At 36.6% G+C, this 144,179-nt stretch overlaps 6 protein-coding genes and 2 long non-coding RNA genes across 12 annotated transcripts; 3 read left to right on the top strand and 5 right to left on the bottom strand.

The window, feature by feature from the left end:
* The first annotated feature begins 2,026 nt into the window (after nt 1-2,026).
* On the top strand, nt 2,027-8,305 carry LOC120347470 (galactose-3-O-sulfotransferase 2-like). The gene is made up of 4 exons (XM_039417467.2): nt 2,027-2,308; nt 3,108-3,426; nt 3,972-4,126; nt 5,792-8,305. The coding sequence occupies exons 1-4, from the start codon at nt 2,094-2,096 to the stop codon at nt 6,618-6,620; spliced, it is 1,518 nt and encodes a 505-aa protein (XP_039273401.2). The 5' UTR covers nt 2,027-2,093; the 3' UTR covers nt 6,621-8,305.
* A 7,949-nt stretch (nt 8,306-16,254) lies between these two features.
* On the bottom strand, nt 16,255-22,169 carry LOC120347402 (protein FAM241B-like). Its single transcript, XM_039417329.2, has 2 exons — nt 21,935-22,169; nt 16,255-18,461 (listed from the first exon to the last, which is right to left on the bottom strand). Exons 1-2 carry the CDS (start codon nt 22,016-22,018, stop codon nt 18,078-18,080), a joined length of 468 nt encoding a protein of 155 aa, XP_039273263.2. The 5' UTR covers nt 22,019-22,169; the 3' UTR covers nt 16,255-18,077.
* Nucleotides 22,170-22,844: 675 nt separating this feature from the next.
* LOC144429705 (uncharacterized) lies at nt 22,845-25,050 on the top strand. Its single transcript, XR_013479010.1, has 3 exons — nt 22,845-23,012; nt 23,548-23,619; nt 23,708-25,050. It is a non-coding gene; the product is annotated as an uncharacterized LOC144429705 (long non-coding RNA).
* Nucleotides 25,051-25,696: 646 nt separating this feature from the next.
* Nucleotides 25,697-26,553, bottom strand: LOC144429703 (uncharacterized). The gene is made up of 2 exons (XR_013479009.1): nt 26,203-26,553; nt 25,697-25,947 (listed from the first exon to the last, which is right to left on the bottom strand). It is a non-coding gene; the product is annotated as an uncharacterized LOC144429703 (long non-coding RNA).
* Nucleotides 26,554-29,131: 2,578 nt separating this feature from the next.
* On the bottom strand, nt 29,132-35,556 carry LOC120348093 (uncharacterized). The gene is made up of 6 exons (XM_039418209.2): nt 35,451-35,556; nt 34,872-34,932; nt 33,121-33,189; nt 31,981-32,162; nt 30,855-30,956; nt 29,132-30,095 (listed from the first exon to the last, which is right to left on the bottom strand). Exons 1-6 carry the CDS (start codon nt 35,550-35,552, stop codon nt 29,955-29,957), a joined length of 657 nt encoding a protein of 218 aa, XP_039274143.2. The 5' UTR covers nt 35,553-35,556; the 3' UTR covers nt 29,132-29,954.
* Nucleotides 35,557-49,767: 14,211 nt separating this feature from the next.
* On the bottom strand, nt 49,768-85,899 carry LOC120347482 (APOBEC1 complementation factor-like). 4 transcript variants are annotated; one of them, XM_039417481.2, is made up of 12 exons: nt 85,776-85,899; nt 72,853-73,046; nt 70,976-71,118; nt 64,919-65,086; nt 63,719-63,898; nt 62,416-62,572; nt 60,866-61,056; nt 59,978-60,373; nt 57,122-57,176; nt 56,255-56,374; nt 54,420-54,524; nt 49,768-53,916 (listed from the first exon to the last, which is right to left on the bottom strand). In XM_039417481.2, the coding sequence occupies exons 2-12, from the start codon at nt 72,982-72,984 to the stop codon at nt 53,500-53,502; spliced, it is 2,064 nt and encodes a 687-aa protein (XP_039273415.2). In that variant the 5' UTR covers nt 72,985-73,046; nt 85,776-85,899; the 3' UTR covers nt 49,768-53,499. The 4 variants fall into 4 exon arrangements, with proteins under 4 accessions (XP_039273415.2, XP_039273416.2, XP_077974022.1 ...); XM_039417482.2 differs by lacking the exon at nt 85,776-85,899 and adding an exon at nt 78,133-78,270; XM_039417484.2 differs by having other exon boundaries at nt 53,632-53,916; nt 59,920-60,373.
* Nucleotides 85,900-91,749: 5,850 nt separating this feature from the next.
* Nucleotides 91,750-101,698, top strand: LOC120346968 (uncharacterized). Of its 2 annotated transcripts, none has more exons than XM_078117894.1 (8): nt 91,750-91,897; nt 94,074-94,132; nt 94,287-94,326; nt 94,749-94,862; nt 96,216-96,341; nt 96,985-97,110; nt 98,487-98,701; nt 99,114-101,698. In XM_078117894.1, exons 1-8 carry the CDS (start codon nt 91,828-91,830, stop codon nt 99,312-99,314), a joined length of 951 nt encoding a protein of 316 aa, XP_077974020.1. In that variant the 5' UTR covers nt 91,750-91,827; the 3' UTR covers nt 99,315-101,698. The 2 variants fall into 2 exon arrangements, with proteins under 2 accessions (XP_077974020.1, XP_077974021.1); XM_078117895.1 differs by lacking the exon at nt 91,750-91,897 and adding an exon at nt 93,755-93,955.
* Nucleotides 101,699-120,951: 19,253 nt separating this feature from the next.
* On the bottom strand, nt 120,952-133,375 carry LOC144429933 (uncharacterized). The gene is made up of 13 exons (XM_078118180.1): nt 133,265-133,375; nt 130,714-130,772; nt 130,357-130,396; nt 129,808-129,933; nt 129,459-129,584; nt 127,333-127,506; nt 126,595-126,696; nt 125,546-125,684; nt 124,722-124,806; nt 124,138-124,219; nt 123,721-123,894; nt 122,344-122,552; nt 120,952-121,850 (listed from the first exon to the last, which is right to left on the bottom strand). The coding sequence occupies exons 1-13, from the start codon at nt 133,332-133,334 to the stop codon at nt 121,650-121,652; spliced, it is 1,587 nt and encodes a 528-aa protein (XP_077974306.1). The 5' UTR covers nt 133,335-133,375; the 3' UTR covers nt 120,952-121,649.
* Between the last annotated feature and the right edge of the window lie 10,804 nt (nt 133,376-144,179).

The following is a 144,179-nucleotide window of genomic DNA, read 5'->3' as shown; positions in this document are numbered from 1 at the left end:
CCAGGTGAGGGTTCAGGTTGTGCGACATCTTGGTGCGCATACTTCAGGAGTACCGACCATCGTGCCCAAAGTGTAATAATACCAAATTGAAAACAAAATGTATTTTAAGAAAAGAAACACGTGATTTGAGCCGATTTATTTTACAACAATTTTATTAGGATAGCAACTACTTTAGTCTAATTAGACTAATATAAAACCATACAGTATATTCCCTATTCTGGTGGAAACGTAGTCTTACAAGACAAATTCCTCGAAAAGTATCTTTAACGTTTTATTTGGTTAGAATAATGAGCACCTTGTAATTAGATGGTCGCATTCGCCAAAATTGTATAATTAATTGCCCTACACTTATTTAAAGAATTTGATGATTTAATGTTGGAACAATGCCAGCCCAACGACACAGAGCAAAACGTAACATATTTACAGATGATTTCGTTTTTTAATTCTACTTATATTAGGTTAAGTTATTTTCTATATATTGCTCTATATTCAATCGAAGAATTCGATAATTCAATGTTGGAACAATGCCAGCTTTGTGACACAGTTTACTAGAGCAAGGTTAGGGACTATGCTGTAATTTTGTGATTTGATTTTCAATTCTGTTTATAGTAGGTTAAGTTAATAAAAACCAGGTTAGGTTATTGTCCATATTCTAACTCAGGAGTTCTTGAACTTTTGGTCTTATGGAGCCCATGAAATGGTTGACTATTCTTGCGGAGCCTCACAATAAATTTATGAAAAATAAAAGCAACCATACAAATTAATGCTTACCTATTAATGTTCCTGCTGAGTAAACTAAAATTATTTTATTATTGTTTTATTTAATGACTCGGATGTATTTTTTGCTGTATATTTACAAATATTCAAGATTTTAATACGTAAACGAATAGCTAGCGGTGCCCCTATGGTTCTCTCGTGAAGTCCCGGGGCTCCTTATGGAGCATTTTGAGACCCTATGGGCTAACTCATCTTAACCTAGACAAAATAAAAGATCTTAGAGTAATTACTAGCGTGTTCACTTCCTCCCTTTGGTTAGGTTTGAATGTCAAACATTAACATATAACGGAACCTAACAGAATCGAAGAATACAGTTTGGATAGCAGGGGTGGGATATTACCAAGATAATGCCAGATATTAGATTTGATTTAATTTTTTTGCAAAATATTAGATTTTATACAATAAGGCGCTTCAAATCGTACAAAAATCGGTTTAATATCGCTTTAACATAGAATATTACATACCATAGCGATTAATTTGTTGTATTTTAACCACACAGACAATATTCAGAAGCCGACTGAACTAGCAAAATAAACCCCCGCGGGCTTCGGATGAGGTATGCTTGGAAAATAGCTCATACTCGAATTTGAATCATAGGAAGATACCGCCATGACAAAACGTCTATGACATGTAATGTCATCATTCCGAACTAGGCATTGCGCAAGCTGTATCTGATACGTAATATGGTATATATAATATATAGAATTTTTAAATGGTCCATACTTGTCGAGAAACCAATGCTGGTATTCTCAATACTATGCAAAGTTCAGCGCCGTGACCTGATTACGTTAGGAGTAGGGGTGGATATATGCCGTCCCAATTGCCGTTTGAATGAGCTCTCTCATAAAAGGCATATAGGGCTGCCATGTGGCAGCTGGTTTTTGTTTAAACGGCATCGACACAAACGTATTTCTAATTCAAATTATTTCGTTTTTATTTGATTACTGGTTGTAAAAGAGACTAATTCATTACATTTGTCAACATGCTTTTGTGTGTGTTTGTAATAAAATAAAAACCAACAGATGTTGGACGCACCAAATAAACACATGTGATGAGAGGATTTTTTTATCCAGAAATATTGAATTGTTATTGATGCAATATCAGGGCGTATTCTTATGGTAAACCTTCGGTGTTCCCGAGGTATTTTTTTCTACGGCGAACTTTCCTGACACGGATTCAGACAGCATTTGGCCCTAAAATAATATCCCTAAACTCGATGATAAAAGTATTTCAATGGCAACAAAGATAGATATATTGAATAATATAAAAATAGAAAATATGATTTATTTATATTTCGTTTTACTTGTCGTAACCTTATGATGTGTTTCCACAGATCAGTAACTGTACTCATAAATACAATGAAAGAAACATTAAGACGAATATTCATAGTCCTTATTTTTTTATCGATTGTATCTTTATTCTCCATTTTCACTCTAAAACAAAGTCAACTGGCCTACATGCCAGATGGAGATCGTCTACATGCGAGGCAAGAAAGAATGCTCAAAGTAACAAAGCCACTAGAGAACTGCATGTAAGTGGAATAATTTTTTCTGTTCGTTGTCCGCAAAGGTTCCATTTTAATACGAATTGCTGCGGCGCATCATGTTGTTTGCTGAAAATGTTGTAAATAAGATGGAAGTGCCATAAACAAGGCGGTCGCATTTCCTGGTTAAATTAATATCACAGAAGTACATTGTAATGAATATAACTTATTTATAAACTATTTTTTTCAAATCCTAATGTGACGATCACGATAGACTTCAAAGGTTCGAACGTAATTAAATCTTTATTTTATTCACCCCTCCCCCCCGTTCTCTCAGAAAAAAATTAATCAATAAACTTCGAGGAATTTCGCTGCCTGCTTGTCTGAATTTTGCAGACTAGGTCTGCATATTAGGTATAAGACATAGGCAATTGCGAGTAAAGCTCCAAACGAGAATATCGGTCAGAGACCGAAGACTTATCGATCGAAAGGTAGGGGATCCCAAAACAGCGCTCCTACTCCATAGTGACACCTTGTGTCCCATCACCGATTAATTGATAACTCGCTAATTATACTACATAATTCATCCAAAATCAATAGGCTTCTGGTACGACATATGATGAATGCACATGCAAAATCTGGAGCAGATTCAATCTTGCTTCCGTGAGATATCGCGCGCATCTAACACACAAACAAACAGACAGACAAATATCTATCAACATACTTATCGATTAAAATCGATAAGTAATAATGGAATGATCGGAACTCGATCCCGTGATCTAGCCAAGCAACTAGTGCAACCTCGACTCTACCGCACTCAGCAATATTAACAAACTTTTTTTTCTAGATCCCCCGAATCAACTATCACATCTACCTCAACATCTTCAACTACAACAAGCACAGCAATACATTCTTCAATACAATGCACTAACGGGCCAAAAAAAAACTTGATGTTTTTAAAAACGCACAAAACTGGAAGTTCAACAGTACAGAACGTTCTTGTGCGACACGCAAATAAAAACAATTTATTTATTGGATTACCTGCTTATGATATATTATTCAACTACCACTCTGGCCTCGGGTTCAGAAGAGACTTTGTTAAGAAAACACCGGCCGACAAAACTGTCAACATGCTTGTACATCATATGGTTTTTAATAAGAAAGAGGTAAAATAGATCAGCGTGTGTATTATACTTTCTAAAAGAAAATTTGTTCAAAGTAAGTCACACTAACCAGTGGTCCCTCCTCCCTCCTGAAATTTGAAGTTCCTCTAATTTTGGGCGCTTCTGAAGTATGTGCACCAGGATGGCGCACAACCAGAACCCTATCCTTGTACACATACTATGTTCAGGTTGTGCGCCATCTTGGTGCACATAAATCGGGAGCTCCTATTTTGAGGTGTAACACTTCACACCATACTTTAAATTCCCAACTTAAATAGAGTGACTTTATTTGAATACCCAGGAAGTGGCGTATAAACCAGTGCAGATGGTCAGTTATATTCATAACACATTATTATGACTTACCTTGGGCTCTCCCTTTTAAATAAAAAAATTCTCACTCAGGGGGTCTACACTTCAAACAAGGACCCGTATAAACAGCCACCCATATCTAACGATATTAGGACGATTAGTAGCATTGGAAAAGTTGTCGATCCAATTTATTACACCCTGATGTATAATATAATATATCTAACTTTGTTTTTTTCTAGGTAGCCGCTGTATTGCCCTCAGATACAATCTATTTTACCATACTACGAGATCCTGCCACGCAATTCGAGTCAGTCTTCAAATATTTGAATCGAGACGTCCGTGCATTTCGTAGAGTCAAGGGAGGGATGAAAGAATTTCTCACGAACCCAGAAAAGTAAGTTTTTTTTTCATACGACTCTCACGCGCGACTTTTGCTTTAAACAAGGCAGTCTAACGATATGTAAAAAGCTACTGGTATTTGGAAGAACCAGAATCTTACCGGTTCGGCAGTATCTACCCAGCATTTCTCAAACTGTATTCCACGGAACGCTACTGTTCCGTGAGTTTCTTCAGAGCGTTCCGAGCACCAGGGATTGCGACTGAATTGGTGGCCGTGGCTATTTCGTTCGTACTCCAGCGACTCTGGGTCGTGAATTTGTCTCCCAACAGGCGACAAACAAGTGTGCAGAAAGGCCTTGCTATCAAAACAGGAGGTCAGGCCTCGTGCCAGTCTGAAAAAACATGGAAGTTTCCGTTAACCGTTCAATATTGTTAACCGTCGGCCTAATATTTTAATTGTCAAGTTTACAGCAAACATTATAATTCCACCATGTTTATTACAATCTGGGTGAGGTGGGGTCATGGGCGTTGGACCCGATATGTGTTTTTTCGATGGCATTCTACCACGCTGAATTTAATCTGAATAAACGAGGACATTAACCTGTCCTAAAGTAATATTCCAGTGGTTTTTGTCGTAATTTATGTTTAGTTTATTACTTTACAAACAAATCCATTAGTATCACAGACACTAGACTTAGCAGTACCTTAAAGCACCAACAAAACATGACTCAGATAAATGCATGCCATTAATGACTTAGCAGATAAATTACTGTTGCCAGTAAACAGATAAAGTTAAAAATACCAAAAGATAAATTATCACACTTAATAACCTTTTCTGATACATTTCCCTTTGCGTGTATAAATAATAAATGTATTATACAATAATACTGAATAATTACAAGCGATTATTTACAAGCAAATACAATGTAACCAATGAAATTGATCTTTGGGTAAAAATTTTCGTGGTCGGGAAACGCTGACCCATTCTATTGCAAAGGGCCGATTGCGCAATAACCTCATTATTATGAAGTGCTCTTCGCATTTGCACAAGGCTTCAGACATGGAGCCACTGATACGCAGAGACTTAATATGTTTTGGAAAGTACCAGGATCTAACTTGGCAATCGTGCCCCATTTATTGTGCTTTGGTTGTGAGGGTGGGCATGGAGTTCAAAATAGAAAAAGGTTAACTCTAAACATCAACAAAGTTAGGCCAGTGCTTCACCGTAAATACTGCCGTTTTATTTCAATTCAAAGGAACACATTCTATGATATATAGCAGTGGTTCCCAACCTTTTGTGACTCGTTTCCTCCTTCCGGAGACTTTTAGCCCTCATGGCTCCCAGTTTATCATTCCAATAGTTTTTTGTAGTGTCATGTTAATCGGAGTTTTCCAAATTTCAAACAATTCATGCTCAACAAAGTGAAAACACTCGATATAATATTCATCAAGTATTGAAACTGGGAAGAACTGGGAGTTCTCGTGTAAAGTGAAAAGTAAAATCAGTTTTGCGCCTAGCATTGTGGCCTCCTTTCCACTGCTCCTTGGCTCTCTTGCGTGGGCGGCCATGGACTCCCAGTTGGAAACCGCTGAGTATAGGGGAAAAAAATTCATTAATTGAGCTTGTTCGCTGATCCCTTCAGCAGCATACTCGGCACCGGTATCGATTATATTCGAGCATTGCTTTTCTTGTTTAGTTCAATATAATTTTAATTTACAGATACTACAAAGGGGAAGGAGACGGGCATATATGGTGGTTCGGGAAAAATAACGTTATGTACGACCTCGGATTCAATAATACGAACGAGACTGACCAATACATCCAGGAGTCAATTGAGGAAATCGATAAAACTTTTCAGCTGGTTCTAATTTCCGAATACTTTGATATTTCTTTGCTCTTACTAAAAGATTTACTGTGCTTGGATATGAGAGACATTGTATACTTGTCCATGAACGCCAGAAATCAGTCATCCGTGGAACACGTGACATCTGACGTCACTGATTTAATCTATAATTGGAATAAGGCTGACACAGCTTTGTATAAACACTATAATAAGACTTTCTGGCAACGGGTTGAAAAATACGGGAAAGAGAGAATGGAAAAAGATTTATTAGAATTCGAAATTTTGAAGAATGAAACTGCAAATTTTTGCGTTGAAGATAAGTTACTCAATAATAAAGATGTGAAAGATAAATCATTAAAAATGTTTAATCCTCAAAACATTGATATTGGACAATATAAATTAAAGGAGGAGGCTAAAAATAATATGACCTGTCGAGGAATGATACTGCCTGAAAAAGCATGGTATAACATTTTTTCAAATCGGCAGTATCGTCATATTCCACAGAAAAAAACTGCAGCAAAATATAAAATGGTTAAACAGCAGCCAGGAAATACAAAAACGGTGATTCCAAATCCCGCTGCTGCCAATGAAAACTTAAAAGTACAAACACGTCAAGCGCCCAAAGTCGTTGTCAAGTTTCAAGCTGGAAAACCCAACAAAACTCCGGTGGTAAATAAAGTCAAGCTTGCCCCTCACTCTAAATGAATCGGAAGAGACAAAAATAACAAATTTCGGCCTCATGAAGAATGCGCGCCAAGATGGCGCACAACCTGAACTCAGGTTGTGTACCAGGAAAGGATTCAGGTTATGCGACATATTGGTGCGCATACTTCAGAAGCACCCAAATTTCAAACTACAGAGCATACGAGTCTTTCAAAGATAACCAAGATTAGCAAATTTTTGTGTATCGGTTCACTATGTTGCTACCGCGGAAGGCAGAAAATGGGATAACACCCACAATATATTCGGGCTCCGGTATCCGTTTGACTCTTAGGCGTGGGCCATGCTGACAGAAGTCCAAGTGTTAATTTAAGTTCTGTTTTTATTTATTTGATACCTGAAACTCCGACTGATTAACATCGCCATCTCGCGGATATATATTTACAACACACAATTGTAAAACGCCACATTTCAAACCCTTTTGGCAGTCATTTACTCAATGCGATCAGACAGTAGCACACAAATGATCTAAGTCAGTGCTTCCCAAACTTTTTCAGATCGCGACCAACTTTTTTTGTCATTTGTTTTTTTGCGACCCACAATGAAATATTAATATATGAGAAAAAACACAATGTATGCACATGCAATTAACTGTTGTTGCAAAACTTGAGCTTGCATATTGGATATTATCAGATCAAGTCTACCCGATTTTAACAAATTACTAATCTGCTTAGTAGCTTACCAACACTTTCCAACATGTCGATACATTCGTACATGACGAATGATTCTAATTGTAAAATTTCATAAGTGTTATTGTTACGTAATAATGCCACAATTTCCGAATTTAATCGAAGACTGTATGTAACATTTGGAAATACTTCACGACCTACCTTGAATAGCTTCGCGACTCACCACTGGTTGGGAAGCATTGGTCCCAAGCTATTTATCGACTTGCCGCGGTGCTACAGAAGTATGTGTACCAATATGGAGGTCACTAATTTTTTCGCCAATTTTACATCAAATTGTGTATGGGGACTGAAACATATGAACAGGGGTATATTCACTTGGCTAATACAGACAGTCCCCAAACTCTTAATCGAACTAAAAAAAGGCAATACGAAATAAAACTATAGCGTACCCCTAACCTGGTTCACATACGTCGGGAGTACCCTTGCCGTAATTATATCGCCGCAGAAAAACCAAACTAGATTATGTCACATTTTTCAGACATGGAATTTATTTTATCTTCTGTCTCATTGCGGACTAGGGCCCATTGGTTTGGGTTTCAAAGCTGAACCTGTTTTGGTTTTAACTCAAGATAGTACCTTATTAAAAATTTAGGTTTGCCTGCCAAGTTATTACGAAAATGCGATTTTGCCGTAACGTAATGTGACATAAGCTAATTTGGATTTACCGCGGTGTTACTTATTCATTTTCCTACACCTCTTTCCTCAATGCGGATATTTATCTTTTTCATCGTTTATTTTTTTACTGTTCTCGCAGCGTATCTTACAATGTTCAAAAAATTTGGGGAAAAGGTTCAATGTTTTCGCAAATAAAATGTATTTATGAAATGTTCATGTTAGTTGATATTTATAATGTCATTATTACTGCTTTATTTATGTCGTTTGATGCCACTGTTGAGCTCTTTTTCTCTTGATGTATCGTATGTTGCTTAGTGCTATGATTTACAATGTCTATGTTATCATAATATACTCGAGCATCCTGAACAGTTGTGTGTTTACCCACAAACAAACAGTCCATAGGATGTTTGTTGAATTAGTTAAACAGGTTACAAAGTAAAAATACGCGCCACTAGCGGGTTCAATGAGTGTACATCAAGATGCATTTCTCCGAGCTCTCCTATATGGCGTTGACTGTTTCGTTAAGTCCGGGCTCTCCGTTTTATCTGTTTTATTTGAAAAAAAGGGAATACCATCTAAAAGCTTCCCATGCAAGCAAGTAAGTATAAAAAAGGTAATTATCGGTGAGTCGATCCTAGTATTTTAAACAAAAATAAAATTAAGTAAAATTAGGTTATTGTCCCTTCTATCTCTGTATATCTTGTTAGCCTAACTTAGGATTAACAGAATCAAAGATGATGGGGCGATAACACAATAGTTTTTATTCTCAATTATTTTACATTTTTGCGCACAGAAACAAAATCATTGAACCTACCAATATAATGTGTATCCGCCTACGTAACCAGTATACCCGGATGGATCAAATACGTAGCAATTTAACGATATTCTGACGATAACTTTTGACGAGATTTTTTTTGAATGGCGTGTTGTATATATAGATTGCAATTTCAAATGATATATTCTCTTGTGTTAGGTTAGAATAAGGTATTATCATGTCTTGCCATGTTCTTGATACGAGGTGGACCTATAGATCGGTTTGTCATATGTTGTTGTTCTTGTTGCTTTTTTCTTCTTGTTGTTACCGTATGAAAAATTGGCCTTTTCCGATAACTACTAGGTTAATTGCTTTGAAATTTTTAGTGGTTAAAATTTTATTGTTTGCTAGATGGCTATTACTTGTATTCATTTGAAAAATTTCTGTGGGCTCTGTGGTATGACCGCTTGAAAATTAATACAAACTATTTGTAGCGGTTCTTCGACATCTCTCATGTTGCTCTCTTGCTTGGCGAACCCGGAAATTCGCTACTCGGAAGTTTCTGACGGTACCGATACTGCAAAAGAGTAGACAGACTACCTCTTCTCTTGGATCTTCGTGTCAATATATTTAAGCACCTCTCTCGTGCTTTTAACACAGAATAAACTCGTATTAAGAATAGTCTATCAACATATCTTTAGAATAACTACATTAACGGCTAAGTTTGCACGCTCAATCAGGAAGAAAGGAAGCGATAGATTGATTCACGGTTTTATTTTGCTCGGGCAGTGCAAAGTGAGTGCTAATTATTTTTTTATATTGTGCTTCTGAGAAAATGAATTTTTTATTTTTTTCACAAGTTGGGCAATTTGTGTATTTTCATTTTATGGTTTTTGAGGAAATTTGGTACTCCCGTAGTGTGTGTACCAGGTTAGGGTTGGACCATAATTTTATTCCGATTTTTCCTATTTTAATTCTATTTTGATTTCGGACATTGAGCGTGTTAGTCAAATGAAGATACCCCCTGCCCATATAGGTTTCAGTCCATTTACACAACTTGACATAAAGTAGGCGAACAAAATTATTTACCTCCATATTGGTACACACACTTCTGGAGCGCCGGAACTTGTATTTTAAATATTTGAATTCAGTTTAAGGTGAGCAATTATAAATATAAAGTCAGAAGTTCAAATCCGTAGGGCAGTTGGTAAAATAAGCTTTAATATTGTTGCAACATATGCTAACCGACACAGTTGGTAGAAATTTTGAGATTTCGATTTGAATTTCCGATAGTACTTTCATGAAGTTACTGAATGTTAGAGTCATTATGGGAGAATTCATTTTACAAATTCCAATCATTATGGTTGGAATTGAAAAGTGGTAATACAGTGATAATCGGACGGACATAACTCGTTTAAGATTGGTTGTTATGCATTCAAAAATACCCAAAATATTACCAAAACGTGTAACTAAACAACAATCATTATTTGAATATGTACATGATAAAGATTAAACATAATGATTCCAAGCATTATGGTTGTGGAGAATAGAATTCATTAATACGTTCTTAGCATAGGGAATATAGAATCGGGCTAAATATAGGTAATCTGCAAAGATTATACTTTATATGACGGTTGTTTACGCTTTTAGCTCCGAAAAAGGAATGTGTGAGTGGCCACTGATATCTGACGATAAGAAAGTGGGTAATATTCTTGATTGGAAAATACGGAATATTTTGTTTCGGCATTGCTGACCCAATTCATCACAAAACTGTCTTAGTCATAGTCATAGTCAAGTTTATTTTTTCCCATTCAGTAAAAAATAACATACGAAATTAACAAAATACAAAACTGAAAACACATTTTTACTGGGGAAGGGAAGTCGCGGGGAACCAGGAATGGTTATCGAGCAGCGACACCCGAGGTTCAATACTAACTTTATTTTTTTTAAAGAAATTACGTTTTTAGAACACTTTTAATATGAATGACCAGGCTTTGGCAGCTGAACCGCATATAACATCCAAGTGACATGAAAGTTATGTGAGACTATCACAAATAGTACATGGCAACATCTCTAATCGAGCCCACCAAATAACTTATGGGGATTCCCCGATTGACAGGCACTGAAGTGTGTAAATTGATTGAGGTATACTAGTTGCTATGGTAACGTGAAATTCAAATCGGTCGAGTGGAGCAGTTCAGGCCAGGCATTGATAAACACATGATGAGGTGATAAAGAAGACAGGTAATATAATTCCAATAACAATATAATATAAATACTATCTTATCGACTTTCTTCGCCCCAGGGATAAATATGGCAATCGCTAGCGAGCGGACATTTGGGAATTGGATATTAAAGCCCAGTGGGGGAGTATGGGCTTCGCATAAATACCGCAACACGTTATTTATTTATATGTATTGCGCAAAAGAGTTATAACAGCAACGAGATTCTATTTAGAATTAGACTTCTAAATCGCCTATACGGGCTCCCTGACCAAGTCGTTATGTTCATTATTTGTTTTTTATTGCCGTCATGTTGGTCTGATTATCAGTCGTAACCCACTGCGTATAAAGATTTTATATGGCGTGCTATATGGTTACAAAATAGCGTTGCAATTTAGGGTTGAATTGAAGCAAATGGGATCTAATTTGGCACAAATACAAGAGATTAAGTGAAAGTTTAGAGAAGTACATGTAATGGAATTTACATGTTATTGGTTAGTTAGAATAATCCAGTGTTTCCCAACTTTTTTTGGTCGCGGACTATTTTCTCACCGGTGAAAACCTTTGTGGACTCAAGGTGCGTTTATTGCAACCGTACTCTGTGTGGAGAAGTAATAAAACCAAACACAACAGAAATTTAACGAATATCAAAATCGGAAATTCGCCGCAATTACGCGTTCGTTAAAAGAGGTGACTTTTTAGTGTATTATGGCCTTTTTTGTCACACAATATTCAATCAATGACAACGACGAGAATTTAAATTGTCTTCCTATTATAATTTAATTGTGTTCATGGTACCTCGAGGTTGCGTCGTCTTACGACAATATGGAAGCAATACTTCTTTGAAATGCCCGATTATATTTAGTTTTGATACATGTTTTTTGCGATCTTGCGAATTTGTTATTGCCGTAGGAAAAATCCAACTATCTGCTATAAATTTCCAGAAAGTACAACTTGGTTTAGTACCTATTAAAATAAATTTGAAGTATATTGGTAAATCAAAAATACATATTTATCGCCTTGCTTTATTTTTTATTAATTTAATTGTGATCATTTTTTAATCTGCGGTTGTGTTGACGAAATAAAAGCAATACTACTCAGAAAATATCATGGCAATCCGTGGACACAAAAATGCGTGGTAAAGTGCCAGATTATATTATGTTTTGATTCGTATTTTTGTGATTTCAACAAATCTGAGCTGTGCGTACAATACTTACGGCGCTACAGTAGTGTACGTACCAATGTGGAGGCAGTTAAGCAAAGAATCCAAAGGGAAAATGCCCTGGTACGTATACCGCGGTAGCACCCAAAATTTTGCGATTTGGAATGTCTAAAGGAGATATTTTAATCGGTCACGGATCATCATGAAAAACAAAACTTATGGTGTTCTCCGTTTTATTTTTAGTATTTTGTATTGCCGCTTTTCAATTTAGAAAATTTGGGTTGCCACCTACCAGAATTTTTTTATTCCACGTTGTTCAAACTCGCGAGAAACACCACTTAGGTATCTATCGACGCGTGTGCCGACTCATGCTTTCGTCGGAAATCCCCAAGCGAGTTGTGAAATCCAATCGTTTGATTTAGCGACGCGCAAGTGACCTATCGCTTCATCTGTTACCAAATTTTCGAATAGTAAATTGCTATTTCAATAGTTGAATATATGCTCAGTCCTACTCAGTAACCAGTAACTATATTGACTCGATTAATGTTATGTGAATTAACTTGCTTTTATGTTTTATGTAAATTCTAACGTAAATCGTAACTTGGCTGATAGTTAAGTTTCGCAAATACGTTAGCGGCCCGCGGTGAATTTCTGGTTCGTTGCGGACTCATTCAAACGCTCCGCCGACTCATTTGAGACCGCGGACTTGGGTTGAGAAACACTGGAAAAAACCTATGAAATGGGGTTCATGGCATGTTCTGGGTTAGGATTGATGTAAAACTTTAGGCCAACGGTGGGCAACTAAAAATAATATGACCTATCGAGGAATGATACTACCCGAAAAAGCATGGTATAACATTTTTTCAAATCGGCAGTACGGTCATATTCCACAGAAAAAGCTGCCGCAAAATATAAAGTGGTTAAACACATAGTGCAGCCGTCAGGAAATACAAAAACGGTGATTCAAAAACTAACAATTCAATGTCAATGAAAATGCAAAAGCACAAATACGTCCAGCGCCCAAAGTCGTTGTCAAGTGTCATGCTTGAAAACCCAGAAAAACTCCGGTGGTAAATAAAGTCAAGCTCCCCACTCATTCTAAATGAATCGAAAGAGACTAAAATAAAAATAAAATTAGAATTACAGTACATACGAGTCTTATAAAGATAAGGTAAGGTTGTATTGGTTCCAGCCCACCATGTTGCTACCGCCGAGAGAAAAAAATTGGGCGCTCCAGAAGTGTGTGTACCAATATGGAGGTAACTAATTTTGTTTGCCTACTTTACATCCAGTTGTGTAAAGGGACTGAAATTTATGGGTAGGGGTATTTTCAATTGGCTAACACAGACAGTCTCCGAACTCGTAATAGAACTAAAATGAGGAAGAATCGGAATAAAATTATGGCCTAACCCTAACTTGGTACACATACTACGGGAGTACAAGCTTTTTTGTATGTGTTCAAGCTCACGAAGTTGCCACCGCCTAGAGCAGAAATAGGATGACCCCCACAACCTATTAGCTACGGATTCCGCTTGACTCTTGGCGTAAACCATGCTGACAGAAGTTTAAGTGTTAATTTAAGTTCTGTTTTTTTATCATTCTGTAGAACCGAATACTGCATTTTTTTCAGTTATGTATTGATATAAGTTGTTGAGTTCTGTGAAATGCGCCTATGTATATTTGATGGACGAAATTCAAAATTTCGACTCGGACGATATTTTGTAATATACGACTTTATATACCACACTGTATCTTGATGGGCGCAAATGCAAAATCCACTCAACATGAATTTGAAATGCTATGTATACTTTTGCCGCATTTTCTTACGAATCTTCATCTTTAACAATATTTACAATCATTTTAAACGCAATGATTATGGTGTGGGTTACTAATTCTGTTAACTAACGATACTGGAAATAGCCTCAATTTTTATTTTAACTTCCAAAATATATTTTTTTATCATTTATAGACCAATACGGACGTATGTAGGCTATACTATTTTTAGAAATTATTTCTATGTGAAACCTGCCAGAACCAGGTAAGCAGTAGTAGTTCATAGCTATTAAACCTTGTTATATGACAGTAGTTCCCAACTTCTTATGACTCGCCTTTCGCCCTTTCACCATTCCGGTGATTCCAAGGGTGTTATTATGGTCAGAAGACTCCAAATCCCGTTATATATTGAAGCAATCTATGCTCAACAAAGTGAAAATACCTTGCGAAATAACCTTAACAAGCAATGAAACTATAAAGAACGGTCAGTTTTATTTTGAAGAAAAATTTAAAATCAATTCTGCGCCTAGCATTGTGGACCCCCTCCAATACCACGGTTGGGTACCATTGCTATATGAGATGTAGTATCACTGAGTCAGCAAAATTAGGGCTGTGGAATAAGAGAACAATAATTCCCGACTTCAAACTCCGAATTATTGAAAAAACGGCTCTGGATACGACACTTGAATCTGGTTCGTCCAAAAAATTGGTCTCGAAGTATGCGAACCAAGATGGCGGACACCGGAACGTAGTATCTTGGGGAGCCTCTCTGGTGGTTGGTCGAGTCATCTCGTTAGAGCAGGGGTGGGCAATCACTTTTCTGAGTGGGCCAGTTAGAGATAATAGACTTGGTTAATGGGCCGAAGGCTCAAAACTCCGTATGAAAAACTATGAATGAAAAACAGTTTACTTACAAGACCTAGTCCAACAGCTAGTAACGTTTATATTACAATAAGCACGATGTAACAATCGGGGTCATTATGAACTTATTTTTGACATTTTCAACGGAAATTTATATCCATAACAAGTATAGTCGTAATTTCAACAGACACCAAATTAAACACTTCGATGGGGCGGATCAGGCCTGCGTGCCGCAATTTGATCACCCCCTGCGTTAGAGTGACTTTGGTAAGGCGATTCTAGCTTTAAATCGGGTACAGTCTTCTCGGACCTCCTGAAGTATGCGCACCAAGATGGCGCACAGCCTGAACATAATATGTGTACCAGGTTAGGGTGCAGGTTATGCGACATCTCGATGCGCATACTTCAGGAGCACAGTCTTCCCAAACTTGAAACTGTTTAGACCAGTGCTCTTCAACAGGGGTTCCGCAATACATGCAAGGTTCCTTAGGGGTTCCGCGTTTTTTTTTAGAGGGAATCATTTCTTGCTTCAGCATGTTGATGCATCGTTGCCAAAGTTGTTTGAAGAGTGTAGACACGAGTATGAGAATTCAAGAAGATTGCAAAGGAAATGCAAGAACAATCCAGTCAATGAATATCAAGCTTGTTACTATCTTTCTGTTTCGTTGTTGAAGTAGAAATATTCCGTGTTACGTGCTTTATTTTAATTTTGTTAATTGGGGTTCCATAAAAATCAAAAAATTATATCAGGGGTTGCACAATAACAAAAAGGTTGAAGAGCACTGGTTTAGACAGGTCTCCCTATGGAAGCAAGTAAACAGCTTGTCAATATGCGATTTCTAAGAACCAGAAACATCTTACACTAATAATATATTGCGACAACATACACAGATCCCTTTAAATGGATTAAAAATCTTCCATGGGCATAACACCCAACAAACTACCACCTTATAAACATATCTTGACATAGTAATCTTATTCACCACGCCTTTTGCTCCAACAAGGCATCCTGAGAGCAGATACTGCTATCTAAAGGCTACCAAATTTATGGTACTCCAGTAGTATGTAAAACAAGATGGCGGACACCGGAACGTAGTATGTGTATCAGGTAAGGGTTGGGTCATAATTTCGGGTACAAACACGGTAGTCAATTGCCTAGTCCCCGAACTCGTAATTGGACTACAACAATGAGAATTGGAATAAAATTATGGCCTAACCCTAACCTGGTACACATACCATGTTCAGGTGTCCGCCATAGTTGCACATACTATGGGAGCGCCAAATTGATTAAACTTTGGGTGAAGTTGGGGGCATGGAAAAGCCTTAACCACCAGCGAAGAATTGAATTGGCAGCACATATAGGGCTATATAAAAACTATGCTTCGATACATCAGTATATCAAACAGAGAAGCAATGGTTACGGTTGAGAACGTCTTGAAACACTGTCATTGAAACAGTTCCAATTAACATAAATAGGCCAACCTCTTGGTTAGGATATCAATGGCAATATGAAGATCTAATTCGGACCGAACTGAACGAAGGGCTGTGGTCTGTCATATTATTAGACCGTCATCAGAGGAAATATGAAAATCTATCCATTTCACACATGTGATATATTGCGAGAACGCACATAATATATTGCTTGGATGGATTAAAACATGATATATAAAGCACAAATCCGGGCTTCGATTAGTTTCCCAGATGCCAGAGAACTATTCTCTCTAAAAATTCACATTAAATATAAACTATAGTCTCATAAAGTGGAAAGATATCTAATAGAAGAGACGCAAGCAACGGCCGACAAAAACACCCATGTATGGAATGAGGACTAAATCAAATAGTATACTAATATGGACAAAAATAATTCAGATTATGAATGATTAACTATGTTCTGAATTAAGGCTCTTTGATAAAAAAGAGACAAGTAGCCATTGACCGTCTCTCATGTCTTATACCAAATACGATACTGCAGGAGAGGGCTACTCGACTATTTTTACCGAAGATCCGCATACAAAACTTCAAAATTATTTGGGTCCGAAAGTTATATTTCGGCATCCTTAAACACGCACTTCTTCGACCGGCTAATGAATATTAGCTAATCAAAATTGCTTATTATGGTGTTAGTTATAGTTCTTTTCACATATATTCAAAACTATAAGTCATATTATGAAAGGAAACTTCAAAAGTGGGGCTAATGATCTAAAATAAAGAATTAGGTGCGGTCCGAATCAAATAATCGAAAGGTCCGGATTCGGACCGTGGTCCGCCAGTTGAGTAGCCCTGCTGTAGGATACCACAGGCATTCAACATATCAATAGAAGAATTATTTTATGACCATATAGTTTGGAACCCATGCACTAGAAAATGAGTCAAATATTCCTTGCTTTAGCTTAGCTGTCAAATTTTAAATGATTAAATTAAAATTCTATAAAAGGTAATTCCGAATGTATTTACATCCTTAACCTGGCTATTTGAATCCAACTATATATGTGATAATGTGCGTTCAAAATTTGAGCCACCACTGAGATGATGAAATAAATTCAATGTTGAACTTGGGATAGGGGACAATTTTTTTTATATTTATTCCAGTGATTATAGAAGCTGATAAAGCAGTTTGGTCATTCAGGAATTCACCCTTTCTCACCTGTTAAAAAAGTTATTCAGTTGAAGTCAGGACTTGAAACATAGATCATGATAGTAGGTAGCTAACATCAATGCCCCTATTACCGCCACCCCAGCAAACTCTGCCTACCCACTTTTAACGCACTGTATCTGATAAACAAGACGAAGCACATAGTTCCAATTAACAAGATCATGTTTGTGACATCTAGTGGATTATTTTTGGTTTGATTTCATACCGAAGGTGGTTGCCAGATTGAAATGATGAGGTCCCCCAAAATGGGGTGGTAGAAGAGTGTGCTTCACGCTCAGCCAAGTTTGGAGGGAAGCAGTCATCTGCCAAAGGGTTAGGACCTGGCTGGGACGTTTGTTTTTTGTTGCAGTTGTAGGCTTGTAGCAGAAGCATTTGGAGCGGTGAAGGTAGGAAAAATGCCAATAAAATGTAAGGCAAAAAATATGAGGTGCCTAGAATAACTTTGAGTGGTCGGGTGCACAATGAAGTTTAACTTGAATGACAGAGTTGGCCTTCGACTAAAATAAGTAATGGATACGAAAGCTCGCTGTGGTACATAGAATATCTGACCATATACGGATAATATATGGATATATACCCGTTTTAAAATATATTAACAATTCATGCTTGAAAATACTTTTTTTCAAAATATAAATTATTTGGGTTGGATCTCCACATTGCTTCTATACAATGTCTTTATACATAATTATAATATCGATTTGATTAAAATAGCTTCAATGTAGGCCACCTAGCCTTCTACCACTAACTCCGGGGTTAGGTCTTCTGAAGGCTGGTCTCCCATCTCCTCTATTATTAGGCATTGTATTATTTCTGTTACTTATCCTTATTATAAGATACAAAAGTCCAAGAAACATAAGCCCAGGGAGCCCAAATATCAACATCACAAGCAGGAACATTACAGTCATAAGCGGCTCGATAGTGTTGTTTCCGATATTCCAACGAGGGATTCCAATGTCTATTAGTTTTTGGTTCCAGGTGTCAAATAAAGTTGGGCCTTCTTGGTAGTGAGCTTGCCCTCCATGGTACGGCATTGCGTCGCCAGCACCTCCAGCGGATTGTTGTTCATCATAACCACTGTCCTGGGAGTTGATTGTACCCTGGCGAAAAAAATGAGAATTTAGAATTAACAAACGATGCGCTCCAGAAATCTATGTACCAATATGGAGGTAACTAATTTTGTTTGCTTACTTTATATCAAGTTGTGTAAAAGAACTGAAACTATTGACAGGGGGATATTCACTTGGCTAACACAGACAGTCCCCGAACTCGTAATAGAACTAAAACAAGGAAAAACGGAATGAAATTATGGCCTAACCCTAACCTGGTACACACAATACAGGAGTACCAAAATTTCTTTAGATGTGGTTTATTTATGTGCATTTTAGTCTGAACAAGGTAACGCACAAGCTTCTCTGATAGGTACGGTGTTATTTTATTTTAAAAGGGCCGGTTCAACATAGCCTATCCAATTTTTTTACACCCTGGGTCAGGCGGTGACCGATGGGTATCAGATTTGAATCCGAAATTTTCACCTTACGATGCCATCATGAATACGCTTTCCACAATGGTTTTATTTTGGAAGAGCCGTAATATTTGCGGTTCAACACTGCCATTTTATTACAAATTGTCTGAGATGGTGGCCTGGGTATGGGATTTGAACCCAAGATTTACCTCACGATGCCATCATGAACAAGTCTAACGCTTTTAACCACTGTTTCATTTCGGAACGGCAACAATATTTTCAATTCAACACTGTTCATCCAGTTTATTACACCCTGGGCGAGGGAGGTTGGAATGGGATTTGAACCCGAAATTTAAACCTTACGATGTCATCATAATTAAGTCTAATGTTTTCACCACTAGTCCACTGCTCTACAGCAAAAACTATGACAGGGAGTAAAATACACTTGAATGTCTCTCATTTTGACAAGCATTCAGATCTAAGTATTGACTGAAACAAACAATCAAAATATATAACATTCACTTGATGCCTCATTAAACATCGAACCACTAACATTGAGCCAAAAAAATATATGAATATACTGAGTAATACAAAATCTGAATCATCTTAACCTAGTAAGATAAGATTAGTCAAACATGAATACAGCAAGGTAAGTCTTCTCTAGCCACAGTGATCTTCCTCTTCCCAATTCTGTCCTAATCAATACCCAAGATCAAACTGGATTACAATCATTTGTTCTAGTTATATCTACAGATGTGTAGTGCCGACATGTTTTTTGTCCTTACTCAAAAAGCCTCAGAATTGGTTAGGCAACGTAAAACTTCAATTTTAGGGATAAAAAGATACCCATACCATTAGATAGTGTAAAACAGGGGTGTGCAACATGGGGGGCCAAATGCGGTCCACAATAAAAAATTGTCAGCTCGCGGAAAAGTGTCAATTTTGAATGGTGTGCTCACACGAAACAAGTTTTTAATTATCGTAAATTTAATCTGGTAAGACAGTTAGTGTGGTTATTCCAATCCCTTTGTATTGCAAAGGTTATACCTGCGTGTCACTGTCACATTAGCAAATTACACAAACATGTTTCTTACTGATTTTGTTCAAAGTTGGTGAGACAATTAATTTGAATAGCAGTTTAATTCAGAAAGTTGTGCGTTTTCACCCATCATTTCTGCAAGGACCCCTCATGACGCCATGAAATCAATAACAAAAAGAAACTATTATTTATGCCTGCAAGGCTGCAACTACTAGAAAACCTAGGTATGTTAAATAAAAGTGCGGCCCGCGGTTTTACTCAGTTATTTTTATCTGGCCCTCTTGTATTAATGGTTGCACATCCCCTGATGTGAATTCCAGCAACCCATTGACATTTAAAATGCCTGGTTCAGTACTGTACACTGGTACATGTTTTGCCTCACAGTTCAAATGTGATTTATTTTGATAAGTCAGTCATACATATAAGGGGAATTAATAGGAATTTTACTTTGAATATATTAGGATTTTCTCAGGCCTTTTAATTAGAAATGAAGGGGTCCGTGGCCCCAAAATATTTGAGAAACCAGGAAACCCTGCCCTAGATCACTCAACAGCTTTAAATATGAATATCTGGAGTTCACACTGGGTACAGTATATAATTAATTGTTACATCAAAGTTACCAAAACCTTAAATGAGGTTTAAAAACACAAATGGGGTCTCATGTAGTTTCGTAACATAGGTACTTCTAGTGGGCGTAGCATAACAATTTTTTGCCATGTCCATCCTAACCCCCATCTGACTACGCCGTCCAAAATTTACGTCACGATGACATCAATATCTCGCCATAGAGCTTGCCAAATATACGTACGATCGCCCGAAATGGCTTCGGCGCCGACGATAAAGAACTGGCTAACGCAGGGTTTCCCAAACTGGGGTCCGCAGACCCCCAGGGGTTCGTCACAACTGCAGAGGGGGTCCGAAACGATATGAAAAGACTGTTTGATATTTAATGATTGATTTCAATTAAAGAGAAATTGCATATTATTGGTTAAGATTGCGGACGAATATCCATTGCTGTCAGAAAAGTCAATTAAAATCTTTTTGCAACGACCTACATTCGTGATGCAGCATTTTCACTCTTATAAATATGAAGACAAAATACAGGTCAAGACTTGCCATCCGGTCTAAAAGTTTGCTTGTCACAAATTGCTCCGAGAATGAAAAAATTGTGCAGTGAAAAGCAAAGTAATTCATCACATTAACGTCGTTTGTATTGTGTTGTGGATGAAACATTATCTTTACTCGTTGGTAAGGTACTAAAATGGATATGGCTAAGCGTGGGGGTCCGACAAAATCTGGATTCTCAAATAGGGGTCCACAGCCCAAAAAGTTTGAGAAACTCTGGGCTAATGTCATCGATCTCTCTCATATTGGGATCGTCACGGCGGGAAAACGAGAGAAATAGCTGTTCGATTTCGGGTGCTCGTCTTGGATGACAGTTCGTATAGTTTGAATGACCCTATTATGTCACTTAGGATAGGATAGGATTTACATATTTATCCCGGGGGAGAGGAAAGCCGATAAGACGGCTTATCCATATGGCGAACCACGGCCTCTCATCCGGTTACCATTCCAAGTCGTGTATGGGATTAGTTATACTGTATTGTTTTGTTTTCGGAAGCATGGACTTGGTGGTGGAGGAAGCCGTAACCGACCAGCGGTTACGTGAACCACCCAACGACAGCGAGGAGTCCAGCAATCCTCTCGCACATAACCACCCCTGCATGGGATTCGAACCTGCGAACCCACGCTGAGTAATTAGAGGTGCGGTGGCGAGCGTATTCCTAACGCTTAGCCCGTTGAGCCACATCGCCGCGCCCGCACTTTATGTTGTGGTGACGTAATTTTTGGATGGTGTAGTCTAGTTGAGGTTAGGATTGACACGTAAAAAAATTGTTATGCTATGCCCACTAGAAGTAAGTTAGGTACAAAACTACACAAGACCCCATAAATGTATGGGGGATCTAACACTCCAGCATTCAGACCTTGTACCGGTACCGTAGTCTAACAGGACAGAAACAACAAAACGACACGACAAAACAGAACATTTGAACAAAATGTGAACTTACATATCTGGTGCCGGTGTTTGTCCTCTGTTGCAGACGTGGATCATCGTCTTGAACGACATCGCCGTTTGCTAATATTCGAACCATTTCGTAAAAGATCGAACTTTTCGTTAGTCAAAACGACCGATATTGAGAACAAAAAATTCCAAAACCAGGGAGAAAATCTCAACTCATAAATATTATTTTTTTAGTTTCCGCACGCAAAATATTGTTCCCAAAACATAAAAATTATTCATATTTCTGTAAATATTTCAATGAATGTAAGACTTTTGAAAATGGATACAACGGAATCTTTTGGATTAACATAAGTAACTTAGTCCCGTGGAAAAGTTATAAATGCTATTTCAACATATCCAATCATAAAAAAACAAACAGCTTATAATTCTAATCCTATGCGGACAAAATAAAAATATAAATGGGAACACTAAAATTTTTACGTTACTAGCGCCAACTTACGGAATTAAATACATTCGATAGAGTGACATACTGTGGCAGGGGTTCTCAAACTTTTGGTGCTGCGGAGCCCGTGAAGATGTTGACTATTATTCACGGAGCCCCACAATAAATTTTAAAAAATAGAACAAACAAAAAAAGACATAGTTACATACCGATTAATGTTCCTGAGTAAGGTAAAATTACTTTAATTTAAATGATTACGTGCGCGATTGAATTTTGATAAAATCTCCGATTGTTTTCGTCAGCGTGGCGTGTTTTTAGACCGTCAACATCTTTACGTCGGTGTTTATTCTGCCTAAATCAAAAATTTTCCTCGGTAGATGCATGTATTGTTTCACGAGGACGACGATATTACTTTTCTGTCCTCGTGCGGAATTTCGAATTCAGTGTAAAAAACAAGTTGGTATATTCAATGACATTAAACAACATGATGCGCAACTCCGGCATTTTTGTCCGAAGATCGTATTCGATAGCACGCTCCAATGCACATACTTGACGAGACGAAAACGAGCGGATGTGTGCTGCTTTCAAGGCGTAGCACGAATGGTGTTCGTGCCTGCTTTGACAGTTGTTGTCGATTTTAATGATATTTTTGAAAGTTGGGGTAAAAAGAAATCGGTAAAAGGTAAGGTGAATACTATTGTTGTATATCACACCCGGGCATCGCACTGTTAAGTACATGTGGGAAAGCCAGCCTTTGTCAAATACTACGAAGTTATTAATTCAGTACGGTACGTAGTTGCCCATTTGCCGAAATTACATATTTACTTACCCGTTATGGTTTCAAATAGTTCATGCACCTCCAGTTAGATTTTTTTAATCAGTGAGGATATATACTCATTGTTGATTGCTGCTCATTGTAACATACTATTACGCATTCACTTTTATTTGCGTATTGAATCAAAGTGTTAACCAGTTCACCTAACATTTCACTCATACCGGTCTATATTGTATAGTCTGATTTCTCAAGTATTTGGAGCCACGAATGCTTGTAATTTTCTGACTAAACCCTTTTATTAGTTGGTTTATATACCAAATTCAGTAAAATATTTTTTGAATAAAACATGAGATATTGGATTTATTAGCTTTTCCATTCTGAATCATATAGACTGCTTTATTTATTCTTAACGAAAATTAATAAATCTCCTCTCTTTCTTCAGATGTGAAAGTTATGGACAAACCTGTCTAAGCATTGTGAGACTCTTGCAGCACAAGAGGCAATAGCAGAAATAGTAAGTATATCAATCAAGAAATTAAGCCGACATAAAGCAAAACTTTCAACTATTCGTCTAATCTCAATTTCCTATTATTTATTCACAGGACAACTATAGCAGACGGGGAGATATCAGAAGTCTGGCGACATATCAGTGACAGTGTGATTCCAAGAAATATAATGCAATTGAAAATAGACATTTGACCCTCCGGTAGAGTTGTGTATGGCCCCCACATCCTGCAGGGCTTGAGGAAAATAACTAAAAATTCCAAAGCGTAAGATTGCTTAAGCGGTCTTATTTGTAAAAAGGCACAAAACACGCCAGACATACTTAAAACAGCTTTGGAAATGAGGATTACGGGTACCTCACTGCACCTGTGTTATATTTGGTTCATCAACTTTTGGTAGTACTATAGAAGGAATTCCGGAAGGGGTATAATCATCATTCATGATAAAATACTATCATATACTTTTTGAACAACTTCAATCTAGACCAGGGATCTCAAACTCGCGGCCCCAGAGAACTTCCAGTGCGGCCCTCGATTAACAATAATTGTAATAGTATTTTGGAAGTTTTTTTTTTATCTAAATGTAATAGATTTTTCAAACCTTCTAAAGTGAAATTGATTATTCACACAGAAAACAATTTACTGAAAGTAGTTTTGGAATATTTATTTTTTTTGTCCACATTTTGACCCAATTAAGAATACACATCAAGCTAGCAAAAGAATACTTGAATAAAACACTTGAGTAATTAAATTAAACGCAAAGTACATGAAGAAGGTGGCATTTTCGAAGAAAATGGGAGTTGTAACATTTCTGCTCTTCACAAAATTCTGAAGCACATTGTTTAATTTGTCATATTTCCATCAATACAATCAAAAAACACAATAAGCTCAGCAGTCAATATGACAAATTCGAAGACCAACTTCGGACAGAAAATTTCCATGTGTTTGTATATTAATATAATTATACAACGACTTAGTTACTAAAAATCAATATCAATAATAATTCAAGCAATCCTATGCCACGCAATGTAGTGCGAAATGTGTTGTCGAAAAAATCTGTCATTTGTTTTTTTACTGATCTATACATGAAATGATAAAAGTAACTTTTTTGCATTAGTGGAATTAATTAAACATTCGTAAAGATCCAGATAAACCCATGATCATGTGGCCTCGTTAGTTAGAGTTGGTACTATAAAATCATTTCAGACTGGCCTTAGTATGCTGGTGACACAAAAAAGATGCCAAACGCCAGGACAAATGTAATTATTAAAACATTGAGTTTATACTGTAGTATTTTTGTTAATTTTAGGTTCATATATTTAGATTAAGTTATTTTTAGTGTATGTATTATTCTTTCCTTATTCAAAGCTTGTTCAAAAATGATTTTGATGGTTGTACATAGAATTTTACGATTTTTTATAATAAATACTGTAACTTGCAAATGTTGCAATAATAGTGGAATGCAAATATTAATATGTAGTTGCATTTGAAATTGAAGAAATTAATAAAACTTAATCCAACTGTTTAGTTGCATCACAATATATGTCACAAACTAAAACTATCTTAAAAATATCTTTTAAGTATACATAATCAAAAACTGTTTGCGGCTCTTTTTACAATTTTCAAAATGCAATGCGGCTCTCGAAAACATGAGTTTGACACCACTGATCTATTCTAGACGATTCAAGCATTGCTTTGGGCGATTATATCACTTCAATTAAATTGAAATAATCTCGCTATATTAAATACAAAATCGTTGCTATCATAAAGGTAAACCAATTCAGCCACTCGAAATATATTGGCCTTCACGAAGCAATGGAGGCAAAATTGAGAGTTCATGAGCTATGAACATTTGTCTTTTTCTTTGTCTTGAACTTTCCATACTCCACAGCCCCTATTAATTTTTTTTAATTTTAATTACCATGTGATGGTCATACATATCTTTAACTTGTATTTTCTGTCATGATGTATTATCTCAATGTGCCAAACTATTAATTAGTGTGCATATTTTGCTTCCAGATGACATAAATGTATTGTCATGTTTATTACCTCAGCTTGGAGTATTGACAAGAAAAAGGTGCCAGTAAATTAGGTAAAAAAATTTTCAACTCATTGTTATAATCAGAATTCACAATCAATAGGAATTATAAACAGCCAACAATCAGTGAGAATTATATGCGAAATCCCTCAGAATAAATTTGTCTAAAATCGGAGGAAGGCAAAAAATATAGGTAGTTTCCATCCACACAAGCATTTCAAGGAGACTTGCTCGAGCCAAACTAAATGAGCATCGTCAGGTGATCGGTAAGGCTGCAAGTTGAATTCAGCCCTGCAACCTCCTGCATAGAAGATAATATTAATTAGTGGGCTATGAGCTAAATTCCTAAATTTAAACAAACCTCTATGATGCATTATGTACCAGCAATGTTACCTACGATTAACTGAATATGTAATATGTCTAATAAATTCACCTACAAAAGCAAGTTCGATAGGTGCAAACTTTGTGTTATGGAATTGTATCGCAGCACAGTTTCGTATGACACCCTCTTTAAATGAAATTTCAATGATTAAGCGCAAACATTAAAATTACTAACTTTGAACTTTGTCATTATCTGCAAAATGTTCCACACAAATCTTTCCGCTATCGCGTTTGTAATCTTCTCTGATAAAAAAAAACGTCTATGATGTCCAGAATTGCTCTTTACAGCTTGCCTGTTATTCCAGCTTTCCAAGTAAGCAAAACTTCTTAGATATAGAGATTATTTTGTTTCGTTACAGGCGCAAAAAGGCAGGTACTACACGTAAAAAAGACGCCGAGTAGCAAAAGCGAGCGGAAAACGGACGCGAAAGGCGACGAGAAATATGTGCATTGGAGCGTATCATGAAATACAATGTTTTGCCTGTAGTCTTATGGAGTGACGTCAGAGTTGCCTATCATGTTGTTTAATGTCATTGGTATATTATAATCATAAGCGGAGAGATGCTAAAAATAACTAATAAAGAGCTGAAGCCGCAACCTAAATTTATTGAAAGACGGCATTATAAAATAACAAAACCTAAAACGGAAGATAACACCGTGAGTTTTGTTTTAGCAGACTCGCGACAGATTAAAAACGCTTTTTTAGACTTTGTAAATCACAAAATTTGATGTTATGTCAGGTTTTCTTCGGGAATTGGATTTTGGGATTTTTCAAACGGAGTCGGTGTTGCGAGAGCGGCTCAAATTTGTCGAATTCGTTAAATTGCTGTAATCAGTCACACTGACAAACAATCAGTCATGATTATAATTTAATCGGGACGGGCACAAATGTCTTAATCTAACTACCGGCACCGGTAGTAGGTATTCTCTTTTGTGGGCAGTACGCATTGCTTATAATGATGACAGCGTTGTTCAGGATATACGGTAGTCCACGAGAGCTTCATTTACTAGACTTTGTTTCTTTGTTTCTCATTTCATTTCCGTGGATTGCCTTGGTAATTTTGAGTAGTAGCCTAATGATTTCATATTGTCGTAAGTCGACGCAGGTTACATTGAACACAATTAAGCTAATAAAAAGGCATTGAGTGCTGAAAAAACAATTCAAATTTTGACGAATCTCAAGATCGCAGAAATACGATTACAATTGATTTGAAGTTGGCAGTCCAGCACGAATTTAATATTCTTTGAAAATAGTAATCTTTCATATTAGTAATTTCGACTCAAAGGCGAGTAACGATGAACAGTTCAATTATTATGACACGACATTTTAAATACTTGCCATGGATAGAATATTTTACGCAACAGAATACTCGTTATCCAGTGAAAAATTATATTTAACGATTTAACGAGTGGCCTAATCGCGAAGAATGTTGCGCGGGAATTTTCGATTTCAATTTTGAACCCCCTCTCCCTTCTGCACTGACTGACTGCGCTTCTGCTTATATATAATGCCATATTCGAATTACCGCCTCGTTTCCATATTTCGACGCTACTATTGTCAAATTTTATTATTTTCTTTGGACAGTCATAAGATTAGCCAAATTAGTATTTTGATAAGTAATCGAATAGCTCGCGGAGCCTCTAGTTTTCTCTCACGGAGCCCTGGGGCTCCGTACGGAGCACTTTGAGAACCTATGTACTATGGCGTCGTACAAGTCGACACGTGTACCTGCAAACTATGTAGGAATACCACGTTTATTGCACATAAATTAGTAACTGCTTGCAAAGATCCACAAAGCAAAAATCTAAAACCGCCAAAATTTTACATTGCGTCACAAAATATTATATTTTCATATGACGTTTTCACATGTTTTTTTAACCGGCCTATGTAGGAGCGGCCTAGGAGAGGGCCAAAGTCAATCAATCAATTCAATCAATTTTATTTCGGTCGCTCTGGTATGAAACAAAACAACAACAAACGAACAAACACAAAAATGATAAAACGCAGAGGACCTGGAGGACGGGCATAACTTAAAGACAAAGTTAAAAACGTGAAAATACGCTCCCGTCCCCCAAAAACAGTCAAATAACACAATAAAAAATAAAAATACACAATACAGAATCGGGCAATTACTTCAAATAAATTGGTTCAATTATGCAAACACTGATCAGAGAAAGAACAGGGCAGCAGCAGCCGCCATGGGCAGCACGTTTTATGGGCGAATTTGTTGCTTAGTTCCATTCTATGTTTAATTAATAATAATACAAACATTCCACTCTTACTTAACCTTCAATTTTTTATTCTCATGTATAACAGCATAATAATTTGTTTTTCTTGAAGTTAGGTATAAGGGGCATCATTATTAAAACTCGTTTTGGGCAGCAGAAAAGTTTGGCACGCCTCTGGGCCGATGAAACACTCATCCTTCAAACATTAGTTAATAAAATTACCGGGCTGAAAACATCACAATTCACATAAACATATCGTTTGTTGCTTGCGTGTCCAAAGCATATAGCAGTAATTTATTTAATTCGTCTTTTAGATGTGTCCGTGAATAATAAAAAAAAAGCAAAATCCTCGAAATACCTTTATTATGTTTTTGTTGTTCTTGTTGGTATTTTTTTTCTTACCGTTACGATAAAAATCACTTTCCTCGTTAACTCCTCGACTAATTGCTCCGACATTTTCAGTGGTTAAATATTGTATTTTTCTATAAGGTATTCCTAATTTTATTTATTTCTTTAGACTTTGTGGGATCTGTCTTTATGCGCGATGTCGTCATCATAAATTGCGCACTGTGTGGCGGTTCCGCGACAGCGTTAGTCGTGAACTCTGCTGTACCGGTAGTGAATGCAAACCCGTACTGCTTCGTTTTGGCTTTCGTGTCTATATGTTTAAGCATCGCTCTCTTGTTTAACAATCCCATCAATGCCTAGTTGGTAAAAAATAACCCGAAATGCAGATTGAACATCACAGCTTCATATTCACCTCACCCTGGGTGTAATAGACTGAAAAACCCATTGTCCTAAACTTTAGGACCTAAAGATTGGTTTCCCCTTCTAAACGTAAGTAAACCCAATCTAAGAAGCCATGCTAAATTGCCAACCCTGATCGACAAATAACACAGAATGTTTTGTTTGAGAGAATAATACTACGTCACTTGGAGAACAAAAAAATGAAGAAGTAAATACAAAAATCAGGAATTCTGTTGATATTTCAAAGTAAATGCTACTCAGTTAACATACATCATGAATAAGAGTCATCAGTCAGCTTTAATAACTTGATGCGTAAAATGAAATATTTGAAGCTACGGTGCAGATGCTAAAGTTGAAATGAAACAGGTTAATAATGAAAACATATTGTACGATGTGTGATTAAATATCTATTCAACGGAATGTAAAATGAATTATTTTTAAGCGTAAGATTGAAATAGCGCATGATTGCCACCAGGTATATTCATGTCGAAGATAAATGAAGCACAACCGGTGTATAGCAGAATGATGTAATTTGCCGACGTTTCGAATTTGCATTCAGAAAAACTTCATCAGGGCATGATATGAAAAGCGCACTATCGTATATATGTGGAGCGGAAAAAAGAAAAAAAATTCAGATTTTTCACGCCATGATAAATTTTTCAGATCTTTTACGCCATGATAATTTTTCTTTTCTCTATTTTCTATATATATGATAGTGTACTTTCCATATCGTGCCCTGGTGAAGTTTTTTCTGAATAGAATTTCGAAACGTCGGCAAATTACATCATTTTGCTATACACCGGTTGTGCTTTATTTATCTTCGTAAAATTAGTCGTAAATTAGCCGCAAACCCGACCTGTAAAGCCACATTGTCTCTGATCGAGTAAGGAAGGCTATGTCGGTGTAGATGGAAATATAAATATCAGTTTTAATTTGCTTGTGGTTCCCGTATCATCGTGGGGGCATCGGAGCTGTTGGTTGTGGAGTCGTTGAAGGATTCTGAACAGTGGAGGTTGTTGTCGTACCGATTGGTAGGAGCGGTGTGTTTTCTGATGTTGTAGCGGTTGCCTCTGCGTAGGGCGGCGGTAAATCCTAAAAAATTGATAGTACATTCATTGGTTTCAAAAAATAGCAATGAAATATTTTTGGGCCTCGTGTAGTATTGTACCACAATAACTTCAGGTGGGCGTGGCATAACATGGGCGTTTTGGATGAACATTCGTATATTTTAACGGGGATGATTACGTCACTATGGCATCGTAGTGACGTAATTTTTAAATGGCGTAGTCAAGTTGTGATTAGGAATGCCATTTTCATGAATTGTTACGCCAATCCTACTTGAAGTACTTGTGCCTAATAAACTACATCAAGTAGAATCAAAATGGTGTCTCTTCGTGACTTTCAATCCTAACCGCACCCAGTAAAGCAGTCATTAATGTAACTACTCTAATGTTTACTGTATGAAAAATATTGTGTTTTCTGGTGTTGTAGCAGTGAGTCCTAAATATTGATTGTATCTTCAGGGATTGTTATAAAAAGGGCAAACGTTCAGGTACTGCTGCTACACTTTAACTTGAGATATCTATCAAGCTAGTACTATAGCGCGAGATTTATTTCCATATGTCGCATACCCAGGTGTCGGCTTAAACTAAAATGTTAAATATTCAATTTAAGTCAAGTGCAAATAAGATGATTATTGCTAAGTTGAACGTATTGAAATTGAGGCATCGGTAGACATCGAGCTATAGTATTAGTGTGTTCATTTTTCGCTACTGTGCTCTGAAATAAGTTCAAAATATGTCACTAAGCGTTAGATCTTAGCATCTATACATCATATACCTTACTACTTACCGGATACGTGTCTGTTCCACCGCTCGGACCCGCAGACCCCACTGGTACCGTACTTGTTGTTGGATAATAAGGCGGAAGCATAACCGCACGGTCCCGATATTCCTGAGAAAAAATGAAAAACATTTCAAAATTAAATATTCGGTCTTTGAGTGGTAACCGGGTTGGCTTTTTATAGACAGAGCCTGACTAGTCCGGCAACATTAACCCTGACGCCAGTCAGAAACACCAGAGCAAGTTACCACCTTGTATCGAAAAGTTATATTAGAAACAAGTTTGCTGCCATTTTTTCGTAATTTATCACCAATCTGCGGAGTATGTCATGTTGAAACTCAGGACTCGTCCGAGTCACTTCCAATGTCGTATGAGTACGCCATGTCTTATGATGGACGGCTTAAGTATTATTGTTCAAATGTGATCTTGAACATGTTCGAATGAATGAGATTCACTAGGATAGGATAGGATTTACATATTTATCCCGGGGGAGAGGAAAGCCGATAAGACGGCTTATCCATATGGCTAACCACGGCCTCTCGTCCGGTTACCATTCCAAGTCGGGTATGGAATTAGTTATATTGTTTGTTTTCGGAAGCATGGACTTGGTGGTGGAGGAAGCCGTAACCGACCAGCGGTTACGTGAACCACCCAACGACGACGAGGAGTCCAGCAATCCTCTCGCACAAAACCATCCCTGCATGGGATTCGAACCTGCGAACCCATGCAGAATAATTAGAGGTGCGGTGGCGAGCGTATTCCTAACGCTTAACACTAATGTAACACTAATGTAATAACGATTTGCCACGGACTTTTAATTTGCTTGACCCGACTCTATTCGGTTGAAATCGAAAAATAGCATTATTGAATGATTTTGCAGACACAATCGTTTGGAAGTGTGTAAAATAATGTTTTAAAAATGTATAATGTATAATGTATAATAATGTTTTTAGCAAAGCAAGCTTCCAAGCACAGGCCGTATTAGACCCAAATACCCTGATTTGTTTGGCACTATATTGGACATATCAGACGATCGGTGAGAGACATTTTTCTTCGTACATAATTTAGGAAAAGTTTTCTTATAAATGGCAAACATCATAGCAAAATCATACGAGAACGCGATTCTGCTACCAACCTTAAACGGATCATCCACGTCAGCGCTGCTCTGCGTTGAAAATCTTCTTCGTATTCCGTCACGAATTGCAAAGAACGGACTCACTCTTCCTGTGCTGTTGTAATCATCATTGATACAAGTACAAAAATATCCAATGCATGAGAATAATGCGCCCAGAACAACTAGAACTACAACCCAGAACCCTGGAATAAAAGTATAAGGGTAAGTATTATAATAAAAATTTACGGATAATATGTTAAAGGGAATATGTAACAACTCATAGTTAATCAAGATAATTTATTGTTGCTGGACGGTATGAACACCTTGGTGTGGACACGGGACGCGTGAACGCAGTTCCAAATTGGGTACTCCCGAAGTATGTTAACCAAGATGGCGGGCAGTGGAACGAAATATGTGTACCAGGTTAGAGTTAGGCCATAATTTTATTTCAATTTTCCTCATTTTAGTTCTATTACGAGTTCGGGGACTAGCCAAGTGACTCCCGTAGTATTTGTACCTGAAATTATGGCCTATCCGTAACCTGGTACACATACTACGTTCCGGTGTCCGCTATCTTGGTTCACATACTTCGGGAGTATCATTAATTGTATAGTTTTCAAATACATCGGAGGATAATTATGTTTTCAGGATTGTTTCGACACTGCAGAGTAGCTTATGTGGCCGTTTGCAAATTTCTACACTAAACACGTTATTTCAAACTGATTGCAGGAATGATGATCGAGAGAATGTTTTAAATTCGATATATTGAGTTGACGTTTTTCTCCACCTTGGTTAAATATGGAATTCTATAATTGAATTTCACTCTGATTTCTATTTCACAATCAAAAGTATATTTTTTCTTTTTGTTGTTTACAAATCAAGGAAAAGAATTGGCCATTCAAATGACGGCGATTTGGAAGAAGGTGCACCGCTTCAAACTCTAGGAATAGACCTTCCATCGCGCATATACTCGTATGATTACTCTGTTTAATTCTAGATTAAATCGAGCAAGCACAGGGATTCATAACTCTCATATGAAATTTCCAATCAAAGATTTCAGCAGCTGGTCGAGTCCTATGTTTATAAAACGGCAACTAAATCAGAAATGTTCTCAAACTTCTCTGCCAAGTTCATTTTTTTAGAATAAATATCAATACTTACACCATATTTTCCATATCGAATCCCAACAGCAGTGGCCATCTTGAAACCCGCAACAATATGCTGTTATACCTAAAAAACAAGCAACTTAACAAGTATGAGTTGATACGTGGAGATAATATGGGGATAATCATAAGAAGATCCTCCCCCCAAGTGGGTTCTGGGGGGTGGGGGAGGTGATCTTCCTTTGATCCTAATCTAACCCAAGCTAAGGCCGTTAGGGAACGACCTGGAAAGATTTTAAATTTTTTAATTTTTCTCTCAAATTTGCCAACGTTCGCGGAGCATCAGTATCAATTAGCTATATGTTTTCCTATCCAGGAACGGAAGCCGAAAGAAAAATATTTCCTTAATTATTTATAAAGCGTTTCCAAATGAGTTCCGTTTTAACTTCCAGGAACTTTTCGAGGCATATTGATAAAAATGCAATTTGAAGCTTTTCCGATTTCAAATTTCGTCGTTATTATAAAGAGCGCAAACGCGAATTTGTCTGCTCATATCTAAAATGCAAGTAATTGTCTTTTCGTGATTTTATATTTTATTCAATGAAATATCACAGTGGGGAAAATAAATTCAAAATTGACAGATAATTCCTCGTTGCAGCATTACATCGGAGTGCAGGAAAAGAAATGTGAAAAGCGGATCTTTTATACGAAGCTCACCCGCGAGTGCTCAAAAAAAAAAAAATGAATAATTATTAAAATAGGGTTTGAATTGGGGGTTAAGAATGCAGATTGCACTGAAAATTCAAATTTTTAAATCATTCCTACCCGAATCAAAACCCCAACTAGATAATTCCTAATTTGATATTTTAAAACATGGCGTGGGTGTTTTTCTCAAATTTCACGTTTATGCATTAGTGGTGGGAGTTGTGTACAGAACATTCGAAATAACAAAGGATGAGTAGGTGCCATTAGTTGTTTTTATACGACTCATAATCATGCGATTGAAGCCAAGTATAAACATCCGCACTGACATGTAAATGTATGAGAGTAGATAGTCCAGGACACAGCCAAAACCGAATATTTTACTGTTCTGAACACATTCTAAAAAAATATTTTCGAATGTATTGAATGCATTATAAATTGGGGCAAATTCATGTTGAAATTTACATAAATCACTATGTCTTCACACGTTGATCCCATTCAAAACGACATGAATATATTGTCAATGTTTTCTCGGTTTTGTTTGTTATTAGTTGTATGTTTTATATTTAATATAATGAATTTCGGGACCTCCAGAAGTACCCGCACCAAGATGGCGCACAACCTGAACATAGTATGTGTGTATCGGTTAGGATTAAGGCTGTGCGACATCTTGGTGCGCATACTTCTGGAGCACCTAATTTCGAATGTATTCGAATATTCGATTTGTTTTAACATCCCCGAAATCACTACCACTGGGAAAGAGACTTTAACCTGGAATTTTGACCTGCGATGTCGTCATAGTTGAGTCTACGTAAATAGGCAAACTAAGACCCGCTTAGTCTTTGAACTCGTAATAGAACTAAAATTAGGAAAATTGGAATAAAATTATGGCCCAACCCTAACCTGGTACACATACTACTTTCCGCCATCTTGGCACACATACTTCGAGAGCACAACATTTTTGGCCCCTGGTTCAAGAACATTGCCCACCACCGGTCTAGCGCAACCAACCTTCGCATGACAAAGATGAGAAATTTTAATTCAAGGCAAGTCCGTGAGTTATTTGAAATCAATGAGGCAAATTTTAAATCATTAATCAATACTTACCGTAACAAAAGCGAACATGTTGACCAAACTCTGGCAAATGTGATCCGCAGAATACGTCAGCCTGTGGTAACGAACAAGAATAATAAAAGTTTATTTAATAGAGCTGAGCATTTTCGAATACCTGATGAATACCCAATCGAACATTATTTTTAAATCAAATCTCGAATACTTGGGAGACAATGAGAAATTCGTAAATGCATGTGACTATTTTATTGTGATTGGTCATGTCAAAACATGAATTACTATAACATAAAATATCTAACTCAGACAGATTGCTGGGCGTTCACACCCAATACAAAACACGTTTTTACCAATATCTCACTACAGAAAATAGTCATACGTCAGAATTTCGTTAAAACAATATGGCTTCGGTGAAAAACAAATTGGGTAATTCTCGACCATTGGCGAAAAAAACAACGATGACGGTGACAAAATTTCGCTCTGAACCGATTCGAATAATTTACTATTTGATTTGATTCAAATATTCGTGCACAGCCCTATCCCTTGAAAAAGTCTAAATGGCAATCAAAACACTTTCTTGCGTTCCAAGTCATTAATATAAAGTAGTTCCATACTTACCAAAGTGAGTCCAACATATCCAAATAAAAGTAATATTATCCTGATGATATCATCACATTTCAATACTGATTTCCTGTTTTTAGTGTGACTATTGTAATACATTATATTAACTGTAAAAGAATTTGTAAAATGAAGTGAAGGCGACAATAAAGCAAAGCGGTGACATCTCAAAATCAAATGATTTTGTGAAAGTGAAGGGAATGTGAAAGAAACCAAGGCAGCAGCTAAGGCCAATAAATAAACAGGAGCAAAGAAGTGACTGGAAGCATCTGGCACCCATCAACAGCCTAAACCTAAATTCATTTCTTTCACTACCAAGATGCGTATTGAAATTAATTGAGATTGATATATTCTATACTTGAAGCGAGATTATGACATCGATTTTTTGTATTATGACGCAACCCCACCCAATCTATGAAATACAAAACACACCGCACACAATATATATATAATTCAATGTGCATATAAAACGACATTTTTAGACAACCTCAACTGCTGTTAGAAAACCCTACTATTCGTATGCAGTATACCATGAAGCAGTGGTTCTCAAACCTTTTAGAATTTGTCTCGCGCCCCACCTCGTTGAAAATACGTGGATGGAACGTAAATAATGAAATGAGTGAAAAGTTTTGAAATGTAAATGTCCAGAATATGGCGGGCAAGATAAAATCTAAAAAAGGATTTTATCTTTTATCAGCTCCACTCCCCCTCAAAAAATAGTCTACGCCCGTTTTTAGGGCGCCCTCCATCGTTTGAGAACTACTGCTATAGAGTGTTTTTAGGCCTTGTCTCCACGCTAATCTATAGATATGGCTGAAAATGTGCTTTACAGATATAGCGGATGGCAGAAACATGGAGGAGCATGCATTCAGATCTATCATAGATTAGTAATTAGTAAGACGGATGACCACATTCGCGAAACCAGCTGTACAAATTCTTGCTTACGTCCTAATCTGGTTTGCATATCACGGCCATTCACGGATCCCCTTCGATTTATTTTCTAATGCGATCATTTCGTGGTAATTAAAAACGGCAGCTTAAACCCATGTTTCCTAACCGGCGAGAATCTTTCTTTTCTGAGAATTTTTGCTTTGTATTTGCTATAGTATACTAATGTTCTTTAGTTTGTCCTTATTACTTATTAATTTTATTATAATACTTATTCAAACACATCATATTATAAACTACCCAAACTGTACAAAAGCTGGAAGGAGACTTGCGCATAATACTAGCTAAGTGATGATGGCCAACAATAAGCTACAAATAAAAGATAATAAGGCGAAAGTATGTTTTATTGAAAAACACACACAAAATTATGACCTAACCATAGTCTGGAACAGTACCCAATAAAGTATATTTGCGGGTGGATATTTCATAACGTTTCGTATGCCTAATAATTTATCATATTTGTACACGTAGTAATCAGCAGCGATGGTTAACGATACGTTACTGATTGGGATCGACTAAGTTCGCTTTCAACCATATTTGGTTTGCTGATTAGCGCGCCTGAACTTTTTGTCCCAACTGTATCACGACACGCTTATAAATAATATACGGTGACCATAAAGTCTTTTGCAAAGGGAATTTATTGATACCATATATTGTTCTGGACCGCACAGATGTATTAAATGAAGTAAAAATACGTAAATAATTACCGATTAAAAAACAACAAACCTAGTCATACGATATATTGGAAAATTACTTCATAACAAAATTTAAAGTGACTTTATGGACACCCTTTACATCTATGTAATTTTGATAGCAGTAAATGCACCTCTAATCAACCTCACTAATAAAAAATCTCGCTCACTCCATAATCAGGTTTGCATATGGGCTTTCACAGCCCGCATTGAATTTTTTGATCATTTCCATAAATACAACAGCACAAGCAATAAAGTGCAATTGCGGCGACGATAGCATCGGATGGTGAATGCTTTCAAACCTATGTAAACCTGTTAATTCATCAAATTTGTAGACGTGATAATCAGCGATGGTTAACGCAACTCTATCGATTGGGCTCGATTAGACTCGCTTTCAATTCCCTGGCTAAACATATTGGTTTGCTACTTAGTCTATGTAGTCTAATGTAATTAGTCTAATATGTCTATGTAATCTTTGATAACTGTGAATGCACCTCTAATCAACTCCCTAATACAAACTCTCGCTCACTCCCTAATCTGGTTTGCATATGGCCATTCCCAGTCGCATTGAATTTTTCTTCTGTCTAACGCAATCTTTGTTGATAATTATCATAGATACAACAGCCTAACCAATAAAATGCAATTCGGGCCACGATAAAATCAATTAGTGAATATTTTTAAACCTCTTTAAACATGATAATTCATTAGATTTGTGAACGCGATAATTAGCGATAGTAGACGCTACAGTGATCGAGTTTGGCTAGGCTCACTTCCAGGTCCTTATTAAGAAAATTTGATATGAAAACTAATCATGTCTATGCTTTTTAAATCACTGGCGACATACTTTTGACCCATATGTATCACAATACACATATACCTATCATTTATGATCTTTAATAAACAATAATTCAACCTCTTGAGCTCACAGCACAAATTCTATAATGTTGCCCATATGTTCAACAAGGCTCACAATTAGCCTACGTATATTCTATATACGTAAAACTGTTAAAATAAACTAGTTCCATTTACATTCAATTTTCGGTGATTGTATTTATACATCCAACATATGTTAGGCTTTTTTTCTATAACGAATCTCTATTGAAAACGCTGTTTAATAACTAGCACAGCTTAGCCTAATAAAAACAAAACCTAGCAAGATTAGAGGTAGCAAAAATCGTCGACATACCACGAAAGCAACAAATAATTTACAAATTTTTTACTAGCCTAATTCCACATTCTTATGCTATTTTTAAACTCATTTCGCACATGGTAATATTATAAAAATTGTAATTCCACCACAATTAACGGTACATCCTGTACGTTATGCATAGACTGTCGTATTATGCTTTCAACAGCTAGCAAACGAAGTACAGGAAATCTGAACTAGTATTGCGCATTCTCTGCAAACAAAGATGTAGACTAGCTATGCATGTCATCTCTATCGCAGAATTAACTATTAAATTGTTCGGAATTAAAAATATCCGATTCTAGTTATAGTGAATCCTATTAGCAACGAATCTTTATTAGTATTTTCCCTTTCCTTTCTATGATTGACCTTCAAACTCTTTTTTGATGTATTGTCAGTGTCACAGTCAGTCTGTTATCTCCAAAGCAGTAATCGTTGGATTATAGGTTAATGTAAATTAATATCAAATCTTATGGTGCTTCTAATTTTATTTATTATTTATTTTTAAAGCAGGTTCTTCTTCATTTATAACATTCGTACATTGTTTATCTGGAGCTGTCGAAGTATGTGCACCAAGATGGCGCACAACCTGAGAATAGTATGTGTACCCGGTTAAGGATCAGGTTGTGCGCCATCTTAGTGCACATACTTCGGGAGTACCGTTTATTTGCCCTCGGTACACCACACTGTCTTCCCTGTACGATATCACGTACCACCTTCCATTGTGTTTCCAGTTATTCCTCTTTTCTACCCCCATAGTTCCCTTCTTAAACCTAATATATAATTCAATTGTCAGCTTGTCAAAAGGCCTTTTCGAGGTAAAGGCGATGAACAAGACATAATACAAAATAGAAGTGCAGATCATGAAAACTTGAAAGCAGCTAAGATCTGAAATTATACCAATGGCCTCTTTGAATACCGAAATTGTATTCAATTCTGAAATATTACGACGGGGTCTTTACTGCCTCGATGTATATAGTTCTTATACGATAGAAAAACTTCACTTTTAGTTTTCTAGATAATGCGTACTAATTATACTAAACGCATTATGCGCATAGAAATAGGTAATGGAAATTAGCCCCAAGAGTACCTTAATTAAACTAATTATCACTAATTACAATTCAGTTGATGATCAGGTTGAGCTGATGGTATTGGCTAGTTAATCCATCCGTATCGGGATCTTTTGTATAAATTCCTTGTCACTAATGCAAAAATGGGATGAATAATGATGCAAAACTATATTTATTTATTTAAAGATTTGGATTCAAAAAAATGAAATACTCAAATAATTTGCTCATCGCTTAGTCGTCTTTGACATTGTGTGTAATGAACTACTGTCAATTAGAATTTTAATGGAATACAAAAATAAACAAAAAGAAACAAATTATATTTATTTCAGATATCAAAATGAAATACTTCAATAAATTACTAAATGCTAACAATCTATGACGACGACTGTCTGCTATCATATGACTAATTGAATCTAAATCTTGACTGGAATTTATCTTCGTTTCACGACTTTTATCTCAGACTCTGCTCTCTATATTCATATAAACCCTTAACGGCGTGTGTGAACTTCTTACTATATCTTGGGAATGATTAGAATCTTGAGTGCAAAAAAGCACGGAGGTGCAACAATATATTTATTTAATAACAGCACAGATTTAGATTTGAAGAAAATAAAATACTCAAATAATTTAATTTATAATTTAATAAAATTAATAAAATTTGCTGAACGCTACTCGCGGCAAAGTGTGTTGCCTCATGCTATATCCAACGATTAGAATTTTAAGTCAATACAATACAAGAACGAATAAAGAAAACTATCTTCATTTAACCTTCAAATGAATTATACAATAATTTACTATACGCTAGCCATTTTTGACGTCGTATGTGACTGACTGTCTGCTTTTGTACGTGCACCTAGTTAGACTCTTAATTGAATGCAATACAAAACCGAAGGCACAAAATTATATTTCTTTAGGACATAGATTTAGATTTCAAAATAAAAATTCTCCAAGAGTGTATGAAATTCTAATCACGCTAAACGGCGTGTGTTACTAATAACTGCCTTAAATTTTAAATTCTAATAGAATCTTACTTCAAAAAATATTTCCTTTCACAACTCACGGTTCTGCGCTTTATATGCATATAATATGCTCTAAAGCTGAAGCAATCGACGCCTCTTTGTTTACGTTTGTCTAGATCAATCATATTACATCAATATTCGGCCTCATATTGAACATGTTTAAACACGAATATGCACAAAAATATGTACAAAAGAAATAATAATTCAAATGACTTTTTATGAAGGCTCTGCAGCACGACGGAAGCGCAAAGAGAATGATAAACGACTAGGGACGACTTTTTTGTTGTAATAAGTCCTCAAGACTCACGAATTACTGAAAACATGAATCCATCACTAAGACAGTTTGAGGAGTATCCGCACACAATAAAAGAACATGTTTCATCAATAAATCACTCGAAAGAAAGGAGTCTTATGTCACAATTGCAATATAAGAAAATCGAAATTGGGATCGAAAAAGGACAAGACGGAGACGATTCAAAATTTCCGTCTGAACCGATTCTAATAATTTACTATTTGATTCGAAATGCCAAGTCCTATAAACAAATGAAATGGGTTTAAATTCAACTGAATATACTAAAATATCAGCAAAAATTATGCAGGATAAAATAATACAATGTTCATATATATATTGAAATGTTTTTATAGCTGGTTCATTTACGTACCTAACATCCGCACAATGTATATCTGACCTCAATGTATCACACTGTCGTCCCTGAATGATACCACTGACTATTTGATACATTAAACAATTATTATTTCCATACTAGGTCGCGGTGACTGAGCATGTCGGCATCGTAAGATATTAGTGTGAGTACTGGTTGGCTCTCTAACTAGGAAAACGCATTATTTCATTCATTTTGCAAGAAATTGAGAAAATCGTTATGAGCTTCACCTAAAAGAAATCTAATGGCGCAGAAGCCAGAAAGCGTGGAAAGGTATAATTGCATAAGACAATATCGGAGTAAGAAAACGAATCGAATCAGTTCAGACGAATATCTTTCGGTATAGCAATTATATAAATGGAATTATATAAATGGAAATTCATACTTCGAATAAACAATAAGTATTCGGTATTTTGGACATTAATCAACATTCTACGAGCATTTAATATGAATGTTATATCATACTGTGTTTAAAAAAAGAATATACTATAATTATAAGAATTATACCATAAACTATACTTTTTCTAATGGTTCCATAAGGATTATTCAATAAATAAATAAATAACTTTGTGTGCTAAAAATAAACAAACATATAAAACATCAGAATAGTACTACATCGGGTGCATTATTCCAAGTAGTTCATATTTTCTCATTCATTTATTTCCATTTTGTCACACAAATTAAGTAGTTTATTTTCAATTAATTAGTATGAAAACACAAATTTTATATTCAGTACTACGTTATTACACATCATGCCTCGTTCTTGTATACTGTATAACAAAATTCTTTTCTTAACCTGTCTGGTTTTTTCTTGCTCTAATAGAGCTTCTAATTTTCATAATTAAATTTTTACACTTGTGTGTCGCTGCTCGATGACCAGCTTTGGTTCCCCGCGCCCTTCCTCAGTTACACTGTATTATTATCATTTTCTCGTAATATGTACTCGTGTGATATTTTCACTGGTTGGAAAAAATAAACTTAACTTGACTTTGTTATGACTTTGGAAAATTGCAGCATTATCCTCCAACCAAGTTATTCTGGTTGCATCCAAAACAACTATCGCTGCAAGAGTCCCCGTAAACGCGTCTCTATAATCCGCTTCCATACTGGTACGTGGCTGTTTCCGCGATTAGAACCATCAAACAAACGTTCGAAAGATTAAATTACAATCAAGTAATTTCCCTTTTAATCAATTTGATAGATGTGCACAGTTTGTGTGTTCGTGTAATAAAGTGATTTTAACAGCATATGGTTATTCGGAACACACTTATGGCGTGTTGAAATAATTTAAATTGAAATAATTAAATCCCTCAGTCAGAAAACGTTAATTCAGGACCTTGTGTGAGGCAATTGCCCCACCATTCTAAGTCGTGTCTAGTTATTGACAATTTTGGAAACATTCTGTTTATATGCGGTTTCACTCCTTCACTCCGAACACGGTTCTGCAGAAGCCACATGATAATAAAAAGCTCCAAGAGGACTGTAATATTTTCGGTTCGGCATTTTTGACAAGTTATCAACCCTGGGTACGCTGATGGATAGAAGGTGGTGTGTAGAATTATGTTCCGACTGATTTGGGTTCGTATTTTTTAAGTCATTTGGAATATATATAAGGAGAACATAACTTTTGTGCAGAGAGTCCTGGATTATTGAAAGGTACATAAAGGTACACGTTCAGGTATACATGAACGGAAGTTCAATTGTTAAATAAATTTTATCAAATCCCGTACAAGTGCTTGACAATTTTCTGTCTTTAGGGTCAGCCCATACATATCAGGAAAGGGTCGATGGTAAAATTCAGCAATGCTAACCTTCCATGTACGCTTTTATTTGCTAAGGCTGCAACACACGTACGGGACTGAAACAGATACCTCGGAAGCTTGCTTCATAAAATTGTAATTTAAGCTTGAGACCGTTGCTCCGTCTCGCATATCCATTACGGAAACATGCTACCGTTATCGATAACTTGCTAAAAGTGTTTTGGCCACATGCGATTACAATCCCGATCTTTTGTACAAAGTCGCCAGTCGCCACAAATGAAAAAATGTGATATTTGAGAAAAACAACCCCACCACGTCCTATAATACCAAATTGGTAATTATCCAGTTAGGGTTATGAATGATTTGTAATATCATTTCTAAACCCAAACCCTAACTGGATAATTACTCACTCTCCCATTACTTATCGATCTTAAGGTATTTGTCTGTTTGTTTGTGTGTCTGTTAGATACACGTGATATCTCACGAAAAAGAGGTTGAATCTGCTCCAAATTTTGCATGTGTATTCATCATAGTTCGGAACAGGAGCCTATCGATTTTGGATGGATTATGTCGTATTATTAGCGAATTATTAATTAATTAGTGATGGGACACACGGTGTCACTATGGAGTAAGACCACTGTTTTGGGGGATCCCTTAACCTCCGATCGAGAAGTCTTCGGTTTCAAACCGAATTCTAGTTTTAAGCCTTGGCTGTTTTTTTTGGCGACGGCTTTGTACAAAAGATTCCAGTTTTCGATATATTTCCGCCAGTGCCAGGGAAATTCCCCCCCAATACCCGAGTTATTCGTTTACTCAATAAAATACTGAATAATTTTTGAATACAAATCAGCAAATACATCCGAGTCGTCAAATAAAGTAATTTCTATTTACTCAGGGACATTAATCGGTAAATAACAAAGTTTTTTGTTGTTGTTATGTTTATGAATTTATTGCGAGGCTCCATAATCAATAGTCAATCTTTTCAGGGGCTTCGTACCACCAATAGTTTGAGGACCCCTGCTGTAGACTATTCAATGTACGACACCAAGGCGTCACCACTTTTGAATTTTAGGATGTCGTACTAATACAAGCGGTATTACTAAAACCTCATGTCATTCTGTATAACGTATTACGACTGCATTGCGCGGTCTGTAGGTGTTATGAGGAAGTCTACATAATATGTCAAAGCGAAACAGACTTTAGACTTCCTACTCCTAGTGTGCAATTGTGATTACTAATGCGATACTATACATATGCGCATAACAGAAAAAGCACTATACATATGCAAGCGCTACAACTCGTCAAAAGGCCGTGTTTCGCCATATGATTGAGTCGTCTTATCCCCTTTTCTCTCTTATGGATAGATAGGAAATATTTTTCCGTCCTAATCCGGTTCATGCGATGACTTCCTAATAAATCATCAGTATTTCTTGTATTACTAGATTTTCTATCCAACAAATAAAGATATTTCAGATAAATTGACTGAAATCAAGGCCGAGCGCTCTCAGTCAGAGAATAGAATAATAACAATAGAATAATAACACAGAGTGAAATTTTAGGCAATCACGAAAGAGGCAAGAGGAGTTACTGATACTATAAAGAATTATAGCGCAGAACGGATAATTATTTGTTTGGTACACTGACAGTAAACGGGTGAGAGCTCATAGCGAACCGAGTTTGACGACTGATGACTTGTTTTTTAGAGGGGAGGAGTTAGAACTTGCTCCTATCCTATTCCTTATTCAAACGGAACCATACCGCACGCAACGGCTCACAACAAGATCCGAATGAAACTATCAACTGCAAACCAGCTTCCTTAGATATTTTAAACGACTTCTTTCCTGAATATGATTTTAATACGACGCTCATTCACCACGGCAACTGATATTTAACGATATGTTAGAAGCTGCTATTTTTGAAAGTACCGGAATATTTTTTGTTCGGCATTTGAATATGTTACACCCAGGTTTGGACGTAATCTATGATACCAGTACCCAAGTCCAACGTTGTCAAATAGTAATTTATGCACTGAACCTGATCACAAATTTTAAGAACTTTGCACGATCACCTTTTCCATATTGAATTAGTGTAATATTATATAACCTCAATCTTGTCTATGACCTCTTTGTTTTACAAAACCATTAACTTTGGGTGATAAAAATTGATTCATATACGGATTTCTCTGATTTTAGTTAGGGTTAGGAACTGAATTTCATGAAAATGTCTTTTGAGAATAAACTTTGGCACAGTTGATATCACGTTGGCGATTAGGATTACGTTAAGCAAGTCATACCATACCAAAGTGGCGCCAGTTGTGATTCCTCTCGTGTATGCGTTTATTTTCATAAATGCATTTTCATAGAACATCGGTTCTTCAAGTGTTTCATACGGATCCCAGGACTCTCCGAGAGAAACCCAGGCGAGCTATTTGTTTACTCATCTTTCCTCCAGCTATTTGTCTGTCTATTAGAATACTAACTTGGCTAATTTAGTAACTGTTCAAAAAAGTAATAAGGACATCAATAAAATTTGACAACGGCAACGTCAAAATGTGGCAACGAGGCAGTGATTCAAATATGACATCATGTATAAGTTCCAATAGTTAATTATTTTTTATAAATTTATTGTCGAGCTCAGTGAATATTAGCCAAACTCTTCACCGAATCCATAAAACTAACAGTTTGAGAACCCCTGTCATATACTTCAGTTCCTAACCCTAACTAAAATCACTGAGCTCACAACTCCAAAGTGCCACCTACAATTGTTAGCATGAACTTCAGACCAAACCCTTGAATGTGTATTGGCGGAAGTTTATTTCCTGACAAAGGAAGATGCATTTCCTGTCTTTACCTGATTTGTGTAATAGGCAAAAATCATTAAAATAGCATCGTATTTTGCTACTACTTGATACAATGATCGATTCGTTTGATTGGATGAAATCTGAGTGAGATATTTGAAGGATTCGCTTATGAAACTAACTATACTCCAATAAATACTTTGTGCAGTTGGATAAATTACATACTTTTTGTTCTTTGCTTTTTACCAACGAGTCTACTTCGACATGTCTATAACGCTTACTTCTCGCCACTAAACCGAATACCAAGTATGATTGAGTAAATTAGGGCCCGCGGGCCGGATTCAGACCACCAAAGGGTTTCATCCGGCTCACCTGTGCCTGTAAAAATTACGACTATAGTTTTTATGGGTAAAAATTTGCGTTGAAAATAACGAATTGTCTAAAATAAAATATAGACCGTAATTCCCCATGTATTATCTATACCTGAATATAATGCGCCACTTGGTACGCTAGCTGTCTGTTGTACATTAACTGTTACGCTCGTTATTTGTAAATGAACTGTTTTTATTCATAGTTTCACATTAAGTTTTGAGCACCCAGTCCATAAATCAAGTCTAATATCTGTAACTGGCCCACTCAGGAAGATAATTCCGAGCGCCCGTGGCTCGTTATATTCGTTTTCTTTCCGCCCAACGATACAAATATTAATATTAAAATACTGCTCAATTATAAATTATATTGTATTCAAATTTTTTTCGCAAATTTTCTTAAAAAAAAATCAAAAACACTCAGGCTACGAAAAAGTAATCGATATTATAGAACGAAAATATCGCCTAAACTTATCTGTATGTGATTATATAAAAAACAGCAACATATAGCCTCACCATTTTATCGAGTATTACTATGCACGATACAATTTCTCGTGAGGTTTCAAAGACACTTTACATATGCTTGCTTGCACTTTACATAGTTTCTGAGACCAAATTCACAAAAAGCCGTGGTATTGAACAACTAACACCTAAAACTTCTAACATCCTAGCAAACTCATCCGCGTGTAATGTTACACCAAACAGCAGCGTATAGCCGCACCTTTTCCTCGAGTAATACTGATTATTATATATAGAGCGCCCTTGGAGATGCAAACACATAACAATAGAACGAAACTAGCTCCTAAACTTTTTTGTATGAGATCATATGAGGCGACCCTGAAGTTTTAAATTTTTTTCAAAATTGCAAAGGAATTTATCGGTGCTATATATTGTTTGGGCCCTCACGGATGTATTAAAATGAGGTAAAAAACAACAAACCTGGTTAAAATATATTGAGAAACTGACTTTATAACAACATTTAAACTGTAAAGGAACTTTTTGGACACCCTGTATGCCTGTAAAACAGCAACGATTAGCCGATAATACTAACCAATTCTTAAATAATACTAGCCTAATACATTCATATCGCTCTTCACAAATTTAGTCACAATGCAATTCCATAGAAACAAAACGAAACCATATCGCTAAACCTCTATAAACGCTCTTCAACCAAACCAGCTGCTTCCTTTTGTGGCTTTCAAGAATTCTAAAAATCTTGTGAAATAAAACGAAATTTCATGTAACTTAATTGATATACTTTATCAAGCTTGCCTGTGGGAGTTCTGCATTTTTACTGTTTGAGTCGAAAGTGGCAAAGTTTATCTAGGGAATGTAATACATTAAAGGACTAAACTCAATCTCTCTATATCCATAATATGAAATGTAAGCTACTGTATATTAACACTCTATATCGGTCTATTTTACCACTATTTGTATTTATCAGGCTCAGCATTATGATTTCCTGCTAATGTGCTGAGATGCGCGTGCCCACAATTGAGTCACTCATATCAGGAAATCACGTGACTTATCGCATGAGTGAGTATAATATATGAGATTGAAGATTTTCTTACTGCCCATAACGACTTGGGATTTACATATTTATTCCGGGAGAGAGAGGAAAGTCGAAAAGACGGCTTAATCATATGGCGAACCACGGCTTCTCGTCTGGTTACCAGTTCATGTCTGGTGTGGAATCAGTTTGCCAGTTATTTGTTTTACGAAGCAAAGACGTGATGGCGAGGGAAGCTGTAGCCGACCAGCGGTTTCATGAACCACCCTACGTCGGCGCGAAGTCCAGTAATTATCTTGCACATAACTATCCCCACATGGGATTTGAACCTGCGAACCCACGCAGGGTAATCAGAGGTGCGATGGCGAGCGTATTCCTAACGCTTAGCACATTGTGCCCACATCGCCGAGGCGATTTGTGTCAAAAACTCTATTAAATGATGTTTTGTTATTCCGTACAAACAAATTTTAATGCCAACAGCGCGATTTTAAACTATTGAGAGCATTTTATTTGCTTGGGGATAACTTGCTTGGTGTGCTACTTTAAAAATTAGTTTAGCTTATTCACACTGGACTGAGGATTTGGACGTGGCTGATAACGAAGTTATAACTTGAAAATTTTTAAAATTAAAAATAGGTTTTTAGAGTGAGTGTCGCTGAAATATACACCTCATGAGTGGGTGAAGCAATTCGCGGTCCGAAATTTGCGATTGCCAAGTTAGATCGTGACAGCTAGCGCGTCCGACCTTAGACCGGAAAACGTAGGCTTTTGAGAGTCTTGAGGGAAGTCTAAAGAGCGTTTAAAGATACGAAGCCGATTCCCCCTCTTGTTACTTATTGATTATATTCGGTAAGTATGTTGATAGGTATTTGTCTGTCTGTCTGTCTGTATGTATGTCTGTCTGTTAGATGCACGCGATATCTCACGAAGGCAAGATTGATTCTGCTCCAGATTTTGCATGTGCATTCATCATATGTCGGACCAGAAGCCTATTGATTTTGAATGAATTATGTCGTATAATTAGCGAGTTATTAATTTTATGACAATATAAAAAATAAAAATAAATAATATTGTAAATAATGACGGCTTAGTGGTAGGACACAAGGTGTCACTATGGAGTAAGAGCGCTGTTTTGGGGATCCCCAAACTTTCGATCGATAAGTCTTCGGTCTCTAACCGATATTCTTGTTTATGCCTTTGTGCAAACCCTTGTCTGAGATATAAGTGTCCGAACACCTCCTAAAAAAACGTGGTATGGTACATTGTATATGTTGATCTACCCATGCTAAATTCATGCCCACTGGTGTGATTAATTGTCATTAACACTAACCGGTTCAGGCAAATTTTATATATTTTGACTCACTCTGGAACTATAGGGCTGGGCATTTCGAATCAAATAGTAAATTATACGAATCGGTTTAAACAGAAATTTGGAATCGCTCCCGTCTTGACTTGTATTTGGCGCACAAAGGCCGAGGTTGATTTCTCACGTATTGATGAAACATATTCTTCTTTGAACGCTCAGAAAATCGTCTAAGTGATGGATTCTACATTTTCAGTAATCTATTTGTTTGGAAGGCCCATCACAAAAAAGGCACATATAATTGAATATCTAATAAATATTCGAGATTCGATTCGATTTGAAAGAAATATTCTATTCTACTCTGAAATCATCAGGTATTCGAAATTCGCCATTAACACTAGTTTCACTTTTGACTCAAGACTGAACCATAAAGAAAAGTTAACATAATGACCCACAGTACAAGTAAGAATCTGAGTCACCTTGCAAGCCATTACGGTTAGTATGTCTACAATTTAACTTAATTTATCCAGCAAACGCGAATTCCTACCTTAATTTGCACGAATAAACGTAAGTTACACGCTTTTTAACCAAATGTTTCTTTATGCGCAAGAGGCTAAAGCCTAACTACCGAAGGGACGGACGTTTATTTAGCAAGGGCTGCATTCGGGATTTGTTTTCGCAAAGTGTATCAGTATAAAAAATGGTTGAATTTACCTAATTCCGTATCGTGTAGTTAGTTACCTTTAGTTAAATTGAATCTGTAAAAGATCCGAAAATAAAGATTTTTTAAGAAAGGGTAGGGAAAGATGACAGGGGAAAAAATACATAGTTTAGATATTTTAAATAAAGTTAAAAGACAAATCTGAAGTCTGTATTTAGTTATAAATTTTTTTTTACAACTTTCTCAAAGAGGAAGAGTAGTGCAAAATGCTTTGGCGGCCGCGGGTAGTAATTTTGCCCGTCCCTAACGTAACCTGTTGTAAATACAAAAACACATTTCAACCGTTTTATTTATTTACAATTAATTCACGCGCACACATATTGATTATTTCACACAATGATAAGGTATTGATAATTGCTTACAACTTATTGCTCATAATCGACATCGCGTCATTAATAATGACATCATAATTAGACAATTAATCATGTCACAATTTTGAATTGCTCTGAACGACAGAAAAATGAAACTTGGAAAATATAAAAAAGCCTTCCAGTTTTCAACGTAATATGTCCGAGAAAACTGTAAATTTAACTCGCATCCTCTAGTAAATTGGACACAATAAATGACTCATATTCTAGACTAAGGATGTAAAAAATCATCCAAAGATGTTAAATTTGCATGTTTTACTCTATATTTTAAAACCCTATTAGTCTCAGTAAAACTTTAATATAAAATCATTTGAATAAACTCTTCGAATAAAAAAATATCTTTAATTTAATTATTAAAATTTACCGAATTATCCCTTGGATTTTGAAAATTTTTGACAGATTTATTAGGTTCTAAGAAACCTAAAATTTTCGTTAAAAGAAATTGGAAAAGTCACAGAAATGGAACGTTTGGCAAAAAATAAAAAAAGCTACATTCAAAATAAAATAGCAAAAAATAAAAAATGTATGAAAGCATACAAAGAATATAGTTTCCTATACTATATAGATCAAAAATTACCACAACTGTCAGAATAAACATCAGCAAATATACCCAATATGCTGTAAGGCACATATATAGTACTAGTTGAAGCATTATAAAAGTAGTTTGTTTAATAAATATTCAAAATATTTATTACATCCTAGAACTGTTAAAAATAGGCATTATGAATTATTTTTAGTGACAAAGCCTTCTTATGAAAACTGATTTGCTATCTGCTAGGATTGGGCTTGTCTTCCAGGCATCGGTATCAGTATAGACAGATAGAAAATTGACGTTCAAGTCGAGATTTTTTAAAATCAAAGTCTAATATATCGTACAAATATATGTCAATTATTAGTGAATTTTATATTTGTACAAATTCCACACGGCAGTTTTTCTGCATCGCCCATTTTTGAAATAAGCAAAATACCTATATATTTCTGCAAAATTTAACGAGCATTTACATGTCATGAAGGCAAAAAGCATAAAGAATTCTGTTCAATTGATTAATTTTTATCATGATAAAATAAAAGGGGAATTTTTTTTGGAATTGACTAATTAAGAGCCATAGGATAAATATCATATCCGGAAATTTTAAAGTACACCGATTAATTCCGAATGTGTATAAATTCTTAATAAAGCCAAGGCATAATTGGGAATGACTAAGGAATAAGCACAAGCGAAATGATTTACAAAAACTGTTTAAAAATTTTAGATTATTGTTAAGTACAATATATAATTTCCACAGAGTCAGCGTGTTAAATTGGAAGTTTTTTAGAACAGCTAAATCAAATAATACAACACAACAAATTTTTGAAATATATAATATCGGTGGAAGCTCTCTACAATAAACTTGAAATATGCAAAAATTATCCATTTTTAAAAAGTATCAAATAATATAATACAACATATGAAATTTTCTGAAACTAAATTATCGGAATTGGGAGATCCTTAAAATAAACCTGAAATATGCGAAAATTATCGCTCAAATCAAGGCACTTATTGGCACACTAGATATTATGACCCACTGTTATCTAGCTAGAATATAATATTTAAAATGTTTAATAAGAGGCTATTCATTTTATAATTTCATCTATATATCGATTGACCTATCAGTCGATTAAGAATTCGTTAAATTCAGTTGGAATATAATGAAAGAGCCGTAGTCAGGGATTCCCAAGAGGGGAGGGAGGGGAAGTTTCTAATTGCCAAGTTAAACCACTAGTTACATTTCAAAAGAGACTCCGACTCTCGACACCAATCCCTCTGGCTATGCCCCTTTATAATGATAACATTCACAATGTTCCTGGAATTATCTAACAGAGAAGTTCGGATTATAGTTTCATTAGTTAAACAATGTTAACTAAGAAAGTCAAAAATTATATTTAAAAAAAATAAATAACCCACAATAACCCGTCTTTGGTCATATCTTCATAAAATAAACAAACATGCCTGTACTGGTTGCGTACAAGATCAATTGCAGTAGTACCGCTAAAAATTTATATGAAGCAAAATCATAAAGAGCGAATAAAAATAATCAAAATAAAACAAAATGATATGCCGTCACCAATGTAATGACTTAATCAATATGATAACGTCATGTACATAGCAAAGTTAAAAGTACGATACTAAAAATTAGCGAGAAATTAATAAAACATTGAAACAAAAAGCTAATATGCAGAATAGATCTGACAGCGTAATTTGTCTTTCATAGTAAACTGATGGTAATAATTGTACAGTGATATTTTGGCGCTTCGTTTCAGAGTAATAAAATATGTAATAAAAATTCGGTGTGAATCAGATTTTCCTGAATGAAATGAATGTGACAAAGTTGCGCTTCATTAGCCTATTGTAGATATGTATTTCCTAAATATTGACTATATTTGATATTGCTTTTATCGTTTTACATCTTTATTCCCTAAAAAGTTAAAGATAGAGAATTTCGAAACGGGGAAATAAATTTCCCAAATTATGAGAAAAATAGATGTTTCTGATACCTACCGTACCTTTATTTCACGTTTAATATATGTTTATTCTCTACGAAATTTTGAAAGCTGAAGATGCCAAAATTTGGCAAAAAAATATCACAGATAATGAGACAAAAATTGTATTTGCTATTTACAAAGCAAAAAAAAATAATAATCAATGTCTTTACAATCTATTACGATTAGAATCACACAAGCACCACATGTATTAAAAAACCATCTCAACCATTCACATATCCATGACTAGACTACTAGCTATGCCAATTTTACAATGCTCAAGTCGTTTAAGAAATGAACTATAGATGTTGATTTTGTTCAACTTACAAAGCTTTATTTGGGTTATGATATCCATGTATAAAATTAATTTTGGACAGCGTCTTAAACTTTGCTTTTCTCATTGCAAAGTTGGTCGTTCGCGAGAGAGATTTTTCGCAAAAACTATAACCAGTCTACAAGATGAGCGTGTTGGTCTTATAGTGTTAATGACCGATCCCACCGATACACAAAATATTCTAAGCGAACGAGATTTCACTCAAATATTTGCTTGAAAATCGATACACTCAGATCTTTCATTTTGAGCAAAAACTTGGAATATGGGCTACCATATAAATCGATGTTACCCTGGGTATGGCTGAAGGTGATTACAAATATTTTAAAAGCCAATATAGACAAAATAATCGACAACATCACCAAAATAACTCAATTAAAAAAATAATAATTATGCACACCCAAGCTACTTTTCACACAACGTACAAATGAAACATTTTTACTGGCATAAATATTAGTTATTGAAACAACATTTTTCATCTCAAAATTGGCAAAACTGCGCAAAGTACTTTTTAATCAATCTATCTGGAGCGACATGTCTCATTTATTGATAAATCTGTACTTATTAGGGGACAAGAAACGAAATAAGATAATATTGCGAATCAATAAACATTCAAATAAACCTGTACTATTGTTAATTATATATGAAAAAGTTCGATTTATTGTTACTGAAGTACATGTATAGCAAAGGCTTAGTTAGAAAGATTGTCCAAAAAAGGCTGTTTTATCACATAACTACTAAATGCCAGTAAATAAGTAACATTTTTCAAATTTTTTCAATTTTTGAACATTCAATTAGTAGGAGGAATAACCCTCGCCATGAGACGCATTGCCGTTGTATAAGCCGTTGACGTGAGGAACAAAACCATTGCTAAAGTGCTGACCTTCGCCGCCATATTGGGAATGCAAACCGTTGGTCGAAATAACAGGGGGAGGGCTACTATAAAACATGGTAGGTACATCAATTTGATTGCTAGAGTCTCCATTCCTTGCAGAAACAGGAATCTCTTGACGATTGATCATTTGAAGTACATACTCAGCAGCAATCTCTTTTGCCATCTCAAGGGAGGTAGACAATTTGGTAGGGGTGAACTGCCTGGGGCTGGATAGCTGGCGCTGCTGTTGCAAGGGTTGGTTGAGGCTGCTGATTGGTGGCGTATGCTGACCCTGCTGCTGCGACAATTGGCTGTTGGACAAGCCCGGTATTGACACCTGTGAAATAGAATTTATGATCAGGTACTTTGCATTTTCAGGTAATTGGTTCATTGACTTTCATGGTATTATTTAAATTTGACTCCAAGTAAAGAATTAACGTTGGAGAAACAAACTGTAGAGGTAGACGATCAAATCTCCATACATTCACACTTATAACAGTTTAAAACAACTACTTAATTAATTAAGAAACATTCTCTCAGCTAAGCATAACACCGGTCCGATGTTCGTAGGGATTTTGAATGCATACGCGTGGTTGACTATTTGGAAAGAAATCTTTCTGTTGGCATAATCCTATTACACCTTATACGTTGATAGTGGGTTGGGTTGAACTGTGAGATTGTTTACCACGGCGTGGACTTTTGGTGATAGTATAGAAAAATTCTCGAACGCCTTCGGCCCAAACGAAATAGTATGAATGTATAATAAAGCAGAGTTAAATGTCATAACCCCGTGCGTCTTAGAACTGAGCGAATAAGTAAAATTTGTATTACAAAACATACCCGGTAAATATAAAGTTGTTGGCCATTCGGTTGTTGGCCATCTACCGAGTGCAGTTTGTAATCCGGGATCCCCAAATGCTTCTTCTTGCACAATTCCTCCAACAACTGAAATAATGGATAAAAATACCAAATGTTGAAAATCAAAATATGCCAGTAAATATCGCTTGGTATTCATTTGTTTTAAATTGTTCATGCGACTCTTATCGCGCCGGTACACTCAAAGAGGGCCCCTACAATTGCCCGCTAATAACTAACAATGAAAAGCTACTCTAGTTTTTTGGGAGTGGGGAGGAGGGGGTTAATATACAAGTGATTGTAAGAACAGCAAAGCCAAAGCTTGGAACGTTGGAAAAGCATGTAGTGAATTCCGTGGCAGCAAAATTACTTATTATATCTCCATATGTTCAAGCGGAATTGAGACACATGCCAACATTCCCTCCAAGAGCTTGCTTAGTTGCGCAGAATATAAGGCCATGTCAGCTCCAAAAAAGGTCTGCGTGGAAAGTTAGAAAAAATAGAAAAGAACACAACATTTTGAACAAACACAGAATTGTCAATACTTATGCAGTGCACGGCAGAACAAAATTACTGCGCGGAGATTTTCGGCCATCTGCGCGGTCGCACAGCTGCGCAGCTTAGAGGGAACGTTGGACACAACCATTTAGTATTGGATACGGCGATTCGCAACCATATACTAACTAGAGCATTTAGTGTTCGAGGGTATTATGAAAATAAATTATAAATTTAATGAATTTTATTCCAATACAAATAACGAGATTCATGAACCTTATTCCTCAGCGAGAAACCTTTTAGAATCTACCCCCCCCCCCCCCCTCAAAAATTCCTAGCTAACAATGGGTTACAACAAATAACATATGAGACGAAAATATGGTATATTCAAAAAACACGTTGAAAATACGTGGATGGACCTTGGATATCCAGAATGAACAAAATGTAAATAACCAAAGTAAGGCGGGTGAGATCAAGTCTAATGATTTTTTTTGTTTTTAATTAGCTTCCCGACCCTCGAAAAATTGTCTACGCCCCCGTCAAGAACTACTGTTCTAAATGATAATGAAATAGAAATATTGGAGTTGAATTTAGAGTTGCCATACAAGATTTCTATTTAAGCTATTATAAATTTACTCAGAATTTTTTATATTCTCAAAATTCAAGTTTTAACATAAATATATATATTTGAAATTGTGATCAAGTTTCAGCTGTATCGTCGGGCTTGAGATAGATTGTATAGCCTCAGAATTGAGTTCAATAATGTGAATTAATTTGGGAACCTAAACCGTCAGTTTGAGTAAAATAATTTTACTATTTTATCGCATCTTTAGAATGATTTTTTCGTTGTCGTTTTTAATTGAAGAATATATTACACAACCAAGCAATCTACTATTTATTATTAAACACGTCGAAGCGGGGGCGCAGTTCTTTCCACTGCATGGCGGCTCCTGCCACAAACGAACCAAGGCGTCTCTTGCCATGGTTTTATGGCGCTATTACCGGTAAATTCACAAAGTCATGTACCAGATTTTAGTTTATCATGCGGAATTATATCTACTTAAACCTGAAACCTAACCTTAAATCAATCAAAACTGTATCCATAAGTAAAATGTTATAACTAATCCAAAACCTCACGCCATTGATTTGTAGCAGCTAAAGAGTCAGCAGCCGTGGTTTGACCATAGCGGCCATGGTTTGGAAATCACGCCATAGTTTTGCGGCGGATTCAGACGCCACAAAATACTTTAGAATGCACTTGTTAAAGCGGGAAGTTAGAAGGAAGCCTAGTCTCAGCAGAAGAGGGCAAACGGAGAATAACCTACCTGAACTGACGACTTCCGTTGCTGGTTGTTGTGCTTGATGGACTGGGGACTGATAGGGATGAGCTCCATATCGGGCAGTAAGTCGTATTTCACGTCCCGCCCCACTGACTCCGAGACTCCCTGAAATAAAAACAAAAAATTAAACTTTTGATGAGATTTCGTACAAAAGAATATTTAAAAACAAGATAGTTATGCTCAAATATATGGACACGTAGCGCCACCTAATTTTGATGACGTCATAGCAAAAAATAAAAGTAATAGCCTTCTGGAGAAAAATCCCATCTTTAACCACTAAAAATTTCAAAGCAACTGGTCCAGTTATCAAAGAGAAAAGCGATTTCTTCAAAACGTGTCGATGATCAAGAACAACAAGAACAACTTCACAACAAAACGATCGTTATGACACTAAACGTGTCCAAAAATATCGATGTGTGTCTATACAGGGAACTATTCAAATGATTGATTTTTTGTTCAGAATCAAAATTGGGCACTCACAGTATGATATATATATTTATATATGAAGAGGTTCAAATAATTTTAATTTTTAGAAATCACAGTAAACATTATTGACTTTCATTAACAGCTCATCATTCAGTTCACTTGGGAGACAAATAAACAAACGTTGGTGCTGGCGAGCAAAATAATTTCAATTATCAGGTAATGCTTAATGCAGTGTCTGCGGCATTTAAATGGCCCTTTCAAATGATATTTCTTTGCTACGTCGGACGACGCCATATGTCTCTGCGACGTAGGAGCTTTTGCTAAGTATGTCGACGTTTATTTTTTATTCTATTTCATGCACTATTAAACTCCTGGAACGCAGAGCTTAAAATAAATAAAACTTTTCTTAATACTTATGTCAATTACCTGCGGTGGAGGGGGATGCCACAGAGGTTGTCTTCGGTAGTACATCATCCCGTATCTGAGGAAAACAATTATTCGTCTAAATTATGTGAAGTAGCGCGATGATTTATATGTAGACTGGCATTTAAAATAATGAAGCTGTATTGGAACTGCTAGCATATTTTGTCCAAGTCTTACATTTAGGTGGCTTCTCCTGTAGGTCTATATAATCCTAAAAGAATCTTGATAGGGAGTGAGGAGAACGCTACTTCTTTACTATAAGAGTAAATAAGCTTTCACCAAACCCTAAATACATGGTTAGGATAATTTGGTTTTATTATACTTCTCTTTAATTTCATGTATGCTGCTTTATAAATATATGACTTTTTGAGCAACCAGTCAAAAATTCACGACACTCTCCAAGCGGGCATTTACATTTTTATTGTGATATAACAAAATTTCTTAAAATGCAAAATTTCAAATTGTGTCTATCGACCTCGAAAGTGCGAGATAATCTATGAATAAAAGATAGTTCGAAACCAAACGAGGTGCCACCGAAGTCAAATTACTCCTACATTTCACTTTTTTCTCTCAATTTGAAAATTGAAAATTCCAAATACTCATTGAGGCTAAAGTTACAAACAATAACTCAAAATAGATTCCCTTGCATTCCAAATAAAAAAAAACATTAAAGCTAAACTATACAGGAAATATACATAGGCTACTACTACATTTATTGTGACCTAGATTAGATTACGTCAGCCAAAGCCTTAATAAATTATGAATTACCCAGAACAGGGAATTACCCGTGGGGAATTACCCGTTTTAAATTACCCCTGTGTTGGTGGAAGCAAATGGCGTAATTACCAGTATGAGTTAACAAAATAACGTAAAAGCGTAATTATAAGGTAATAACGTAATAATTTGCAATTTAAACGTCGAATTAAAAGTAATATTAACAATATAATTATGTAGAAACGAAAAATTGATGTTTTTTATTAGAACGACACAAAACAACACGATAAAATATCGATACCTTTGTATAAGTTGACCCATTATGACGTCCCAATACTTTCATATAAATGTCATCTGCTGAGTGCATATTTGTATTATTGTGATCTTTCATAGATTAGAATAAAAGCTTTGCAAACCAAATTTTTATCGAGTTTTCGGATAAAAAAGTTTGGGTAAGGACAGATTTTTGCTTATATATTAAAATTTTATATTTTAAACGCGAATTAAATTGAAAAAATGGGTAACTAGCAAACGAATTATGTTATTCGTATTAGCTTTTTAAGTTGAATAGAATGTTCGACAAATTATTTGAATCCAAATTATATAATGTTCTTATAAAACGCTGAATGAGCAAAATTAAACACCCGATTGACATATGTGGGAATGAAAATTTGGAGGGAAATAAAAAAAATGCAATTATGAGACCAAATACGTTCTTAGCCAGTATCTCTCCATGCGTAAGTCATGCAGATGCGTCTGAACGTTGGAATTGTATGTTATGCGAAGTATTAATAGATTACGGTAATACATGGACATGCGATAGAAATCGGTACGGTGAAAAGCTTCGCTTAATAATGGAATTTCGATTATGGATTAAATATTCTCGGCGCTACGGATTAGTCTTTTTATTCGTTTATAATTTATTGTTAGCATAGTAATTGTTCTTAACGTTTGGTTATTAGCACTACCCAGTCAGATTTGTAAATTAAACATCTCAACAATCAGAGCAAAATGAACAAATTTTAGACAGAATGATACACCTGATTGATTTTGGCTATGCTTCAGTTACTTTTGAAAACCAAAACGAAATTCTATTTTTACTGTTTGTATATTAGTATGAACAAACTATCAAGCATTTGGTCTAATAAAGGAAAATTTAATTCAAAATAATTGTAAAGGTCAGTTCTGTTGACATTTTGTCTGATTGCTGAGAAAAACACAGATAACTAAATATATTTTGAATCATTTGTAATTGTAATGCACATTTAATTGTGCAGATGTATAATACCGAAGAAAACTGGTTGAAGGTGTGTAATGCAAGGTAAGCTAATAAACAGAATCAAACACAGAAAAGAAGACGAGGATGATAAGGATTAAAAGAGATTTCGGGATGAAAATAATAGGGAAGTTGGCAAAGATGATGAGGACGGGGATGGTGGAGAATGGGAGAATGAGGGCGTATTGAGGTTGAAAAACGAGAATGCTGAAAAGGAAGAGATGGAGGGGAGAACGATGGAAAAAAATTGGAAAAACTGGGAAAATGGAAGGAATGCAAAAAATGAAGAGAATGATGAAGCTTTAAAGGACAAGAGATGACCAGGCTGAGAAAACGAAAAAATGACGATAAGGCGGGTGATATAAATGAATGAGGTATATCAATGAGAGAACGATTCTGAGAAAAAGGGATGAGGAGGTTGGCAAAAATGAAGAGAATTAGGAAATGGGAAGGATGAGGGAGATGAAAATGAGAATGAGGCTGACGAATTTAATAAAAAATAAAGATCTTGCGGAGAATGGAGAGTATGATGACAATTCGAAGAAGCACGAGAAGAATAAAAAGAAGATGGGAAGAGTGAAAGATTAGTGAGAAGAATCATGATTGAGAGGATTAATGTGATGCGGAGGATGATGGAGGTCGAGAGGGTTAAACAGGTGAGGAGATTGAATAGGGTGAGAGAGATAAAATGATGAGGAGAATGCAGAGAATTAGAAAAAGGGGATATGATTAGAATTAAAAGAAAGATCAGGTTTTGTTTTCTTCAGTATTATACGAATGATTTATTGAGATTCGTTGAGTAATTGCACACCTGATGTTGCAAAACATCCCCACCAAGCAATGTCACATCGGGGGAAGAAGTCGCATACCCGCGCCCGAAGTATCCACGTTGCTGCATTGTTCTTGCACCCGCCACTCCTCTTGCACGACCTCTACCGGCGACCCCACGACCCACGCCAACGCCACCAGGAATGCCTGACGTTGCGCCCGGAATTCCAAGCGGTACCCCAGCGGCACCGATTTGTGGCACAGTGCCTATTTGAATCGGACGCCCTGGAATTGTAGTTGGAATACGTTGCGCTACTTGCATCCCTGGCATGCCTGGCGTGGCGCCGTAAGGGTAATATATGGTGCCAGGATATGTTTGATATGCCAGCGAAGCAGCAGTTGCCGGATCTAGAGCTTGAACGTAAGGATAAGCTGCCGCAGGTGTTAACTGCTCTTCGACTTCTGTGAGTGCTTGGCGGTTTGAAGCACGCGTATATCTAAAAAAAAATAAATGACATTTAGATGGCAGCTTCAATATATTAGTCGTGTATGACTGAACCCATATCTGCCTTTGACCCAAATATGTTGAATTAGTTAGACTTAAACTAGAGCTTTTCAATATTAGACAACTTAGTGCTGTGGTATTAAATCTTGTCCGGGGAAAATATTTAGACAAATATTAGAAATCTAAATGAATAGATAATGAACGAAAAAAAATAAAACAAAAACAAATTGTAGCGGTGGATAGTTCAATTACAAACATTTTCACCCTTCTCGTAGTGAATCTAATGCTTGTTATGATTGTATGATGAATACCGAATTTGCCAAAACAATTCAAAAATGCATTGCTCTGTGTGGTGTTTTCACACCATCTCTCTGGACAATCAGCTACTGAGACGAAAGAAGTAGGACCATATTAGATGCAACGTTACGGATTATTTCAATTTTGTCGCCGTATATTTTAGACCAGTCAACCACGTATTAATTACCTGACATATGTCTCCCTGTCAACTGGTTTAGCCAACGATATCTCCATTGGCGCTCCGTCAAGCAGGTGCCCTTGTAATGCTCGCATGCTTTTTAATGCGTTTTCACGAGTGTTAAAATGGATGAATGCGTAATCTCGGATCTTCTTCACGCGTTCAATTGCACCTGGTGCCGGGATTACTTCTTTGAAAACCTAGAAATCGAATAATAGTCGATAATAGGTTAGCTTATTATACCTAGTCATATCTGAAAAAAAAAAATGGCTAACTATTCTCATAGATTGGAGCCGTGTCGCCGGACGACTGGCCGTGGTTTGCCTAATTATAGAGTCGTCTTATCGGCTTTCCTCTTCCCAATGATAAATATGAAAATCTTATCCTATCTTCATAGATGCCGATTTGGATGGGAGTCAGTTTCAACAAGTATGCTGAGCAAACTAAGTAGTTTTCGATCGGATACTGATAGTCGCATCATAGATCCTTGTTCTAGAATCTAGAATCAAGAAACCTCAGTTCCATGTTTCCCAATCGGGAAGAAATTCCCCGTTGTTATGGGCGGGAGGGGTATTGCTTTGTATTTGTTGTAGTACTAATATTAGTGATATTTATTAAATCCTTATTATTACTTATCGATCTTAAGATCGGTAAGTATATTGATAGGTATTTGTCTGTATGTATGTCTGTCTGTATGTATGTCTGTCTGTATGTATGTCTGTCTGTATGTATGTCTGTCTGTATGTATGTCTGTCTGTGTGTCTGTTAGATGCACGCGATATCTCACGAAAGCGAGATTGAATCTGCTCCAGATTTTGCATGTGCATTCATCTTATCTCGGACCAGTAGCCTATTGATTTTGGGCGAATTATGTCGTATAATTAGCGAGTTATCAATCAATTATTGATATAGTGATCTAGATTTTTGTAAAGCGAGAGAATTTTGAAACCCGCCGAGTGTGTGTGTGCGATGCGCAGTGCGCAAGTTACAAGAGCGGATGAATCGAAACTGCAGTTTCTGTTTTGGGGGATCCCCTAACTATAGATCGATAAGTCTTCGGTTTCCAACCGATATTCTCGTTATTCTCCTTTATTTATGTTCGCATTAAAAACAACATGAATCGCACAAAAGCGGTAGTTCGAAATGAACATAAACCTATCCCAGGATTTTTTAAGATTTAAGATTTAACAATTAAAGTAGTTTTTATGCATGGCGAGGGACGCATAAAAAGTTCCAACATAGGTAATGGGACGAATTTAACGAAAAATGTAGGAGACTACTGCCTTAATGTCTACAAGACTGAAAATGTTAACCCATCAGCAGATCATTCTAGACTCCAAAACTGAGGAAGACTCTCAGAATTCACAATAATGAAAAATGTATTTAAACACGTAGAAACACTTTAATGTGGAACTGGGCAAATCACAAGAGCAAATGTCTAAGTCAGTACAATTCAGGGATAGTGTTTCCTCATGAATGCGGCAAATGAACTATTAAAAATATTAGAGAAAATACCGGTGGAACTTGACGTCTTATGAATAAAATTTGAAATATCTCACCTTTTCCAAAGATTCATCCGTTGTGTTCAGCATCAAATTTCTTATGTACAAAATTTTAACTTGTGCCATGACGTCATCATCGACCTCGACTTCCGGTTCCGCCCAATCTACGGCAATCTGGTGACCCCAAAGTTGAGGACGGTTGTGCATGAGTTTTCTGGAAATAGAAAGTAAAAATAAATTGAAAAATAATTAAACGCTATAAGGTTTAGGAAAAGCATATATAATGTCAAATGGAATAATTGTCTTGAACTAAAAATTCAAACTATTGACAAAATAATCGTGGAGTAGGGACCAAATCAGAATTTAATTGTAACAAACTCTCCGGCTAGAACTATTTTCTATAATTCTAATAACAAGAATAAAAGCTATTGTAAATTTTGCCGTAAGCCGCGCACTTACTTAATCATCAAGATTCAGATAATTTATTTTCGTCGTGCATGAAACATTGTAAACACAAACAATAATAATTCATGTCAACCGAAGCCGCAAAAAGACGCCAACGCAGAATTAGATTGAGCCAAAACCGTGAACAAATCTCACTAAATAGGTATCTATAGCGGTTCCATTACATTTGAACCCACGTACATTTGAACCCATGACAATTGCACCTGTATGCTATTGCACCTATGGATTTTTTTTTGTTTCACGGATAGTTAAACCCATACTAATCCTAACCCATGGGTTTTAGCACCCGCATATAGATTGAACCCGTGGATATACGCATGGGTTCAAATGTACATGGGTTCAAATGTACGGTCACCATCTATAGCTGATATATGGATTCAGTACTGATAACTGAATAAATTCCATCGTTGAACGCTACAACGCGGTTTTACTTAATCACAAAGAAGCCAATCCAAGTGTGCGGCGTCATAGTAATTCCAGTTCAACACACATAAACACTTAGTACATGCATATCTAGCTGGTATATGCTTTCGCTCCTTGATAATATAACGAAGTACATCCTCAGACATAACTTGATAAAATTGTCTCGATCCAGTGACCAATTCAAAATGTTCATATTAAAAATTCTGTCACTAATACACCCTTTTTTTAATTCTACAAGCGAGAATCATGGGCCAATGCAAGCGTCATAAGAATTTGCGATTCGCATATGGTCTATCCTTCGGGGAGGATCTTTATATGATAGCCTACTTTAGGTTGATGGGGGGTCTACATATGATACTTTTGGGGTAGAGGCATCTTCATTTGATCCACAATTTCAATCTCTAACCCCGCACGCAGGCCTTAAAAAAGCAACTCACATTAATTCACTTCTGATAAACGTAAGCAAACAAACCTTCTGGCCATTGCAGCAGTGTGATGGTCTTGATACTCAACGAAAGCAAAACCTCTGTTTTTAGCTTTATCGGCAGCCGAAGGATAGACGATTGCGTTTACGACTCCTTCCGTGAGTTTCTGCATCTCGATCAGAATTTCCTTCTTTTGCTTGCTTTTTGGAATTCCGCCGACAAATAATCTGAAAAATTGAGGAAATAATATTTTAAGAAACTTAATTTCTAAGCGAGGTATCCACATTTTTTCTAGAAATAACAACTTTCGCCTAAATGCCAAGTTACGGTTATCACTGGAAGTGTAAATGCCGTAAAATCGAATCTATTCTCAGTCATTGTGGTCATTAAAACGAATATTGGCTCTGCGTTTAAACTGTTAAAGTTAGTATAATTTTTGTTCCAATATGTGTCCTAAATGAAACTGGTTTTCTCTTTATCAACTGCTTTCTAGAGTGAAGTTTCCAAAGTTTTTTAAAAATGAATATATTGAATATTCCAGATACAAATAAATTAAAATATATAATACGCCTTAATATATTCTTTTATATTTGTACAATACAAATTTTATACAAAGGCCACGAATCATAGCCCTCGCTACAATAAAGCATTGCTGTCTACATAATGTCATAAATGAAAATAGCCGTTTACGTGGCATGCCTATGTAAACATTGCATAACACTGATGGTATAAAAAAGTTGCGTTGTACTAACGAAAATTACGTGGTCGATTTTTAAATTCGCTGACTTGTAATTAATTGTGAAATGTGGTAAATTTTGGCCAGATAATGTTGAAGGAATAATGTATGTTAAGATCTGCACGAAATAAAAAAGAGTAAATTAATTATGATTAGTACAATGGGAGAGGACCCTAGTTTCTTCTTTAGCTGTGCTTAATTGTTTTGTTTCGAGCCTCGTACCAAACGCTATGCACTCACGTCGTAATGGTAAATATATATATCTTAATGCAACAGTGGCCGCTTACAACTCTTAAACTCTTTACACTTTTATTTAAGGACTTTGAAATCAAACTTATATGAGAACTTGAGCAAACTTATATAACAATGGATGTCATTTGCTGAAGCTCTTCACAAGTTAGTCACTGGGAATGTATACCTGTTTAAACTTTGCTTCTATTTCCAGGAAATTGTAAAAAATAGTAGCGTTTATGGCAAATTTTTATATTTTTGGCAAGTGAGACAATAATACCTGCAATTATCCACACTTTTGCAGACACCGAGAAGCCTTCCTTTTCTAATTTCTAAATTATTCAATTCCTTCAGAGCTCGTTTGGCTTCGTTCTGTGCGCAGTATTTCACAAAAGCAAATCCTCTGTTGTTTCCGTTGAAATCCATCATCAGTCGAAGTTCGTATATTCTGCAACAGACATATTTAATTAATTATTTCTATATTTACAAATGCTTCAAGCCGTATATGCACATGAGAGTTGTAATTAGTGAAATTCAAACGAAATATCAGTATTCATATCATTTATGAAGTTCCTCACATCTTGACCTCAAATTGGGCCCTTGAACTCATTGAATGTATTTATTACATATCACAAATGTGTAATGTCGTATTTACTGCAAGCGGTAAAAGTATAATACAAAATGTCGTGTTGAAAGAGCGATTGGTTTTCCAAAGAGAATGAATATTGGCCAAATACTCAACATTTTTAACAACATATCAAATCAGGGAATACTAAGGTATTGATTCAAAACCCTTCTCTTCGTCTACTTCCTCCTTTGAATTTTTAAGCAGCCTTTTTATGCTATACTTAACCAACATATCAAAACAGAAGGAATTTATGGGATTCATGTTAAAGATTTAGCCGTCGAAATAACAGATATCGCAGCGATTATATTTGACTCAAACCCCAGGTTTACAATCAATTTTAAAAGTGTTTAGTTGCGTTCAATAAACAATTACTTTTCAACCGTTCATTTTGTGGGACTATTATCGTAATTCGAAGAAAAATAAAGTATACTGCCAGCGATTTTTAGAAGTTTAATTGCCAGTTTGCAGTTTTATGCCAAGTCTATTTTTTAGTGAAGTTCGAGACGTGCTTGAAATGCTATTATTTAAGTTGTTGAGGCATGGCACATGCCTGAATCAGCAAGAAGGTGAATGACCTTGCTATTTTCGAGCTAACTAGGCATTATTGCGCGACAGTTATAAATCAAAGTTGACCACGCCCTCCATTATTTGATTGGTTTATGATATGATGGCAACCAATGAAATTACACAACAAACTTTACGGCATTGTTTGCTAATAGGTGATAAAATTATCGTTCCCGCCATAAATTATTTGAAAGTTTGCTGTCGTTATATGCAGATTACACAATACTTAAATGCTGTTTTAAAAATAAAATACTCATAGTAATTAATGGTCCCACATAAATAGCGAGTCCAACTGTCTTTCGTCAAGTTTACCGATCTTCAATCAACAAGCCACAAAACGGTTTTAATTTGGACACCAGTGATTTTTCCTTTTCTTGGAGTTCGTCGAGCACGTGATCACAATCAGTTATGAGCGACTACTAAAATGTCATAAAATACTGAATCTCTTTAAAGTCATGAGAGTGAGTACTAGTGAGTACACAAATGAACCAAAAATTGGCTTTTTATGAGCTGTAATACGACCACGCGTTGTGTTGTATCTGTTGAAACTAGACCTTGTGAGCCGATGCTGAAGTCAAAGTCTGGAGCCACGGAGCTGTGACGTATTAGTGGAGCTTGAGCCAAGCTTACCATGTTAGAAGAAACGTCATTCCATCAGAGAGTATGGAAGAGTATGCTAAAACAGCTTTTTTCAACCTTTAGGTCGCGATCCGAAATTGTGTATCCGGAAAAAATTTTCGCCTGTTTTTTCAAAAAAAAAACCAAACTTACTGCTTTTATTTTCTAGTTGATTCAATTGTTTGCTTTATATTTTAGGTGTGGCTCAATAGTTATCGTATGTATGGGAAGTATCACAGCGTAAAAACATCAGTTAATTTGCGACCACTTAAGGCATAACTATTGGGTAATAATTTGGGTCGCTTGAAAAAAAGATTGAGAACCAGTGTGCTGAAGTGTCAACGTCCATAATACGGTACTCCCGTAGTATGCGGGCCAGGTTAAGGTTAGGCCATAATTTTATCCCGATTTTCCTTATTTTAGTTATATCACAAGTTTGGGGACTGTTTGTGTAAGCGAATATACCTCCTGCCCATAGGCTTCCGTCCCGTTACACAACCTGACAGGCGAACAAAATTAGTTACTTCCATATCGGTGTATACACTTCTGAAGCGCCAATTAAACATTGTTCGAAGCGAGTATATAATTCTTTAATAAAACATAGAAAGACGAGAAATAGAATACTAAAATTATTAAACTACTTTAACACGACGGAAGTTTCACGAACTTATTAATAAGTAACCAATTAGAGTCCGATCATCAGTTTAAATATATCTTGGGAACGAAATTTCTAGTTTGAATGTCCAAGCATGGCACAAAGTAATTTTACTGTTTCATATATATAATAAATTTGGCCAAACTAAAATTTCTTGACAGGTTAATTTATCGCTAACTAATTCTCGTTGTCCGAGAATAAACAAAAACACATTATTATATCATAAACAAATATTTTAAGCATTATGATATCACAAAACTTTCAAGTAGTTTTTAAAAAATCTACTGATTAACTGTGAATTTATAGTAATTTGATATTGTAAATGTACGTGAGCGCTGTTACAGTAGAATTAACGTAATTTTGAATATTTTTAACAGCATCGTTACTTGCCGATACCGACCATAAACATGTTTGCATTCCCACCACTTGTTACTAGACCCGATATCACTGGCCGATTGTTAATCTTGAATAATACGTGCGTAAAACGCGAATTTATCTACGGCCAGAGTATATAGAGACCTAATTGGTGATATATTGTTCGAGGTAGCTGTCACGAGATGACCTTTGCAGTTGACGACGAATTGGATATAAAATATTGTTATACATCGATAATAATGGGGCGTTGTCTAATCTCGGGAATTCCAATACGTAAGAATTTTATTGCAGTATGCTGCAGGGTTGTATAGCAAATGGCGTATCATTCGTTCTTGAGTTTTGTCTAACGGGCCAGTCAATATTTGGGATATTTTGTAGAAAACACTAACGCAAAATTGTGAAATGCGAAAAAAAACACCCGCCACGTTTCAAAATAACACATTAGTAATTATCCGGTTTGGGTTCGGTTTAGGAATAATTTTAGAATTTGAATTTCCAGCGCATTCTGCATTACTAGCCCTCACCCTAATTTAGTTTTGGGGCAATTTTCGCCTTGGGGCCGTTTTTTTGTTGTTTTTTAACAAAATTTCGTTCTCTTGCAAACATATATATGTTAGGACCAATAGTAATCCATTATAATACGAAATCCTACCTAGCTGGTATTTACCAATTTAAAAAGACTATCCTGATATTATGAAATGTTGTGATTGATCATAAAAGTGAAAAATACAAAATCGAGGGAGTTAACATTAAAAATATCTTACCAAAGTCTTACAATGCGCGCAAAAGTGTCTTTCATAGAACTATAACAAATGCTATTTTTTTTAGAGCGGTGGCAGGGCTGTTTTTTGAGAGATGGCGGTGTATGTCCCAAATGGCGTATTGCTCGTTTAATTATTCTTGAATCGATGAACCAATGAAAACGGCAGTGATTTGAAGAACAACTCAATCCCAGAATGTTCGAAGTTGATACTCCGACTTTGAGTCTTGGCTCCGAGTAAACAAAACTTCAACTCCGGGCTGAAAAATTCGATTTCGATCTTAGCACTCTGGCGACAAAAAGTTTGGTGGTATTGGTGGATTCAATTATGTTTCAATTTAATGTTCAGTTTCAACTCTGACTTTCAACGGACTCCGACTTCCGGTCCCGATTCCGGGTATTTAAAATTTTGACTTCACTCATATGAATTTAAAATAGAATTCCGGGTTAGATTCCGATAACACTCCACATGCCAATGCAAACACTATTCCCGGTTGTAATATCTGGGGGACAAAAAAGGTCAAGTCGTTTAAAATTATCAGAGGTCACGAGAGACTTACTCCCAATCCTTCAATACCTTGGCGCCAGTGGATCCGTATGCGTATAATGCAAGGATACTGTAGCAGGAATAACATGGCCGTACTATGCAATTCAAGAGTCCTGCTGCACACTAACACAAATGCGGTTCTGAACCACGTGATTGTTACTTATTGATTTTAATCGGTAAGTATGTTGTTAGGTATTTGTCTGTTTATCTGTTAGATGCACACGGTATCTCACGAAAACGAAGTTGAATCTGCTCTAAATTTTGCATGTGCATTGATCATAGCATGGATCAGAAGCCTATTGATTTTCGATGAAGATTTTCGATTTTTCACTATGGAGTAAGAGCGCTGTTTCGGAGGATCTCCTAACCTTCGATCGAAAAGTCTTCGGTCTCCGACCGATATTCTCGTTTTTTTCTTGTCACGGTTGTAAGCTGCTCGTCTGAGGATCCCTGATTTTGGTCAGACGAAACGTTACAGAAACACTTTTAGGTTAATGTGCAGCATGACTCTTGAATTGCATAAGATCGTTTAACTTTTGAATTTACTGCTATAATTCACGATCCTAGTCAATCACCCCTCGATGAATATAACAGCATTTTAAACATTGGAATCAAATTGAGTGAACTAATGTAAGATTAATTATATACATCGATGGAAATGTTGGGAATTCATTGCGAGACTCAATGTGCGTTTTATATATGGTCTTGTTTCGGTCATTAGATAATATATTAATTTAAAGCAGTGCTTCTCAAAGTTGATAGACCGGGGGCTAAAATTAGAAGCGATAGAAAATATTCGGGCCGAAAGAGGGAGAGCCCGAAAGGGTACTAAGATACCGGTATAGTTAAATTGTGACGAATATACACGTGCTTAAACTGTGATAATACACAACAGTTGCCGTTATCTAGAACGCAAGAAGTTGAAACATAAAGTTTTACTTAAGTTTGGCGGGCCATATCAAATCGTTGCGGCCCGCGGGCAGCAGTTTGGGAACAACTAAGTTTGAGTGACAATAAACGTTACGCGAATTATGGTGCGAGCGGCCTTGACCCACCCTCTCTGTATAGATGTACGCTAATCGTTAGATGTTTTCCATGAGTTTTATACCATGAACATGTTGTCTTAGGGCCATAAATATTTGATATTTTATCCAAAGTCCAAGTAATCTATTTACAACGATCCCATAAATCGATAAATCTTTGGGACCCACAGTTAGTGTGTTTACCCATTACAATCCAAACGGTGAAATTTGCAATGTAGGCAATATTTTAATTTATGGTCAAATCTTTGCTTGTCGTGACTCGCACGAACTAAGTTTATTTTTTACTTTGTTTTCTTCTAATTATTGACACGAACTCTGGACTTCTGGACTCATTCAAAATTACGCAAAATTCATCATACAGTACAAGATAACTCCTACGAACGCTCCATTTCACCGATTATAAAAAATGGGTACTCCTGAAGTATGCGCACCAAGATGTCGCACAACCTGAACCCTAACCTGGTATACAACCTGAGTTCAGGTTGTGCGCCATCTTGGTGCGCATACTTCGTTTTATTATATCAAATGGGAATAAAGAATTTTTCTCGAAGTCTTGTCCCGTGTAACACTCCGAATAAAGCTCTGAATACGCATCCCTGTTGCTCGTAATACTATCTCAAAGCTAAGACATGATGTGGTTAGACAGTCAAATAGAATTATCGGTGCTCCCGAAGTATGCGAACCAAGATGGCGGACATCGGAACGTAATATGTGTACCAGGTTAGGGTTAGGCGATAATTTTTTTCCAATTTTCCTTATTTTAGTCCTATTATCAGTTCCAAGACTAGCCAAGAGCCTCCCGTAGTATTTATACCTAAAATTATGGCCTAACTCTAACCTAGTACACATATTACATTCCGATGTCCGCCATCTTGGTTCGCATACTTCGGGAGCCCCGAATTATATTTATATAAGTAAAGCAAGTCTGAATTTTAATCTTTACTACAAGAGGCAAGGCAAAATGAAATTGCTGATTTGTTGGTATCCACACTGAAGTAATATTAAATTCAAGTCTATTTTATTATTATGAAGCGTTTACTTTCGTCACTCAAGCACATAATTTTTATGATTGTCCTCAGTCTTTGTAAAAGAAGCCACTGATGCGTTTTCGCCACGAATCATCAATACAATTACAAACAAAACTGACCTTCCGCATCTCTCAAGCACGGGCACAAGTTCATCTTCATAAAGATCTCTTGGTAGTTTGCCGACGAATATCTCACAACCTTTACCGGGTATCGGGTCCATCCATCCTGGCGGTGGGCCGCCATATTTTCGTTGACCGTTTTCCTGTCGAAAATGTATGATTTTAGTATAAGAAATCGCTTTAGTAATCGCTATACTTGTAATAGATGTTTGGTTAAAAACCAAGTTCGACGTGCAAGGTAATTATTGAAGTGCCAACTGAGGGGAACGCATATTTGCTGATCTTACCACAATAGAGATAAATATGGATTACATAATCTATTTTCACAAAATAGCAAGTTGTAATAACATTTATAAGCTTTCGTTTGATCATAGTCTAACTTCTTCAGACAAAAAAAAAGATATAGCGCAATCAGACATTAAATAATAACTAACCATGATAATTAAAAAATGAAACTTTTTCCGTACCCGATTTGACAACATGTTTAACGTACATCCTATTTAAAATCTATTGTAAGTTTTAATATATTGGGTAGGTAATGTCGAGGCGGAAATCAAGTCATTCCATAAATAGTAGTTTTTTGCAATTGAATGATTGGTAGTGCAGAAACTTGTTTGGAGTGGCAGGCATGGAAATCCCGTATAATGAAATATCCAGAAAGCGATCGAGTATTTATTGTTAAAAATCGGACCTCCTGAAGTATGCGCACCAAGATGGCGCACAACCTGAACTCAGATTGTGTACCAGGTAAGGGTTCAGGTTATGCGACATCTTGTTGCGCATACTTCAGGAGTACCTAAAAATCAATAGAGAAATACACTAAAAAGGCAAATACAATCCTCATCGGCGGGTGTATCGGCAACACTTTCTCTCAAGACTTCCAAACATATTCCCACAATTCATATTATGGTTAAAACGGTGCATGCTCTACGTGTGTTGTCAATTACAAATTGTTAAATTGCTAAATCATGCACTCAAGTGGTACAGGATGAAATTAGAAATCGTCGACTTTCGGTCAGACAGACATCGCAGCCTGGTCTGCACCACTGAGCAAATTTAGAAAGGACTATTGAACTACCAAAGATGAGATCAGTTTGGAAAGCATCTACTATAGTTTCCATATTATTTTCGTATATACTGTCGTGGCGCTCCAGAAGTATGTGTACCAATATGGACATAACTAATTTTGTTCGCCCACTTTACATCAAGTTGTGTACAGGGACTGATTACTTTGGGCGATGGGTGTATTCACTTGGCTAACATAGACAGCCCGCGAACTCGTAAGTCGTAATAGAACTAAAATAAGGAAAATCGGCATAAAATTTGGCCTAACCCTAACCTGGTACACATACTACGGGAGTCCTTCTGTCGTAGAAAACAAGCCACTAAACATAAGCGCTAAATTGCCAATGTTATAAGCGAAGTTGAAGGTATATATCGCAAAAACTTGTTAACATCGGATAAGTTGGGCACAGTATGATCTTTGGCTACTGCCTAATAGGTGGGCATATAGCAGAAAACTGCTATTCGTTCAATTTATGGTTTGAACATTACGTTGACGCAAGTCTGGCAATGTAAAATGTGTTTCTAGGAAAATTCGCCGCAGAAAATTTCGCCATGGGAAATCTCGCCGCAGGACAGTTCCCCGTGAAGGAAAAATACTCTCATGAAAAATAGTCTTAATCGAAAAAGATTCGTTATTTAAGAGCATACCCTAACCCTATAAACCAAACTGTTTTTATCACAAATACTTGTTTTACAGCAAAATGCTCTTGCGATTTCTCCTATTTGGCAAAATTTCCTGCAGCGAGATTTCCTACGGCGAAATTTCCGAACAAGGTAAATATGTCGTCGCTTTGATTCTATATCACCCTTACCTGTGTTAGTGGATATCCTGTTCTTGCGCACAGTTCTCGCAGCACTGTTTCCTTCGCTGGATTACAACGAAATGGGTCAACAGGTCCTTCCTCTACTTGACCTTCTGTTGGATTTTGATTGGTCGATGTCATGATGTGATTGACGTGTGGGCGTGGTTAGTAATGTTTTGATCACGATGAATTATTCCCGTGACCTAAAACAAGAAGGATTCGGCTGAATAACAACGCAGTCAAGTAAGTAGAAAATTTAGTTTTGATTAAATCGTCGATTTTTAGGGCGTGTTTTTACGTTGTTCGACCCAAGCAATGCCACATACAATCAGCCATGGACACTAACAATAAGTAAAAAGCTATTGTTTTTCAAATGCCTTTGGAGTAGGCAGAAAAGCTATTCGTTTAACTTTTGCAAAAAAATGCTAAATGCCCAATTGTTGGAAATTGCATGCATTTTGTGATTTTTTTACATGCTCTTTGAGTTATATAGCTCTGAATAAGGCTATAGGCAAGGTATAGCTGATGAATTGAAGGCTGCAATAGTCTTGTAATGACTAATATTTTTATCATGTTGTACGGTCTAACCCGTTCATTATACACTGGGTAAGTCGCATGGGCCTGAGATATCAACCATAGATTTTTGATATGTGACGTCAACTACTATGAAGGCAAATATGTGAGCCAAACACGCACATTGCAGCTACGTATAGGGATTGTGTTCCTGACCTTTTGCCCTTCACTAAATTGGGAATGCCTTGTTAAAGATGAACGGGCCTCATAAACAAAATACTCTAATTAGTGAGTGCGAGTATTCATACATTAGTGGAGGACAGATATCCGAAAAAGGTCCCTTATTTGCGCCGCCATTTTGTTCAATTAGTACAACATGCACTAAAAAACTGCAATTCCTGTCGAGTTGCAGATTTAGCACGTGTTTATCGTCCATATAGGCGGGAAACCGCATCGTGGTTTCAAAACTTTGAAAACAAAAGTGGCGAGCGTTCCGTGATATCGCGGAGCTATGCTATTCACTAATAATTAACTAGAAGACCACTATTGTTAACTCAGGGAATATTATTACGACATATCACATGTATGAAATCACGAGTTAAGAAATCCTACATACAGTTTGCCCCAGTAACAAAACCCAGTCATTTTGGAAAATACAGGGTGTCCATAAAGTCCCTTTGCAATCTCAATAACCAGGTCCGTTTTTTTTTACAGTAATTGTTCACTATTTTCACTTGATTCAATACATCTGTGAGGGCCAAAACAATATATAATTTATATATATATATATAAATTTTATATAAAATTTTTTGTGAATTTGTGGACACCCTATAATTATTGAAAAAACACAAATTTTGTGCAAAGCGTCCTTTGTTACTGCTGGATAAAATCACACACAAACAGGAGTTCAAGTTATGTAGAAATTCATTTTCATTCCCGAAGAGATTTATTAAGAAAATTTTCAGTTTTCATTATTTGGGTCACACCGTAAAATGAATCACTAACTTGAAAAACATTTAACCAAAATGAAGTCACTTGGATTTAAAAATACGTAAATTTTATGCGTTTGTTAACAAAAATCACCAAATACAATGACCACTTGGACAAAGTCGGTTGCTGTATCTAAAATGGTGATTATTGAGTCCCTCTTAGCAACAATAACTATATCAAGACATACACGAAAATTAAAACCCTGTTTCCAGTGTTATGTACGGTGTGTTTTTTGTTTTTGTTTTTTTTGTTTAGTTACATACTTGAAGATATGAAATAATCTTGTTCAGACTACAAACAGGCCACCATAGCACCATTGTCGTTTAAACTTTAATCTATCATATGCACAAAATTGGCTGCCACAACCATGGGCTTTGCGACATTTGCTTTAAAAAACATCAAACGGTTTATGCAAATGATAAATGAGTTATTGTTAAAAAATAAAACAATTCGCAGTCAATTTATCTCAAATTAACGTTGTTATTGCGGATGGTTTGTTGCCCCAAAAACAACTATTCAGCCCAATAGGTGTAAAGCGAGTGCCCAATTTCAAAAACCTTGGTCTAGTTACTAGACTCTAGTACATGAATAAGATGACTGCAAATTGTCATTAAATCTTGCTTTATACTAAAACATAATCAAAACGGATGGTATGATTGTTTTTAAAGAAACCATGTCCTCAATTTATTGGAATCGAAAAACAGGATAATCTAGAAACGCGTCCTGAAACCTAAATTTCGCGAAAAGACCAAGTATGGACCGTTCCTGTAAGACGTGCGTAATGGCTGTTTGTATCGGGTATTTATCTACTAACGAGATACAAATGCGAAGTAGTAGCTACGCGATATTTATTTAAGATAACATGTAGGGCAAGGATCATTTCCTAATACCCGCGTCAACCGGTATCTACCAGTACAAACAGCGAAGGTTATAAATACCTATTAACAGTTCAGCGTTTATTTGTTATCAATATATTTTCAATCGACAGGAACAACAATTGATTTGAACAACGTCTTAAGAACGGGATTGAGAGTCAAATTACTTTACTAAAATTATTTACAAGATGCAGTCAACATTATTTTTCTCGTTATTATTTTTATTTCAATTATTTCCTATGTTTCCCCCATACGACTATTAAATTAAAAAAACAACTACCTAATTATTTTTAATTCTTCGCATTAGAAAGACGAGATGATAAATATTAATTCATACATATCACAAAACAGAACCCACCTCAAATACGATAGATAACTGCTGACGTTAATATAATTGATCCCAGATAAACACGTGTTCAACATGTATTGGCTTCAGACTGGGCAAAATCATTTCATTTGTAACTGCGTGTTTTATTACTTTTAGTTATAACGATTTGGGTATCTTGTAATCCATATATATGCGTGCATTATAAACTATCGATACGCAAAACGAGCAAATGTTCCGTTAAAGATTGAATAATAAATGAGAACAGATTTTTATGCGTATGCGGAAGAAATGAAGAATTTAAAAATAGGCCAAGGCAGGAAACGCATGCCTACGTAATTCTAACATACTCGCACATGGCATGCGATATCAACATAGTTAAGTTTAACGTCTCAACCACTAGTCGGCCAATTGGCCTTGCCTGTATAATTTATCACACCATGGGAGAAGTGTTGGTCATAGAACTTGAAATCGAAATTTTAATCTGCATTGTCATCATCGCTTTAAACACGAAGCCATCGCTCCCAGTATCGTTAGGTATATACTCATGTTGTTATTATATTCTAGAAGACATAAGTTAAGCTCATTTATGAAAACTATTTAAGGTGTACGTGACTTGGCACATGTTAATAAAAGTGGAATAAAGCTTAATCATTTAGTCAAATAAAATGTAAGCAATTTTGAATTTTTCCCGCCACAATACACGACATTTAACAATGAACTATTGTGACACACCTGCCCTTATGTTTACTCTAAACGGTTCAAATACATGACATATTAAGTTGCCAGATTTTACAAAAAAAGAAGGTTAAGTTTATAGAAACGTTATTTGAGAAATGCCCTCCGATTTATACTAAAACAAATATATTGAAAATATAGTATTCTTCATTAAAATTTTATGCAGTATTCAATTCTAAAACAGTTTTGGTAATGGGTAATACTCTCGTTACAATATTGCAAACATGGACACCTTTTATCGGTGGTAATGGCGCTCCAGAAATATGTGTACCAATATGAGGTAACTAATTTTGTTCGCCTACTTTACATCAAGTCGTGTAAAGGGATTGAAGCTTATGGTCAGGGGGTATATTCACTTGGCTAGTAGAGACAGTCCCCGAACTCGTTATAAAACTAAAATATGGGAAATCGGAATAAAATTATGGCCTAACCCTAACCTGGTACACATACTACGGAGGTACCGTTTAGTATTGTTGGAATATAAGGGTAAGGCTGAGAAAGGAAACGTCGTTAACACGAAATTTTTCACCCGTTTGCCTTCGTACAATACCCTGTATCATGCACAAGGTCACTGTAGCGAATTTAAGGTGATTTGGAGCATACGTTTTTTGTGTTTTACTGCTTGACTTACAATATAGTTATTCGCTTTAAACCAGGGGTGGGCAAGGTTTTTGGACCGGGGTGTAAAAATTGTGCTCATCTGGACTGGCAGCCATGTAAGTGTGACGTAAAAAAATACATTTTATGATCAATATTTACAGTGTTACAAAGGCAAAAGTAAAAAACAATTCGTGCCAGAACTATATTTAATCGCAATCTCAATAAATTCTTTGAGATTGGTATAACTAAAACATGAAAACCTGGATTTAGTTTGGTTGTGGCAGCATCAGGCGAACCAGACTGAATTACACCACGGGTCGGATTTGGCCCACGGGCGTAGTTTGCCATGTCAGCTCTATACTCAAAGGCCTGGCGAAATGTACATTCAAGGCGTGATTATAGACAAACACTTTAACCCAATGTCCAATTCATAAGTTTAGAAAATATTTTCTTTCTTTCAAGACATTTGTTGGTTTATTCATACTTCATAAATGCACTAATAAAACAGCACCAAAACTTGTTTTGAACGAGCGATATCAAATACCTCAAAACCAAAGAGTTTCAAGCTAAAAAAATATCATTATTTATATTTACCTCAAAATTCCAGTTAATCTACGGCATGGATTTAGGATTAAAATTTCACTGCGAAAGTTTGCTCAAAATAAGGTTACACGCACTCACTCAAAAATAAAAAGCCCACTCATGAGAAAAATGACATGCAACTACTATATTGTCAAAAGCTATTGAAACATGGAAACATCAGCAAAAGACCCCAATTTGAGCGTTATATGTTGAACGCTCAAATTGAAAATTGTTAAATAGCCCTTCATTTTATCAAATCAAGGTTACACGAACTCACTCAGGAGTATTAAAACTAACCTGAGAGCAAAATAACGTGTGACTACTGAAATGCCAAGAATCCATTAAAACCAATTTATCATCCACAAAAGAGTTCATAACCTCAATTTGAGCAACCAGTCACAAACGTTTGAAGTTATTGTTAAATGATCGTAGACTTTGCGATTTTGGCAAAACAAAAAAGTCATAAATTGTGATAATGGAGACAAAATAATCTCTATTATGAGCAAAATTACGTCCAATCGCTAAACCACTAAAACGGCACACGTTACTGAGACAAATGAAACAACAGCAAAAAGTTTGTGAGATAAATTTGAGCCACAATAAACGCACTAGTCAGAGCCAATGACCATGAACCTAACGATATTATTAAAAAAATTCTCGACTTACCTTAAATTGTGATAATAGTGACAAAGAATTAGTCTTTACTTTGCTATTTACAGTGCGATTCTTCAGATTATTATTATTAATTACTTTTGAATTATTTTATAAATTATTTTGGAATTTCTCTGAGGGGTATATTCACATTGTGCTGATAAATAAAGAAATATCAGATATATTAGTAATCGGTCAAAATCAGTGAATTGGGAACAAACCAGGACGCTTTTGAAAACTCTTCATGCATGGGACAATGGCAAACGCAGGGTTAGAATTGAAAAGTCGAATAAGATGGGTAAATCTGCAAGATTCACGAAGCTTCTATATCTATTTGTTACAGAATAGTAACCAAATGCCTTTAATGTACTCTATTTGGTGTTTGGTAAAAAGGGTTAGGACTTATTCTTTTTTTTATATCAGGCTTTGGAATATTTTAATATATTGAATAGCTTTCATATCCTTTACAGATGACATATAATAATGTAACGAACAAAACTTTTCAATATCGAGCCCGAGGTATGGCCCCAGTGGCGTAGGGTTGTGAATTGGAACCCACCTCCCTCTCTTTTTCGAATGCATATAAAGCATTTTCCTGTTTTATACCTAGCAATTTACTTAAGTATTTTCCTAGGTAAGTATTTTCGTATTTTTTAGAGACTCAAGACCCACATTTTCCGGCTTCGAAAGTTCCTGGCTACGACTCTGTATGACCCGACAAACCACTCAACCTCAATTTCTGTAAAATTTTACAGTTTTTTTTCTCAGTATTTCAGCAATTTCAAAATGATTTAAAGATATCACAAGGCCGAAATCGAGCACATAAATATGAATCCCAACAAACCGAAATATTGCAGGCCATTAGGTTTCTTGTTGACCATATTGAACTCATCTACCTCTCAAATATAGGTTAAGTACAAGATTAATTATTTAACCTCATAAAAATTATTCTTTCAAAACACAAAACCAACTTAATTAAAAACTGAATAGCTGTCACACCACGTGGAAATATTACCTAGCGATACGAAACCTGGCATATATGTTACAATCTTCTCTATCAATGAAACATATCTAACGAAATATTACATATTGTAGGGCATATGGGCCGTTTTATGTGTACTTTTGCTTTTCACGACGATCACTGGGCAAACAAAAATCTAGATTCCGTACAAAGCGAGGTAAAAACGAGGTAAATATACCTGAATTCGGTCACTACGCAAATAAAACGTATACATAGTACCTTACGTACGTTGACCGATATTAATATGCTGAACGAGTAAAAGAAAAATTTAATTGACTGAAATTTCATTAGCCAAATAAAACATTGAAAAATTATTTGTGTGAATGAATTTTGACAATATAATTAATCAAATTGAAGTGATACTTTGAAAAATACAATTTTACCTTTCCCGTCCTAAGTTTTTGAATGATGGTCGTACATATTTGGTAGACAATTTTCAAATTTAGTCAGGAATTATTCAAGACGGGATATATTATGGGAGATAGATTCTGTTTGTTTTTTGATATGTATAATTTAATATTTATAATTCTCTTCTACTCCAGTGAAAGAGGTGGAAATAATTTGGTAGTTTTTTTTATATATTATAGTGAAACTTGGGGAATGAAAAAGAAATAATGTACGAGAAATGACGGCACTACTATTTCATACGAAGTCTGACCCAAGAAAACTAGGTCAAAGTTCAATCAGGGGAAAAACGATTGTAATATTTTCTTATTTTGATTTATCGATCCGACCCCGATTATTGAACGTTGCTACTCTAGCGTAGCCGCGGTAACTTTGGCGCGTCGATGTACGCTTAGTTCATGCCAAGACAGTATTAACCTTAGAAGTTGACGATTCACCATGTGTCTATCATACGATGCCAAGTATAGTAGGCGGGTGAGGTGAAGCTGTACGCTGACCAGGATTTTTCATTTCAAAGTGCATTTCAAAAGTAAGCAATACCAAGATCACAAAATTTTGTGTAATTGACAGTTTCTTATTCACTCCAAAGATACTCTATATCAATCTCTGCTCTTATTTAACCCAAATAAAATTGTACGCTTAACGGTTATTTTCGAATGCGTTCTGAAGTCCATCGCTACAAGTAAGCAACTTCAAGATCACAAACATTTATTTCAAAACGACATTTTGTATAAATGAGAGTTGCTCATTCACCCCAAAGATACGTTATGTTAACCTCTGCTCTCATATCAGAATTAAATAATATATAATCTGCGGTAAAGCATTTATTTGCAAATTTGAGATTAAAGAATTGCTTCTCAATATAGAAGAGATGTTTAATTGTAATAAAATAATTACCGATCTTATTTATTCGGAGCCCTGTACGAAATGAATTGCGTGGAGCCCAATCTGGACAAAGATCATAACTGAAATTCAGGCATTTGCGTTTTATTGGCTTTTACCTAAATACAAAAAGGCAGGAATACATGAAGTAGCTTTTGTTTAGAAGACTCACTCTTATAAAATAAACAATTTAACCTATAATAGTTTAATAGTTTACACCAAGAAATAGCGCGAGGCCTATGGGAATGCAGCCGCTGTTATTTTTCCACATCTTCCATAGGGGGGAAATACATCTAAATTCCATAACTCCTCTTCCCTAATGTTGAGGTATGACATCCTACTTTAATTCCCAACCCAAATATAATTGTATTTGAATAAGTTATATCGTTAATAGCAAAATAATATCTACCAGACCCTAAATCCCCCCCCCCCCTCCCCCTTGAAATGAAAATCTGGGAGCATACTGGACCCCCGCATATTATAATCTTTTCAAAATTTTCTCATAATAGTCTTAACCAAATAATCTATAAAACTTGTTTTCGGTTTTCACTTTTTATTGGCCGAGAAAATTTCATTGCTTACGAAAAGTCTTTTGTGTCAAAATGTTTGACGAGTGGTAGTTCAAACATCCGTACCGACAGTCCGAAGTACTTATTATGATCGAATAAAGGGGTAATAGTTGCAATGGTTTCGTAATAAAGTTTGAATAAGTATTGGCTGTGAGAAAATATGTCAGTGATCTTGCAAAATTTCACAAAAATAATTGAGCAAAACCGTTCTATTAATTTGAATTTCGCTGTATACTTATAGTATTTTACACAGTTTTGCTCAAAGCAAGATCCCAACCTTCTAACAAAAAATAATGATAAACGAGTTGCAAACCGCCGATGCGCTAAGAGTTATATCTTGGATTCGGTTCATACTAAATGAGAAGAAATCATCACGGTAAAGAAAGCGGCTAAGTGGAAGGTAGTGAATCGCGAAGGTTCCGGGAAAAATTGTTTTTGCATGCATGGGCACTCCTTTACGAGCCGTAATTCAGTTTATTTCGATATACAATTTAAGGTGTTAGATTCGCTAAGTCCTGAACAAGCTCTTTCAGAATGACATGTTTATGGAGTGAAATTAGGCGAATCGGTTTATTTCTTCCCAGGTGAGCTTTGGCACGTCCTTTTTGGACACACATAATGTTCTAGCTCAGGGCTACTCAACTGGCGGACCGCGGTCCGAATCCGGACCTTTCGAGTATTGGATTTGGACCGCACCTAATTATTTATTTTGGATCATCAGCCCCACTTTTTGACTTTCCTATCATAAAATGACTTTCATAGTTTTGAATATATAGGAAAAGAAAGATAACACCATAATAAACAATTTTAATATGCTACTAATCATTAGTCGGTCGAGGAAATGCTCGTTTAAGGATGCCGAAATATCAGTTCTGGAAAGACCGGACCCAAATAATTTTGAAGTTTTGTTTGCGGACCTTCGATAAAAATAGTTGAGTAGCCCTGTTCTAGCTGATATCGTTTATGTCGCACATGACAGAATTCTTGTCAACCTTACCCTATCGTATTGGATAGGACTTTTATATATATCCCGGAGAAAAGAAAGCCGATAGTCCATGTCGGTTATTGAATTAGTTGGCCAATTATTTTTTCCAGTTGCATAACATTGTTGATAAAGAAAGTTGTAATATGTTAACTGGTAAATATATTTTGATAAAAATATTCGATTTTCATTTTTCACATAAATTCAAATATACAGTACATGGGATTCTAAATTTCTGTACAAAGTTTACATGCGAGTAAAACCACGAGGAAGGCATACGTACCAATCTTCTGGAAGTGCAATATTTGCATTAGATAGCGCGATCGCAGTTTTTAGTCGTAGGAGTATGTCACAGTGACTCATCATATTTTTACTGTGCTATGCGATTCTGAAATATTTGTTCATGAATGCCGTAACATGCTTCTTGTAAGTTTAAAATATATATATATATATATATATATATACACTGGCATAAAGCATTAATTCTAAAAAAATTTAAACTCAAGAAATTTAAAAGTGTTACTTCCATTCTTACAGGAACAATTCATTTACCGAAAATAACTTCATACGTTGCAAAATACAGCAAATTTGATGATGTACTCCCAGAGTCGGATTTAGATGATGAGGGGTCTAAAGCTATACGTCATTTATACGGCCATATTAAACAATGAGTAAATTAAAAAAAAATTGAGGTATGGACTTCCCATTCTTGAAGGAGATCGTGGACATGTGCGAGAACAATTTATCTACAGATGATAACTCCATGCCGAAATTCAGTAAAATTAATTAGGTAGGCTTCCCATTGATTATGTATGTCTTTAGTTGATTGATCAAAAGAAATAGATGAGAATATCGGTCGGAGACCGAAGACTTATCGATCGAAACTGCGGTTTCGAATCATGATTCTATAGTGACACCGCGTGTCCCATCACTAATTAATTAATAACTCGCTAATTATACGAAATAATTCATTCAAAATCAATAGGCTTCTGGTCCGAGATATGATGAATGCACATGCAATTTGGAGCATATTCAACATCGCCTTCTTGAGATATCGCGTTCATCTAACAGACAAACAAACAGACAAACAGACATACAGACAGACAAATACCTATCAACATACTTACCGATCTTAAGATCGATAAGCAATAATTGCGTTTCACCGCGACAGGATCCGGCCCGCGGAGTAATATAATCCGGCCCGCGACGCTTCACTGAATTATAGTAACAAAACAGTTGTTTTGACGTTTATATTCTTTACGTAACAGATTTTATTGTGAGACACGTGTAGACTAAACTATATTCTGACCTAACAAGTATATAATTCACAATTACTCGTTTAATGAGCCTATAATGTATTTATAATTTGACCAATGGCAGCAAAACGCAGAAAAGTTGATGCTAAGTGCGAAGGGTTCGATGGCGCTGAAAATATTCAAATAAAATTTTTTGAGATGCAATGAGGAAATAAATCTATATTCTATTCGAGAGATGTATCACTGATCGGTTTTTATTATAAAAAGTATCATCCGTACGGTTTTCAACTTTCTAAAATATGTGAGGCCCGCCAATGACTTGCAACCCCTAATTTTGGCCCACGAGCTATAAAAGGTTGCCGACCCCTGCTTTAGTATATAACAAGACAATATATATTTCAAGTCATTGAAACATAACTAAACATAATAAATGACTTGAGATATCAGGGAAACCGAACATACTTCGTTACACTTCAAATGTCAGTCACAATTTCAATGAAATGCTTGTTCTGGTTATGTTTAAGGACGCATGCGGATGTGGGAACGGCCTGGACAGTAATATGAATGGATCAATTCATCAAACGGCACGTGCCAAAATTGTAGAAATAAGTATTGACATTTAAGTTGGACTTTAATTGAGTGCGAATAAATAACGAGTGAAACGTTACATTTGTTCTATAAACTGTGTAATATAATCTTTCGATGCTTTGCGAATTTGAATTCTAAAAGCCGCGATCCTATAGTCTAGTGCACAACAACAAAGTTTTCTTGGCGAGTGGACTTTTTGACGTAATCATGGATGTGTAACGATGTCTAATTAGTCGTTTTTGTTCGTTTTCTTTGCAAAAATTGCAATACGAATGGAATCGTTAAACTGCAGCGACATGGCCTGAATTATATACATATATGTGCATGAGCTCATATACAAGATTTCTAATTTGCAACATGTAGTTTATTTTTGTATTCCCGTAGTATGTGTACCCGGTTAGGGTTAGGCCAAAATTTGATTCCGATTTTTCCTATTTTAGTTCTATTACGAGTTTCGGGAATGGTTGTGCTAGCCAAGTAAATATACCCCCTCCCTAGATTTCAGTCTATTGGTACACATACTTCTGGAGCACCGTTTTTTCACGGAAACAAGTGGTTGGTGGCCACTCCGGAACTTAACAGCAGTGTTTCTACCTATAAAGATCGTCGGTCCATAGAATATTTTCGACAGAATATCTGCATACAACACCATAGTCGCAGGAGATGTCAGTAGATATCGATATCATTTTATGTCAATCAACTAACGTCACAACATTCTTTGTTATTTACGTTTGCCCGTACTATTGCTAACTTCCTTGAGATTTATTTGTAGAGAACGTTTGAATTTAGATTCGGCATCAATTGACAAACCAAAGAATTAGTAACGCAACCATTGCCAAGAAAATTGCTATTTTTTTAATTTTAAAGGACATAGTTGCGAGCATACATAAAAGGCGTGATTGCACAAAAATTTCTGAATATTTTTTTTTTAAATAAATTTCGATAAAATTTCTCAAACCTTTTATTTTCTCAATTGCCAATATGAGTCAATATTTTAAAACGTGGTAAATTAGCTTTTAGTTACAGTCAATTTAACATTTATCATACATTTTCCTTATCAATATGCTGCATTATTTTCACTGTTTAAAATTTTCATGATTTTAGTTGAAATTTTCATTAGTTTTAATTGTAGTTTTTTCGGCGTGGTTCAAAATTGTAACCACTGAAAAGCCTAACTTAGCGTTGTTCTCATTCAATGAAGGATCCAGCGCAGGATTAAAAAACAATGGATTAATATTATTTTTTTAAAGACAGAGTCACTAAAACAATACTTTTAAATGAATTTCAAAAAAAAATAAGCACGCTTTTAGTCACAGTCAATTTAACATTTATCATACATTTTCCTTATCAATATGCTGCATTATTTTCACTGTTTAAAATTTTCATGATTTTAGTTGAAATTTTCATTAGTTTTAATTGTAGTTTTTTCGGCGTGGTTCAAAATTGTAACCACTGAAAAGCCTAACTTAGCGTTGTTCTCATTCAATGAAGGATCCAGCGCAGGATTAAAAAACAAAGGATTAATATTTTTTTTTAAAGACGGAGTAACACAAAATATTTAAACTATTTTTCAAGTGAGCGGCAAGATGATTCGGAGTAAAGAGCAACTTTTTTAATTGATTTAAGTAAATTCATATTTGGTATGATCTGGTCATGTAATATGTATGTTCGCTTTGATACGTTACTTTCAAAAAAATATCAAGTCATTTTCAAACAATATATTATAAAAATAACGGTAACTTTGTCTGCTTTCATTACGCATATTTGAAGGAATAGTGATTTTCGCTGTTTGCACTATTTACCAATCGTACTTTTCTCCAAAATACCTGGTATTTTCTAGTATTTCACTAGCAAGCAAAAAAGTAGTAAACAATTTTAACGCTGTTATTCATTAGGTAAATCAACACAATCACACGCGCATAAATTATAATTTAGACAATAAAATAATTTCTCACCTTTGATAAAATTGTGTTGAAACTCTCGTGAATTGATCAATTCAGAATTATCGGTATCAGCAAATTACGCTGACGCAGTTGCTCACCCCAGAACCTAAATTACGTCTTATGCATTTAATTGAAGAGATGATCAACTTAAGAGTTGAAATTATTGTAACAACGGGACGTTATTAGGAAGTTTAAACGCGTCCAAGTATGGGTTTATAGTTAACTTCGACTCAAATGATGGGGTTTACCTATAGTCCATGTCTGGAGTATCATAAAGTGCAGCTGAAAATTGTATCGTCAGATAACTAGGTAATGAGTAACCAGCTAGTCGTCGATGAGTGCAAATAAATGTTTCAATGCAAAAAAGATTCGTCAAATTATATGCATTCGACTGTGCTCCAGAAGTATGTTTACCAATAAGGAAATATTTAATTTTGTTCGCCTATTTTACATCAAGTTGTGTAAAGAATCTGAAACCTATGGGTAGGGGGGGATGTATATACTTGGCTAACACAGACAGTCTCTGAACTCGTAATAGAACTAAAATAAGAAAAATTGGAATAAAATTATGGCCTAACCCTAACCTGGTACATATACTACGGGCGTACCCATTTGACAATAAATTGACAAGTTGCGTAATTAGGCCATTTTTGTTAAGCACCATTAACTAATAAAGTAATTGCTTAAAAGGAAACTTTTTAGAAGTTTGTGTTTGTATGATTCAGATAGGTAACTTTGAAGGGCATGTTAAATTTTTATTTTTTTTACTTTTAGACGGTAAAAGACACACACTGTTTGCGTTTCAGTGTAAAGCAATTTATGACCGCTTCCCACGAACAATTTTTATAGTGTCTACACTTTCTAAAAAGGGATTAATAGCCGTTGTAAGTTAGTTGGAATTGTAATAGTATGAATATAATAATTTTTATTTGTGTGTTTCTATTTTTGTTCCTTGCGGGGTTCGACAAACGTATTCAATCGAATGAAGAGAACTACCGACTTTGCTATATGGATAATGGACTTGGCAACGCTCAAAAATGAGGTTCTTAGCCTGCGACTCCCGAATTGGTTCAACAATGCACTACAAGATAGACAAATCGGCTTTTGTAACAGCAGTAATGTATTTGGAAAAATCCTCATTAAAGGTGTATTGATTTCAATTGTTTAGAGTCTGTCACGTGTATTCACAGCGTGTCGAGCATTTCGCTTTGGCGCCATCTTATGGATGTCCGTACTCCTGTTTTTGAGTCAGTTTCCTGTTTCCTAACGGATTTAACCGGAACAACCTTGCATGTGGTGTTGCTGATTTTATTACAGATATGTGAAGGATTTTAGCGTGTAAATTTCTTTGTCACAGAAAGCAGATTCATGTTTTGTGACGCCGGCTATTTATTTTGTTTAAATCAGAAAAAGTTCAATAATGCTTGAAAGCCAGTCATCGTCTTTGTTCACTTGTGCGATTGTTAAGTACATTTCTATCCTGAAGTAGGTAGGCTAAACGCACCTCTCTTTTACAACTGATATACATATACGGTATATGGAACTATTGTCATGTGCCTTAATTAGTCACCGAATCTAAGAACAGATTCTAAAAAAAAGTATGTTTGAAGCATACAGAGCTCCAAAAATCGTTTCTAAAAATATTGTCGAGTATTACAATTTCGATAATATTTATAAAGGGATTAGGAACACATGGGAGATCGTAGTGTTCATAGTTTGATGGTCATTAATTGCATAAATGATTTAGTCCTGCGAGATATAAATGCGCAGGGATACATGTCAAGGTGAACAGAAATACATTCTCGGCGGCATGGTAGGTTATTCGCTTTTCTTTAAGAAGTTGTATTAGTTGCTTTCTTGTATACTGAATTGTAGCAGTAAAAGTGTCTTATTTAGCGTGCAAATATCGTGTGCTGCTTCGTAGAAAGTTGAGCAAGTTAAGGAACTTGCAGATAGAGGCGAGTCATTGTTGCGATAGTAAAATTAGGCGGTTTTTGATCAGACATGCGCAGTAACTTGTATTTGTTTCTCCTGTTTTTGAACAAACAATACATAACACTACAAAGCATGGGATTATTCCATGTGATAATTTATAAAAGCAAGAATTTTAAATTTGAAACAAAAGGCCACCAAATATTTTTCATTGAAGCACACAAAATATAAAAAAGTATTGAAATTTTAGAAATATTATGGTATTGAACAGTCACATTTTCATTCGTTTAGCAAAACTTCCAGTAGTCCACAAGAGTAGGAATAAATCGTAAAAAGTAATATTATAAGTGAGTAAAATAAGTGGTCGAGTGTTACGAGATATCGTGTTGGCACGTCTTTCCGCGTGTCGTTATCGCCATCTTGCGGATATGTAACGGTATTTGCGAAAATCGATTTATACTGCAGAACACTCGGTAAATCACCTTTATTGTAGTAAACACAAAATTTATTTTTATAATGGAAACAATAATCATTAATTCAGGAAATATAATTTGTCTAGACCAGATCATGATCCTAGATCAGTGGTACTTAATTCTATTGGGCCACAGAGCAGTTGTATTGGGGCCACAATGCTAGGCACGAAACTTTTTACTTTTCCCAAGTAAACTCCCAACTTCTTTCAAGTTTCATTGTTTAATACGGTTATTTCACATGGTGTTTTCACTTTTTGTGTACGAATTGTTTGAACATAATGGGATTTGGAATCAACCAATCAAATTACATTATAAATACCACAAGAGTGGAGTGGTAAACAGGTGGGGACATGAGTGCTGGGAACCTCCGGAAGGTGGTCACCCACCATAAAAGGTTAGAAACCGCTGTCCTAGAACCTACACATTACTAAGTCATTACAGAAATAACAATCCGGAAAGCAAAGTTGCCATCTGCTTGAATAGGACATTCTGTTTGCAGAAGTAGGAATGATGTTGGTTAGTGTATAGGCCTAGTCTTTTACCTCAATATAACTGGGTAGGGTGATGGGTAGCGATTTAAACCCGACCATTTAACCTGCTATGTCATCATAGTCAAATCAAATGTGAGATAAGGCAGGTTTCCTTATATATGCATCGAGTAGAAGCCATAAACAAAAAAATTGGATATTTTGTACAAAATTTAGGGCTAGGACAATGGCTAGGAATGCCAGATAGTTCTGGAAATTCAAATCATTCATAACACGAACCCCAACTGGATAATTACCAAATCGATATTTTTGAACGTGGCGGGCTTTGTGCAAAAGATCCAAAAATGTACATAATATTCCGCAGTTGAATTTTTTAAGAAAATATTTTAAATAATAATTATCTTTGATTCTGCGTTCGTTCATTGGTTGTCTATTTCAAATAAACTGAAGACCCCCTCCCCCGGACACGCCTTGAGGATGGGGGGATTTCACTTATGTTATGTTTTAATAGGATTTTGACTTTCAATTCTCCCTTTTATTTACCTCTGCTATGAAAGATCGACAAATTTTGAAGTTCTCATACCGAAAATATGCGGCCACTTTTCGCAATATTTCAAAAAAAAAACGGGAGCGTTGGGTGATCAGGGAAAAACCATGTTTCATAACACGACGATACTTCCAAATCCCGAGTGTGTGATCATTGCCTGATTCAACAGTAAGTAACGACATAGCAATGCAAAAAAACAGCTATCTATCTCGCCTTTGTCTGCTGTTATCGGAATTTATTATAAAGATTGCCAGCCTTTATTTCCTAATTTACCTCGTTGCGAATTTAAAATCAAATTCATTCTCATGGAAAAATTCAACTTGTTTTATGTCCAGGAATGGCGGTATTTCAATGCATTTCTACGTGTGATATGTCAGTGTTTGAAAAATATAGTAAGGGCTTCGAGTAAAATTATAATCAGAATATATTACCGATGTTAAATTTGCGTTGCGATGTCTGAACAGAAAGTAAATAATTGACGTCAACTTCCGCGATATTTTTAAACGATAATGACCTCGTATTCCGTGATTGCCACCAGGTAAACTCCTGTTGATAATGAATGAAGCACAACCGGTGTTAGCAAAACGATGTAATTTGCCGACGTTTCGAATTTCTATACAGAAAAACTTCATCAGGGCATGATATGGAAAAGACACAAGTGGATATATATAGATCAAGAAAAAGAAAAAATATGAAAAAATTATCATGGCGTCAACTCTAATCTAAAAGGATGATGATAAGATAATATGTATAAATAAACCTTTTGTTTGAACTTGCGCTAGTTTGTTTATTTATACATATTATCTTATCATCATCCTTTTAGATTAGAGTTGACGCCATGATAATTTTTTCATATTTTTTCTTTTTTTGCTCTATATATATCCACTTGTGTCTTTTCCATATCATGCCCTGGTAAAGTTTTTCTGTATAGAAATTCGAAACGTCGGCAAATTACATCGTTTTGCTTACACCGGTGTGCTTCATTTATTATCAAAATGACTTCGTATAATCACAAATGTGTTTTGAAAATGCGTTACTTTGAAATGATGGCGTTACTCATGAACGATGCAGCGGAAATTACTTGAACGATAGCGGGAATTGCACCGGATGTTTTGATAATATAATCGGTTTCTCAGCACCATATGCTTTACTAAACCTACACCGGCATATTTAATAAATGTTATATAGAGCCAGGCCTGAACCAAAGCTTAATACTTTCATTTAAAAGCCAACCTAATTAAGCTATCTTAGTTCAACTGTGGCACAAACATAGGTTCATTGCAGTAACACACGGCCATGCAATGTTGTGATCAACTGAACGAACATATACGACTCGTATCGCTTGCCCATCTCTGAAATCATCGCACGTAACGCCGAATAAGGACAACAAGGTACTGGGGCTTTTTTTATACATAGGGTGCACTGGTTTAGAAGGCTTAGCCCGTACTGACACTGTTTTAGAGTGTAGCGTTACATTTTTGACCATTACATTTGTGGAACTGGCCTATATGCACACGATCAATTTTTGAGATAAAAGGGATTTAAAGTGTGCCTTGTGGTCCGTAAAACACTGTATATTGATTTGCTCGAATCATCCAGAATTCGCTTTAGAAATTGCGCGGATGAATAAATGAAATATATTGTTCTCTTAATCTTCTATTTCAATGACCGAACAGGTATGGAAATATGCTTGGTGGCGTTACAGACTTACAGCCTATTTAATTGCGGGGTCAAATTGAGTAGAAATTATAACCGAAGAACGAAAATGATGTCATTTTTCCCTTTTATTAGCTTTTAACATTAAATTTCTAAGAAAATCATGCTCAAAGTTATTTCACAAGCCTTGAGTGTAACGAATCCAATGGTGTTCAAATCTCTATTTCATATCACATATTCGACGTCCGAAATTCTTTATTCGACGTCCGAATTTGTATACTCGATGTCTTAAATGCTATATCTAGGTCCGAAATACTAGTATATTCAACCTCCGAAATCCTATATTCGACGTCCGAAATAATATATTTGACGTCCGCAATCCTATATTCGACGTCCGAATCATACATTCGACGTTCGAAATCCTATATTCGACGTACGAAATCTTATATTCGACGTCTGAACTCTGAATCATAAATTCGACGTTCTAAACTCTATATACGACGTCCGAAATCCTATATTCGACGTTCAAATCCTATATTTGAGGTACAAAATCTTATATTCGACGTCTAAAATCTTATATTCTACGTCCGAATCTTGTATTCGACATCCGAATCCTGTATTTGACGTATGAAATCTTATATCGACGTCGACGTCCTGACCCTAAATTATTAATTTCCAGTTAATATACTTATATCTACCCAGACCACATGTGACTCTCACATTTGTGGTAGTGACGTCATCGTCAGCGTTTCATAAAGATAGAAAGAGCAGCCTAAACTCTCTTTTTGTGACGCAACACGTCTCCCGAAATTTAAAAGAGAGATAACAATTTCCTTTCCGCTTAAAAGTAGTGAGTGAGCTTGCATAGGATATAATCCGATGCGAATAAACTGAAGCTTCATTCTAATCTACGTTGTTCGGAAATCTACTTTCATCGAAGCAAAGTTGACGAAATTTCTGAATTCGAAATGAAGATTCCGATTCGACATAGTTTCATCGTACTAATACTGTTGATGGAGGCTTTTTTATTGATTAAAGGTCAGTATAACCGTGCATGCTTTGTTGGGTTTGCTTGCTGGCCTGGGTTATGTTTTTTGGGGACGCGCTATGATAGACACATGCAAACTACGACCCGAGGGCCAAATCCGTCCCGACTTGTTATTCAATCTGGCCCGCCTGATGCTACCACAACCGAACTAAAAAAAAAAAATTGGATGTTTTAGCTAAAAATTTCTCAAGGAATTCGTCGAGATTGCAATTAAATTCAGTTTTGACACGAGGCCTGTTGTTTTCATTTCTGCTTTTGTAACGCATATACATGTCCCGCCAGTCTTGGTAGTAACATTTTTGATCCCTGTTCCCAAAACCCTTACGCGATAGAATAGTTGATTTTCTTTGGTTATTTGATACCCAGTTGGTAATTTTTACATCACGTAAAACGTTCTCCCTTAGGCAAATTGGGAAAGGTAATAGAGCTAAATGAAGCTCCATATTGAATAATTGTGAATGAATAATATTCTGGCATAATTTGTGTTAAAATTCATATAGTGTTAATGTCGGCTGTCTTTTTGGCGCTTCAAAAGTGTGTGTAGCAACATGGAGGTAACTAATTTTGTTTGCCCATTTTACATCAAATTATGTAAAGGGACTGGAACCTATGGACAGTGGGTATATTTACCTGGCCAACACAGACCGTCCCCGAATAACAAATTACAACTAAAATAGGGGGAAATCGGAATAAAATTATGGCCTAACCCTAACCTGGTACATATACTTAGGGAGTACCCCATTTTTAATTGGCTTATAATAAATGCTGATTTCCCAAAAGCAAAAAAAAAATACTAAAAACCTCCCCAGCGATTGTCAAATATGAAAATTGGTAGTTTGTACACAGGATTAGTTATTTAAAAAAATTATATAAAGACTCTAAAAATCAGGCCATTGATATTCAATCGGCATGATTGCTTTATACTTTTCCAAGTATAGAATTCAGAAATCTGATAATATACGAACTTAGCGTACTAGTGTATTGAAGACATTATTTTTTTAACTTGAAAATTTTTTCCAAACCACACCGAAAAATTGTGCGAAAAGGCGATGAAAAAAAAATCTCTTTATTTGTCGAATTCAACAAATTTCAACATCTTTTAATTGACAAATCTGTTTTCTCGCTTCACGCCTGGAAAATTTGTATCAGGGGGAATATCTATTTATTCCGGCGTATGGGAAGCCGGTATGACGGTGTAATAATATAGCGAACCTCGGTCTCTCGATAAATGTTAAACCGACATTTAAATATGTAAAATATTGATATTCAACTTATAGCTTTTTTTTCGAATGGCTCGTTATTTTGTCACGTATTGGATGCGTTGCTGTACTGTAAACAGGGCTGGATTTAACAGGCAAAGTAGGCCGAAGTCTCGGGGCTATCGGCATTAAATTTTAAACTATTATTAATTTTTAAATCGTATTTGGATTGTAGAAGATTGTTCTAGAACAAAATCAGTTTGAATTGTATCAAGCTGATATAATCAAGTGAATTCTCGTCCTAAATAATTACCGTTTTGAAAATTAAAAACAGTACAATGATAAACTTATATAAATTCAAAAAACCATACTCTTGTGCCATGGCGTTTATTACGGCCGGAATTTCTTAATCTATTATCCAATCTACATGCGCAATTAGCGTATTTCGCCAATAGCGAAAATGCCACGCAATTTAATGTCATAATGTATTCTTTATGACGGCATGGTGTAAGACGAGTCTCGAAAACGAAGAAGCCTGGTGCCTTTATCGTCTAAATCTCGCCCGTAGGTCTTACTGGACCTTCCTGCGTTGCAAAAACACTTCGGTTTTGAACTCTCCGATGAGAAGATTTCCTTATTTGAAACGTTTTGGTTTTTTAACTTTAAATTTTGAATAGCGTAATACACACTCAAATGTGAGTTCAATTCTGAGCGTTTGAGTGCATATGACGATATTTTAAACTTAAGATAAAAAAAACTTTTCAAATAAGATTCAAATGCGTTCGCTTGACGTGGGTAGCAGTATGAAATTAAATATGGAATAAGCGAATGCGCGCCATCAGGAAATAGGTACCGAATTAGTCTCGTCATAAAAAAAAGTTTAGTAACATAACTTTCGTTTATCTGTTATAAACCTATTTTAAAATGAACAATTCGTTCAATTACTTGTTTTCATTTTTTCTAACAGGAGAGGAATGCTGGATTCCTATGGTTTGCGACGATCAACCTACTTGGAGAGAACTTACGGTGAGAGCTTTAGTAGTAGTTTCATATTGATGGTATTTCACTTCAATTCATGGGAACACTTTTTCACGGGGAACACTTGCTCAGAGACCTTATTGCATGGATGTGCAACCTACATGTCCATTTATTCAAACATTTCTTTCTTGTTCTGTTTCAGAAGGGACAATGCACAAAAGAAGAAGAAAAAGCTTTGGAAGGTTTGTGTCCACAATATAATTTCCTTCGACATACGTTTGCTTTGTTTTCATATTTTTTAAACTGTCTGACAGCAAACACGCCCACAAACAATCGTTTTATTAGTAAATTTCAAGCATTTTATCATTTTATTGCGCCATACTTAACAATCAAATCATGACCTATAGTTTAGCAATACCCATCTAATATTCTTATTTTGGCGCTCCGGAAGTATGTGCACCAAGATGGCGCACAACCTGAACCCTAACCTGATACACATACTATGTTCAGGTTGTGCGCGTGGTGCACATATTCCGGGAGCACCCGGTATTTTTAACCAGAGAGAGAGGGGTACATATCATTCTTCTGACAAAAAAATCACTGTTAAAAATGATTGTGAAACTGATGGCTCAATTTAATATTTGTTTATATTCATGTTTCGCAGTTTTAACGGAACAATTAGACGGAATAAAAAGTGAGCTATATCAATTAAGAAAGGTGATGGAAAAATCAGAGACGAATTCTGTTGTAGGTGTCAAAGAAACGACCACTTTCCAGGGTATGAAAATCTATGTCTTGTGGTGTCGCATGCACTAGAATAGATATTAAAAAGGCCCTTTTCAGTCATAGTAATTGGTATTGTGGCAATTATGCGAAGACGCTGAAGTAGAAGAAAATTGGAAATATACCCACATTGTCATTTGGTTTTTCAAAACTATAAATCTTGCTATAAATTTGGGCGCTCTAGAAGTAAGCGGACAGCGGGACGTAGTATGTGTACCAGGTTAGCGTTAGTCCATAATTTTATCCCAATATAATTATCTTGGTTTTATTACGAGTTTGGGGACTAGCCAAGTCACTCCCGTAGTATTTGTACCTGAAATTTTGGCCTAACCATAACTTGGTACAGAAACTACAATCCGGTGTCCGCCATTTTGGTTCACATACTTCTGGAGTATCTCTGCTACATCCACTGTGCGTCCACAAACTACAAAAATACTCGCAAAATATCTTTTTTCTAAACGCTTTATAGTACGCGTCCCCATTTTCAACCTGCTCTCCATAAGGCAAACAGCCAAATAACCCGGTATGGAAGAGACCATTTAAATAAAGATAGGGCTCATATATCCATCCCTTTTTTTAAACTGCTATCTACATGGCAGCCCAATAGCTCTGCATGCAACGTTCCCTCTAAGCTGGCCAAGAATCCGCGTGCAGTACTTTCGTTCTGCCGCGCACTAAGTATTGACAACAAGACAAGCTGAATACAAGCTCTAATTTTCCGCGCTGACCTTTTTTTTGGAGCTCACATGGCCTTCTATTTCGCGCAACTAAGCAAGCTCTCGGAGAGAACGTTGCCTACGCGGGCGAGGCCATTCAAGGTTGAGGCCATATATCCATCCTTATTCCTAACCTGATGTCCATATGTCAGCCAAATAGCCCTGTATGGAAGAGGACATTTAAATGGCGACTGGGGTCTTATATCCATCCCTAAAGATCTGTTGAAATCGCTTAGAGTGGAAGACGTTTCAAAAAATGTAAATCAAAAATTCCTATGCAACAGCTTCAAATACGGGACCGCGGTTACGCCACTCGGTAAAATAGCCTTTCAGTGAATAATGTTTTTCTGTTGTGTAAAATATTCAATTCATGACCGATGCCAGCATTTAAAATGTCTTGCCATATTCACCACGACCCAAGGGTATGAAAATGTATGTCTTTTAGTTCGCATGAACTAGAATAGTTATTAAAAATGTCCTTTCTGTCATAGTTATTGTTAATACGGTAATTATGCGATGAAGCTGAAATAGACAAAATTATATTGTATACGCATTGCCATTCAGTTTCTCAAAACTATAAATCTTGCTATGAACTTAATATAATAGTAATATAAACTCACTTTTCCACGCAGGATACAAAGACAAGACAACTTCTTCAGTTCGTACTTTTACCGTCCCTGCTACATTTCCGTGGTCAACTAAGGAGACATTTCTCTCTACTGTGCGCCCACAAACTACAAAAGTCGAACAGAGTACAGGTTGGTGTGACCGCCTTTTTATAGAAAGCTTATAGTACGCGTCCATATTTCTTATCGTCAGTCCATATTGCAGCATAATAACCTTGTATGAGAGGCCATTTAAACGGCGATTGTAATAATATGTTAACCTGTATTCTTAACCTACTGTCCACGTGGCAGCTAAATTGCCCTATATGGAACAGGCCATTCAATTAAATGCCGATTGAGGCCATATATTCGTTCCTAGAGTTTTGTTGGAATCGCTGAGTGGAGGAGGTTTCAAAAAATGGGAATAAAACTTCCTGGGCAACGTCTCCGAAAAGGGGACGACGGTTACGCCACTCGGCAAAATAGCTTTTCGGCGGATAATTTTTTTTCTGTTGTGTATAATATTCAATCCATGGCTGATGCCAGCCTTTAAACTGTCTAGCCATATTCACGACCTTTCACGTCTTTTGTTATTGCATGCACTTGTATAGTTATTAAAAAAATTTCACTGATAGTAATCGGTAATAACGAGATTTTGTGCACACGCCAAAAAAAAATAGAAATATATCCAAATTGCCATTCAGTATTTTCATTCTTACCTTAAACAAAGTACTAAAGACTATATATATATATATCTTGCTATAAACTTGTAATATATACTCACTTTTTCACACAGGATACGAAGACAAGAAAACTTCTTCGGCTCGTACTTCAACCGTCCCTGCTTCATCCCCGTGGTCAACTGATGAAGCATTTCTCTCCACTGTGCGCCCACAAACTACAGAAGTCGAACAGAGTACAGGTTGGTGTGGCCTTCTCTTTCTTGTTTTTCACTCGGAAAATATTTCTCCCCTAAACGGTTTTTAGTACGCGTCAAATATCTTAATTGGGAATTCCCCAGCACCTGAGGTCTAGAAGAAAGATGCGATGTTCTCGTGAAAAGTAGAACCTTATGTATTAGTCTTTGGTTTGTCTAGCGCCTTGTTTGGAGTGAGATTCGAAAACGGATCACAAAAACACCAAATGTATTTGCTTGATTATAAGATATCAATGTGTTCGTCTAAGATTATTCTTAAAAAAAATGACTTTCTTTATCCCCGCAAGACGCCTCGATATCGGATAAAACAAACTTGTTCAAGATGGCGTCCATAGCCTGAGCGGTGCCTCGCTTTATGCCCTTTGGTGCTGTCGTTTCATCGTGCGACTCCAGAAATCAGGGTCTGGTATAGTTTAGTACTACAAGTACTCCTAGAGGACGTAGCCCAACCATTTAGAATGGATTATTCATGATACTCATCTGACTACGTAATTGAAAACACAAAAACCTCGAGAAAATTTCAGTATATTTCGGCATGACTTTTTTGGATGGCATAGCCATATGACGGTTCGGAATAACATATGCCGAAATAGTTATGCTACACCCACAAGAAGTACTTGCGATACTAAATTATACCATACCCCGATTTTTTCGAGCCCCACAGCGAAACGGCAGCACCAAAAGGCATAAGGCGGCGCAACGCTTTATGGACGCCATTTTGAGGCAATTTTACTCTGTCCTATATCACGCGCAAAATTGTTTAGATTACGCCTATTAGAAGTAGATGTGATATCAAATAGCCCTATATAAAAGACGCCATTAAAATAGCAATTGGGGCCATATATCCAACCCTATACCTAACCTACTGTCTATATCAGGTGTGACCAACCTGCGGCTCGCAAGCATCATGGCCTCGCGAACCGGTTTCATGCGGATCTTTTCGCCTTGGTTATTTTCAGTTGCAAACTATCATTTTCTATTAAACATATTATTATTCATCGTGCATTGTTCTTTTACGCCGAAGATACGCCTTCATTCACATCATCATGCAATTAGAGGCTCAGCCAGTTTGGGGGGGGGGGGGGGGGCTTTAATAGCCCAGTGGCCGCCCGTAATTTTCTCAGGGAAACGTTTACTTTACTTTAATTCTGATTGAGTTCGTGTGACCTTGCTTGAAGCAAACATGATTAAAACTACAGAAGAAGAGCTCATATTATTGTAAAAAACAACAAAAGAAAATTCTTCTGAATGAAATAAATTAAAGTTATTAATTAAAACATTGAAATAAATAAATATTCTCCATAATAATAGTTTCCTAAATATCTGACTTCAAACTCTTTTGACTGTCATTTTTGTTTCAGTATGTGGCTTTGTCTACAACTCGAAATGTTTTCGAGCGATCGTTTATCTCGACAACAACGTCACATTAGGCGTCGCTGAATCCCTTTGCAAAAACAAACTTGCTAACATTTATGACATCACACACTACAACCTGCTTCGAGATTATTTACGACCAATGATTCCTGAAAGATTGCCATGGATTTCTGTTCGTACGGGAATGACTTATAACCACAAGGTAGATAGAGTCTGAATCATGTTTCTTATGCGGCCATACATGAACTCATTATAAACTGTGGCCGATTTTGTTTCCGCATTACCCATGTACTAGTACATTTCAGCTTGTGGTTAAATCCATATAGCTTTAGCAGATGAGAGAAGTTCAAAGTTCAGCGAAGACTATTCCAAACTAATTTTATTTATGCGTCAATTTCATTCAATTTTCATCCACCAACAATAATCACTGATGTGTGACTGAGCAGAATAATCACGTGATGGTGTCACGCTTCATTCAGTTTCTTACTGGAGACCAAATAAGTTTGTTTTGTTCTGTCAGGTCATATTGTAAGATTACTTGTTCAACCATACTCAACTATATTCCCAAACTGCCATTTGTTATATTCCTCAAAACATATATTTTATTTCAACAGAACGGTCAGTTGTATTCAACGACGGGTCAAGCTACGTATCTGCCAAATAAGGTTTGGTTTCCTAATTTTCCGTCTCTCGATGCATCGGAAACAAGAATTGTTTTTGCTGTCAATGTTAACCCGGAATTTAAATATCAAGGGATTTGTACTGCTACTCCTTTCACTCTATATCACGGAGCCATCTGTGAAAATGAATTATAAGTCTTTCCATTAAATGATCGATAAGCAAAAATACTGTAGAATTACTTGATTATAAGAGTATTTGTTATTCACCCTGGTAGCTTAATTAAAACTTACTATTTCCACAGTTGAACAATCAGATGCGCTTGTGTTCCCGAATATTCGTTATTCACACATGCAGCTTAATTTACACCCAACTTATTTTTACCACGGCCCACAGTTGAACGAGCATATGAAGTAAATAGATCCCGCATGCGGTATATTGGGTTCATATAGGATACAGTTGCGGTGTAGGGTAACCACTTATCACTTGCATGAGACGGTTAATTTACCGATACTTTTTTTTGATGAATGCTTTTAAAACGTCACTAAGATAGAGTTTGTATAAAAGTCTGAGGCGTTTCGAATCCTCACTCTGAACAAGACTTTGCACAGGGGGTCACTTGAACTTGGAAATTTAAGAATTGCTTGTTTTGGCTCCGCCCGAACCGTGATACATTAGAAGGTTGTGTGTTCGCATGATAATTCGAATAATAATTGAAATTATATTGGAAAGAGACAAGCCGATCAATTGGTGACCATGTTCTCTTATTTACTCCACGCAATTAATTCCACTAAACTCAAACCTGGGGCCTATATGTTGAGCCAATTCGGTTTAATGCTCACTTATTCGAATTGTCTGTCTGTCGAGCTTTTCTTGGGTAGGAAGTTTAATAAAACAGAATTCATTGTTAGATTTCCACCAATGAAACTATTTTTTATATCTTAAACGTGCTAAGGAGATGTTCGATTTTATTATTTCAACTCAATTTGTTTTTGAGTGAATGTAAATAATCTTGAAATGTTGGCGATTTGGTTTATTCAAATATATATTTCATTTTCAAGAAATTTAAATTAATTACAAAAAAGTTTGATACTTTCTAAATAACGGCTTCGTATATGTAACCTCTAAATATTTCAAAATACAATTTCGAAAATTATGGAAAGGCATCGTCTTGAGATATTTGCCATTGAACCTAATTTTGATAAGGCCGTGAAATCGGAGAAAATTCACAATCGACTCTAAAAAAATCTAATTTTGATAATGAAGCCTTTGGTAAATGCTAACATCTATTAGACAGTTACAAACGCTGAGTAAAATTAATGATTTTTGAATTAATAGAGAAGTTTTGACTTATTTTGAAATCATTGAAAATGTACAATTCTGACAAATTCAGATCCTCGACCCCGGCTGTAGTGAAAACGCCTATCTCACAGCCCTGTATCTTTTAAAGTTCGTCATTTTACGATGAATCGTTTTACGCACATTAGATTCATTTAAAAAACTCGAAATCAAAATTACCATCAAACAAAAGTCCCCAATCGTTTTGATTTTAAACATATTTGGCCGTGATGGATTTATATTTTCTTCTTTTTCTTTATTATTTCGCAGAATTTCTTTTGTTTTTGCTATTTTGATTTTTTTACCGACGAATACCTTTCTAGAAGGGTCTCTTGAATAAAAGCACTTCAACTAAAAGCTGTGTAATTGTTGTTAAAATGTTTTTGACTAAAATATTTTTCACATTTATTTCCGAGAAGTCCAATAGCCCCTATTGTCGATGTTTTGAGTATTATATTTTTTTAATTTCAATTGCTATGACTATATTTTTCGATGGATATATTTCTTCCAGATAGAAAAATCTCATTAATTTGAAGATTTTGCAGTGAAATCTCTTACAAATATCAGGTCGATTCGCCCGAAATTTTAGGTTTCAGTTTTCAATTATCTTTTGTATTTAATTTCGATATATTTTTCGATTTTCATGGAATTATAGTTTCGCTGTGGCCTCAAAGATATATAAGGTATTCAAGTTTATCAAAACTAAAAATAATTACAGCATTGTCTTTGCTTTACAATGAACATGTTTTATTACTCACATCCCTGTCTAAATTTCATTGTTTTTTGTGTTTGGATTATTAGGATTGATGAATTTTTTATTATATTTACTTTGGTATTGTCTATGTGTGAATTTTTTTGCCATTAAATCAAGACATTAAATAAGATATTTTCCAAACAATTTAATTCCTGGTTATTTGATATTTAAAAAAGCTAAAAAATAAATAGTATTGTACAGTTACAGTACTGTCTTCTCTGTAAATTAAGCAACTTTTATATTTAGTATGCCACCTCCCTCTTTCCCGGTCTCTTGAGACATGGTAAAAAATTTCATATCTTTTGCTTTTCATTTTTCTTGCGTGTGAAATGGTGATATAAAAAAATTTCATTAACTTTGACTGGCATTTTATTTCTTAGATGTGGCTCTGAATTTTATCCATTTTCTGCAAAATATTTCGTCAGAACAAATTAGTTCAAACGAACGGAACTTAACAAATGAAATTCATGAAATATAATTTAAACTTTCAGTGCAGAAATAATATTTGCTACTTTGTGTGAATATTTTTATTCGAGGAAAACAAAGCCGATAAGGCGGCTTAATGAAGAGGGTGAAGTCACTAACAAGTAGAGAACCTTCATCGTGCATAATAGAGTTAAAATCGCCACACATAACCAATTACTCCGTACATGAAAGTTTTTACGGTCATTTTCCCAATCAGATTCCGGAAGAAGGTGGTTTGATCATTTCGTCTTCCAGTTTTTGCATAGACGTTCAGAATATTAAACGGTCTTTTCTCGAGTTCTATGCATATTAAATCAACTCTATTTTCAATTATTATCTCATAATTGATGACAATATTTTCAGTTTTCCTTGAACTTCGATGCCAGTATCAGATTTGAAGAAGTTAATGTCCGACCTTTTGTGGGTCAGTGTGTTGTGATATAATTTGCATTGAAAATTTTTGGACCATGACTCTAATTTAGAGGTTCCCAAACCGCGGTCCAAATCCGACCCGCGTAACGATTTGAAATGGCCCACCGAGCTTAAGTGAAATAGTGTACAACATCGTTTTGCATTCTAGATAGCGCCAAGTGTTACGCCATCATCAATGTTTAAGAACGAGTTTATCGTAACAATTCAATTAAAGCGGTATCTCAATTATTCGTACCGGTATTAGGATGAAATAGGACAGTAAATTAGGTATGAATCATATAAGCTTAGACATGTCAAGACAAAAACTAGATAGCGATCGAAGGCTGCCGACTTGATTGTTCGCAGCAAGGACAGTTAGGGGATCCCACAAAAGAGGAACTGCGGTTCGATTCCTTCGCTCTGACTCAATAGCGACACCGCGTGTCCTATCACTAATTAATTAATACCTCGCTAATGATACGACATTCAACCTCGCTTGCTTTCGTGACATATCGCGTAACCTACGAAAGTGTCTAACAGACAAACAAAGAGACAAATACCTATCAACATACTTACCGATCGAGATCGATGAGTAACAAAAAGTAGACTACGAAAACAGAGATTTTTTGGATAAATGGCAACTAAACCGTCGCGCACTTTTCGGCGCTACACTCTTCCGGCCCGTGAACATCCCTCCGGTTCAAATTTTGGCCCGCGGCTGATAAAGTTTGGGAACCCCTGCTCTAATTGAATTATATTGGTTTTGTGCATTTCCTGTATGAGTAAGATATCCGACTTATATTTCTTGATAAGGGTTTCTATTTCAGCCCTATGTGTACTAAACCCATTTACGTTGATGGAGCGTAACCGCATTTCTTTTTGGTGTTGTCTGCTTTTTTAACCGGTTTGGTTTTTTCCCTTCGTTAGAGTCGGGGTTTTCGGGACTGGTATTTTTTGCGATAGGGATTCCAGCCTTCCTCCCGGAGCTTCTTGGTCGGTTAGGAGCAGCTACTGAGTTTGACGATTTTATCGAGCTTACATCCTTGTTAGCAATAGTTTGAACAAATAAGTCTGCCATAGGGCCTCCAATTTCACTCTGTATATTCGAAGACTTGACTGTGTTAAGCTGGGTTGGCGGTGCAGATCCGAAAGTCTTGTTCTTTCCCAATAGTGTAGACAGAACGATTTGAGCGAGCTGTATTTCTGGGACTTATGAGAGTAGAGTGGTCTTTGGCTGCTATTTTTGGGCAAACTTCTATTATTAGTAATTTTATTTTATTGATTTCAAAGGGCACTGGTTTCTTGGGCTTCTGTAATGTTTTTTTTTTATATTGGCTTGTTGGTGCTTTTACCGAACTGAAACCTTGTATATGGTGGCTGGAGTGAGACTTATTGAGACATCGTCAGCAATTTTGTGGTAGATGGTCTGATTCGTTGCCAATGGAACCCCAGGTATGGATGGCGCGGCTTCTGTCTTCCTTGGTTTTGACGTATCATTTGATCTCGTCGCCTCTCTCTTCCATTTGTTCGTTTGGTTTCCCAATGCCGCAGAGATTCTGGATGTGGCCTGGTTTTTTGCATGTGCGGCAACAAACTTCGTTTACACATGATGCCGTTGTGTGTCCACTTTCGAAGCAGTTTTTGCATCGCGGCAAATAAAGCTATTCCGCAGACGGAAATCCTGACTGGCGGTGGAGACGACAAGCAGAGTGTGATGGTCACATCTCTATAAACTAGCCGGCCCTCAGTTTTGTCCAGAACGAATTCTCGGCAAGTGTCCATCCCTTCAGCCAGTGGATTGAAAAATAAAATCCATCGGCCACGACTGCCACAGGCATCCTTTTGTTTTGACGTATTTTCCCGTTTGTGGTGACTTCAGAAATGCCTCGTAGATTTCGGAAAACGACAGCTCTACAGGTCTCTACAAGCAGTATTCTTTCCCTCGATTTTGATTCGGACACCTGTCCTTTAGAGAGAGTTGTAGCGTATGACATTTTCGGGTCCGATAAATCCTAGTGTAGTAAATCCAAGTGTTCAATAAAGGCTACCGTTCTTTAATTTTTTTGACATACTATACTATTACATTACAATTCAACAGTCTGAATGAAATGATATGTCGAAATCTAATCTTCAAATATATAGTTTCTTAGGTACTGTCTGTGTAAGCCAAGTGCCCATAGGCTTCCGTCCCTTTATTGTGTTCCGCCCCTTCACACAACCTGGCGTGTTTTGCCCCTTTACACAACTTGAACAAGTGCGCGAACAACAAAATTAGTTACCTCCATATTGGTACAAACACTCCTGAAGCGCCAATTTCAATATGATTTTCGGACTGGAACAATATTTGCAGCTCTTGCATTTGCGACTTCAATATTTTATCGAGTGTCACATTCACTGATCTCAATAAGTCCCCACTTTTTAAGTTTGAATTAATGTCGGCGAGGATGATCGCCATACTAAATAGAATGTATTAGATTTGCCGATGCTGGCATTGGAACCAAGATTTCTTGTTCCAAATACGAAAGTCATGACCATTGATCTAAGACTGACTGAACTTCGACTCTTTCAAGTCAACATTTCGCAACCTGAATTGTATCCCCTTCCTGGCTATGCTTATGGTAGGAATATTTAATGTGAGATTTGAAAATTTGCTCAAGTCGGATTATAATAAAGATTCATTATTTGCATTCCGAATATATTAGCCATTTATATAGACTCCGACCAAATCTACCCATAATGCAATCGTTACACGGGGTCCTTCACTGTTGATTGCGACCTTGCCGTTTACATTCAGTTGAATCAGATCTCGCTTCGGACGTTCGTTTGTTTCTTCGACATTCTAATCGGATTTTCCTCGTCGTTTGCGTGCGACATTCAAAGGTAATTGTTTATTACCTCTCTTAATTAATACATATTATCTTCAATTAAGTTCCTGTGATTGCAATATGATGTAAGGCTGCAATTCAAAAAGTATTGGAAATTATGTAACATTCTTGAGATTCACAATATTTTGTATGTGAAATGCAAAAGTAATTATGTTAATTATGAAATTAACTTTGGCCCGATAAATATTTCGCTGTTGTACCTAGGAAAAACGCTCGGCTCTCAATTTTTAGGTTTTTCAAACCTGATTAATGTGAGAGATACAGCATGTAAATTGTTTAAACAAGGGGGTGGGTGATTACTTTTATAAGTAGGGCGCCTCCAGATAATAAACTTGCTCCCTGGGCCGGAGGTTAAATATGAAACTTGGAATAAAAACAATTTATTCACAAAATTCTAGCGCAACAGCTAATGTATAACAAACACCGACCGTTCGTAGGTTCGCACACGTCAGAAATCTGTTTTTATTAATCTCCATACTTCGGAATTAATCTTCAACAATTCGGATGATCGGTACTGTGATCTAAGTTATTTAATGTAAGACAAAGATTTGACACAAGGCAATCTCAAAATTGAATAAAACTACAATCTGTGTTGAAAAAAGACGTTTCATATTAATCATTCACAGCAAACATTTTCTCACGTTTCTATGTTAGTCCAAGTCCAACCCGAAACATGGTGAAAGTCCTATTTATAGTTTTCCAAAAGTCCAACAGAAATGTATGTCTGAAACAAATGTCTAGACGTACGGAACTGAAATAACTCTCCAGGCCTACGAAGTTTTATAAAGATTTCCACCTACTAAATAAAGGGTTTCGTCCTCCAACCAATTGTTTTAGCATATTTCCACGATACATAATTTCTAAATTTTTATAGTCAGATCAGAATCTTCATAGAATGTCGGTTTCGCCTATGCTGGTGATTATCCTGTTTGATTTGGTACTGTGATCTAAGTCAATGGTTCCCAAAGTGGGCGTTTTCGCCCCACGACGATTTCGCAAAATCTGTTTTAGCTCTGCGCATCGTGCACTCAATTCTGTACTCTGTGTGCATTCGCAGGCTTGAATCACGTGGTCGATTATCACACGCGAATGATTTGCTGGACTCGTCTCCGCAGTAAGGTACGGTAGTTTGCGTATCCCAATAGACCTCATTCATACGGTACGGTACGGTAGTTTGCGTATCCCAATAGACCTCATTCCTCATTCATCATCCTACGCGCAAAAAGAAAAGTGATGTAAAAAAAATTTTTTAACATTAGCTCTTATGGGGAATGTGATCACCAGAGCAGAAATTTGCATTTTATGTAATTTTCTAGATATCTTTCATTGTATACGTAAGCAGTTTTGAGAATAGAATATTTTTTACATCTTTTTTGATATTTTTATTATGATAAACATGGTCAAGATTTTTGATAATCGTTCATTGAAATTTTAATGAGCGCGGTGTTTCCGATGACGTCATTCTCACTAGACCATGAGATTCTGCCAACGCGCCGTGCTCTGTGGGATATGCGCCCCAACTGCTCGTGATAACAGAATACTGGAATACCGGTACCGGGACCACAACTGGCGTTCAACGAAAGACCTATTTTGGTTTTAATTGGATGTTATATATTTCATGAATTCCATGTAACTATGTACATTTCTGCTACACCTTTCAAAATCCAATGGCCTAACTCAGTTCATATGTTGACACCATGCACCTATCCCAAAATTGATGATGTTCAGGGCTTGATTTAGAGTTTAGCTTTAGACCATGAGAGGCCCTTCATATTTTTGAGCTCAGAATTTCTCTCTAATTCAGTTCAATTCGTTTATTACTCCAGACCGCTGTGGTCCATATAAAAACAACACAACAAATAAACATAAGCAAAACAAAAATAACGCAATAAATACATAAAATACCTGATATGACAATCAGATTCACAGTAAGTCTCAAAAAAGAGTTATAATATAGCAATTTAGAAGACCGAAAGTGAGGTATAGAATCTAAGATAGCCCGTAACGAACAGTATCTGGGAATCAAATAATGATTGTAATAGAATGTTATTGGAGTTCCTGCATCTCGTCATGAACAACCACAGATTTCACAGTCAATTACGCGATAAGCATTATTATATGAAATTTTACATTTTTTATAATTATAATTATTGAAAAACAACCAGAGCTGGCAGTTATAAATGCTACAACAATACGTCCTTTTCACAGTAGTGGAACAATTGACAAACTTTTTCGAAATTGTATGGGCTATAAAATAAATTGATTTATACTGACGTTTCAAGTCAAGGTCATCTCTAAGATCACTGGATAGGAAAACACCAAGATATTTAGTGGACGAAACATAAGTCAATACAGAATTACAAAGTTTGATATCAGGCAAATTATTCTGTACGTTTTCAACCTTATCTAAGATTTTGTTTGCTCTCCTGATATCATAATCTGTTTTTATTTATTTATGGAGTCGAAATAAACTTATACTTATTAATCGTGATAGATGAAACGCGCGCTACATAGCTTGGACAATTTCGAAAGCGCAGCCTGCCATGTCTTAGCAGGCAACATATGAATTGATTTTATAAGATGCTTTTCTTGCTGTTGTGGAAATAAAAACGATTTCCGCAGACATCTTATGCTGTACATAGATTTCTTGTTCTTCCCGAATCTCGCATTTTATTGTAATGTCCTGTATGAAAACACCTAAATAGAACATAAACTTCCTGTTTTACAGCGATTTTCTCAATCTTCCCGCCTTTTCCGTTCTTCCCACCATTTTCAATACTTACGTATTTTGTTGCAATTTTCTCCCATCATTTTATGAGTATAAAAACCATTCCATCGGTAACAACCAATCGGCAAAAGCGACAATTTTTAACGATAAGAAAGTGTCTTTAAAACCGGTCCAAGTCAAGGGATTAATAAATATAGACATAGTTTATTTTGAAACCTCTTTCAAAAGGAAAGACAATATTTACCCAGATAAATACAATGACATATTAACAGAAACTTCGGGAAAGCAGACATAACCTAAAATAAGGTTTAAAACGTTACTATGAAGAAAGGAAAGGTAATGCAAAGATAAGGACATGCGTCGCTCACTCATAGATATATATGCTGCTAGACTTCTACTGCTTGAACATATATGCAACACGCCGCGGTTTCTTGGAAGCAAAATGCTCAATAACGCGCTGATTAAAGTCATGCATCCCAGAAATAACGACTCTGTGAATGGGTAAAACAGCCAAGGAATTTAATCTATCTTGCTTCATTGTGTTTCTGAGATACGTTTTAATACGCTTCAGCGTGCTGAATGTTCGCTCTGCGTCGGCGGAAGAAATAGGCGTCGTCAAAATGATGTCCAGAAATTTTGCAGACGCCGCAAAGGTAGTTACTAGAGTGTTATCTATGAGGAACCCATAGAGCGCGCAAGTTGATGTGATGTTCAAGAAAGTTTGATTGGTGTATATACATCGCAATTCATTTTCCAATTTACCCACGTTTATCATGGGGTAAAATTTTGAGACAGTAGCCAACAAATGAATGGGAAATTGACGTGCAAATTTTGAAATATTTTTGGGGTTCATCAAAGAGAACGCGGCAAGGTGTTCAGTGCGCAGACGATCGCCTATTTGATTCACCAGAATGTCACAGCATTCCTTTGCAGACAAAATCAAACGCTGCGTTGTTTGCCCGCGGCGTAAAGAAGCACTCCATGTGTCGTCGTATTTTATTGTTTCCCGGATACGAGATACAGCAACGCAGAAGTCTGAAATACACGACTGCACAGACGCTCCTTCCATTAGCCTTGTCTGCAATGCGCCGTATAATACATCCACGTGATAGAATATTGTGAAGAAAAAAGCGAGAAAAAATGAAAACTCACCATCTTCTAGCAGACGCTTTAGACCTGCTGCCTCTCTCACAGAGCGTTTGTCCCAAACCGGAGAGCTCTGAATGCCATTGAAACACTCAATGAGCTCAGACCTAATTTTGGACACGTCCTGCACCACGCGTGATTGGAAGTTCCAACGTGTTGGTGCACAAGCTGGGAGACGGCGGCTACATATCTGGCGAAGGAGGTCAGAGCGCTTCGGCGAAACGGAAAAAAATGAAGAAAACCCCGAAACATTTGCAAAAAATATACGGACGAGAGGGGTATCAAGACACATATTTTTAATAACGAGGTTAAATTGGTGTGCATAACAATGTAAAAAATGCGCATGAGGAAAATCTTCTTTTATATAAACTTGAACACCATGTTTCGACCCACTCATGACTGCCGCGCCGTCATAAGTTTGAGCTATCAATTTTGACTTCGCGTTGTAAGGCTGTAACACTTCTTTCAGTACAGCCGATATCCCGCAAGCCGTGCGATCAACGATTGGTACAAAGCTGTGAAATCTCTCGGTAGGTTTACCATCTTTCACAAACCGAAAAATCACAGCCAGTTGGGAAACGCACGTGATGTCAGTTGTCTCGTCAGACTGAATCGAAGGGAACTGGCAATTCTCAATTTCCAGAGCCAAATGTTGTAAATAAATTTTATACATTGAGTCGAGCAAATCATTTTGGATATCCTTAGATGTCCCTTTCGAAACAGTTGCGGCATCAAGATGATCTCTCAATACTGTATCTAGGGATGCGGTGTATTCCACCATATCCAAAAATACCCCTCTATTAGAAGAGCCAGCCCGTTCATCGTGCCCACGGAGGGACAGCTTGTGACAACCAATGAACTTCAAAACATCTATCAATCGACCGAGAACATGGCGGTTTTTCTCGACGTTTTGGTTGTGCCGACGAATAGAAACCGCGCTACCTTCATACAACTGTGCTGCAATATTAACATTTCCGAATGTTCGGTATTTTACTGCATTGTCCAGATGCTCCATAGAAGATTGATGATCCCTGGCACGCTCGGAAAGATGTTTAAGATATCTAAAACCAAATTTACACCAACGTGAGTCACGGGCGGTAGCAAAAAGTAGGCAATAAAAACAAAAAAGTGCATTTTTGTCCTCGCTGTAACACAACCATTCGTGTTTTTTATACCAAGTTTCTGCGCAGAATGCACGCCGACGCTTTCCTCCGTCATGGGATTGTTCCAGTGAACAATTTTTTGGTTGATAAGGCCCAAGACGTTGTACCTCTAATTTTTGTTCCAGCGGCAGCTGCGAAAACGGAGTGCGAAGTAGTGCATCAACCTTATTCATTATGAGGTCTAAGGCTAAGAAATGCGAAGCCGGAAAGAAGTGAGGAGCTCAAAAGGAATGTGGAAAATCGAAAGCAAATGGACTAAAGGTCTCTAACTGATTCAAATAGCGAAACAAGCGACAAAAACGAAGGCGAGGAAAATATCAACTCTTCAAGCAACCTACGAACGAGAAGGAATGCGTGAATATGTCAACACGTTGTTGTAAGAAACGTCGGCATTGTGTCGTCATAATTTCGGGGCTAGCCCCGATCGGCCCCGATGATTTAGTGAAAGAAACAGAAAACAAACGAGACAAACGCGGCGAGGGGAAGATAAAAGAGAGAATACGATATACAATGAGCAACCGGGGCAAAATCGGCGTCGCCCCGTCGACGTTCGGCGAAGGCTTTGCGTGCGAAAAATGAATCATGTCGGGAGAATATGGCTAGTGTAGACAGTCTGTGCAACCGATATTGAGGTATTTTTCGAATATTTTTTATTATACTGAAAAAACAACCGGGGCATTGCCCCGGTTGGCCCTATTGACGCGCCGCCACTGCAATTTCTTGTACCTACACGTTCAAGAGTATATTTACCAACATCGGGAAATGGTTTTTTACAAAGTGCCCGAAATTTCGCAAGTGCCTGATTTTAGTATTTTGTGCTTGCCTTTGCCAGATTTTATCATTCCTATTCAATTTCAAATAAATCCAAAAAGTATGATGGTTAAATATATGTTGTCAAATGATATTGCTCATTGCATTATTAAAAACGCTGGAATTGTTGTAGAACTAGGAATTTCCTTTAAAAAGCAATGATTAGTAAGTTCTGACGAAAATGATTTTATGAAAAGTATTGCAAAAATATATGGCAACTGTAATCGAAAAAAATGAAAAATCAGGCACTTGCGAAATTTGACCCCTCATCACAAGTCCCAATCGTTTTTTTTTTACCAAAAAAGACGTCATTTCAATCATACAAAAAAGCGTATATTTTATTTTTCTGCTTCAAAGTAAGTATAAACATCGAGAAATAGGTTTTTACGAAGTGCCTGAAATTTTACAAGTGCCTGATTTTAGTATTTTGTGCTTGCTGTTGCCAGATTTTATCATTCCTATTCAATTTCAAATAAATCCAAAAATTACGATGGTTATCTATATGTTGTCAAATAATATTGCTCATTGTAAAAACGCTGAAATTGTTGTAGAACTAGGAATTTATTTTAAAATAGGCAATGATTAGTAAGTTCTGACTCAAATAATTTAGAAAAATTGTTGCGAAAATATATGGCAACTGTTATCGAAAAAAATGAAAAATCAGGCACTTGCGAAATTTGACCCCTCATCACCAGAAAGACGTCATTTCAATCATAAAAAAGAGTGTATATTTTAGTTTTCTGCTTCAAAAAGTATAAAAACATCGAGAAATAGGTTTTTACGGAAGGCCTGAAATTTCACAAGTGCCTGGTTTTAGTATTTTGTGCTTGAGGTTGCCAGATTTTATTATTCATATTCAATTTCAAATAAATCCAGAAAGTACGATGATTGACCATATGTTGTCAAATGGTATTGCTCATTGCAATATTAAAAACGCTCAAATTATTGTGGAACAATGAATTTGCGTTAGAAAGCAAAGATTAGTAAGTGCTGACGCAAATAATCTAAGAAAAATTGTTGCGAAAATATATGGCAACTGTTATCGAAAAAAATGAAAAATCAGGCACTTGCGAAATTTGACCCCTCATCACCAGTCCCAATCGTTCTTGTTTTTTACCAAAAAGACGTCATTTCAATCATACAAAAGAGTGTATATTTTATTTTTCTGCTTCAAAGTGTATAAAAACATCGAGAAATAGGTTTTTACGAAGTGCCTGAAATTTCACAAGTGCCTGGTTTTAGTATTTTGTGCTTGAGGTTGCCAGATTTTATTATTCATATTTAATTTCAAATAAATCCAGAAAGTACGATGGTTGACCATATGTTGTCAAATGGTATTGCTCATTGCAATATTAAAAACGCTCAAATTGTTGTGGAACAATGAATTTTCGTTAGAAAGAAAAGAATAGTAAGTGCTGACGCAAATAATTTAAGAAAATAATTGCGAAAAAATATGGCAACTGTCACCAAGAAAAATGAAAAATCAGGCACTTGCAAAATATGACACGTCTCCATCAGTCACAAACGGTATTGTATTTTACCAAAATGTTGTAAATTCAACCATACAAAGTGTATATATTTAATTTTCTGCTTTAGAGTAATCAGATACATTGTAAAATAGGTTTTGACCAAGTGCCTGAAATTTCACAAGTGCCTGATTTCTATATTTTGTAATCAATGTGGCCGCATTTTACTATTGAAAAATTATTTATACCCTAATAAATTGGAAATAATATTGTTTTATTGCAATATAGTGATGCAAAAAATTATTTAAAGTCTAATTATTTTGTCAGGTAAATTGGAAACCCCAATGACGTACGGTAAAAATAAAAAAATATCAAAGTGCCTGAAAAAGTGCCTGAATTCGCAAGTGCCTGGTTTTAGGGAGACCCGATAAATATTTCGACAGTGCTTAAATTTCTCTGTAACGTTCTAGAAAAAGTTATACGACCGTGTCATATCGGTACCGTACCTAGTTAGATGGTTGAATAAAAGGCTCTCTCGCTAGACAGAAATGTGTGCAGAGAAGCTGTTTTAGTAGACTACTTAATTAAGTTCAGAAGTTTAGAAAATGTTAGAAATAATGTCACAAAAATACGGGCAACCCTAAAATGCGGCAAATGGGAACGACGGGAACTACGGGAAATGCACTATAATGCGTGAACTGCGGGAACGACGGGAAATTGCAAAATCTAAAATGCGGGAACTACGGGAATGACGGGAACTACGGGAAATTTCACTAAAAAGCGGGAAATTTCACAAAAAGCGGGAATGACGGGAAATCGCTTTAAGGTACGGGAAATATTCATTTTGGGGTATGTTTAGGGGAAATTGTTCTAGAAAACGAAAGCAATGGTTAATATACGCTTGGGGGTGTATGTACGTGAAAATTTATCTAAAATGCGGGAACGACGGCAAATCGCGTTAAAGTACGAGAAATACTAATTTCAGAGTATGTTTAGAAGAAATTGCACTAGAAAACGGAAGCAACGGGGAAATATACGCTTGGGTTGTGTCGAGACGGAAATTTCACTAGAAAGCCAAAAATTTCACAAAGAGTGGGAGTGACGGGAAATCGCTCTAAGATACGGATAATATGTATGTTAGTACAATTACCCCGTACATGCACACTCAAGTATAAACGGCACTCCGGAAGTATGTGCAACAAGATGACGCACAACCTGAACCCTAACCTGGTATACATACTATGTTCAGGTTGTGCGTCATCTTGTTGCACATACTTCGGGAGCGCCGTATAAACTTGCCGTTGCTTTTGCTATTCAATGCATATTTACCCCACACATACTCTAAAATACATATTTCCCATATCCTAAAGCAAATTCCCGTCATTCCCGTCTTTTGTGAAATTTCCCGTAGTTCCCGCAATTTCAAATTGGCTATTTCCCGTCGTTCTCGCAGTTCCCGTTTTTTAGTGCATTTCCCGTTGTTCCACGGGAATGACGGGAAAATTGACTAATAAGCGGGAGAATGTTACGAAATGCGGGAAAGATGGGAAATTGCTCTAAGATAGGGAAAATATGCATTTTAGAGTGTATGTAGGGGAAATTTCACTAAATAGCGGGGAATTTCACACAAAGTGGGAATGACGGGAAATTGCTCTAGGATGGGGGGAAATGGGCATTTTATTGTTGTATGTACGGAAAATTGTACTAGAAGGCGAGAGCAACGGTAAATATACTCTTGAACGTGTAGGTACAAGAAATTGCAGTGGCGGCGCGTCAATAGGGCCAACCGGGGCAATGCCCCGGTTGTTTTTTCAGTATAATAAAAAATATTTGAAAAATACCTCAATATCGGTTGCACAGACTGTCTACACTAGCCATATTCTCCCGACATGGTTCATTTTTCGCACGCAAAGCCTTCGCCGAACGTCGACGGGGCGACGCCGATTTTGCCCCGGTTGCTCATTGTATATCGTATTCTCTCTTTTATCTTCCCCTCGCCGCGTTTGTCTCGTTTGTTTTCTGTTTCTTTTACTAAATCATCGGGGCTAGCCCCGAAATTATGACGACACAATGCCGACGTTTCTTACAACAACGTGTTGACATATTCACGCATTCCTTCTCGTTCGTTGGTTGCTTGAAGAGTTGATATTTTCCTCGCCTTCGTTTTTGTCGCTTGTTTCGCTATTTGAATCAGTTAGAGACCTTTAGTCCATTTGCTTTCGATTTTCCACATTCCTTTTGAGCTCCTCACTTCTTTCCGGCTTCGCATTTCTTAGCCTTAGACCTCATAATGAATAAGGTTGATGCACTACTTCGCACTCCGTTTTCGCAGCTGCCGCTGGAACAAAAAATTAGAGGTACAACGTCTTGGGCCTTATCAACCAAAAAATTGTTCACTGGAACAATCCCATGACGGAGGAAAGCGTCGGCGTGCATTCTGCGCAGAAACTTGGTATAAAAAACACGAATGGTTGTGTTACAACGAGGACAAAAATGCACTTTTTTGTTTTTATTGCCTACTTTTTGCTACCGCCCGTGACTCACGTTGGTGTAAATTTGGTTTTAGAGATCTTAAACATCTTTCCGAGCGTGCCAGGGATCATCAATCTTCTATGGAGCATCTGGACAATGCAGTAAAATACCGAACATTCGGAAATGTTAATATTGCAGCACAGTTGTATGAAGGACGCGCGGTTTCTATTCGTCGGCACAACCAAAACGTCGAGAAAAACCGCCATGTTCTCGGTCGATTGATAGATGTTTTGAAGTTCATTGGTTGTCACAAGCTGTCCCTCCGTGGGCACGATGAACGGGCTGGCTCTTCTAATAGAGGGGTATTTTTGGATATGGTGGAATACACCGCATCCCTAGATACAGTATTGAGAGATCATCTTGATGCCGCAACTGTTTCGAAAGGGACATCTAAGGATATCCAAAATGATTTGCTCGACTCAATGTATAAAATTTGTTTATAACATTTGGCTCTGGAAATTGAGAATTGCCAGTTCCTTTCGATTCAGTCTGACGAGACAACTGACATCACGTGCGTTTCCCAACTGGCTGTGATTTTTCGGTTTGTGAAAGATGGTAAACCTACCGAGAGATTTCACAGCTTTGTACCAATCGTTGATCGCACGGCTTGCGGGATATCGGCTGTACTGAAAGAAGTGTTACAGCCTTACAACGCGAAGTCAAAATTGATAGCTCAAACTTATGACGGCGCGGCAGTCATGAGTGGGTCGAAACATGGTGTTCAAGTTTATATAAAAGAAGATTTTCCTCATGCGCATTTTTTACATTGTTATGCACACCAATTTAACCTCGTTATTAAAAATATGTGTCTTGATACCCCTCTCGTCCGTATATTTTTTGCAAATGTTTCGGGGTTTTCTTCATTTTTTTCCGTTTCGCCGAAGCGCTCTGACCTCCTTCGCCAGATATGTAGCCGCCGTCTCCCAGCTTGTGCACCAACACGTTGGAACTTCCAATCACGCGTGGTGCAGGACGTGTCCGAAATTAGGTCTGAGCTCATTGAGTGTTTCAATGGCATTCAGAGCTCTCCGGTTTGGGACAAACGCTCTGTGAGGGAGGCGGCAGGTCTAAAGCGTCTGCTAGAAGATGGTGAGTTTTCATTTTTTCTCGCTTTTTTCTTCACAATATTCTATCACGTGGATGTATTATACGGCGCATTGCAGTCAAGGCTAATGGATGGAGCGTCTGTGCAGTCGTGTATTTCAGACTTCAGCGATGCTGTATCTCGTATCCGGGAAACAATAAAATACGACGACACATGGAGTGCTTCTTTACGCCGCGGGCAAACAACGCAGCGTTTGATTTTGTCTGCAAAGGAATGCTGTGACATTCTGGTGAATCAAATAGGCGATCGTCTGCGCACTGAACACCTTGCCGCGTTCTTTTTGATGAACCCCAAAAATTTTTCAAAATTTGCACGTCAATTTCCCATCCATTTGTTGGCTACTGTCTCCAAATTTTACCCCATGATAAACGTGGGTAAATTGGAAAATGAATTGCGATGTATATACACCAATCAAACTTTTTTGAACATCACATCAACTTGCGCGCTCTATGGGTTCCTCATAGATAACACTCTAGTAACTACCTTTGCGGCGTCTGCAAAATTTCTGGACATCATTTTGACGACGCCTATTTCTTCCGCCGACGCAGAGCGAACATTCAGCACGCTGAAGCGTATTAAAACGTATCTCAGAAACACAATGAAGCAAGATAGATTAAATTCCTTGGCTGTTTTATCCATTCACAGAGTCGTTATTTCTGGGATGCATGACTTTAATCAGCGCGTTATTGAGCATTTTGCTTCCAAGAAACCGCGGCGTGTTGCATTTATGTTCAAGCAGTAGAAGTCTAGCAGCATATATATCTATGAGTGAGCGACGCATGTCCTTATCTTTGCATTACCTTTCCTTTCTTCATAGTAACGTTTTAAACCTTATTTTAGGTTTTGTCTGCTTTCCCGAAGTTTCTGTTAATATGTCATTGTATTTATCTGGGTAAATATTGCCTTTCCTTTTGAAAGAGGTTTCAAAATAAACTATGTCTATATTTATTAATCCCTTGACTTGAACCGGTTTTAAAGACACTTTCTTATCGTTAAAAATTGTCGCTTTTGCCGATTGGTTGTTACCGATGGAATGGTTTTTATACTCATAAAATGATGGGAGAACGTACAGCGCTCATCCTGTCCCCGTAGATGGGGGTGACTTGGTCCCGCAGTAGCTTGCCCCGGTTGTCAAAATGACCACGCGTCGCCAATGGATAAAACTATATGTAACTTGCAAAAAATGTGTTACTAATCATTTACACCGGCATATGAGCCACTTTCTGATTGTGTCACACTTGAAAATTACGGGGGTTGTTGCAAATTTAGGGGATTGTTCACCCCCAATAGTGAGGGGGGTAGGGAAATCATGCTTATCGTGCTTCCCTATTTATTTTTGACTCGCTTTAGAGTCCAGTTCAAAGACAGAGAGAAACGACGACTATATTGTTATGTCATAAATGTTCATATTTAATACGCATCTAACATAAGCTGTAATGATGTTAAATTATTCAGCATGCCGAGGCACTACAATTAAAAAATAACTTCGTTAAACACAAAAATATACTTTGTACATTCAATTTAAACGTACGGTCTTTAACCTGTTAACACAGTTAGCCTCAACAAACTAATCAACAGCTCACGCTGCCCATAAGAAGGCATATTCGATTCTCGTTGTGTTGATTTATAAATAGTCTCCTCTTCCAGCGAAAACTGAACGTATCCCGCAATATCAAGACAACAATGGATGAAGTATGAAAATCGCAAATTGGCGCTCATCACCGCTCCCACTCCGAAAGCTTGGTGATATAAATAAACCCGGAGACTGTTTGAAAGAGTTGAGAGTGTAGCATGAGGCTGTATTGATAGAGAACCTTGTGAGCATGGTTTTAACCTTCATAACCCGCACTCCCTAGTCAAATTTTTAAAATATTTTTAATTAGCATTTGTCACCTAACCAATATGGCTTGAAAGGCCATTGAAGGCTTGTTTGAATCGTATTATTGTTTTCTATACGCAAGAGGTCGCTAATGGACCGCTCCATGTACGAAATTTTGCGTACGTGAGAAAATTCATCGATGATAGTAAAAAAACATTCGAACCTCTCTCCTTTATGGCCGTTGAACCTTACTTATGATAACGGCACTCTCTCGCAAGCGTTATAGCCGTTTTGGTGTTTGTTTTCCTAACAAAATGATATCAGAGGCAATGGTGTAGCGCAAACAGCTGCCGAGTGACGAAGCGGTATATTTGTGAAGTCAACGCAGTTCAACGCAGTTCTTGTTTGTTTATTATTGTGTGGGTAATTATTAGTGCGTGTTTACGCGAGGAAAATGAGCGCTCGGCCGCGCAAATTACTTTCTTTCAAGTAATAACGTATTCCTTTGTATGTTTCTTAGCTTTCAAATATTTACAGATATAAAACTCGTAAAATTGGAAATATGCCAAAAAGGAGTGACGCACATCCCGGATGCAAAAACACTCGGACAAGCCTATATCATGCTTGAAAAAGGCGCGAAAATGTCTTATTGGTTTTGTTTTGAGTTAAGTCCATAATAAGACGTGTACATAAAGAATGTTAACTCTTACTGACCAATCATATTAGAGCCATATTCATATTACACATAAGTCTCATCCAGGACTCATTTTCGCTTGGACTTTTGTCAATATAGGCTTCTGTACCTTTGGCTGTTATAATCTGGTACTGAAAGTGTTACTAGTACTCTTAGCTACTCAGACCAGTGGTGTCTGGAGTTGCTTTCTTTTATTAATTAGAGTGACACCGGGATATCGGCGCTCAAATGTGTCTCAAAGGCTGGCTTCTTTTTTATTTTATTTCATTTTCACGACTTTTGCTAGCATCTTGTTTGATTTTTTTTCCTTCGTATGATTTAATTTTAGACTCACTTCCTCAGGGGTGACGCTGCTAGATAACCTTCACTGGTTTATCGCGTCTCCTTTCACACTGAAACGTATTTTTTTATATATTTTTTTCGTAATTATGTTTGTCCTTTGTGTACTTTTGGTATGTGATAAAATAAACTACTGACTGACTGACTTTTTATTGTCGTATTTTGTCGTAGTGAGTTTTATTGCCCTAGCATGTATTTTAGTCATATATTCCATGCTTGGTCCTGTAATATTGAAAAATATGATTTTCATCCGACCAAGCTTGGTAGGTGGGTGGTAAAATTGTAATCGGGAATAGAACGTAGAATTCATGTTAATTTCATTGTAACGACGCACATTGGCTTTTTTATGTCTGCTACGCGTATTATGGTTGACAAAGTAACATTTGTTGCATCAGCAAACCCCTGTGCAGTAATAGTGTGTGTCCTGTGACGTCCTGAAAACTGTCAAATGAGGTGTTGAATTTGTAAATTCTTTAATACAAATGTCTATTTCACGGTAACTATATAGCTATAATAAGGGTTATGGTATTGTATTGTAGTAAAATAACAGAGGAAAACATTTGTATAAAAATTAATCAGTTGCAATTAATTCCCAACCCTCTACTAGTCACAAACTCTCAAGTTCAAGGTTGTTATTTACAAATATTAGGGCATTAGATTGCATAAAAATTATATGGTTGAAGAAATGTTTTTTTTATCGACAGATAATAATGCAAAAGTATGTTTTATTCAAAAACACGTTGAAAATACGTGGATGGAGTCGCAATATCTAAACCAAAAAGAACTGCAAATGTCCAGAATAAGGGCGTCAAGATCAAATCTAAGAAATATTTTTATTTTTAATTAGCTTCGCGCCCGCTTAAATAGTTGTCTAATCGGCCCTTGTGTGGCGTGCCCCCCTGTTTGAGATCCACTGCTTTAGGGTCTAACAGTTAGTAAGAATTTTTTTTTGTTTGAAATTGACCCATGCAAAATTAACTCGGGGGAAGAGGCGCCAGAAGAGTTGGGAGAGTCGCCATACAACATATTCAAATCAAATATTCCCTTAACTAGAAAAGAAACTCATATAGGTGTTTTAAAAATGTCGTATATGACGGTCAGAAATGCAATTAGAAGCCCAATGTTTTTAAAGATAGAGAAGTTCTGGTAGCGCGGTGACACTGAACTAACTCGTAGCTGTCAAAAGCTTGAAAATCCATACAAATATAAAAGATGAACTTTGGCAGGTGGGTAGAGTTGTGTTTCTTTTAACCATCTTTAAAGGTTTCGCGTTTCTACATTTAAAGGAGGGAGAATAGGGGAGTGCGCATTTCCAATACGTCGATAATATCTTTGTCAACCAATTTGCGACCACCGTGGTTTTATATGTTTGATTCCTGTGATGTGGTGCGTTGTTTATACTGGTACTGGTAAGTCACCGAATATGATTTTTTGGAAAACTGTTCTGCGTGTCCATATATTTGAGCATTGTTCTCTTGTTGTATTAGTCTCCATTTTTAAAAAATCGCTTTTCTCTTCGAATACTGGACCAATTGCTTTGAAATTTTCAGTGGTTAAAGATAAAAATTTTATCCAGAAGGCTATTACTTTTTTTCGCTATGACGTCATCAAAATTATTGCCATTGGGTGGCGCTACGTGTCCATATATTTGAGCATAGCTCTCTTGTTAAATATCAGCATCTTCTGTTATCATCTTGAACAATTTCACAATTTACCTGAGATTCCGTCTGTTGTTGTCACATTTGTACGATGACGGATAAAATTAATTATCTTATCTATCTAATCACATTACAAATAGGTTTTATTAAAGAAACAGTTAATTGCGTAACCACGAAGAGCAAATTAACTTGTTTATTCGACATCATTAATATGCATTATTATTTTCAAAAGTCTTTCAAGAATGGCCAGAATTTTTTAATAAAGGGGAGATGCCATTTGCCACAAAGAAAAAACGAGCCACCTCATTCGTTGTTTATAACAACTCAGCCGCAAACAATGTACTGGATGCTACCTGCTCTTGTACAGTGGAAGGAGAAAATTTGCTGTCATTCGTTAGCATGTTTGCACTTCACTGTACATTTCAGCAATCTGCCTATTTGTTGTAAATGCTTTAATTTCCAAATCATTTATGTATTCGTTTTCTTTTAACCATTTTGCAATAAATTAATACTTTTGTGCTATGTTCCATAGTTCAATTTATTAGGAACAGACGAGTCATCAGACTATATAAAAAGCTATTTTGAAACCTTTCTTTTCTATAAACTATATGGGCCGTCGTATAGGTAAATTTCTTGAACATGAAATATAAATTTGAATAAAACGAATTGCCAACATTTCAAGAATATTAACATTTACTCAGAAACAAATTGGGTGATAATAATAAATTCGAACATTTCTTGAACACATCTAAGAAATAAAAACAGTTTGTTCGTTAGAAATCTAACAATGTTTGCAGTTTTATTTAAATTTCTACCGAATAAAAGCCCGGCACACAGACCATCTAAATAAGTGAGCATTAAATCGCATCGGTTCAACATATAGGCCCCATGTTTGAATTCAGTGGAATTGATTGTATCGGTAAATTAACCGTCTTCTACAAATGATAAGTAGCTACCCTACACCCCAACTGTATCCCGTGTGAGTGTTATATACAGCATACAAGCTCTATTTACTTCATATGCTCGTTCAACTGTGGGCAGTGGAAATAGTAAGTTGGGGTGTAGATTCAGCTGCTAAATTAAGTTGTTAACGAATATGCTTGTTCAAGTGTGGACATTTTATTTCGAAGTTTCAGTTAAGCTACTATGATGAATAACATTTACTCCTAAACCTAAGTAATTCTACAGTTTTTGTTTAACAACGATTGAAAGGGCAGAGTTATAGTTCATTTTCACAGATGGCTCCGTGATATCCCCAAAAAGAATAAATATTAAAAATCCCTCGACTCTTGGCTTTCGGTTTTCGATTGACACGAACAATAACAGATGTGAACGATTCATTAGAAGACGGATAATCAGGACGCCAAACCTCAGTTGGCAGGTACATAGCTTGACCCGTCGTTGAATACAGCTGACCGTTCTGTTGAAATAAAATATAGATTTTGAGAAATTTTAAAAATGGCAGTTTGAAAATATAGTTGAGTATGTTTGAACCAGTAATCCTTGTCATATGATCTGACAGAGCAAAACAAACTCATTTGGTCTCCAGTAAGAAACTGAATAAAGCGTGACACCATCACGTGATTATTCGGCTCAGTCACACTTCAGTTATTACCATTGGTGGATGAGAATTGAAAGGAATAGACACAATAAACCAAATTAGTTTGTGGTTGGATTTTTTGATAGAAATAGTGAATTTTTTTAATTCGGTAGGGGAGGGGTATTTGATATCTGCCTGGTGTAGTCAGTGTTTTGAATAGCTCGATTCGACTTACTGTCCTATGGTAAAGCTATATGGGTTTACCCTCAAGATTAAGGGTAATAGCACATGGTAGTGCAATAACAATATCGGTCAAATTTTATAAGAATTTCATGTATGTCCGCATAAGCAACATGATTCAGACTCCATTTACCTCGAAAGTCATTCCCGTACGAACACCAATCCATGACCATTCATCAGGAATCATTGATCGTAAATAATCTCGAACCAGGTTGTAGTGTGTGACGTCATAAATGTTAGCAAGTTTGTTTTTGCAAAGAGATTCAGCGGCGCTCAATGAAACATTCGCTACATTAAAAACGATCGCTCGAAAACATCTCGAATTACAGACAAATCCACATTCTGAAATAAAAATGACAGTCAAAAAGTCAGATATTTATGAAACAATTAATAAGGAGACTAATTATTTATTTCTACGTTTTAATTAATGACTTTTATTTATTTTGTCCTGGCTAATTATTGCCTTTTGTAGTTTTTTACAATAATATGATTTTGAGCTCTTCAGTAGTTTTGATCATACGTCAATTTTATTTGCTTTAAGAAAGGTCACGCGAACTCACACATAAATAAAGTAAGCGTTTCTCAGACCAAATTACGGGAAGCCACTGAGCTATTAAAGCTAAAGAAATATAAATGAATTCATGGAATCAATAGTTTGCGTAATTGCAAATTGTACTCTTCGGGACGCAGATTCTGAGATTTTTCCAACGGTGATATCTTAAAACTAATCTCAAGTCAACACAATTAAATGAATAGGTTAAGACATTTTAAAAATGAAATAGGCCATGGATTGAATATTTCCCACAACAGAAAAACATCATCCGCTAAAGGGCTATTTTACCGAGTGGACATGAAGTGTCCAAATATCATCCTTAGGTTGCGCAATAATTTATCGAAATGTTCTTTGTTGACGTCGCAACAAAAGTATAAAAAACAAGCGGATTTAGTCAAAGGTAAAATAATTTACACATTTAGTTGTCTTTGCAAATAATAGATCTTTATTTTAGCACAATGCTGCTTATTTGCCTTTTGTTGTTGCCGATCGGTTTAACCATTCGTCCGCTTCATTTCGCTCGCCGAGTATTATCTTATTGAAATGTAGCGCGATGCTTGCAACGCGTATCGTCTTAATTCCATACTTTTATGACTGGAGAAATCGGTTAAATTCAATCCGAGTAAAACAATCACAATCACGGGGTCATTACGTAAGCGATTTTGCCGTAATTACGGAATTGATTTTGGTCGATTACGGCCTCCTTCATACAGGGCTATTGGGCTGCCATATATACAGCAGGTTAGGAATAGAATTGGATATATGGCCCCAATCGATATTTGAATACCCCATACAAGGCTTCTATATAGACAGCAATTTGGGGATAGGAATGGATATATGGTCCCCATTTCCAATTGAATGGCCTCTTCCTTATAGGGCTCATAGGCTGCCATATAGACAGCAGGTTAGGGATGGGGATGGTTGAATAATCTTAATCACTAAAGAGAATACACTTACTTGTGCATACTGGTGTTGTGGACCATGAACCGTCAGCTTTGCATGTTCCTGTCAGCCCCCCTTCCAAAATGGAACTATTGCTGCAAAAGTAACTGACCTCCTGATCCTCACTGTACAAGTCCTGCTCGGGAGAAATTGTGCCGTTCTCAAGATTCCGCTTCGCACACGATGTAGCTGCAAGAAAACAAATGAATAAAAAATGTTCAGCTTAACTTGCAGAGTATTGTTTGTGATTGTTTTAAATTCGTGAATTTGTTTTTACTCCAAGTAAGGCTTTGTAGAAGCAGTAACTGATATAACAGCATTGTATACCCCAATTTATCACCTCGACTGAAAAAAGGTTTTTCGGTAGATCGGAGAGAACATTCAAAGTTTCAGCAACTTTGCCATTGACTAAATAAATCTTGATGTACTCACCTAGACCATAACATTCGGAAGAGTTCAAAGTTGTTATGTTGTCTAACTCTACATTCCCGGATGACTCAAGCTCAAGTTGGACCTGAATGAAATTAAAAAAAAGATTGAAGTTTGAGCATGGCTGCGGGGTAGAGTCTTGAGTAGAAGTTGAAAATGCTTTCATTGAAAAGTCGGAATCGAACTTTCTAACTGAATGTGATAATCGAAGACCGTTTTCACACAGATCGCGAAAAGCATCAGGTTCACAAAGCATTCTCAACTGGCTTGCATGCGCTTCAGTTATTATCACAAAATTTTGGTTTACTTGGTTTGACTCAAAGTAGGGAATTATTTGTCAATTTGGAGTCAGTCCTTGACTGGATCAGAATTGCGAGTAGGTTCTCACAAGGTCAAAAGATATGTGTTACCAGTTTGTAAAGGGATTCTAGAGAAACTTCAATAATGCAACGAAATGAATACAACACTGTGCACGTTGATAAAGCTAGATTACGCCCCACCAAAAACTTTTGCATATTGCGGGATGGGATTTACATACAAAGCAATTCCGATTAAAAAAGATTTTCCCTAACAAATGTGTAGCAAACCTCGGTATCTGTACAGTTTACTTTCTTCAAAATGAATTTTTCGGTTTTCCAGGTAGTCGAGGCAGAAAACGGCCAGATTGTTTTCCTGAAAATTACAAAACATTGATTGCTGTCTTCACATAGACTTCCAAAATAAATCAAAATTAGGTATATTCTGCCTTTCCCAGGAACCTCATTTGTATGGAATCTTTTACAGAATCTTTCTTTTTCCAAGCGCATCACTATTTATTAATGTGAAATGCACCGCGATAGATATTTATAGTTTCAGCAGCTATTCACATTTCCGTGGTTGCTAGTAATTTCGTTCATAGTTAATCTTCGAATCAAACTTTTTTGTTTCGGAAAAATCTAAAATAGGGGTATGTACCTTTAATAAAAAAGAGCCATATACAAATAACTGTCTGGAGCCGCGGGCCGCACCGCTATTTATCATAGGCTTTGCGTGACAATATAAAATGCGTTGTTCATAGGCATAGATAATAATTTGGACCGAGGTATAGGTAGGTTTTGCAACACAAAGGGATTGGAATTACTCACACGTATCAGATTCAATTAAAATGAAAATTTGTTTCACGTGCCGCACATTAGTCAAAACTGGCACTTTTCCGCGGGTCGCACAAATATTTTTTGTAGGCTGCATTTTGCCCGCTGGCGGCAAGTCGCACACCCCTGATCCAGATCTAAAACACTGACTTTCAAATACCGTTATTGGTTTCTAAAAATATTAATTTTATTACTCCACAGTGACTGCCTATACAAAGCCTGCTTTGGAATAAAAACGGCAAACAGTCGTGTGAAAAAATAATTGCTTCTTAGCTACTCACGTTACAGTTCCATTGTGAGCTTTGGCCACTAGTTCTCCATCAGATGTCCCTTTTATGTCGACACTCATGCATAGTTCTTCATTGCCAGCCAGAGCCTTGGGTAAGGATCTGATTGTACCATTACCAGCAAGAACATAACCTAGGATAAATTAGAATAAAAAAATGAGAAGGTATCTGGTGTGTGAATCGGGATAAAGCTCAAGTATTTTTCGACGCAAGTTCTTTCAATTCACGCAAGAGAGTCTAAAATCTGAATGCGCAATAACACCGCTTAGTTTGGCGCAACATGCTATCATTAGAAATGCGTGTGCCATCGCACCTCTCGTTACCCTGAGTGGGTTCGCCGTTTTGAATCCCGTGGGGAATAATATAAGCGAACTACCCCACCGTCGTAGGATGGTTCACGTTATCACTGGCGGGTTACGGCTTATCCCACTATCAAGTCCATGCATCAGATACAAGTAATTGGCTTACTAATCCCATACCCAACATAGACTGGTAACTGGACGAGAGATCGTGGTTTTCCATGGGATTAAGTCTCCTTGTCGGCCATCCACCCTGAGATTGAAAATAGAATAGGATTCGGTATTCCAGATTTGATTGAAGTATTCTAGATTATAGAATAGTAATGTATTCTAAATTTTCTATCCCTAGTCAGAAGTTACAAGCACTCACTTGGAAATAAAAGAGACTCATGTTGAAAAAGTTAACAGCTCTCACTTAAAAGTAAAAAAAGTTCATCTCTCAGCAAAGTTACGGGCACTCACTCAGAAGTTAAGGAGACTCATTTGTAAGTAAATTTACGAAAACTCACTCAGAAGTAACGTTGACTCTTTTGTCAGCAAAGTTACAGGCACTCACTCAGAAGTAAAGACCAATCTCTGAAGCGAAGTTACGAGAACTCACTCAGAAATAAAGGAGACTCATCTGTAAGCAAAGTTACAGACATCCACTCAGAAGTAAAGGAGACTCATTTGTAAGCAAAGTTACAGACACTCACTCAGAAGTAAAGGTGACTCATCTGTAAGCGTTTCATATAGGAACAATACCTGTAACGTCATTATCTCTGTATTCTCTTCGAAATGTGTCATTAACTCTCGCGTAGCCGCATGTAGGGTTGGTTGAAGACTCAAAATCACATGTAAGATCGACTGGAAAACACAAACGAACTTTTTGGAGTTGGAGTCTTGTATTGTGGGCTAAACTGAATATTATTTTATTCTTGGCAGGGCTGTAAAGTCGGATGAAATTCACAATCGACATCGGGTTTAAACAATTTTTATTTTCGACTCAGCTTTGGAGTCCAGAGATAATCAAATGTCGGAATTCAGACTTTCAATGGTGACAAGTCAAAATTATCAATAACAACTCAAAAAGCAAGTTTGATAAACAGTCTATTTAGAGAGGCTTGCATGAATTGGACTGCAAGTGCAAATTTTTTTTAAATTAGAGTCACGGTTCGATTGGGAGTTAGCTCAGCTTTTAAGATTTTTGGTATTATCACATGGGAGAGGAAAGTCAATGAGACAGTCCAATCATATAGCAAACCCATCAGTGGTCTCATTACCAGTTCATGTTATATTTAGAAATAGTTAACTAGGTATTTGTTTCAGATACAGAGACTAGATGGTGAGGAAATCGTAACCGACCATCGGTTATACGAACCACTCCATGATAGCAAGGAGTGCAGCAATCTTCTCGCACATATTTCTCCCTTATTGGAATCACCGAACCTCTCGGAGTTTGGAAAATTATCCCCGAGTACACAGTGCTATATCAACACTCACCTACGCAAGTGGGCACTTCCCCCCAAGTTCCATTTTCTTCGCATTTTCCGATGTTTAATCCCTGGAGAACGTATCCAGCATTGCATGAATATTCGATAGTCTGACCAAACTCCAGGTCCGGTGCGGTGTCTACAGTGCCGTTGCCTGGAGCTTTAGGTGCTGAGCAGATACGTACTGTAAATGAATATCAGAACAGTTAAAGAAAGCATACCAGACTTTTCAACAAAATTTATTTTCACCTCCTTAGGTACGAACAAGGATTTAGAGCAGGGGTGAGCACGGTTTTTGGACCGCATGCCAATAATTTTGCCCACATAAACTGGCGGGCTATGTATGTGCGACGTAAATAGTTACTTTATTGGAAACAATATTTACAGTGTTATAAAACCAAAAGTGAAGCCTCGTGCCAAAACTGAATTAAATAGCAACCTCAATAAAGTCCTTAAGCGATTTAAACTAAAACATCAAAATTTCGGACTTCGGACCCGCGGGCCGTAGTTTGCCCGTGTCAGATTAAGAGCCTTGATGGGGAAAACTACAACTCGTCACAGCCTTTCAAGCGGTCAATCAGCTCTTAGAAAAAATTCCGGGAGTAGTATAGTTCAGCAGCACAAATACTCTCGTTCCGCGTGATATAAATAATTTTGCATATGTTATTCCTAACCCCACCTGACTATAATGTCACAATCACGTTATAGAGCCTGCTACAATCTCCCGCTTCTGGGAAGTCGTAGTGACGTAGATTTTTGGTGACGTAGTCAGGCGGGTGTTAGGAATGACATATGAATAAATTGTTGAGCTAGGCCAACTAGAAGTGCATGTGGTAATAAACCATACGGTATACCCCACCCAATCAACTATATACAGAAATTTGATTTATTTTTGAATCTAGTTTGAAAGATCTATACAATATCAGCCACCATTAAATTGCGAAAAAACTTTGCCGCAGTATACAAGGTCATTCTCGTTAGATCATATCGTAGAGCTCAAATAAACAGAAGTTTGAATTGGAATATTGAGGTTTATGAAATGATCGAACGACGAGAAAAAAAGAGAAAATATGACTTTTACGACGTAGTTTGCTCGATTTCGGCTAATCGTATACGCGTTTAGGACCGCCGTCCGTACATTTTAAATGCTTACCTTTTTTCATCACTGCGATTTTTGTATGGCGTAGTGATTGATCATAGTCAGGCCATCGATAGCCATGTGTGATTTAGGAATTACGTATGCAAAAGTGCAGAAAACAACTCATCCACCAAAATGAACAAAAAAATGGTTGAGTAACGTCAATTTCTGGGTCTTGTATAATTAAATTAATATAACATCTACTTCTAATGGACGTGGCCTAAACATTTTTTGCCTCAATATAGGGCAGAGTAAAATTGACTCCAAATGACGTTTATAGTATGAGCGTTGTCTCGCTTTGTGCCCTTTGATGCTGTTCTTTCGCCGTGCGACTCAAGAAATCGAGGTCTAGTATAGTTTAATACCTCAAGTACTTCTAGTGAGCATAACATAACCATTCTGACATGGTTATTCCTTACCCTCACTTCACTACGTCATCCAAAAAAGACCCGCAAAATTATACTGACACTTTCGCAAGATTTTTTTTTGGATGACGTAGTCAGATCAGGGTCAGCAATAACTCATGCCCAAATGGTTATGCTAGCAGTAATTGTGGTACTAAAAAATACCAGAGCCTGATTTCTCGATTTGAACGTCAAAACAACAGCGCCAAAGGCTATTAATCAAAGCAACGCTCAGACTATGGACGCCACCCGTAGGCAATTTTGTTCTGTCCTATATATATTAAAGCGCCTTGCGCGGATAAAGAAAATCATTTTTTCAAGAATAATCTTAGGCGAACAATTTGATATCTTATAATTACGCGAACACATTTAGTGTTTTTGTGATCCATTTTTGAATCTCACTCTAAACAAGGCGCCAGACAAACCAATAACTTATACATAAGAATCTACTTTTCTTAAAAGTGTCGCAGTTTTTCTTATTCTGCACATCAGGTCTGGGGAATTCCCAATTTAGATATTAGAGGCGTACTAAAAAGCGTTTAAAAAGAGAAATATTTTCCGAGTGAACAACAAGAAAGAGAAGGCCACCCCAACCTGTACTCTGTTCGACTTCTGTAGTTTGTGGGAGCACAGTAGAGAGAAAGACTTCCTTAGTTGACCACGGGGATGTAGCAGGGACGGTTGAAGTACGGGCCGCAGAAGTTATCTTGTCTTTGTATCCTGTGTGAAAAAGTGAGTTTATATCACAAGTTTATAAAAAGATTTATAGTTTTGGGTACTTAAGGTAAGAATGAGATACTGAATGGAAATTCGGATATAATTCAAAATTTTTCATTTCCATCGTTTACGCATAACCGCCGTATTACTAATTACTGTCATTGAAGAGGACTATTGTAATATCTATTTTAGTGTATGCGATACTGAAAGACATAGATTTTCATACCCTGGAGAGTGGTCGGTTCGTTGACACCTACAACAGAGGGCGGCACTGTGCTCGTCTTTAATTCTTCCATCGTCTTTTTTAATTGATAGAGCTTACTTTCCGTCTCGTCTAATTGTTCTGCTAAAGCTGCGAAATATAAATGTAAACAGATATTAAATTGAGCCATCAGTTTACCAGTCCGTATTAAGTGAATTTTTCGTTAGAAGATATGTACCCCTCCCTCTCTGGTTAAAAATAAGGCTGCTCCCGAAGTATGTGTACCAAGATGGCGCAAAACCTGAACATAGTATGTGTACCAGGTTAGGGTTCAGGTTGTGCGCAATCTTGGTGCACATATTTCCAGAGCGCCAAAATAATATAGTATATGAGATGAAGAATAAGAGATTGCTAAACTATACGTCATGATTTGATTGTTGTAAAGGACGCATTAAAAATATAAAACTTTACTAATAAAGCGATTGTTTGGGAGCGTGTTTGCTATCAAACAGTTTGGAAAATATGAAAACATAGCAAACGTATGTCGAAGGAAATTATATTGCGGACACGAACCTTCCAAAGCCTTCTCTTCTTCTTTAGTGCACTGTCCTTCCTGAAATAGAACAAAAGAGAAAGGTTAGACGTACATGCACATGAAGCTTGTACATCTATGCAGTTAGGCCTCAGCTCGGTAAGTGTTCCCATACGCCGTGAAAAAGTGTTCCCATGGATTAAAGTAAAAACGTAAATTCTGGGATAAAGTATCGGGCCCCATCGAACTCCGAGTAAGTTTCACCTACAGTACTTATAGATGGAAGAAATCGCTAAAACGTTCTATTTTCTTATTTTTATTCAGATTTCACACATAATTGTTCAGTTTCATTTTCACAAATATTACCACCAATATGAAACTACTACTAAAGCTCTCACCGTAACGTCTTTCCAAGTAGGTTGATCGTCGCAAATCATAGGCATCCAGCATTTTTCTCCTGTTAAGAGAAAATTAAAAATCGAGCGAAATGATCGTTTTAAAATAAGTTTATAACAGATCAACGAAAGTTATGTTACCGAACTTTTTTTATAACTAGACTAATTCAGTACTTATTTCCTTATGGCGCACATTCGCTCAATCAATATTTAATTCCATACTGCGAACGCACCATTACTCACGTCATGTGAACGCACTATTTTCCTCGATGATGACTGGTCTTATCAAATTTAAATATTACGCCAGCCATTGGGGAACCTAACAATGTTAAGCGGTCTCGTGGGCAATGTTCCCTCTAATTTTTTGTAGTATGTGTGCGCAGAAATTTTGCTGTGTGCGCACTTTTTTTGGAAATGACTAATATTTGTGCAAAAACCAATGGAGAAACTTTGGCGTTCTAACCGGGTAATATGTGGGCCAACAACAAACTTTCTCAACCTGCCAACCGCGAACATTGTTACATTACATCAAAATAGCCTGTCTGTGCGCAGTAAGTCAATGCGTCTGCGCAGCCTCTGAAAGCTGTGTGTGCGCGCACACGCTCACACCTTAGAGGTAACACTGCTCGTGGGCATGGGCGAATTTCTGTCCGATCACCGCGATTCAATTTCTGGTTTCTGAGAATCGTTTCAATTTTTTGGGCAAGCAATAAACTTGGGTAAGTTAAATTCCCCATAGTTAGATGCTTTCTTTATACGCCTTTCTATCCGAACAAGGCTCTGTGGGAGCAGCTAATGATGAGCCTCTCATCGTCTAAATCCCGCCCCACCGTAGATCGTAATAAATGGCCCTTCCTTCATTGTAAAACGATTTTAGTTTCAAAATCTCCGATAGGATTTTCTCAATTAAAACTTTTTGGTTTTTAAACTCAAGTTTAAAGTATAGTCATGCACACTGAAATGTTCAGAAGGGAAAAAAAAAACAGCGATCACTGATACGTAATTAACTGCTATATTTTGGATGGGAAGCAAGCAATTTTGTTGATTCGATTCTGCTTATTCAGTTTACAACACCCTGGGTGAGGTGATAGGTATAAAATTGAGGAGATGCCAGAATATCCGAGTCAAATGTTTTAATAATGAGCCAGCACGCCAGCTAATCTATGACTTATTTTTTTAGGTTCAAAAACCAAAACGTTTTAAAATGAGGAAATCATCTCGGAGATTTTGAAACTAAAATCGTTTTATAATGAAGGAAGGGTCATTTAGTACGATCTAAGATCGGGCGGGATTTAGACGATGGGAGGACCTAGACTGCGCTGTTTTTGAGGCTTCTCTTAAATAATTACGTTATAAAAAACATTATGGCGTCATGACTAAATTGCGTGGCAAAATACGTCGCTAATCGCCTAAGTAGATTACCATAACAAAACGCCATGGCACCAGAGTACAGTTTTTCAAATGTACACAAATTCGTTATTTCGTTACGTTATTTATCGTACAGCAACGCATCCAATACGTGAAACAATAATCGAGGTATTCGAGGGAAAAGCTATCAGTTAAAAAATCATTATTTTTCATATTTAAATGTCGGTTTAACATTCATCGAGAGACCGAGGTTCGCCATATTATTACACCGTCATACCGGCTTCCCCTATGCCGGAATAAATAAATATTTCTTCTGATCAAAATATGGCAGCTGTGACGCGAGAAAACAGATTTGAATATGTCAAAAAACTGTATCAATCCATGGTTACGTTAAATTTCTGGATTCTATACTAGGAAAAGTATAAAGCGTTCATGCTATTTAAATATCAATGGCCTAATTTTGTGAATTCTTTATATCAGGAGTGCAACCTGCGACCCGCGGGACAAATGCGCCTACGAGGAAAATTGTGCGGCCCGCGGAGAAGTAATAATTTTGAATTTGAATGTTCACTGTGCAGCACTGGAAACGAATTTTTAATTTACCGGTAGTTAAATCTGGGACGTGGGGGTCATTCCAATCCCTTTGCAAAAAGGTATGTCTAGTCCAATCATTTCATTATTTATGCCTATAATATCTCGTTTGTTCAAAGCGAACAGCGCGGTGCCGCCCGCGCTTTCACCCAGGTATTTGTGTTTGGCCCCCATGTATTAAAGGTTGCACACCCCTGATTTATATATTATTTGCTATATAAATAACAAACCCCCTGTACAAATAACTAATTTTCATATTTGAAAATCGCTGGGGGAGTTTTCAAATATTTATTTTATTTTTTGCTTTAAAGAAACCAGCAATTAATAATAGCCGATTAAAAAAAAAAAGCGCAAAGACTATGGAATCTTAGCACAAAAATTTTATTCATACACAATTACTCAATGTGCAGCTTCATTTAAAGCAGCTCAATTATCCTGCTGATTTACTGATGCAAAAGTTTTACGTGAAGTAAGGATTACCTCACCAGCTGGGTATCAAGTATTCAAAGAAAATTGATAATCCCATAATATGTCCCCCAAAAATAAAACCCAGGCCAACAAGCAAACCCAACTAAGCGTGCACGGTAGTACTGACCTCTAATCAATAAACAAGCCTCCATCAACAGTGTTAGTCTGATGAAACTGTGTCGAATCGGAATCTTCATTTCGAATCCAAGAATTTCGATGAAAGTCGATTTCCGAATAGCATGAGTTAGAATGAGGCTTCAATCTATTCGCATCCGAATATATCCTAAGCGGGCTCACTCACTACTCTAGCGCGGAAAGAGAAATTGTTTTCTCTCTTTTAAATTTTAGAATACCTGTTGCGTCACAAAAGAGATAGTTTGCTAAATGCTGCTCTTTCTATCTTTATAAAACGACGACGTCACTACCATGCTCGTGTTAAATAATATTTGGTGGAATATGAACTGAAAATTAAGAATTTAAGGTTAAGAATTGAAAATTTGAATTTCCAGCGCAAGCTGCATTCATAGCCATCAACATAACAGTTTAGCGATGACCACCAGTTGCATCAAATTTCGGACGTAGAATATAGTATTTTAGAATTTAGATGACCAATATAGGATTTCGGACGTCCAATATAAGACTTCGGACGTTGAATATAGGTTTTTGCTCTATGCTTTATTGCCTAGTTAAAACCAGTACCAGTACCGACTGCTGCGCCTTATAACCCCGGTTCGCATAATGTATTTACAACACCCCAATTTAAGCAATTCTTTGACGGTGCACCCCATGGTCCGTAAATACGGTAATTTTAGGATGCCATATATATATCAATGTAGAGTAGCAGATGTCACATGTCCTTTTTCGGCTTTACGTGCATTGATTTCATAGATGGGCAAGCGATATGAGTCGCATATGTCTGTTCAGTTGATCACATCATTACATGCCCATGTGTTGGTGCGCTGAAATTATGTTTGTGCCACAGTTGAACGAAGATAAAAACAGTTATGTAGGCTTCCAAATAAATGTATAGAGCTTTGGTACAAGCCTGGCACTAGATAACATTTATCAAATACGCAGGTGTGGGTATAGTATAGCATATGACGCGGAGAAACACACAATATTATTAAAACTTCCTGTGCAATTCCAGCTATCGTAGAACTAAATTTCCGTAGTATTGTTCATGAGTGACACCATGATTTCAAAGTATCGCATTTCCAAAACACATTCATTCTTATAGAAGATCATTATCGTTTAAAAAGATTGCGGAAGTTCACGTCAATCATTTACCTTCTGTTCAAACAGAGGAACGCAAATTTAACACTAAATATATCAGGAAGATATTCTGATTATGATTCAAAATGAGACCTTATTAACCTGACATATCACACGTAGAAATGTACTTAAAAACCGCGATTAATGGACATAAAAAACATTGGATTTTGCTCCTTCGAAAATTTGCACGGTTTACGGTTCATCATGTGATTTCTAACTCCAAGAGTTGGAATTACAGACTTCCAATGCCGATAAAATGCCAGAAAATTTTCTACTAAATCTCAAAAAACAATAATTTGACCGTCTGTTCACTAGTTTTATTTAAAGGGCACTTATGCATGCCGTTCGCTCTTAACTAGGCGTTATATGAGCTCACCACTGATATCTAACTGCATGTAAAGGGTTACTATTATTCGGAAACACCGAAATTTTTCCGGCTCGGCATTGCCTCCCCAATTTATCACACCCTGGGTTAGGAGGTGGGTATGGAATTTGAACCCAAGATGTGAAACAACGCTTTGACCACTCGGCCATCGCGCTGTAAGGAGGAATTAGCATTGCTGTGTAGTTCAACTGTAGTTATGGAACCCAACGCAATCAATTTGGACATCTGCACAATGCTAAGTTAAAATTCCTTCTCCAGAGCCTATTTCGTCGCCCATTTATGAGGAGGGGAGGATTTTATTCTGAAATTTGTGAAGAGGAAAATTGAAGAATAAAGGTTTAAATGAACGAATTGGTGCGAAGATTTAATTTGATAACAACAGACAAAAGCAAGTTAGATTTTTGAATATTTCTTGCATTGCTATTTTGTTTGCAATGGTTAGACTGCGAAAAATCTGATACCAGGGTGATGCTTTTTCAAAACGGCAAAAATTGTTAACGATCATTTCCTGCAATCTAATGGTTTATTGACGTAATCGTATGTTGATAGTTTGAATTTTTTGATCATAATTATCACGCGATGGGCTGAAATGACTCGGAATAAAGTTTAAAACAGAGTTTATGTCAATTACTCACTGTTGAATCAGGCAATGATCACACACTCGGGAGTTTGTATTTTTATTTTAAATATTCACCATAATTGCCGCATCAATTTAGTACTAGGATTCTAAATTAAATTGGCTTCGCGATGAATCGAGCAGGCGCGGCCATACTATCTCATACAACATTTTTGTGAGAAGTCTTTATTGTGCGAGATTATCGTGTCAATTTTATCCCTATTCACACTTTTTACGACAGCAGAGGTAAATAAAAGGTGGAATTGAGAGTCCGTGCCCCAGGTCTCCCTTGAAAGGCAAAATACTATAATAACCTAACATAATTGGAATTGAATTATATTTTGCGGCAAATATGACCCAGCACATCCCGAGGTGTTTAAAATTTAGTTGGGGTGGATAAACCACTGCACTCAACCAGACATTGAACATCTAGTTGCCAATAAATAAAGGCAACCGTCAAATTAAATCAATATAACGAATAATTTCGATTTGTATTTCCAATAAATAAATAAATATAAATTTTCTTTGGAAATATCGATGAAAATATCGACGTAATAATGACCCCGATTGTATTCAATCAAATTTAAAATCGGAGTACCGAATGACGTGGCGATATTTCTGACATGCCACGAATATCCAAAAAGTTTGTATGAGAATGAACGGAAAAGTTGCATAATCACTTATATTTCTAGCTCCCGCGTGTGTGATCATTGCCTGATTCATTATTGAGTAATTACCATAAACACTATTTGAACTTTATTCCAACTTTTAGAATCCATGCGCTCAACGCATGATAGCTGTCAACAAAAAAAAGTAAATTTACCACACAACTCACTGTTGTAGTTGTCTTTGCCGCAGCTATTTCCGGATGATTGACATTAGAGCACTGTTTTGGGTGGCGCGATGGCCAAGCTGTTAAAGCGTTCGACTCAATACATATTATACTAAGCTTGTTCGGGTCTTTCGCTCTTGACAAGGCCCTGTGCAAGCAGCAAATGATATCTGACGATATTGAAGAGGCTACTGTAATTTGAAAGGACAGGGATTATCCAGTGTTGACATTGCCCACCCAATTCATTACACCATGGTGAGGGGCCAACCAACCATTCAAATCCAAGCACTAGGCCAGGGATGGCCAACCCGCGGCTCGCGAGTTCCATGCGGCTCTTGCGCAAACTACTATTCAACACGTTTTGATTAAACGTATTATGATTCATCGTGCATTCTTCTTTTACGTCGCGCCTTCAACGCCTTCGTCAAATCTACGTTGAAACGATCCATTATTACGTCATAATCAAACTCTTTGTTATAAAACGCGCACTACAACAGCTTTCGTAATCGTATCGAAAACGACGTCTGGCGACAAACGCGCACTCTAGCATTCAAGTGAAGTAATTGAAGTGCAGATAAAACGTCGCAGATGACATCGTCGTCGACTGATTTAATTCTGAAAGATTGTTTGAAATCCCCACTAGTCTCAGATGAGGTTGCAACTGAGTTGAAGATGATCCATCTTCATGAGGAGGACCAACTGAAATTCGCTTTTAAGGAAGGGACGTTGGGTTATGGGAAAACATGCCAATGGAAAAATACCCCAAGGTCAGACGAGCTGAGCTTAGTATACTGTCAAGTTTGGGTCAACATACGTCTGCGAATCTGTGTTTTCTACCCTAAAACATGTCAAATCAAATCTTTGATCTGTTCTGACTGGCACCTATGTGAAGGAACTGCCTCGACTGGCTACAACAACATACAAGCCAAATTTGAAAATGATTTTTCAAGCCAAGGAATGCCAGGAGTCCAACTAAGCAGCATGCATAACAACAATTGACTTGTAAATTTCTGTCATAATCATAATGTCATAATAGTCATAATGTTGGTTTGTAGCTTTTACACAATAAACTGGCATTCTAGCAGATCTGTTCATGTGTGTTCTTGTTTATAATGTGACTCTTCGCAGTAATAAAGTACGAAGCTCTTGATCAGAGGATGACTGGTTGGTCACCCCTGATCTATTCAAAGAAGAATTGCATACGCCAATTTTTGTTAGGAAAAGTTAATTTTTTTCATCTTTCATATAATTGGAGTGGCGTGTATATTTTACCCGATCTCCTCATGTCTGATTTGATTAATTCGCAGTTTTGGAAAACCGACTATAATTCAAGTTTGCTCAAAAAAAGGTCTCAAGTCTTCAATTAAAAAATATACTATAACACTATAGTCTTCTTTGAATTTGAGCATTGAATTGTTCTACAAAGTTAGTTTCACAGCAAAAATTTTACCGCGTTGTTGTGTTGGTCCAACCAACTGAATGATGAAAGTTTTATTTATAAGTTTCCGAAATTCTGACATAAATGATCTGTCGTAATCAAATCCCCAAACATGCAGAGTTTCATGTAGTTTTGAAGTCTCTAATTCTTCTGAGTTTCCTCAAGGTTTGCAGTGTTTAATTCTTTTGACATACTTTTGCATTACATCATTCTCAAGTACTGATTCTCAGATCAGAATGTTCGTGGAATGCTGGTGTCACGTAAGTTATTATATGGTGTAGTATATGATATGATAAGTGTAATAGGCTAATCTGTTTGACACTTAGAAACCATATGCATATTACAAGAGAGCTATGCTCAAATATATGGACCCGTAGCGCCAAACCAGTGGGAATAATTTTGATGACGTCATAGCGAGAAAAAAAGTAATAGCCTTCTGGAGAAAAATGTTATCTGCAACCACTGAATATTTCAAAGCAATTGGTCCAGTATTCGAAGAGAAAAGCAATTTTTTAAAAACGTGTCAATTAACACCCTATCATTTGTTGAAAATAATACTCTGGAGTTGTTGTACCTTGTTTTTATAGAAAACAAGTCGCATCAATTTTTTTTTCAGTCTTGTGCTGGTCCAACCCTAAAATGATAGAAGTCGTGTAGTTTTTTAAAAGTCTGACACATACGGTATGTTGGAAACTTGCATACTTACGGTGTTTCTCTAAGCTTTGTAATGTCTAATTCGTTCTGGAATAATTTTGCATTATATCATTTCCAAGATCTTGTTGTCAGATCATATTCTTCTTGAAATGCTGGGTTGCGTATTGTTGTGTGTGTAGCGTACCGGCAATGTATGAAATAATTATCCAGGTTCAGAATATCTTCTAATATGATCTGACGTCAAGTTTTCTCTCAATAGTCCAAATCTTTATGCTATTTTATGTCATTTATTAACAACTCGAACAGTAAACGATCCAAAACAACCAAACACTCCCCAAAGGAACGAAAAGCATAAAATAAAAATAACAGATACCAGGCAGTAAAATGCAAGAAAGACCACATACACAACAAAAACACTGACAAACCCTGAAATCCAAGACAACTCTGAATTAAAACCAAATTACCCCTAGAATCTGGTACCATAAATTAGCTACTGCAATTTGCAAAACAGGCCGAAAGTAACTTATGACAGGCATTTAAAAAGACTATAAACAAGGTGCACAACATTTGAACAATACTGATGAAAGCTAATTCCACGATAAAACTGAAAATACAACACTACGGTAAATGAACTGTAATGGCACTGTACCGGTAAAAACAATAACATGGTCCCTACGTCAGCCCACTGTCCAGCACAACACATCCGACAGTCACACAACACAGACAAACATCCCTGAAGACCAGAGGCATTCACACAGACATTCAAAACCCACCAATCCAACCGAAACACTCAGACGACTGCACTCTGTCACACACAGCATACACCAACAGACCACGCTGCCCAAGAGAACCGATCAACCGTGTCGCAGTGTCTAAACTGCTAGAATACCAAATATGGAAACGATATCACATGACGTCATTTAACAGATAAAACAAGGGTCCTAGAATACCAAATATGGAAGCATATTACATGAAGTCATTTAACAGGCAAAACAAGGGTCGTCACAGTGATAAAGGTAAGCCCTTCACTGGATTAGGCCCTCGACAGCAAAAAATACACCAGAAGACAAAGAAAATGAATTACGCCGCTGCGGCCTCATCAACTCCTGTTCCAGCCGAAGATGCCACTACAACCACTCGTCCTCGAACTCTGCTCCTAAAGTGGACCTGGATTTCCCGCAATGATGGACGTTCTCGACACAGTCGACAAAAGAGTACTGCAAACACATTTCGGGTCTCTTTGAAGGTCGCAAGGGAACCTGGGTATTGACTTTGCTGCTGAAAAATACAACCCAGATGCGAGTTGCCGAGAGAGTTTCCTCTCATATTCAGGCGGGCAAATACCAAACCACTAAGAGTACAATCGTTGTTTCACTGCCCAGGGAAACCCCAATACGAATTTCTATGAGAGGAATTCCTGCGGAGTCTTCGTATGCCAAAGCCGTCTCAAAGGTCAACCAGCTCGGCTGTAGAAAAGTTCGAAGCGCGGTAAAAATCTGGTACTGTGGTACCCAGATTTACAACGGGCATACCGCGTTCCTCATCGACGAATTCAAGAAAGACCGTCTGCCCGACTACGTAGTAGTTGATGGCATTACTTGCAAAACCTTTCTCCCAAGAGAGTTATACACACCGAGACATGTAAGAGATGCCTACAATCAGGACATGGGTAAGCGGAATGTCCAAACGACGCCGTTTGCAAATACTGAAAAACAAAGGGTCATTTGCAAAAATAGTGCTTCAAGAAATAGAAAGACTTTCTTTAACCTACTTACACTGCAAACGTCCGGATTAACCGGCCAACCAATCCACAGAGCTCCGCAATGACCGACAAATTAATATGTATTAAATCAATTTTCGTTAAACGTTACCTTTTAATAAAATTTTAATCACAACAAATGACATCTACTGAGTTACTACCTGTACAAAGCTTTGAATAAAAATGAAAATTTGTCATTCCGTCCTGAAGTCTCGACGTCGGAGTTAAATCAGTTGGTCAAGTGATCACTGGTTTTTAAAAACGGAAAGTTTAGCGTATTTTTGTCCCGAATCACGGTAATTCAACGCATTTTTATTTGTGTTGTCTCGGTTTTCAGAGGAATACAGGGAGAGACTTTCGTTTGAAATGCAAGCAGAGCTAAAATCCAAAGTGCTGTTTGTCCCTGAATCATCATCCGTTCTTGAGTCCGAATGTGTATTATCTCAGTTTAAAGAGAACTGTAAATCATCATGTGTGTTGTTTCAGTTTTCAGAGAAATCTGGAAAGAGCTTTGGTTAATATCATAATCAGGTCACTGACTGATATATTCGGTGTTAAATTTTCTTTACATAATGTTATATAGACGGAAAGCAAATTAGATATGACTAAAACAGTCTCTGTGATTGGACATGAGCAGGGAAACGTCTCGTTGCATAACACAACAATAATCACTGATAATATCTGATTCAACTGTGAGTAATCGATATAAATAATATTTCAACCTGTTCAACTTGTTTTTAATTTTTTGACCAGTTTGATTTCAGAAGATGAGCGTTTGAAACTTTTGCTGTTTCAAACTAGCATAACCCAGCATCAGAAATTTGTTTTAACAGTAAAGCTTATGTAAAATATTGCAACGTGAAAGGAGCAGCGCTGTGAAGGCTATAATGATGATTTATCGATGACCTGAATTGACTCGAGTTCCCTAAAAGAAATAACTCGAACGCAACTAACCACCTATGAGACTCGGTACAGTGGTCTGGTCAGTCTGAAAAATGCTCTGGTTAATGGTCCTTGACCGATATATTCAGTGTTAGAATTGCTTTACATAATGTTATATAGACACAAAAAATAGCTATGCAGAAAACAGTCTCAGCCACTGTACATGAGCACGGAAAGGCCACGTTGCATAACACAACAATAATCACTGATATTTCTGATTCAACTGTGAGTAATCGATATAAATATTATTTTAACCTGTTCAACTTGTTTTAACTTTTTTGACCCTGTTTGATTTTAGGAAATGAACGTTTGAAACCTCTGCCGTAATAAACTAGCATAACCCTGGCTATTGCCAACAAATTCAACCAAGTAGTCCTCTCAGGGGCGTAGTAGTGACGTCGTCGTCATCGTTTCATAAAGATAGAAAGAGCAGCATTCACCAAACTCACGTTTTTGTGACGCAACCCGTAACCTAAAATTTAAAAGAGAGAAAACAACTCGTTTCGCGCTAAAGTAGTGAGTGAGCTTGCATAGGATATATTCCGACACGAATACAGTGAAGCTTCATTCAAACCTACGCTGTTTGGGAATCGACTCTCATCGAAGCGAATTTGAAAAAATTTGGGATTTAAAATGAAGATTTCGATTCAATACATTCTTTTTATGTTTATCGAGGCATTTTCGTTGATTAAAGGTCAGTACAACCAAGCATGCTTTGCTTGCTTTCCTTGTTTTTTTTTTCGCGATATCAAATACTAGTTTTCGATCCTTAGATTACATATTTGAATCAGGCTGAATATTTATTTATTCTGGCATTGCAGAGGCCAGTATGGCGGTGTAATAGTATGGCAAACATCGGTCTCTCTTTAAAGGTTGGATTCGGTACGGAGAAAATCTAACTAGACCTTTGTTGCACTCCAAAAGCGGAGGCCGCCATTGATATAAAAATAAATGATGATTTTGCCAAATGGCCGTTCTTTCATAATAATATCTATATGCGAAACAAAGATTTTGGTTTTAATTCTTCGATGAGAGGATCATCTCATACGGAATGTTTTTGTTTTTGAACCTAAATTTTTGATAAATGCACTCGAATCGTTATATTCAGAAGAAAAAATCGATCCTAGGTTAGCGGGCGTGGTGGTCCATCGGTGAAGCGTTGGATTTGGATATTTTGACATCGGCGGGTTGAATGTCGGGTTCAATTTCATACCCATAACCTCACCCAAGGTGTTGTAAACTGAATAAGCAATGCCGAATCAACGAGATTGATCCCCCGTCCAAAATATAGCAGCTAATAACTTATCAGTGGTCGTTAACACAGGGTCTTGTTCAGATGGAAAGGTGTATAACAAGTCAAATAAAACTCAACGAAAGATGTTTAATGAACTACTCGGACGAAAAGCCCAAAGCAGCAAACTATTGGGGGATTTGAGTTGTTGTTTATTCCTGAGTTTTTTGGTCTCCAGAAAAAATTGATATGATTCTCAGATTTCGAAACTGAATCGCGGGTATTGATCAGATCTGATTAGCCCATGCTTGCAGTAACGCTAAACATTATTAGGTTCCCCAATGGCGGGCGTAATATTACAAATTTGATTCGACCAATTATTATCGAGGAAAATAGTGCGTTCGCATGACGTGCGCAGCAGTATGAAATTAAATATTGAATGAGCAAATGCGCCATAAGTTAAACCTATTTTAAAATGATCAATTCGCTCTATTTTCAATACTCTCTTTAAAGGTGAAAAATGCTGGATGCCCATGGTTTGCGACGGGAAACTTACTTGGAAAAACGTTACGGTGAGAGCTTTAGTAGTAGTTTCATAATGTTGGTATTATTCATAGAAATAAAACTGTTTTGTCTGAAATCTGAAAACTACTTTAATCGATACCTCATCCCAGATTTTACGTTTACACTTTAATCCACGGGAACACTTTTTCAAAGGGAAAACCTACTCAGCTAAGTCAATACTTTAGCGATGTGCAGCTTTCATGCCCATACGTTTGAACGTTTTTTCTCTTGTTCTATTTCAGAAGGGACAGTGCACAAAAGAAGAAGAGAAGGCGTTGGAAGGTTCGTGTCCACAATATAATTTACTTCAAAATACGTTTGCAAATTTTTATATTTGTCAAACGGTCTGGTAACAAACATGCCCTCAAATAATCGTTTTATTAGAAAAATTCAAATCATTTCATATTTTTATTGCGCCATTTTTAACAATCACATCATGACGAGTAGTTCAGCAATACTCTTCTCATGCTCTTATTTTTAACCAGAGAGAGAGGGGTACATAGCTTCTTACAAAAAATCCACTGAATACGGACTGTAAAACTGACTACCTAATTTAAATTCTGTTTTTGTTTATGTTTCGCAGCTTTAACGGAGCAATTAGACGGGATGGAAAGTAAGCTCTATCAATTACAAAAGACGATGGAAGAATCAGAGACGATCTCAGTGCCGCCTTCTGTTGTAGGTGTCAAAGAAACGACCACGCCCTTTGTTGTAGGTGTCAAGAAAACGACCGCTCCCTATGTTATAGACGTCGAGGAAACGACCACGCCCTTTGCTGTAGGTGTCAAGGAAACGACCACGCCTTCTGTTGTAGGTGTCAAGGGAACGACCACGTCCTATGTTGTAGATGTCGAGGAAACGACCACACCCTTTGCTGTACGTGTCAAGGAAACGACTACGCCCCAGGGTATGAAAGTCTATGTTATTTGGTATCGAATGCACTAGAATAGATAGTACAATAGTTCTTTTCGGTCATAGTAATCGATGAAACGCGATTATGCGAATACGCTAAAATAGAAAAAAAAATTTGAAATATATCCGCATTACCATTCAGTCTCCCAAAATTATAAATCTTGATATAAACTTTTTTCACACAGGATACAATAACAAGAAAACGTCTCCGATCCGTACCTCAACCGTACCTGTTACATGGTCAATTAAGGAAGCCTTTCTTTCTACTGTGCTCCCACAAACTACAAAAGTCGAACAGAGTACAGGTTGGTGTGGCCTTCTCTTTCTTGTTGTTCACTCAGAAAATAGATCTCCCTTAAACGCTTTTTAGTACTCGTCAAATATCTTTATTAGGAATTCTCCAGCACCTGGAGTCCAGAACAGGAAAAATTGCGATA

This window comes from Styela clava, chromosome 11 (genome assembly GCF_964204865.1).
Source record: "Styela clava chromosome 11, kaStyClav1.hap1.2, whole genome shotgun sequence".
NCBI lineage: Eukaryota > Metazoa > Chordata > Ascidiacea > Stolidobranchia > Styelidae > Styela > Styela clava.
The sequence above is the reverse complement of the archived record's forward strand: the minus strand, read 5'-3'. Positions and strand labels throughout refer to the sequence as shown.

Bases quoted from the DNA above. Each gene is read 5' to 3' on its own strand.
- LOC120346968 (XM_078117894.1), top strand. From the start codon at position 91,828: ATGAAGATTCCGATTCGACATAGTTTCATCGTACTAATACTGTTGATG. The intron at 94,863-96,215 runs GTATGAAAATCT...TTTTCCACGCAG, and splicing joins AGAAACGACCACTTTCCAGG to GATACAAAGACAAGACAACT. The intron at 98,702-99,113 runs GTAGATAGAGTC...TTATTTCAACAG, and splicing joins GAATGACTTATAACCACAAG to AACGGTCAGTTGTATTCAAC.
- LOC120347482 (XM_039417481.2), bottom strand. From the start codon at position 72,984: ATGACATCGACCAATCAAAATCCAACAGAAGGTCAAGTAGAGGAAGGA. The intron at 65,087-70,975 runs GTCAGTTTTGTT...TGTCTGTTGCAG, and splicing joins GTGCTTGAGAGATGCGGAAG to AATATACGAACTTCGACTGA. The intron at 54,525-56,254 runs GTAGGTTATTCT...CCATTATTTCAG, and splicing joins AACGGAAGTCGTCAGTTCAG to TTGTTGGAGGAATTGTGCAA.
- LOC120347470 (XM_039417467.2), top strand. From the start codon at position 2,094: ATGATGTGTTTCCACAGATCAGTAACTGTACTCATAAATACAATGAAA. The intron at 3,427-3,971 runs GTAAAATAGATC...GTTTTTTTCTAG, and splicing joins TGGTTTTTAATAAGAAAGAG to GTAGCCGCTGTATTGCCCTC. The intron at 4,127-5,791 runs GTAAGTTTTTTT...TTTAATTTACAG, and splicing joins TTTCTCACGAACCCAGAAAA to ATACTACAAAGGGGAAGGAG.
- LOC120348093 (XM_039418209.2), bottom strand. From the start codon at position 35,552: ATGTATTACAATAGTCACACTAAAAACAGGAAATCAGTATTGAAATGT. The intron at 33,190-34,871 runs GTAAGTATTGAT...CTTGTTTTTTAG, and splicing joins ACATGTTCGCTTTTGTTACG to GTATAACAGCATATTGTTGC. The intron at 30,957-31,980 runs GTTGGTAGCAGA...ATTTTTTCTCAG, and splicing joins ACGTGGATGATCCGTTTAAG to GAATATCGGGACCGTGCGGT.
- LOC144429933 (XM_078118180.1), bottom strand. From the start codon at position 133,334: ATGAAGATTCCGATTCGACACAGTTTCATCAGACTAACACTGTTGATG. The intron at 130,397-130,713 runs GTGAGAGCTTTA...GTTCTATTTCAG, and splicing joins CTACTTGGAAAGACGTTACG to GAAGGACAGTGCACTAAAGA. The intron at 125,685-126,594 runs GTATTGTTCCTA...AATTTATCCTAG, and splicing joins CAGAGATAATGACGTTACAG to GTTATGTTCTTGCTGGTAAT.
- LOC120347402 (XM_039417329.2), bottom strand. From the start codon at position 22,018: ATGGTTCGAATATTAGCAAACGGCGATGTCGTTCAAGACGATGATCCA. The intron at 18,462-21,934 runs GTAAGTTCACAT...TTTTTTCGCCAG, and splicing joins CAAACACCGGCACCAGATAT to GGTACAATCAACTCCCAGGA.